Source organism: Scyliorhinus canicula, chromosome 29 (assembly GCF_902713615.1).
Source record: "Scyliorhinus canicula chromosome 29, sScyCan1.1, whole genome shotgun sequence".
Classification (NCBI taxonomy): Eukaryota; Metazoa; Chordata; class Chondrichthyes; order Carcharhiniformes; family Scyliorhinidae; genus Scyliorhinus; species Scyliorhinus canicula.
The window spans coordinates 6,013,977-6,148,438 of record NC_052174.1 but is presented as its reverse complement, the minus strand read 5'-3'; the positions used below and the strand labels follow the sequence as shown (position 1 = coordinate 6,148,438).

General features: G+C 50.5%; 2 protein-coding genes across 4 annotated transcripts; both read left to right on the top strand.

The window, feature by feature from the left end:
* Nucleotides 1–45,156: 45,156 nt before the first annotated feature.
* Nucleotides 45,157–54,027, top strand: LOC119958480 (lysophosphatidic acid receptor 6-like). Of its 2 annotated transcripts, none has more exons than XM_038787036.1 (2): nt 45,157–45,441; nt 52,349–54,027. In XM_038787036.1, the coding sequence occupies exon 2, from the start codon at nt 52,361–52,363 to the stop codon at nt 53,498–53,500; it is 1,140 nt and encodes a 379-aa protein (XP_038642964.1). In that variant the 5' UTR covers nt 45,157–45,441; nt 52,349–52,360; the 3' UTR covers nt 53,501–54,027. The 2 variants fall into 2 exon arrangements, with proteins under 2 accessions (XP_038642964.1, XP_038642963.1); XM_038787035.1 differs by lacking the exon at nt 45,157–45,441 and adding an exon at nt 48,201–48,478.
* Nucleotides 54,028–89,349: 35,322 nt separating this feature from the next.
* On the top strand, nt 89,350–130,120 carry LOC119958418 (lysophosphatidic acid receptor 6-like). Of its 2 annotated transcripts, none has more exons than XM_038786940.1 (2): nt 89,350–89,433; nt 129,080–130,120. In XM_038786940.1, exon 2 carries the CDS (start codon nt 129,087–129,089, stop codon nt 130,059–130,061), a length of 975 nt encoding a protein of 324 aa, XP_038642868.1. In that variant the 5' UTR covers nt 89,350–89,433; nt 129,080–129,086; the 3' UTR covers nt 130,062–130,120. The 2 variants fall into 2 exon arrangements, with proteins under 2 accessions (XP_038642868.1, XP_038642867.1); XM_038786939.1 differs by lacking the exon at nt 89,350–89,433 and adding an exon at nt 124,215–124,315.
* The last annotated feature ends 4,342 nt before the right edge of the window (nt 130,121–134,462 follow it).

The window sequence follows — 134,462 nt, the reverse complement described above, 5'->3', positions numbered from 1 at the left end:
GCAAACAAAATGCTGCAGCAATTAAAAGCAGGTATAAAATCACTGAAATCATCCCGATGGTATCCAGTTAATGCAGCTTCAGTTTTAGGTGAATTCTGGATTCTCCCTCAGTGTACCCGAACAGGCGGTGGATGTGGCGACTGGGGTTTTTTCACAGTAACTTCATTGTAGTATTAATATCAGGGGCTGGTTTACCAAGTGGCTGGTTTAGCAATGGTCTGGTTTAGCAATGGTCTGGTTTAGCAATGGGCTGGTTTAATACAGCGTGCTCAATAGCTGGTCTGCAATGCAGAACAATGCAAGCAGCACGGGTTCAATTCCCCTATCGGCCTCCCCGAACAGGCGGCGGAATGTGGCAACTTGGGACTTTTCACAGTAACTTAATTGAAACCTACTTGTGACAAAAGACAGTTATAATTATTATTAGCCTACATGTGACAATAAAGATTATTATTATTAAAGGTTATCATTTTGAACTGTGTGTGACTCTTCATGCCCTCCGCCTGCACCTGTAGAATTACCCAACAAACACCGGGCGGAAATCTAGTTTTCTAGGGAACGTCGAAGGGACTGGAAAGGGTTAAAGCTTTTGTTCGAACCCCCTGCTTCCAAAAACAAACTGGTTTTGGGCAAGTTGCTGCAAATTCGCTGTAGCTTGCGGCTAAACATCTCTGACAGACTGAACAAGGGAGTCAGAGATCCAAGCAGTGTGAATCTGCCCAGACACGACTCAACAAACAGCTGCTCCCTAAACATTCACAACTCGGCTGACTGTCGGTGTGGAGTTTGCACGTTCTCCCCGTGTCTGGGTTGGGTTCCTCCGGGTGCCCCCTGTCAAAGATGTGCGGGTCAGAATGATTGGCCCTGCTACATTTCCCCTTCGTGTCCAAAAGGTTTACAGGGAGAGGTTGGGAGTGGGTCCAGTTAGGGTGCTCTTTGGGACGGGTCGGGTCGGTGCAGACTGGATGGGCAGAATGGCCTCCTTCGGCAATGCAGCGGTTCTATGATTCTATAGCACGGGCAGCACGGTAGCATTGTGGTTAGCATAAATGCTTCACAGCTCCAGGGTCCCAGGTTCGATTCCCGGCTGGGTCACTGTCTGTGCGGAGTCTGCACGTCCTCCCCGTGTGTGCGTGGGTTTCCTCCGGGTGCTCCAGTTTCCTCCCACAGTCCAAAGATGTGCGGGGTTAGGTGGATTGGCCATGCTAAATTGCCCATAGTGTCCTTAAAAAAAAAGTAAGGTGTGGGGGGGGGGTTGTTGGGTTACGGGTATAGGGTGGATACGTGGGTTTGAGTAGGGTGAACATTGCTCGGCACAACATCGAGGGCCGAAGGTGTTGTGCCGAGCAATGATCACCCTACTCAAACCCACGTATCCACCCTATACCCGTAACCCAACAACCCCCCCCTAACCTAACTTTTTTTTTTAAGAACACTATGGGCAATTTAGCATGGCCAATTCTGTGCTGTACTGTTCTATTCTATTCTATAATTAAAGCGGAAGGAGGGACCTGATTGGGCGTGTTTGGGCTCCCACTGAACAAGGAAACGATTGAGCATTAACTCTGAGAAGAGGTGCGTACAGGGAGCAGCAGAAAGGGCAGCGAAGGTGAAGTCGTCAAGAGAATCCTCAACCTGTCCCCAATAAGGACAAGAGGGTAACAGAATTCTGAATTGTCCTTTGTAAAATGCTGGCAGTCGATGTAAAAATTATTTGACATGGTTCGTGGACCAGGCCACCATGTGGCACGCCCTGGGGTCGTATCCCCTGCCCTCCCCCCCCCCCCCCCCAGAGGACCACCCCAGCAAACTCACCTGCCAGGTCCCACCGTGCGGCAGGACTGGCCAACAATTGACGCCCGCTCGGCCCATCGGGGACCGGAAAATTGCCGGGTGGGGGGGCGACTGCCAACGGCCCCTGACCGGCGTGGCGGGAATCCCGCCGGCCCCCGATAAATGGCGCTGGAGAATATGACAGCCGGCATCGGGGCAGCGGGACTGGATTCGCGCCTCCCCCGGAGATTCTCCGACCCGGCGGCGGGGGGTTGGAGAATCTCACCCAAGGTTTGTTTGTGCACCTGTACAAACACAGACAATCCACCACATTCACACACACACACGCCTGCGGTTGAGACCTTGCGCCCTCAGGGCCTTAGTTGTTTTATTCCCCACCCCAATCATAATTTGAGATAAAAGCAAATTACTGCAGATGCTGGAATCTGAAACCAAACAGAAAACGCTGGAAAATTTCATAATGTGTTTTGTTGTTTTAATTTCCTTCAAGACTGTTTCTGTTGTTGCAGCATTTCTCCTTAAGGCACAACCTTTCAATATCTCTCTTAATTTGTAGTTAGGTTGTGGTGAATTTCCTGTGTTTAGGACCAGTCTGCCTAACCCTATCGCTGTAGGGTTCGGGAGATTATTGTGGGGTCACTGTGCATCTTGTCAAATTTGAGAGAACTTTGACATGCTCAAAGAACACAGTGGCACAGTGGGTTAACACTGCTGCCTCACAGTGCCAGGGAACGGTATTGATTCCTGTCTCGGGTGACTGTGTGGAGTTTGCATGTTCTCCCCGTGTGTGCGTGGGTTTACTCTGGGTGCCCCAGTTTCCTCCCAGATTCCAAAGATGTGTAGGTTAGGTGGATAACCATGCTGAAATTAGTGTCCAAAAATGGCCAAGTAGGGTTTCGGGGATAGGGTGGGGAAGTGAACCACGCTATGGTTGCTCTTTCAGAGGGTCGGTGCAGACTCAATGGGCTAAATGGCCTCCTTCTGCACTGTAGGAATTCCATGGATTTGAAATTTACGCATTTCCTTTGAATATTGATCTTTTCGAGTGAATCCTGTTGCACTCGGGTGGATGTGTAACATTCAGTGATCCTTCTAAGATTCTGGAGAACTGTGAGAGACCCAGGTCAGAATCGGTCCATGAGCTGGAGTAGGGAGGCTTTGTGAATTAACCCCCTGATCGGAGTACTGTTTATGAGCGGTTTGCGTCTGTGCAGAAAGACACCTGTGCAGGAGATCCTGATGGTCTGTACAAAGCATATCCGGGGGTGTGTTTGAAAAGTTTACCTGGGTGCGGTGTCACTGCGAAGAGCTGCAAAGGATGAGTCTGGATCTGTGTATGAGCTATGTGTCCATGTGTGGAGGAATGGTTTGCCTTTGAGGGATTGCATGAGAAGAGTGTTGGGGTGCATGTGTGGTCCTGTTTGTGTCTGTCTGGAACCTGTGTACAAACCTGCTGCCTCTGTGTAGAAACTTGCCACCTCTGTGTACAAACCTGCCCCCTCTCTTGTGTATTGCAAGGTTGATGTGGAATCTGTGTACAAACTGGTCATGGGCACATTTCGATCATAGATCATAGAATTTACAGTGCAGCAGGAGGCCATTCGGTCCATCAAGTCTGCACCGGCTCTTGGAAAGAACACCCTACCCAAGCTCAACACCTCCACCCTATCCCAATAACCCAGTAACCCCACCCAACACTACGGGCAATTTTGGGCACTAAGGGCAATTTATCATGGCCAATCCACCTAACCTGCACATCTTTGGACTGTGGGAGGAAACCGGAGCACCCGGAGGAAACCCACGCACACACGGGGAGGATGTGCAGACTCCGCACAGACAGTGACCCAAGCTGGGAATCGAACCTGGGACCCTGGAACTGTGAAGCCATTGTGCTATCCACAATGCTACCGTGCTGCCCTAGGGCTGTTCTGTGGTCTGGATGGGAATGTCTGGATCTGGACACAAACGGTTTAGACCTTCGGAACATCTCCTCCTGTCTGTGCAACACCTCTCTGTATCTGGGAATCTGGTTTATTTTTGAATCTTTAGAGGAGTTGGTTGATTTGGGTTTTAATGCCGACATGTACGCATGAGTTCCCTTGGATTGCAAAGGGGTCAGGTGTGACAGAGTAAGGGGCAAGGGCTTTTGGATTTCATTATTGCTGTCTCAGTCTGCACGTTATTATTTTAAAAAATATTTTATAAGAGATTTTTACAATAAATGTAATGACAAAACGCATATTACGCACAGTAGATGATAAACAAAACTAACATAATAAAACCCCAACCAACCATACCCAGCCATCCACCATCGATACCCACCCCATCCACCATCCATACCCTCCCCATCCTCCATCAAACAACCATACCCACCTCATCCACCATCCATACCCTCCCCATCCTCCATCAAACAACCATACCCACCCCATCCACCATCCATACCATTCCCATCCTCCATCAAACAACCATACCCACCTCATCCACCATCCATACCCTCCCCATCCTCCATCGAACAACCATACCCACCTCATCCACCATCCATACCCTCCCCATCCTCCATCAAACAACCATACCCACCCCATCCACCATCCATACCATTCCCATCCTAAATCAAATAACCATACCCACCTCATCCACCATCCATACCCTCCCCATCCTACATCAAACAACCATACCCACCCCATCCACCATCCATACCATTCCCATCCTCCATCAAACAACCATACCCACCCCATCCACCATCCATACCCTCCCCATCCTCCATCAAACAACCATACCCACCCCATCCACCATCCATACCATTCCCATCCTCCATCAAACAACCATACTCACCTCATCCACCATCCATACCCTCCCCATCCTCCATCAAACAACCATACCCACCCTATCCACCATCCATACCATTCCCATCCTCCATCAAACAACCATACCCACCTCATCCACCATCCATACCCACCCCATCCTCCATCAAACAACCATACCCACCCCATTCACCATCCATACCCACCCCATTCACCATCCATACCCAACCCATCCACCATCCATACCCACACCATTCACCATCCATACCCACGACATCCACCATCCATACCCTTCCCATCCTCCATCAAACAACCATACCCACCTCATCCACCATCCATACCCTCCCCATCCTCCATCAAACAACCATACCCACCTCATCCACCATCCATACCCACCCCATCCTCCATCAAACAACCATACCCACCCCATTCACCATCCATACCCACCCCATTCACCATCCATACCCAACCCATCCACCATCCATGCCCACACCATTCACCATCCATACCCACGACATCCACCATCCATACCCACCCCATTCGCCATCCATACCCACCCCATCCACAATTGATACCCACACCACCCACCGCCGTACCCACCCCATACACCATCCATACCCATCCTATCATCCAACCATACCCACCCCAACCACCATCCATTTCCACCCCATCCACCTTCCATACCCACCTCATAGAACATAGAACATAGAACAGTACAGCACAGAACAGGCCCTTCGGCCCTCGATGTTGTGCCGAACAATGATCACCCTACTTAAACCCACGTAACCCCTATACCCATAACCCAACAATCCCCCCATTAACCTTACACTACGGGCAATTTAGCATGGCCAATCCACCTAACCCGCACATCTTTGGATTGTGGGAGGAAACCGGAGCACCCGGAGGAAACCCACGCACACACGGGGAGGATGTGCAGACTCCACACAGACAGTGACCCAGCCGGGAATCGAACCTGGGACCCTGGAGCTGTGAAGCATTGATGCTAACCACCATGCTACCGTGAGGCCCCTAATCTACCAACTATACCCACCCCACCCACCAACCATACCCGCCACATCCACCATCCATACCCACCTCATACACCATCCATACCCATCCTATAAACCAACCATACCCACTCCATCCACCAACCATACCCACCCCACCCACCATCCGTACCCACCCCATACACCACCCATACCCATCCCATCCACCAACCATACCAACCCCACCCATCAACCATACCCACCCCATTCACCAACCATACCCACGCCACCCACCAACCATACCAATAGTACCTGTCTGGGTAGTAGCTGTCTGGGCAGTAGCTGTCTGGGAAGTAGCTGGATAGTAGCTATCTGGGTAGTAGCTGTCTGGGTAGTAGCTGTCTGGAAAGTAGCTGTCTGGGTAGTAGCTGTCTGGATAGTAGCTGACTGGGTAGTAGCTGTCTGGGTAGTAGCTGTCTGGGTAGTAGCTGTCTGGATAGTAGCTGTCTGGGTAGTAGCTGTCTGGGTAGTAGCTGTCTGGGTAGTAGCTGTCTGGATAGTAGCTGTCTGGATAGTAGCTGTCTGGATAGTAGCTGTCTGGGTAGCAGCTGTCTGGGTAGTAGCTGTCTGGGTAGTAGCTGTCTGGGTAGTAGCTGTCTGTATTGTAGCTGTCTGGATAGTAGCTGTCTGGGTAGTAGCTGTCTGGATAGTAGCTGTCTGGGTAGTAGCTGTCTGTATTGTAGCTGTCTGGATAGTAGCTGTCTGGATAGTAGCTGTCTGGGTAGTAGCTTTCTGGGTAGTAGCTGTCTGGGTAGTAGCTGTCTGGATAGTAGCTGTCTGGATAGTAGCTGTCTGGTGTAGTAGCTGTCTGGGTAGTAGCTGTCTGGATAGTAGCTGTCTGGGTAGTAGCTGTCTGGATAGTAGCTGTCTGGATAGTAGCTGTCTGGTGTAGTAGCTGTCTGGATAGTAGCTGTCTGGGTAGTAGCTGTCTGGATAGTAGCTGTCTGGATTGCAGCTGTCTGGATTGTAGCTGTCTGGGTAGTAGCTGTCTGGATAGTCTGTCTGGATAATAGCTGTCTGGGTAGTAGCTGTCTGGATATTAGCTGTCTGGATAGTAGATGTCTGGGTAGTAGCTGTCTGGATAGTAGCTGTCTGGGTAGTAGCTGTCTGGGTAGTAGCTGTCTGGGTAGTAGCTGTCTGGGTAGTAGCTGTCTGGATAGTAGCTGACTGGATAGTAGCTGTCTGGGCAGTAGCTGTCTGGATAGTGGCTGTCTTAATAGTTGCTGTCTGGGTAGTAGCTGTCTGGGTAGTAGCTGTCTGGGTAGTAGCTGTCTGGATAGTAGCTGTCTGGGTAGTAGTTGTCTGGATAGTAGCTGTCTGGGTAGTAGCTGTCTGGATAGTAGTTGTCTGGATAGTAGCTGTCTGGGTAGTAGTTGTCTGGATAGTAGCTGTCTGGGTAGTAGCTGTCTGGATAGTAATTGTCTGGATAGTAGCTGTCTGGGTAGTAGCTGTCTGGGTAGTAGCTGTCTGGGTAGTAGCTGTCTGGGTAGTAGCTGTCTGGATAGTAGTTGTCTGGATAGTAGCTGTCTGGGTAGTAGCTGTCTGGGTAGTAGCTGTCTGGACAGTAGCTGTCTGGGTAGTAGCTGTCTGGTGTAGTAGCTGCCTGGGTAGTAGCTGTCTGGATAGTATCTGTCTGGATAGTAGCTGTCTGGATAGTAGCTGTCTGGGTAGTAGCTGTCTGGGTAGTAGCTGTCTGGATAGTAGTTGTCTGGATAGTAGCTGTCTGGGTAGTAGCTGTCTGGGTAGTAGCTGTCTGGACAGTAGCTGTCTGGGTAGTAGCTGTCTGGTGTAGTAGCTGCCTGGGTAGTAGCTGTCTGGATAGTAGATGTCTGGATAGTAGCTGTCTGGGTAGTAGCTGTCTGGATAGCAGCTGTCTGGGTAGCAGCTGTCTGGGTAGTAGCTGTCTGGATAGTAGCTGTCTGGGTTTGTAGCTGTCTGGATAGTAGCTGTCTGGATAGTAGCTGTCTGGATAGTAGCTGTCTGGATAGTAGCTGTCTGGATAGTAGCTGTCTGGGTTTGTAGCTGTCTGGATAGTAGCTGTCTGGATAGTAGCTGTCTGGATAGTAGCTGTCTGGATAGTAGCTGTCTGGGTTTGTAGCTGTCTGGATAGTAGCTGTCTGGGTTGTAGCTGTCTGGGCAGTAGCTGTCTGGGTAGTAGCTGTCTGGGTAGTAGATGTCTGGGTAGTAGCTGTCTGGGTAGTAGCTGTCTGGGTAGTAGCTGTCTGGGTAGTAGCTATCTGGATAGTAGCTGTCTGGATAGTAGCTGTCTGGATAGTAGCTGTCTGGGTAGCAGCTGTCTGGATAGTAGCTGTCTGGGTAGTAGCTGTCTGGATAGTAGCTGTCTGGGTAGTAGCTGTCTGGATAGTAGCTGTCTGGGTAGTAGCTGTCTGGATAGTAGCTGTCTGGATAGTAGCTGTCTGGATAGTAGCTGTCTGGGTAGTAGCTGTCTGGGTAGTAGCTGTCTGGATAGTAGCTGTCTGGGTAGTAGCTGTCTGGATAGTAGCTGTCTGGATAGTAGCTGTCTGGATAGTAGCTGTCTGGATAGTAGCTGTCTGGATAGTAGCTGTCTGGATAGTAGCTGTCTGGATAGTAGCTGTCTGGGTAGTAGCTGTCCGGATAGTAGCTGTCTGGGTAGTAGCTGTCTGGGTAGTAGCTGTCTGGATAGTAACTGTCTGGGTAGCAGCTGTCTGGGTAGCAGCTGTCTGGATAGTAGCTGTCTGGGTAGTAGCTGTCTGGGTAGTAGCTGTCTGGATAGTAGCTGTCTGGGTAGCAGCTGTCTGGGTAGTAGCTGTCTGGGTAGCAGCTGTCTGGGTAGTAGCTGTCTGGGTAGTAGCTGTCTGGGTAGTAGCTGTCTGGGTAGTAGCTGTCTGGATAGTAACTGTCTGGGTAGTAGCTGTCTGGGTAGCAGCTGTCTGGGTAGTAGCTGTCTGGGTAGTAGCTGTCTGGGTAGTAGCTGTCTGGGAAGTAGCTGTCTGGGTAGTAGCTGTCTGGATAGTAGCTGTCTGGATAGTAGCTGTCTGGGTAGTAACTGTCTGGATAGTAGCTGTCTGGATAGTAGCTGTCTGGGTAGTAGCTGTCACGATAGTAGCTGTCTGGGTAGTAGCTGTCTGGATAGTAGCTGTCTGGGTAGTAGCTGTCTGGATAGTAGCTGTCTGGATAGTAGGTGTCTGGGTAGTGTCTGTCTGGATAGTAGCTGTCTGGGTAGTAGCTGTCTGGATAGTAGCTGTCTGGATAGTAGCTGTCTGTGTAGCAGCTGTCTGGATAGTAGCTGTCTGGATAGTAGCTGTCTGGGTAGTAGCTGTCTGGGTAGCAGCTGTCTGGGTAGTTGCTGTCTGGGTAGTAGCTGTCTGGATAGTAGCTGTCTGGGTAGTAGCTGTCTGGGTAGCAGCTGTCTGGATAGTAGCTGTCTCGGTAGTAGCTGTCTGGATAGTAGCTGTCTGGGTAGTAGCTGTCTGGAAAGTAGCTGTCTGGGTAGTAGCTGTCTGGGTAGTAGCTGTCTGGATGGTGGCTGTCTGGATAGTAGCTGTCTGGGTAGTAGCTGTCTGGGTAGTAGCTGTCTGGATGGTGGCTGTCTGGATAGTAGCTGTCTGGGTAGTAGCTGTCTGGATGGTGGCTGTCTGGATAGTAGCTGTCCGGATAGTAGCTGTCTGGGTAGTAGCTGTCTGGGTAGCAGCAGTCTGGGTAGTTGCTGTCTGGGTAGTTGCTGTCTGGGTAGTAGCTGTCTGGGGAGTAGCTGTCTGGGTAGTAGCTGTCTGGGTAGTAGCTGTCTGGGTAGTAGCTGTCTGGGGAGTAGCTGTCTGGGTAGTAGCTGTCTGGATAGTAGCTGTCTGGTGTAGTAGCTGTCTGGGTAGTAGCTGTCTGGGTAGTAGCTGTCTGGATAGTAGCTGTCTGGATGGTGGCTGTCTGGATAGTAGCTGTCTGGATAGTAGCTGTCTGGGTATTAGCTGTCTGGGTAGTAGCTGTCTGGATAGTAGCTGTCTGGTGTAGTAGCTGTCTGGGTAGTAGCTGTCTGGGTAGTAGCTGTCTGGGTAGTAGCTGTCTGGATGGTGGCTGTCTGGATAGTAGCTGTCTGGGTAGTAGCTGTCTGGATAGTAGCTGTCTGGGTAGTAGCTGTCTGGATGGTGGCTGTCTGGATAGTAGCTGTCTGGATAGTAGCTGTCTGGATAGTAGCTGTCTGGGTAGTAGCTGTCTGGGTAGTAGCTGTCTGGATAGTAGCTGTCTGGGTAGTAGCTGTCTGGATAGTAGCTGTCTGGATAGTAGCTGTCTGGGTAGTAGCTGTCTGGGTAGTTGCTGTCTGGGTAGTAGCTGTCTGGATAGTAGCTGTCTGGATAGTAGCTGTCTGGGTAGTTGCTGTCTGGGTAGTAGCTGTCTGGGAAGTAGCTGTCTGGATAGTAGCTGTCTGGGTAGTAGCTGTCTGGATAGTAGCTGTCTGGGTAGTAGCTGTCTGGATAGTAGCTGTCTGGATAGTAGCTGTCTGGGTAGCAGCTGTCTGGGTAGTAGCTGTCTGGGTAGTATCTGTCACGATAGTAGCTGTCTGGATAGTAGCTGTCTGGGTAGTAGCTGTCTGGATAGTAGCTGTCACGATAGTAGCTGTCTGGGTAGTAGCTGTCTGGGTAGTAGCTGTCTGGATAGTAGCTGTCTGGATAGTAGCTGTCTGGGTAGTAGCTGTCTGGGTAGTAGCTGTCTGGATAGTAGCTGTCTGGATAGTAGCTGTCTGGGTAGTAGCTGTCTGGGTAGTAGCTGTCTGGGTAGTAGCTGTCTGGATAGTAGCTGTCTGGATAGTAGCTGTCTGGGTAGTAGCTGTCTGGATAGTAGCTGTCTGGGTAGTAGCTGTCTGGGTAGTAGCTGTCTGGGTAGTAGCTGTCTGGGTAGTAGCTGTCTGGATAGTAGCTGTCTGGGTAGTAGCTGTCTGGATAGTAGCTGTCTGGGTAGTAGCTGTCTGGGTAGTAGCTGTCTGGATAGTAGCTGTCTGGGTAGTAGCTGTCTGGATAGTAGCTGTCTGGGTAGTAGCTGTCTGGGTAGTAGCTGTCTGGGTAGTAGCTGTCTGGGTAGTAGCTGTCTGGATAGTAGCTGTCTGGGTAGTAGCTGTCTGGGTAGTAGCTGTCTGGGTAGTTGCTGTCTGGGTAGTTGCTGTCTGGGTAGTAGCTGTCTGGGTAGTAGCTGTCTGGGTAGTAGCTGTCTGGATAGTAGCTGTGTGGGTAGTAGCTGTCTGGATAGTAGCTGTCTGGATAGTAGCTGTCTGGGTAGTAGCTGTCTGGGTAGTAGCTGTCTGGATAGTAGCTGTCTAGATAGTAGCTGTCTGGGTAGTAGCTGTCTGGTTAGTAGCTGTCTGGATAGTAGCTGTCTGGGTAGTAGCTGTCTGGATAGTAGCTGTCTGGATAGTAGCTGTCTGGGTAGTAGCTGTCTGGATAGTAGCTGTCTGGATAGTAGCTGTCTGGGTAGTAGCTGTCTGGATAGTAGCTGTCTGGGTAGTAGCTGTCTGGGTAGTAGCTGTCTGGGTAGTTGCTGTCTGGGTAGTAGCTGTCTGGATAGTAGCTGTCTGGATAGTAGCTGTCTGGGTAGTAGCTGTCTGGATAGTAGCTGTCTGGATAGTAGCTGTCTGGGTAGTAGCTGTCTGGATAGTAGCTGTCTGGATAGTAGCTGTCTGGGTAGTAGCTGTCTGGATAGTAGCTGTCTGGATAGTAGCTGTCTGGTTAGTAGCTGTCTGGATAGTAGCTGTCTGGGTAGTAGCTGTCTGGATAGTAGCTGTCTGGATAGTAGCTGTCTGGGTAGTAGCTGTCTGGATAGTAGCTGTCTGGATAGTAGCTGTCTGGGTAGTAGCTGTCTGGATAGTAGCTGTCTGGGTAGTAGCTGTCTGGGTAGTAGCTGTCTGGGTAGTTGCTGTCTGGGTAGTAGCTGTCTGGATAGTAGCTGTCTGGATAGTAGCTGTCTGGATAGTAGGTGTCTGGATAGTAGCTGTCTGGGTAGTAGCTGTCTGGGTAGTAGCTGTCTGGATAGTAGCTGTCTGGACAGTAGCTGTCTGGGTAGTAGCTGTCTGGGTAGTAGCTGTCTGGTTAGTAGCTGTCTGGATAGTAGCGGTCTGGACAGTAGCTGTCTGGGTAGTAGCTGTCTGGGTAGTTGGTGTCTGGATAGTAGCTGTCTGGGTAGTAGCTGTCTGGGTAGTAGCTATCTGGGTAGTAGCTGTCTGGGTAGTAGCTGTCTGGGTAGTAGCTATCTGGGTAGTAGCTGTCTGGGTAGTAGCTGTCTGGACAGTAGCTGTCTGGGTAGTAGCTGTCTGGGTAGTTGCTGTCTGGGTAGTACCTGTCTGGGGAGTAGCTGTCTGGGTAGTAGCTGTCTGGGTAGTAGCTGTCTGGATAGTCTGTCTGGATAGTAGCTGTCTGGATTGCAGCTGTCTGGATTGTAGCTGTCTGGGTAGTAGCTGTCTGGGTAGTAGCTGTCTGCGTAGTAGCTGTCTGGGAAGTAGCTGTCTGGGTAGTACCTGTCTGGGGAGTAGCTGTCTGGGTAGTAGCTGTCTGGGTAGTAGCTGTCTGGATAGTCTGTCTGGATAGTAGCTGTCTGGATAGTAGCTGTCTTAATTGCAGCTGTCTGGATTGTAGCTGTCTGGGTAGTAGCTGTCTGGATAGTCTGTCTGGATAGTAGCTGTCTGGGTAGTAGCTGTCTGGATATTAGCTGTCTGGATAGTAGATGTCTGGGTAGTAGCTGTCTGGATAGTAGCTGTCTGGATAGTAGCTTTCTGGGTAGCAGCTGTCTGGGTAGTAGCTGTATGGATAGTAGCTGTCTGGGTAGTAGTTGTATGGGTAGTAGCTGTCTGGATTGTAGCTGTCTGGGTAGCAGCTGTCTGGGTAGTAGCTGTCTGGGTAGTAGCTGTCTGGATAGTAGCTGTCTGGGTAGTAGCTGTCTGGATGGTAGCTGTCTGGGTAGTAGCTGTCTGGATAGTAGCTGTCTGGGTAGTAGCTGTCTGCGTAGTAGCTGTCTGGGTACAGTAGTAGCTGTCTGGATAGTAGCTATCTGGATAGTAGCTGTCTGGGTAGTAGCTGTCTGGGTAGTAGCTGTCTGGGTAGTAGCTGTCTGGATAGTAGGTGTCTGGGTAGTGTCTGTCTGGGTAGTAGCTGTCTGGATAGTAGCTGTCTGGACAGTAGCTGTCTGGATAGTAGCTCTCTGGGTAGTAGCTGTCTGGGTAGTAGCTGTCTGGGTAGTAGCTGTCTGGGTAGTAGCTGTCTGGGTAGTAGCTGTCTGGGTAGCAGCTGTCTGGGTAGTAGCTGCCTGGATAGTAACTGTCTGGGTAGTAGCTGTCTGGGTAGTAGCTGTCTGGGTAGTAGCTGTCTGGATATTAGCTCTCTGGGTAGTAGCTGTCTGGGTAGTAGCTGTCTGGCTAGTAGCTGTCTGGGTAGTAGCTCTCTGGGTAGTTGCTGTCTGGGTAGTAGCTGTCTGGGTAGTAGCTGTCTGGGTAGTAGCTGTCTGGGTAGTAGCTGTCTGGGTAGTAGCTGTCTGGGTAGTAGCTGTCTGGATAGTAGCTGTCTGGATAGTAGCTCTCTGGATAGTAGCTGTCTGGATAGTAGCTGTCTGGATAGTAGCTGTCTGGGTAGTAGCTGTCTGGGTATTAGCTGTCTGGGTAGTAGCTGTCTGGATAGTAGCTGTCTGGGTAGCAGCTGTCTGGGTCGTAGCTGTCTGGGTAGTAGCTGTCTGGGTAGAAGCTGTCTGGCTAGTAGCTGTCTGGGTAGTAGCTGTCTCGGTTGTAGCTGTCTCGGTAGCAGCTGTCTGGATAGTAGCTGTCTGGGTAGTAGCTGTCTGGATAGTAGCTGTCTGGGTAGTAGCTGTCTGGATAGTAGCTGTCTGGATAGTAGCTGTCTGGATAGTAGCTGTCTGGGTAGTAGCTGTCTGGATAGTAGTTGTCTGGGTAGTAGCTGTCTGGATAGTCTGTCTGGATAGTAGCTGTCTGGATTGCAGCTGTCTGGATTGTAGCTGTCTGGGTAGTAGCTGTCTGGGTAGTAGCTGTCTGCGTAGTAGCTGTCTGGGTAGTAGCTGTCTGGGTAGTACCTGTCTGGGGAGTAGCTGTCTGGGTAGTAGCTGTCTGGGTAGTAGCTGTCTGGATAGTCTGTCTGGATAGTAGCTGTCTGGATAGTAGCTGTCTGGATAGTAGCTGTCTGGATTGCAGCTGTCTGGATTGTAGCTGTCTGGGTAGTAGCTGTCTGGGTAGTAGCTGTCTGGGTAGTAGCTGTCTGGATAGTAGCTGTCTGGATAGTCTGTCTGGATAGTAGCTGTCTGGGTAGTAGCTGTCTGGATAGTAGCTGTCTGGGTAGTAGCTGTCTGGATATTAGCTGTCTGGATAGTAGATGTCTGGGTAGTAGCTGTCTGGATAGTAGCATTCTGGGTAGCAGCTGTCTGGGTAGTAGCTGTCTGGATGGTAGCTGTCTGGGTAGTAGTTGTATGGGTAGTAGCTGTCTGGATAGTAGCTGTCTGGGTAGCAGCTGTCTGGGTAGTAGCTGTCTGGGTAGTAGCTGTCTGGATAGTAGCTGTCTGGGTAGTAGCTGTCTGGATGGTAGCTGTCTGGGTAGTAGCTGTCTGGATAGTAGCTGTCTGGGTAGTAGCTGTCTGCGTAGTAGCTGTCTGGGTATTAGCTGTCTGGTTAGTATCTGTCTGGGTAGTAGCTGTCTGGATAGTAGGTGTCTGGGTAGTGTCTGTCTGGGTAGTAGCTGTCTGGATAGTAGCTGTCTGGATAGTAGCTGTCTGGATAGTAGCTCTCTGGGTAGTAGCTGTCTGGGTAGTAGCTCTCTGGGTAGTAGCTGTCTGGGTAGTAGCTCTCTGGGTAGTAGCTGTCTGGATAGTAGCTGTCTGGCTAGTAGCTGTCTGGGTAGTAGCTCTCTGGGTAGTTGCTGTCTGGGTAGTAGCTGTCTGGGTAGTAGCTGTCTGGGTAGTAGCTCTCTGGGTAGTTGCTGTCTGGGTAGTAGCTGTCTGGGTAGTAGCTGTCTGGGTAGTAGCTGTCTGGGTAGTAGCTGTCTGGATATTAGCTCTCTGGGTAGTAGCTGTCTGGGTAGTAGCTGTCTGGCTAGTAGCTGTCTGGGTAGTAGCTCTCTGGGTTGTTGCTGTCTGGGTAGTAGCTGTCTGGGTAGTAGCTGTCTGGGTAGTAGCTGTCTGGGTAGTAGCTGTCTGGATAGTAGCTGTCTGGTTAGTAGCTGTCTGGATAGTAGCTGTCTGGATAGTAGCTGTCTGGGTAGTAGCTGTCTGGGTATTAGCTGTCTGGGTAGTAGCTGTCTGGATAGTAGCTGTCTGGGTAGCAGCTGTCTGGGTCGTAGCTGTCTGGGTAGTAGCTGTCTGGGTAGAAGCTGTCTGGCTAGTAGCTGTCTGGGTAGTAGCTGTCTCGGTTGTAGCTGTCTCGGTAGTAGCTGTCTGGATAGTAGCTGTCTGGGTAGTAGCTGTCTGGATAGTAGCTGTCTGGGTAGTAGCTGTCTGGGTAGTAGCTGTCTGGATAGTAGCTGTCTGGATAGTAGCTGTCTGGGTAGTCGCTGTCTGGATAGTAGCTGTCTGTGTAGTAGCTGTCTGGGTAGTAGCTGTCTGGGTAGTAGCTGTCTGGATAGTAGTTGTCTGGGTAGTAGCTGTCTGGGTAGTAGCTGTCTGGGTAGTAGCTGTCTGGGTAGTAGCTGTCTGGATAGTAGCTGCCTGGATAGTAGCTGTCTGGGTAGTAGCTGTCTGGATATTAGCTGTCTGGGTAGTAGCTGTCTGGGTAGTAGCTGTCTGGGTAGTAGCTGCCTGGATAGTAGCTGTCTGGGTAGTAGCTGTCTGGATATTAGCTGTCTGGGTAGTAGCTGTCTGGATATTAGCTGTCTGGGTAGTAGCTGTCTGGATAGTAGCTGTCTGGATGGTAGCTGCCTGGGTAGTAGCTGTCTGGATAGTAGCTGTCTGGATAGTAGCTGTCTGGGTAGTAGCTGTCGGGGTAGTAGCGGTCTGGATAGTAGCTGTCTGGGTAGCAGCTGTCTGGATAGTAGCTGTCTGGATTGTAGCTGTCTCGGTAGCAGCTGTCTGGATAGTAGCTGTCTGGATAGTAGCTGTCTGGGTAGTAGCTGTCTGGGTTGTAGCTGTCTGGGTAGTAGCTGTCTGGATAGTAGCTGTCTGGATAGTAGCTGTCTGGGTAGTAGCTGTCTGGGTAGTAGCTGTCTGGTTAGTAGCTGTCTGGGTAGTAGATGTCTGGGTAGTAGATGTCTGTATAGTAGCTGTCTGGATAGTAGCTGTCTGGTTAGTAGCTGTCTGGGTACAGTAGTAGCTGTCTGGATAGTAGCTGTCTGGGTAGTAGCTGTCTGGGTAGTAACTGTCTGGGTAGTAGCTGTCTGGTTAGTAGCTGTCTGGGTAGTAGATGTCTGGGTAGTAGCTGTCTGGATAGTAGCTGTCTGGGTAGTAGCTGTCTGGGTAGTAGCTGTCTGGATAGTAGATGTCTGGGTAGTAGCTGTCTGGATAGTAGCTGTCTGGGTAGTAGCTGTCTGGATAGTAGGTGTCTGGGTAGTAGCTGTCTGGGTAGTAGCTGTCTGGATAGTAGCTGTCTGGATAGTAGCTGTCTGGATAGTAGCTGTCTGGATAGTAGCTGTCTGGGTAGCAGCTGTGTGGATAGTAGTTGTCTGGATAGTAGCTGTCTGGATAGTAGTTGTCTGGATAGTAGCTGTCTGGGTAGCAGCTGTCTGGGTAGTAGCTGTCTGGGTAGTAGCGGTCTGGGTAGTAGCTGTCTGGGTAGTAGCTGGCTGGGTAGTAGCTGTCTGGTGTAGTAGCTGTCTGGGTAGTAGCTGTCTGGATAGTAGCTGTCTGGGTAGTAGCTGTCTGGATAGTAGCTATCTGGATAGTAGCTGTCTGGTGTAGTAGCTGTCTGGATAGTAGCTGTCTGGTGTAGTAGCTGTCTGGGTAGCAGCTGTCTGGGTAGTAGCTGTCTGGATTGTAGCTGTCTGGATCGTAGCTGTCTGGTGTAGTAACTGTCTGGATAGTAGCTGTCTGGATCGTAGCTGTCTGGATCGTAGCTGTCTGGTGTAGTAGCTGTCTGGGTAGTAGCTGTCTGGATAGTAGCTGTCTGGGTAGTAGCTGTCTGGATAGTAGCTGTCTGGATAGTAGCTGTCTGGTGTAGTAGCTGTCTGGATAGTAGCTGTCTGGATAGTAGCTGTCTGGATAGTAGCTGTCTGGATAGTAGCTGTCTGGATTGCAGCTGTCTGGATTGTAGCTGTCTGGGTAGTAGCTGTCTGGATAGTCTGTCTGGATAGTAGCTGTCTGGGTAGTAGCTGTCTGGATAGTAGCTGTCTGGGTAGTAGCTGTCTGGGTAGTAGCTGTCTGGATAGTAGATGTCTGGGTAGTAGCTGTCTGGATAGTAGCTTTCTGGGTAGCAGCTGTCTGGGTAGTAGCTGTCTGGATAGTAGCTGTCTGGGTAGTAGCTGTCTGGGCAGTAGCTGTCTGGATAGTGGCTGTCTTAATAGTAGCTGTCTGGGTAGTAGCTGTCTGGGTAGTAGCTGTCTGGGTGGTAGCTGTCTGGGTGGTAGCTGTCTGGGTAGTAGCTGTCTGGGTACAGTAGTAGCTGTCTGGATAGTAGTTGTCTGGGTAGTAGCTGTCTGGATTGTAGCTGTCTGGGTAGTAGCTGTCTGGATAGTAGCTGTCTGTGTAGTAGCTGTCTGGGTAGCAGCTGTCTGGGTAGTAGCTGTCTGGATAGTAGCTGTCTGGGTAGTAGCTGTCTGGATAGTAGCTGTCTGGGTAGTAGCTGTCTGGGTAGTAGCTGTCTGGGTAGTAGCTGTCTGGATAGTAGCTGTCTGGGTAGTAGCTGTCTGGGTAGTAGCTGTCTGGATAGTAGCTGTCTGGGTAGTAGCTGTCTGGGTAGTAGCTGTCTGGGTAGTAGCTGTCTGGGTAGTAGCTGTCTGGGTAGTAGCTGTCTGGGTAGTAGCTGTCTGGGTAGTAGCTGTCTGGATAGTAGCTGTCTGGATAGTAGCTGTCTGGGTAGTAGCTGTCTGGGTAGTAGCTGTCTGGATAGTAGCTGTCTGGGTAGTAGCTGTCTGGATAGCAGCTGTCTGGGTAGCAGCTGTCTGGGTAGTAGCTGTCTGGGTAGTAGCTGTCTGGATAGTAGCTGTCTGGGTAGTAGCTGTCTGGGTAGTAGCTGGCTGTGTAGCAGCTGTCTGGGTAGTAGCTGTCTGGGTAGTAGCTGTCTGGGTAGTAGCTGTCTGGGTAGTAGCTGTCTGGGTATTAGCTGTCTGGGTAGTAGCTGTCTGGATAGTAGCTGTCTGGGTAGTAGCTGTCTGGGTAGTAGCTGTCTGGGTAGTAGCTGTCTGGATAGTAGCTGTCTGGATAGTAGCTGTCTGGATAGTAGCTGTCTGGATAGTAGCTGTCTGGGTAGCAGCTGTCTGGATAGTAGGTGTCTGGGTAGTAGCTGTCTGGATAGTAGTTGTCTGGATAGTAGCTGTCTGGATAGCAGCTGTCTGGATAGTAGCTGTCTGGGTAGTAGCTGTCTGGGTAGTAGCTGTCTGGATAGTAGCTGTCTGGATAGTAGCTGCCTGGTGTAGTAGCTGTCTGGGTAGTAGCTGTCTGGATAGTAGCTGTCTGGATAGTAGCTGTCTGGATAGTAGCTGTCTGGATAGTAGCTGTCTGGGTAGTAGCTGTCTGGATAGTAGCTGTCTGGATAGTAGCTGTCTGGATTGCAGCTGTCTGGATTGTAGCTGTCTGGATAGTAGCTGTCTGGATAGTAGCTGTCTGGTGTAGTAGCTGTCTGGATAGCAGCTGTCTGGATAGTAGCTGTCTGGATAGTCTGTCTGGATAGTAGCTGTCTGGGTAGTAGCTGTCTGGATATTAGATGTCTGGATAGTAGCTGTCTGGATAGTAGCTGGCTGGGTAGTAGTTGTCTGGGTAGTAGCTGTCTGGGTAGTAGCTGTCTGGGTAGTAGCTGTCTGGATAGTAGCTTTCTGGGTAGCAGCTGTCTGGGTAGTAGCTGTCTGGGTAGTAGCTGTCTGGGTAGTAGCTGTCTGGGTAGTAGCTGTCTGGGTAGTAGCTGTCTGGGTAGTAGCTGTCTGGGTAGTAGCTGTCTGGGTAGTAGCTGTCTGGGTAGTAGCTGTCTGGGTAGTAGCTGTCTGGGTAGTAGCTGTCTGGGTAGTAGCTGTCTGGATAGTAGCTGTCTGGATAGTAGCTGTCTGGGTAGTAGCTGTCTGGGTGGTAGCTGTCTGGGTGGTAGCTGTCTGGGTAGTAGCTGTCTGGGTAGTAGCTGTCTGGATAGTAGCTGTCTGGATAGTAGCTGTCTGGGTAGTAGCTGTCTGGATAGTAGCTGTCTGGGTAGTAGCTGTCTGGGTAGTAGCTGTCTGGGTGGTAGCTGTCTGGGTAGTAGCTGTCTGGATAGTAGCTGTCTGGGTACAGTAGTTGCTGTCTGGATAGTAGTTGTCTGGGTAGTAGCTGTCTGGATTGTAGCTGTCTGGGTAGTAGCTGTCTGGGTAGTAGCTGTCTGGATAGTAGCTGTCTGGATAGTAGCTGTCTGGGTAGTAGCTGTCTGGGTAGCAGCTGTCTGGGTAGTAGCTGTCTGGATAGTAGCTGTCTGGGTACAGTAGTAGCTGTCTGGGTAGTAGCTATCTGGGTAGTAGCTGTCTGGGTAGTAAGCTGTCTGGGTAGTAGCTGTCTGGGTAGTAGCTGTCTGGATTGTAGCTGTCTGGGTAGTAGCTGTCTGGGTAGTAACGGTCTGATTAGTAGCTGTCTGGGTAGTAGCTGTCTGGGTAGTAGCTATCTGGGTAGTAGCTGTCTGGGTAGTAGCTGTCTGGGTAGTAGCTGTCTGGGTAGTAGCTGTCTGGATAGTGGCTGTCTGGATAGTAGCTGTCTGGGTAGTAGCTGTCTGGGTAGTAGCTGTCTGGGTAGTAGCTGTCTGGGTAGTAGCTGTCTGGATAGTAGCTGTCTGGGTAGTAGCTGTCTGGGTTAGTAGCTGTCTGGATAGTAGCTGTCTGGGTAGTAGCTGTCTGGGTAGTAGCTGTCTGGGTAGTAGCTGTCTGGATAGTAGCTGTCTGGGTAGTAGCTGTCTGGGTAGTAGCTGTCTGGATAGTAGCTGTCGGGATAGTAGCTGTCTGGGTAGTAGCTGTCTGGATAGTAGCTGTCTGGGTAGTAGCTGTCTGGGTAGTAGCTGTCTGGGTAGTAGCTGTCTGTATAGTAGCTTGTCTGGATAGTAGCTGTCTGGGTAGTAGCTGTCTGGATAGTAGTTGTCTGGGTAGTAGCTGTCTGGATTGTAGCTGTCTGGGTAGTAGCTGTCTGGATAGTAGCTGTCTGTGTAGTAGCTGTCTGGGTAGCAGCTGTCTGGGTAGTAGCTGTCTGGATAGTAGCTGTCTGGGTACAGTAGTAGCTGTCTGGATAGTAGCTGTCTGGGTAGTAGCTGTCTGGGTAGTAGCTGTCTGGGTATTAGCTGTCTGGATAGTAGCTGTCTGGGTAGTAGCTGTCTGGGTAGTAGCTGTCTGGATAGTAGCTGTCTGGGTAGTAGCTGTCTGGGTAGTAGCTGTCTGGGTAGTAGCTGTCTGGGTAGTAGCTGTCTGGGTAGTAGCTGTCTGGGTAGTAGCTGTCTGGGTAGTAGCTGCCTGGATAGTAGCTGTCTGGATAGTAGCTGTCTGGGTAGTAGCTGTCTGGGTAGTAGCTGTCTGGATAGTAGCTGTCTGGGTAGTAGCTGTCTGGATAGCAGCTGTCTGGGTAGCAGCTGTCTGGGTAGTAGCTGTCTGGGTAGTAGCTGTCTGGATAGTAGCTGTCTGGGTAGTAGCTGTCTGGGTAGTAGCTGGCTGTGTAGCAGCTGTCTGGGTAGTAGCTGTCTGGGTAGTAGCTGTCTGGGTAGTAGCTGTCTGGGTAGTAGCTGTCTGGGTATTAGCTGTCTGGGTAGTAGCTGTCTGGATAGTAGCTGTCTGGGTAGTAGCTGTCTGGGTAGTAGCTGTCTGGGTAGTAGCTGTCTGGATAGTAGCTGTCTGGATAGTAGCTGTCTGGATAGTAGCTGTCTGGATAGTAGCTGTCTGGGTAGCAGCTGTCTGGATAGTAGCTGTCTGGGTAGTAGCTGTCTGGATAGTAGTTGTCTGGATAGTAGCTGTCTGGATAGCAGCTGTCTGGATAGTAGCTGTCTGGGTAGTAGCTGTCTGGGTAGTAGCTGTCTGGATAGTAGCTGTCTGGATAGTAGCTGCCTGGTGTAGTAGCTGTCTGGGTAGTAGCTGTCTGGATAGTAGCTGTCTGGATAGTAGCTGTCTGGATAGTAGCTGTCTGGATAGTAGCTGTCTGGGTAGTAGCTGTCTGGATAGTAGCTGTCTGGATAGTAGCTGTCTGGATTGCAGCTGTCTGGATTGTAGCTGTCTGGATAGTAGCTGTCTGGATAGTAGCTGTCTGGTGTAGTAGCTGTCTGGATAGCAGCTGTCTGGATAGTAGCTGTCTGGATAGTCTGTCTGGATAGTAGCTGTCTGGGTAGTAGCTGTCTGGATATTAGATGTCTGGATAGTAGCTGTCTGGATAGTAGCTGGCTGGGTAGTAGCTGTCTGGGTAGTAGCTGTCTGGGTAGTAGCTGTCTGGGTAGTAGCTGTCTGGATAGTAGCTTCTGGGTAGCAGCTGTCTGGGTAGTAGCTGTCTGGGTAGTAGCTGTCTGGGTAGTAGCTGTCTGGGTAGTAGCTGTCTGGGTAGTAGCTGTCTGGGTAGTAGCTGTCTGGGTAGTAGCTGTCTGGGTAGTAGCTGTCTGGGTAGTAGCTGTCTGGGTAGTAGCTGTCTGGGTAGTAGCTGTCTGGGTAGTAGCTGTCTGGATAGTAGCTGTCTGGGTAGTAGCTGTCTGGGTAGTAGCTGTCTGGGTAGTAGCTGTCTGGGTAGTAGCTGTCTGGGTAGTAGCTGTCTGGGTAGTAGCTGTCTGGGTAGTAGCTGTCGCTATTAGTAGCTTGTATGGTGTAGTTGCCTGTATGGATAGAGCTGTAATGGGTAGAGCTTTCGGCGTTAGTAGCTGTCTGGGTGGTAGCTGTATGAGTTAGTAGCCTGTCTGTATAGTAGCTGTCCCCCTTGTGGGGGGGGTACAGTAGTTGCTGTCTGGATAGTAGTTGTCTGGGTAGTAGCTGTTCTGGATTGTTAGCGGTGGTTAGTAGCTGTCTGGGTAGTAGCTGTTGATAGTAGCTGTCTGGATTAGTAGCGTGGGTGTAGTGCTGTTCTGGGTAGCAGCTGTAGGGTAGTAAGCTGTCTGGATCGGTAGCGTAGTAGCTTATAGCGTCTGGGTAGTAGCGTCTGGATAGTAGTGTCTGGTAGTAGCTGTCTGGATAGTAGCTGTCGTGTAGTAGCTGTCTGGGTAGTAGCTGTCTGGATAGTAGCTGTCTGGGTAGTAGCTGTCTGGGTAGTAGCTGTCTGGGTAGTAGCTGTCTGGTAGTAGCTGTCTGGGTAGTAGCTGTCTGGGTAGTAGCTGTCTGGGTAGTAGCTGTCTGGGTAGTAGCTGTCTGGGTAGTAGCTGTCTGGATAGTAGCTGTCTGGGATGTAGCTGTCTGGTAGTAGCTGTCTGGATAGTATCTGTCTGATAGTAGCTGTCTGGGTAGTAGCTGTCTGGATAGTAGCTGTCTGGGTAGTAGCTGTCTGGATAGTATCTGACTGGATAGTAGCTGTCTGGGTAGTAGCTGTCTGGATAGTAGCTGTCTGGGTAGCAGCTGTCTGGATAGTAGCACTCTGGGCAATAGCTGTCTGGTTAGTGGCTGTCTTAATAGTAGCTGTCTGGATAGTAGTTGTCTGGGTAGTTGCTGTCTGGGTAGTAGCTGTCTGGGTAGTAGCTGTCTGGGTAGTAGCTGTCTGGGTAGCAGCTGTCTGGGTAGTAGCTGTCTGGGTAGTAGCTGTCTGTGTAGTAGCTGTCTGGGTAGTAGCTGTCTGGGTAGTAGCTGTCTGGGTAGTAGCTGTCTGGATAGTAGCTGTCTGGGTAGTAGCTGTCTGGATAGTAGCTGTCTGGGTAGCAGCTGTCTGGGTAGTAGCTGTCTGGGTAGTAGCTGTCTGGATAGTAGCTGTCTGGATAGTAGCTGTCTGGGTAGTAGCTGTCTGGATAGTAGCTGTCTGGGTAGTAGCTGTCTGTGTAGTAGCTGTCTGGGTAGTAGCTGTCTGGGTAGTAGCTGTCTGGGTAGTAGCTGTCTGGATAGTAGCTGTCTGGGTAGTAGCTGTCTGGATAGTAGCTGTCTGGGTAGTAGCTGTCTGCGTAGTAGCTGTCTGGGTACAGTAGTAGCTGTCTGGGTAGTAGCTGTCTGGGTACAGTAGTAGCTGTCTGGGTAGTAGCTGTCTGGGTAGTAGCTGTCTGGGTAGTAGCTGTCTGCGTAGTAGCTGTCTGGGTAGTAGCTGTCTGGATAGTAGTTGTCTGGATAGTAGCTGTCTGGGTAGTAGCTGTCTGGGTAGTAGCTGTCTGGATAGTAGCTGTCTGGGTAGTAGCTGTCTGGGTAGTAGCTGTCTGGATAGTAGTTGTCTGGATAGTAGCTGTCTGGGTAGTAGCTGTCTGGGTAGTAGCTGTCTGGGTAGTAACTATCTGGATAGTGGCTGTCTGGATAGTAGCTGTCTGGGTAGTAGCTGTCTGGGTAGTAGCTGTCTGGGTAGTAGTTGTCTGGATAGAAGCTGTCTGGGTAGTAGCTGTCTGGGTAGTAGCTGTATGGGTAGTAGCTGTCTGGGTAGTAGCTGTCTGGGTAGTAGCTGTCTGGATAGTATCTGACTGGATAGTAGCTGTCTGGGTAGTAGCTGTCTGGGTAGTAGCTGTCTGGATAGTAGTTGTCTGGGTAGTAGCTGTCTGGGTAGTAGCTGTCTGGGTAGCAGCTGTCTGGGTAGTAGCTGTCTGGGTAGTAGCTGTCTGGATAGTAGCTGTCTGGATAGTAGCTGTCTGGGTAGTAGCTGTCTGGGTAGCAGCTGTCTGGGTAGTAGCTGTCTGGATAGTAGCTGTCTGGGCAGTAGCTGTCTGGGTAGTAGCTGTCTGGGTAGTAGCTGTCTGCATAGTAGCTGTCTGGGTAGTAGCTGTCTGGATAGTAGCTGTCTGGGTAGTAGCTATCTGAGTAGTAGCTGTCTGGGTAGTAGCTGTCTGGGTAGTAGCTGTCTGCGTAGTAGCTGTCTGGGTACAGTAGTAGCTGTCTGGATAGTAGCTGTCTGGATAGTAGCTGTCTGGGTAGTAGCTGTCTGGATAGTAGCTGTCTGGGTAGTAGCTGTCTGGATAGTAGCTGTCTGGGTAGTAGCTATCTGGATAGTAGCTGTCTGGGTAGTAGCTGTCTGGGTAGTAGCTGTCTGGGTAGTAGCTGTCTGGATAGTAGCTGTCTGGATAGTAGCTGTCTGGATAGTAGCTGTCTGGATAGTAGCTGTCTGGGTAGTAGCTGTCTGGGTAGTAGCTGTCTGGGTAGTAGCTGTCTGGGTAGTAGCTGTCTGGGTAGTAGCTGTCTGGGTAGTAGCTGTCTGGGTAGTAGCTGTCTGGGTAGTAGCTGTCTGGGTAGTAGCTGTCTGGGTAGTAGCTGTCTGGATAGTAGCTGTCTGGTGTAGTAGCTGTCTGGGTAGTAGCTGTCTGGGTAGTAGCTGTCTGGATAGTAGCTGTCTGGATAGTAGCTGTCTGGATTGCAGCTGTCTGGATTGTAGCTGTCTGGTGTAGTAGCTGTCTGGGTAGTAGCTGTCTGGATAGTAGCTGTCTGGGTAGTAGCTGTCTGGATAGTAGCTGTCTGGATAGCAGCTGTCTGGGTAGCTGCTGTCTGGATAGTAGCTGTCTGGTGTAGTAGCTGTCTGGGTAGTAGCTGTCTGGGCAGTAGCTGTCTGGATAGTAGCTGTCTGGATAGTAGCTGTCTGGGTAGTAGCTGTCTGGATAGTAGCTGTCTGGATAGTAGCTGTCTGGGTAGTAGCTGTCTGGATAGTAGCTGTCTGGATAGTAGCTGTCTGGATAGTAGCTGTCTGGATAGTCTGTCAGGATAGTAGCTGTCTGGGTAGTAGCTGTCTGGATATTAGCTGTCTGGATAGTAGATGTCTGGGTAGTAGCTGTCTGTATAGTAGCTTTCTGGGTAGCAGCTGTCTGGGTAGTAGCTGTCTGGGTAGTAGCTGTCTGGGTAGTAGCTTTCTGGGTAGTAGCTGTATGGATAGTAGCTGTCTGGGTAGTAGCTGTCTGGGTAGTAGCTGTCTGGATAGTAGCAGACTGGATAGTAGCTGTCTGGGTAGTAGCTGTCTGGGTAGTAGCTGTCTGGATAGTAGCTGTCTGGGTAGTAGCTGTCTGGATAGTAGCTGTCTGGGTAGTAGCTGTCTAGTTAGTAGCTGTCTGGATAGTAGCTGTCTGGATAGTAGCTGTCTGGGTAGTTGCTGTCTGGGTAGTAGCTGTCTGGGTAGTAGCTGTCTGGATAGTAGCTGTCTGGGTAGTAGCTGTCTGGATAGTAGCTGTCTGGGTAGTAGCTGTCTAGTTAGTAGCTGTCTGGATAGTAGCTGTCTGGATAGTAGCTGTCTGGGTAGTTGCTGTCTGGGTAGTAGCTGTGTGGGTAGTAGCTGTCTGGATAGTAGCTGTCTGGATAGTAGCTGTCTGGATAGTAGCTGTCTGGGTAGTAGCTGTCTGGGTAGTAGCTGTCTGGGTAGTAGCTGTCTGGATAGTAGCTGTCTGGACAGTATCTGTCTGGGTAGTAGCTGTCTGTGTAGTAGCTGTCTGGGTAGTAGCTGTCTGGGTAGCAGCTGTCTGGGTAGTAGCTGTCTGGGTCGTAGCTGTCTGGGTAGTAGCTGTCTGGGTAGCAGCTGTCTGGGTAGTAGCTGTCTGGGTAGTAGCTGTCTGGGTAGTAGCTGTCTGGGCCGTAGCTGTCTGGGTAGTAGCTGTCTGGGTAGTAGCTGTCTGGGTAGTAGCTGTCTGGGTAGTAGCTGTCTGGGTAGTAGCTGTCTGGATAGTAGCTGTCTGGGTAGTAGCTGTCTGGGTAGTAGCTGTCTGGGTAGTAGTTGTCTGGGTAGCAGCTATCTGGATAGTAGCTGTCTGGGTAGTAGCTGTCTGGGTAGTAGCTGTCTGGGTAGTAGCTGTCTGGATAGTAGCTGTCTGGATAGTAGCTGTCTCGGTAGCAGCTGTCTGGGTAGTAGCTGTCTGGATAGTAGCTGTCTGGATAGTAGCTGTCTGGATAGTAGCTGTCTGGGTAGTAGCTGTCTGGGTAGTAGCTGCCTGGGTAGTAGCTGTCTGGATAGTAGCTGTCTGGATAGTAGCTGTCTGGATAGTAGCTGTCTGGATAGTAGCTGTCTGGGTAGTAGCTGTCTGGATAGTAGCTGTCTGGATAGTAGCTGTCTGGGTGGTAGCTGTCTGGGTAGTAGCTGTCTGGGTAGTAGCTGTCTGGGTAGTAGCTGTCTGGGTAGTAGTTGTCTGGGTAGTAGCTGTCTGGGTAGTAGCTGTCTGGTTAGTAGCTGTCTGGGTAGTAGCTGTCTGGGTAGTAGCTGTCTGGATAGAAGCTGTCTGGGTAGTAGCTGTCTGGGTAGTAGCTGTCTGGGTAGTAGCTGTCTGGATAGTAGCTGTCTGGGTAGTAGCTGTCTGGATAGTAGCTGTCTGGTTAGTATCTGTCTGGATAGTAGCTGTCTGGGTAGTAGCTGTCTGGGTAGTAGCTGTCTGGTTAGTAGCTGTCTGGGTAGTAGCTGTCTGGGTAGTAGCTGTCTGGGTAGTAGCTGTCTGGATAGAAGCTGTCTGGGTGGTAGCTGTCTGGATAGTAGCTGTCTGGGTAGTAGCTGTCTGGATAGTAGCTGTCTGGGTGGTAGCTGTCTGGGTAGTAGCTGTCTGGGTAGTAGCTGTCTGGGTAGTAGCTGTCTGGGTAGTAGCTGTCTGGGTAGTAGCTGTCTGGGTAGTAGCTGTCTGGATAGTAGCTGTCTGGGTAGTAGCTGTCTAGGTAGTAGCTGTCTGGGTAGTAGCTGTCTGGGTAGTAGCTGTCTGGGTAGTAGCTGTCTGGGTAGTAGCTGTCTGAGTAGTAGCTGTCTGGGTAGTAGCTGTCTGGATAGTAGCTGTCTGGGTAGTAGCTGTCTGGGTAGTAGCTGTCTGGATAGTAGCTGTCTGGGTAGTAGCTGTCTGGGTAGTAGCTGTCTGGATAGTAGCTGTCTGGATAGTAGCTGTCTGGACAGTGGCTGTCTGGATAGTAGCTGTCTGGATAGTAGCTGTCTGGGTAGTAGCTGTCTGGACAGTAGCTGTCTGGATAGTAGCTGTCTGGATAGTAGCTGTCTGGGCAGTAGCTGTTTGGGTAGTAGCTGTCTGGGTAGTAGCTGTCTGGGTAGTAGCTGTCTGGATAGTAGCTGTCTGGATAGTAGCTGTCTGGGTAGTAGCTGTCTGGGTAGTAGCTGGATAGTAGCTGTCTGGGTAGTAGCTGTCTGGGTAGTAGCTGTCTGGGTAGTAGCTGTCTGGATAGTAGCTGTCTGGGTAGTAGCTGTCTGGGTAGTAGCTGGATAGTAGCTGTCTGGGTAGTAGCTGTCTGGGTAGTAGCTGTCTGGGTAGTAGCTGTCTGGATAGTAGCTGTCTGGATAGTAGCTGTCTGGATAGTAGCTTCCTGGGCAGTAGCTGTCTGGATAGTAGCTGTCTGGATAGTAGCTGTCTGGTAGTAGCTGTCTGGGTAGTAGCTGTCTGGATAGTAGCTGTCTGGGCAGTAGCTGTTTGGGTAGTAGCTGTCTGGGTAGTAGCTGTCTGGGTAGTAGCTGTCTGGATAGTAGCTGTCTGGATAGTAGCTGTCTGGGTAGTAGCTGTCTGGGTAGTAGCTGTCTGGATAGTAGCTGTCTGGATAGTAGCTGTCTGGATAGTAGCTTCCTGGGCAGTAGCTGTCTGGATAGTAGCTGTCTGGATAGTAGCTGTCTGGTAGTAGCTGTCTGGGTAGTAGCTGTATGGATAGTAGCTGTCTGGATAGTAGCTTCCTGGGCAGTAGCTGTCTGGATAGTAGCTGTCTGGATAGTAGCTTCCTGGGCAGTAGCTGTCTGGATAGTAGCTGTCTGGATAGTAGCTTTGCCAACCATTGTGCCACCATGCCGCCCATACACCTGCTCCTAATTCCTGTTTTCTCGTACAGGTACCATGTGTCCCAGAATGCAGTAAAGGAAAACTCTCCTGTCGACATCATCTCTCCTGCCATGTGTTCCTTTGCACTGTCCTCCGTTCTCTACTCCCTGTCCTGTGACAACGGGAATGATCCTCGCTCCCTTTCAACATCTCTCAGAATCTCATATATTTCCAACAGATTGCTTCCTAACCTTACAAAAGCCAGCAGATGCAGTCCTAGCCTGGTCAATATTTCTGTGTATTAGTCAAGCAAATCTTCTCAAAAACGCTTCCAACGTATGTGCACCTTTCCCTCAACAGTCGGCTGAAACAGTACTTCAGATGTGGTCTCAGTAATACCCTAGCCACCCCTATTGGCTGCTTACCCATTACCTTCCAGAGTGTCCTGCAGCTGCTTCATGGAATGCTGGGCCTGAGCAATCAGGGAGGCAACACAATAATCTTGAGTCGCATCTGCAGCCGCCTTCCACTAATTATTGAGGATCAATGACTCCCATTAGCATCAAGAGCCCAGTTCTGTTGTGAGAGCAAGATATCAACGGGGGTCCTTTGGACTGGTCCCTTCTTGTCCTTTCCTTTTTTGTCTACACACGTTTAACCTCTAGGCTGACTATTGATTCGAACTTGCTCTGCGGGTCTTTCACAATCTCAGTGGTGGCAGCTGTGCTTCCAGCACCGAAAAGCAGACTTTCTACTCCTCCAGCTGCCACCACTCCTTGCACGCGATTTGTCTAGGTCATGGGAGACATCTTGCCGTTCCCACGTGGCACAGGATGTACTCCCGGTGGGACAGTGCTGCCCTTCAAAGCCTCTACGTACTCGGTGACGTTAGACTTCCCAAAAATAAACTTAAGGCTTTAGAAATAAACTTTAAAAATAAACTCCTGATCTGGGCCAAAGCAAAAATAAATTCCCCAATCATTCATCTTGGATTCCTTTACCTCAGGGCACCCAGATTGAAGGCTGCTATTGTTGAAGAGAGAAGTGCGACTCACCCTTTTTAATCCAATGTCAGAGTTGCTCCTCCTACCTCGCTCAGGCGGCACACAGCATTAGACAATTCCTCCTGAGTTTGTGCCCTTCCTTGAGCACACTGCTGCCTGGCCTTTGCTAAGTGGGGCACACTAGCACAGTGGTTATCACAGTTGCTTCACAGCTCCAGTGTCCCAGGTTCGATTCCAGGCTTGGGTCACTGGCGGAGTCTGCACTTTCTCCCCATGTCTGCGTGGGTTTCCTCCGGGTGCTCCGGTTTCCTCCCACAGGACAAAGATGTGCGGGTTAGGTGGATTGGCCGTGCTAAATAGCCCTTAGCGTCCAAAACAAAAAAGGATGGGTGGGGTTACTGGGTTACAGGGAAAGGGTGGAGGTATGGGCTTAGGTAGGGTGCTCGTTCCAAGGGCCAGTGCAGACTCGATGGGCTGAATGGCCTCCTGCACTGTAAATTCTGAGTTCTATAAGTTCAATGAGAAGGATCCGAGCTGAGTAATGAGGGAATAGTTTCAAAGTTGAACCATAAAGAGTCTAATCAAATGGGCAGAGAGGTGGCAGTCGCAGTTAAGAAGTGTGACGTGATGTATTACAGTGGAAATGCGGGGAAGGGACAGTATGAACTCAATGGCACCGTTGATTGGCAGTGTGGGGACAGAGAGAGAATCGCAGTATTCTGGCCCAGAAGAAGGCCATTCAGCCCACTGTGTCCACACTGGCTCTCCAAGTGAGCATTATGATTTAGTGGCCTTTTCCCTTTTTTCCTGCACATTATTTCAATTCAAACAAGAAAATCATGAATGATTTTTGCATGCCTCGATTGAACCTGCCTCCAGCAGCCTTCCCTGCCGTGCATTCCAGACCCCACCCACTCACTGTGTGAAAAAGGTTTTTCTCACATCGCATTTGCTCCTTTTGAAAATCAGGTTAAGTCTGTTCCCTCACCTTCCTCCTCCTCCGATGGAGCAGGAACAGTTTGTGTCTGTGCGGAGTCTGTATGTTCTCCCCGTGTCTGTGTGGGTTTCCTCCGGGTGCCCCGGTTTGGGTAGGGAGCTCTTTCCAAGGGCCGGTGCAGACTCAATTCGCTGAATGGCCTCCTTCTGCACTGCAAATTCGATTTGCAACAATATCCATTGACCGTAACCCTCTGCTACTTAATTTTCAACCAATTATGTATCAACATTTTTACTGTCCCTTTTATTTCATGAGCTACATTTTTCACAAGCCTGGTGTGTTGCATTGTATCGAAACACGTTGAAAATCCATGTACACCACATCAACCGCATTGCCCTCTCGACCCTCTCTCTTACCTCATCAAAAGAACTCCAGCAAGTTAGTTACGCACAATTTCTGCTTTAGAAATCTCTGCTGGCTCTTCTTAATGAAGCCACATTTCTCCATTCTGATTACTAATTATATCCATAGATACATAGAAGATAGGAGCAGGAGGAGACCTTTTGGCCCTTCGAGCCTGCTCCACCATTCATCACGATCATGGCTGATCATCCAACTCAATAGCCTAATCCTGCTTTCTCCCCATAGCCTTTGATCCTATTCTCCCCAAATGCTATATCCATCCGCCTCTTGAATATATTCAATGTTTCAGCGTCAACTACTTCCTGTGGCAATGAATTCCACAGACTCACCACTCTTTGTGTGAAGAAGGGACTCCTTATTCAGAAAATCTGTTTTTAGAAGCTTTTCCGCAACTAGAGGTAAGTTGGCTGGTCTTTTCCTTGGAACCTTGTTTGAATAAGGACGTAATGTTTGCAATGCTCCGGTCCTTTGTCACCTCACCAAGGTCTAGGAGTGGCTGCAATCTCCACTCTCCCTTCCTTCAATACGCTTGGCTGCATCACATCCAGTTATGGAGCATTGTCAACTTTGAATACCAAGAGTCCACTCAATGCTTCCTTCTGATCAGGTTTGAACTCTTCTCGTGACAGAGTTTCTTCATCTGTCACCATGGCTTGGGTAGCATCGACCTCCTTGGTAACGAAAGATGAAAATATTAATTTAATAACTCATTCATGCCCCCATGCTCCTTGTCTAAATTCCCCTTTTACATCACTGATCGGCCATACCCTTGTGTCGCCCTTCTAGAATTGATATGCCTGTCGAAGACTTCAATTTGGATTTCGACTTATTGTCCTGTGTACCGAGGCACAGTGAAAAGTATTGTTCTGTCTACAGTCCAGACAGATCGTTCCATACATGAGAAAACATAGGACATAGGATAGATACACAATGTAAATACATAGACACAGATACAGAGGGCAGCACGGTAGCATTGTGGATAGCGCAATTGCTTCACAGCTCCAGGGTCCCAGGTTCAATTCCGGCTTGGGTCACTGTCTGTGCGGAGTCTGCACATCCTCCCCGTCTGTGCGTGGGTTTCCTCCGGGTGCTCCGGTTTCCTCCCACAGTCCAAAGATGTGCAGGTTAAGTGGATTGGCCATGATAAATTGCCCTTTAGTGTCCAAAATTGCCCTTAGTGTTGGGTGGGGTTACTGGGTTATGGGAATAGGGTGGAGGTGTTGACCTCGGGTAGGGTGTCTTTCCAAGAGCCGGTGCAGACTCGATGGGCCGAATGGCCTCCTTCTGCACTGTAAATTCTATGTAAATCAGGTAAAGCATGCGGAGTGTAGTACTATTCAGAGTGAAGATGCATGGAGAGAAACATAAAAGAGGCAGGTTAGAGATAGTGTTAGTGTGAGAATTAAGTTTTTAAGGGTGCATACATTTATAAGAGGATCTGTGGAAGAGAGCTCACAGAGTCGCCACGCTCCGTGCCATCTTGTGAGTTTAGAACTCACCTTTATGTTGACAAAGAACAATGAAAAATACAGCACAGGAACAGGCCCTTCGACCCTCCAATCCTGTATGGGTCATGATATCAACATTGGCCAAAACTCTCAGCACTCTCCGAGAGCCGTATCCATCCACACCCATCCTACCCATGTCGAGATGCCTTTTGAGCGCCGTTAATGTATCTATGTATGTTGGCTGCTCACTCAGCTAAATCGCTGGCTTTTAAAGCAGACCAAGCAGGCCAGCAGCACGGTTCGATTCCCGTACCAGCCTCCCCGGACAGGCGCCGGAATGTGGCGACTAGGGGCTTTTCACAGTAACTTCATTGAAGCCCACATGTGACAATAAGCGATTTTCATTTTCATTTCATGCTAGTCATTTCCCATAATCCTTCTTCACTTCTCTGTTGTACTTTTTCACCTTCCATCTGATCCTTCTCTAATTATCTTGGTCCTAATTGAATGTTCTTTTTTTTTCTTTTTTAAAAATAAATTGAGCATTTTTTCCAATTAAGGAACAATTTAGCTTGGCCAATCCACCTACCCTGCACATCTTTGGGTTGTGGGGGCCAAACCCAATAGAAGGTTCCTGGGGAAAATTGATGTACAGAGAGATCTGGGAGTTCAGGTCCATTGTACCCTGAAGGTGGCAACGCAAGTTGATAGAGTGGTCAAGAAGGCATACAGCATGCTTGCCTTCATCGGACGGGGTATTGAGTACAAGAGTTGGCAGGTCATGTTACAGTTGTATAGGACTTTGGTTCGGCCACATTTGGAATACTGTGTGCAGTTCTGGTCGCCACATTACCAGAAGGATGTGGATGCTTTGGAGAGGGTGCAGAGGAGGTTCACCAGGATGTTGCCTGGTATGGAGGGTGCTAGCTATGAAGAAAGGTTGAGTAGATTAGGATTGTTTTCGTTGGGAAGACGGAGGTTGAGGGGGGACCTGATTGAGGTCTACAAAACTATGAGAGTTATGGACAGGGTGGATAGCAACAAGCTTTTCCCAAGAGTGGGGGTGTCAGTTAAAAGGGGCCACGATTTCAAGGTGAGAGGGGGAAAGTTTAAGGGAGATGTGCGTGGAAAGTTTTTTATGCAGAGTGTGGTGGGTGCCTGGAACGCTTTGCCAGCGGAGGTGGTAGAGGCGGGCACGATAGCATCATTTAAGAGGCATCTAGACAGGTATATGAACGGGCGGGAACAGACCAACAATCTAGGGCACTCGATTAATGATCCAGACTCTGAGTTCAAATCACAGCAATACAGCCGGGGGACTGAAATTCACACTGAGCAAAAACTCCATTGACAGTAATAGTAGCCAAGCACCCAGCAGATTATTATCAAAAATACATACGGTTCAAGTTAAGTGGCAATTTATAGAATCATGGAATCCCTACATTGCAGAAGGAGTCCATTCGGCCCGACGAGTCTGCCCTGGCCCTTTGAAAATCTCCCTCGCAAGCCCAATCCCCCACCCTATTCCTGCAGCCCCACACTAAGGGGCAATTTATCACGGCCAATCCACCTAACTTGCACATCTTTGGGCTGTGGGAGGAAACCAGAGCTCCTGGAGGGAACACACGCAGACACGGGGGGAAAGTGCAAACTCCACACAGACAGTCATTCGAGACTGGAAGCAAGCCGACCCTTGACCCTCAGTTCGCAAGCATGGCTATGCACAGCCCCTTGCTGTCTACTTTTATAAACCACATTGCCGCACACTGACAGTCCTGTCCTCGGCCTGCTGTTGTTTTCCAATGAAGCTCTTTTGCAACAGCTCCTGACCTCTCAATTCCGCACTTTGGCAGCCTCCTGGACCCACCGTGCAACAATTGGCAGCCATGAACACTGTCCCCAAGTCTACTTCCATTTATTTCACTTTTGGCCATCTGTGAGTTGGTGGTGTAGTGGTGTTGTCACTAGACTAGTAATCCCAAGACCCAGAGTACCCTGGTCTCAGGTTCAAATCCCTTCCCCACTGCATTTGGTGAAATGTAAAGTCAATAAAAACCTGGGGTGAAATTCTCTCATTGGGAGACTAAGTTCCGACACCGGAGTAAAAACCGGAATGTTTCACTCCGGCATTGAAGGCCGCTCCTTGCCCTCTATTCTCCCACCCCCAGGGGGCTAGGAGCGGCGCCGTGTCAATTACGCGCACCGGGCCTTGGCGCTGCGTAAATTACGCGGCAGGCGCCACCTAAATGATGTCACCCGCGCATGCACAGGTTGGCCGGCGCCCCACAAGACATGGAGGATTGATCTTGTGAGGCGACGGAGTGAAAGAGTGCATCCTTTAGAGACGCAGGCCTGCTGATCGGTGGGCACCTTTCGCGGGCCAGACCCCTACTGAGGTGCTTGATCCTCCCTCCCACCCTACAGGCCGCACACGCAGTTCACGCCGGCAGCGACCAGGTGTGGTTGGCACCGGCATGAACCCGTCGGATTGGGCAGGCCGCTCAGCCCACCCGGGCCGGAGAATCACCGCTCGCCCGCTACAAACAGCGAGCGGCGATTCTCCGAGTGGCCTGACGTGAAACGCGGCACGCTGTTTTTGGGGGGGTGGGAAAATCGCGTGCGGGTGCCATGGCGGCGTGGTGGGAATCGCCCGGCACTCCCGCGATTCTCCCACCTGGCGTTGGGGTCGGAGAATTACGCCCCTGTAATTAGAAGTCTAATGATGGCCATGAAACCATTTGTCAATTGCCGTAAAAGCCCACCTTGTTCACTGATGTCCTTTAGGGACCTCCCACCCTTACCTGGTCGGGCCTATATCTGGTTCCAAACCCACACCAGTGTGGTTGGCTCCTAACTGCCCTTCATTGGGAATGGGAAATGAATGTTGGCACAGCCTGCGACACCCACGTCCCCATGAAAAAAAATTTTAAACTCTGAAACTTGTTCCTCATGTTTTTCCTGTCAGACATTGTTCATTCCGCAACCATTCACACGCACCCAGGACAAACAACATTGTTCATTTACTGTAACAAGATCCCTTTGTTCCTTGACATCTTGGTACTTTAATTTTTCCCAACCATTAACGCATCCAAAATTGTCTCCCCCCCACCCCAGTCCTTTCCAACGCAGAAAGGCAATCACCAGACAAAAAACAGTAAGATGTTTTACAACACCGGGTTAAAGCCCAACAGGTCTGTTTTGAATCAGTAGCTTTCGGAGTGAGGAGTAGCGCCTGTCTGTTCTAATCCCATTTTCCTTCCATCACCTGAAGAAGGAGCTGCGCTCCGAAAGCGAGTGATTGGAAACAAACCTGTTGGACTTTAACCTGGTATTGTCAGACTTCTTACTGTGCTCACCCCAGTCCAACGCGGCATCTCCACGTCATGGAGTACTGCGTACAGTTCTGGTCACCACATTATAGGAAGGATGTGGAAGCTTTGGAAAGGGTTCAGAGGAGATTTACTAGGATGTTGCCTGGTATGGAGGGAAGGTCTTACGAGGAAAGGCTCAGGGACTTGAGGTTGTTTTTGTTAGAAAGGAGAAGGCTGAGAGGTGACTTAATAGAGACATTTAAGATAGTCAGAGGGTTAGATAGGGTGGGCAGTGAGAGTCTCTTTCCTCAGATGGTGATGACCAACACGAGGGGACATAGCTTTAAATTGAGGGGTAGTAGATATAGGACAGATGTCAGAGGCAGTTTCTTTACTCAGAGAGTAGTAGGGGTGTGGAACGCCCTGCCTGCAACAGTAGCAGTCTCGCCAACTTTAAGGGCATTTAAGTGGTCACTGGATAGACATATGGATGAAAATGGAATAGTGTAGGTTAGATAGGCTTCAGATGGTTTCACAGGTCGGCGCAACATCGAGGACCGAAGGGCCCGTACTGCGCTGTAATGTTCTATGTTCTATGACATGCAAAAAATAGTAATGTGGTAAATAGCGAGGAGGGAAGCCTTTGATTACAAGGCCATATAGACAGACTGCTCAGATGGACAGAACAATGGCAAATGGAATTTAACGCTGAGAAGTGTGAGGTGATGCAGTACAGGAGGACTAACGAGGCGAGGGAATAGACAATGAAGAAAGGTTTCGAGGAATGCAGAGGGCCAGAGGTACTTCGAGGTGCATGTCCATAGATGCCTGAAGGCAGCAAGACAGGTAGGTAAGGTGGTCACAAAGGCATTAGGATACATGTCTTTGTTAGCCGAGGTATAGGATATAAGAACAGGGAGGTTATGATGGAGCTGTATAAACGTTGGTTAGGCCACAGCTGGAGCACTGTGTGCAGTTCCGGTCACCACACTGTAGGAAGGATGTGATTGCACTGGAGAGGGTGCAGAGGAGGTTCACCAGGATGTTGCTGATCTGGAGCATTTCAGCTTTAAAACTCCATGACTCCACAACACATTTGCACCAGCATTCAGTTTCTGATTCCACTGGAAAAATGATTGCCTTTAATATAAGATGGTCACTGTCAGAGGATACTAACGTACGCTGGATAATTACCAGCGTTGGAACATTAACTCCTCATGGGCCACTAACACCACACTTAAACAAATAACTATTGGAATTTTAACCCCCCCCCCCCAGCAAATCATCGCATCATAGACTTTTGCCAGCACAGAACCTCATTCTTCGGCCCATCGTTTCTTTGCCAGCAGTCAAGCACTTGACCATTCTAATCCCATTTTCCAGCAGGTTGTCCGTAGCCTGCCTTTGCTGTGGCCTTTGAAGGGTTCATCTGAATGTTTCTTAAATGTTGTGAGGATTCCCGCTTCTCCCACCCTTTCAGGCAGCAAGTTCCAGATTCCCACCACCCTCTTGGTGAATGAGGTTTTCCCTCAAATCCCCTCCAAACCTCATGCCCTTTATCTTGAGTCTATGCTGCCTGGTTATTCATAGAATCATAGAATTTGCAGCACAGAAGGAGGCCGTTCGGCCCATCGAGTCTGCACCGGACCTTGGAAAGAGCACCCTACTGAAGCCCACGCCTCCACCCTATCCCCATAACCCAGTAACCCCACCTAACCTTTTATTGTTTTTGGACACTAAGGGCAATTTATCACGGCCAATCCACCTAACCTGCAAATCTTTGGACTGTGGGAGGAATCCGGAGCACCCGGAGGAAACCCATGCACACACGGGGAGAGCGCGCAGACTCCGCACAAACAGCGACCCAAGCCAGAAATTGAACCTGGGACCCCGGAGCTGTGAAGCAACTGTGCTAACCACTGTGCTACCGTGCTGCACCTTTCCCATCCGCCCCATCTATGCCCCTCATAATTTTGTACGACTCCGCCTTCTCTGCTCTAAGGAGAACAACTCCAGACGAACAGGGCAGCACGGTGGCGCAGTGGTTAGCATTGCTGCCTACGGCCCTGAGGACCCGGGTTTGAATCCCGGCCCTGGGTCACTGTCCGTGTGGAGTTTGCACATTCTCCCCGTGTCTGTGTGGGTTTTGCCCCCACAACCCAAACATGTGCAGGGTAGGTGGATTGACCATGCTAATTTGCCCCTTAATTGGAAAAAATAATTGGGTACTCTAAATTTATTTTTAAAAACTCCAGATGAACAAACCATGCTTCAAGCTGAAATGCTCCAGCCCGTGCAACATTCTGGTGAATCTCCTCTGCACCCTCTCTCGTGCAATCCCATCCTTTCTATCCTCCCTGTTACAGTTAATACAGTCTGGGATTCGAACTATTCCATGGAAGCTGACAACTTCTGAAACATTCGTTTCTCTTGGGGCCTGAACCCATCTCGGGACATGGAAAACCTCCGGGACAATACTCAACTCTGTAATCCCAATCTCATGTGGGATATGAAACACTTTACCAGCATGGGCCCCGTCTGTAACTGTTCCCGGGACACAAACACCTCTTTGAAAGAGAGTTGACATTTCAGAATGATTCGTCAGGTTCGAACGAAGGGTCATAGACCTCAATCTTTAACTCTGTATCTCTCTCCACTTCCTGAGTATTTCCAGCAGTTTCTGTTTATTTCAGCTTTGTGTCCAAAGTTATGAGGGGCATGGACAGACAGAAGCTTTTTTTCCTGCCGGGCAACAACTGGTGGACTCCATTCTGGAAGTCGACAGAAAATACTCCGAGGCCCCAACCATTGAGCTGCTGGCGGAGAGGAAAAAGCTAGAAATGGACTTTAACCTGCTCTCCACCAGGAAAGCCGTGTACCAACTCCGCCAGACACGGGGCACCTTCTAGCAACACGGAGACAAGGCTGGCCACCTATTGGCTCACCAGCTGAGAAAGCAGGCAGTCACAAGGGAAATAGCGCAGGTAAAGGAAAGGAGAGACAGATTGATAACACAACCAAAAGAGGCCAATCGGGCATTTGAGACCACCTACTGGGGACTGTACACCTCTGAGCCCCCCAACAGGGACGCGGGTATGAAACAGTTTATAGACGGACTGCAACTACCGATTACCGATTGTGGGGGAAGACAGACGGGGAGAGCTGGAAGCTTCAACAGACCTGAGAGAAATCATGGAGAGCATCAGCTCCATGCAGGCGGGGAAGGCACTGGGACCTGATGGGTTCCCGGCGGACTTCTACAACAAATTTGCACCAGCCCCGGCCCCACACCTGAGAGACATGTCCGCGGACTCACTGGCAAGGGACACCCTGCCCCCCACGCTAGCGCAGGCCACAATTTCACTGATACCCAAAAAAAGATAAAGACCCAACGGAATATGGATCATCCTGACCCATTTCACTGCTGATTGTGGACGCAAACATACTCGCAAAGGTCCTGGCCAATAGGTTGGAGGGCTGCGCACTGCAGGTGGTCGCCGAGGACCAAACGGGCTTTGTCAAGGGTAGGCAGCTCACTGCGAACACCAGGCGGCTGCTGAACGTAATAATGCCCCCCCCCCACCACCCCTGCCCCGCTGCCCCTGGGGAGAGAATACCAGAGGTGATCGTCTCCCTGGATGCAGAAATGGCCTTCGACAGTCGAATGGAACTACCTCCTCGAGGTACTGGAACGGTTTGGGTTAGAAGCAGGGTTCACTGCCTGGGTGAGGCTCCTGTACAACGCTCCAAAAGCGAGTGTCCGAACTAACACCAACAACTCTGAATACTTCCAGCTACAGAGAGGAAGAAGGCAGGGCTGCCCCCTGTCCCCACTATTGTTGGCATTAGCGATTGGACCCCTGACGATAGCCATGCGGGATGCAAAAAGCTGGAAGGGAATCTGGAGAGGAGACAGAGAGCACAGAGTCTCACTCTATGCCGATAACCTGCTCCTCTATGCCTCGAAGCCACAGGAGGGACTGAAGGCAATACTGCAAATCCTGAAAGAGTTTGGAACCTTTTCGGGCTACAGACTTAACCTCGGCAAAAGTGAGGCATTCCCAGTGACCCCAAATCGGAGAGGGGCAGAGCTGGAGGGGCTCCAGTTCAAAACGGCCCAAAACAGATTCCGTAACCTGGGGATCCAGATAGCCAGAGACTGGACACAGATCCACAAGTGGAACCTGGACAGCCTGGTGGAGTAAGTCAAAAAGGACCTTCAAAGATGGGGCTCACTCCCACTCTCCCTGGCGGGGAGAGTGCAGACGATCAAAATGAATGTACTGACGAGGTTCCTCTTCCTGTTTAGATCCATCCCGATCTTCATCCCCAAGGCCTTTTTCTAATCATGGCGTTTGTGTGTGTGTGTGTGGGGGGGGGGGTAAGAACCCGAGAATTCTCAAACAGACACTGCAAAGAGGGAAAGTCAGAGGGGGCTTAGCCTTATCAAACCTACAATACTACCACTGGGCATCAACAGCAGAATGAGTGAGGGGATTGGTACAAGAACCCGGCATAGACTGGGTACAAATGGAGGAGGCATCCTGCAAAGGAACGACCCTCCGGGCCCTGGCCACAGCAGCACTCCCATCCTCCTTAACTAGACACACAACAAGCCCAGTGGTAGCGGCCACGCTGAGAACATGGACCCAGTTGAGACAGCACTCGGGATAAACAAAATGTCCCCTATGACCCCCATCTGCAGCAATCACAGATTCGCCCAGCCATGCTAGATACCACCTTCAAAAGATGGAGGCGGGGCGGGGGCACATTGACGGTCGGGGACTTTTACATAGGGCGCAGACTGGCGACACTGGACGAACTGACGAGGAAGTGGAAACTAGCAAAAGGGCAGGAAATGAGACACCTCCAAATAAAACACTTCCTCCGCAAAGAGACAGTAGGGTACCCTGAGCCCACAGAAACCACACTATTAGAGGACCTGATGTGTGCAAGCAGCGAGAAGGGGGGGGGGGGGCTATGTGGGAAAATATACGGGCAGCTACTGGACAGAGCTTGAACACCACTGGATGAGACCAGACAAAAATGGGAGGACGAACTGGGGACAGAGATAGGCTGGGGACTCTGGAGCGAAGCACTGAGGTGGGCTAACTCCACCTCCTCCTGCGCAAAGCCTCACGCAGCTCAAAGTGGTGCAGAGAGCGCAGCTGACCAGAGCCCGAATGAGCAGGTTCTTCCCGGAGGTGGACCATTAATGTGAGCGGTGCCAGAGAGGCCTGGCCAACTACACCAACATGTTCTGGGTTCTGGACTGCCTTCTCCGAGGCGATGCCCAAGGTTGTGGGGGTGAGGGTGAAGCCATGTCCAAACGTGGCAATCTTCGGGGTATCGGAGCAGCCAGAGTTACAGGTGGGACCCTAGACCGATCCAGAGGGCCGCAAAATGTACACAGGGTCAATTAAATGAAAGACAAAATAAACCTCTCTGTCCAATAAAGTAAACTAACGTGGGTAAGAAAAATGTGATGTATATATACAATTGTTTATAAATATAAGAAATGCCAATAAAAAGATTTTTTAAAAAATAAGCTTTTTCCCAGTGTGTCAGATTCCTTGGAGGAGAAGTTTGGGCTGGCGGGAGGGAATGACTACAGACACTTACAGGTCCGGGATTTCGTGCACAGACTGGTTCCGTACTTCTCACGCCTCCCACCAAAGGGGAGGCAGGACAGGGCCGTATCGAGGGGAGAGGTAGGTGAGGGTAGAATCTCAAATATTTACAAAGAACTAATGGGAGCAGAGGATACAGACTGATGACCTGAAGCTTAAGTGGGAAGAGGGGCTCGGGGGGGGGGGGGGGGGGGGGGGGGAGCTGGAGGACGGTATTTGGGCAGTAGCTCTGGGCAGACTAAACACTATCGCAACGAGCGCCAGGCTCAGTCTGATCCAGTTCAAGGTCGTGCACCGGGCCCACATGACGGTGGCCCGTACGAGTAAATATTTCGGGCTGGAGGACAAGTGTGCCAGATGCGCCGGTGGGCGGGCTAATCACGTCCACATGTTCTGGTCGTGCCCTAGACTCAGGGGGTACTGGCAGGGATTCGCGGACATTATGTCCCGGGTTTTGAAAACTGGGGTGGTAACGAGCCCTGGGGTGGCGATCTTTGGGGTGTCAGAGAATCCGGGAGTCCAGGAGGAGAAGGAGACCGATGTCTTGGCCTTTGCTTCCCTGGTAGCCCGGCGACGAATACTGTTGGCCTGGAGGGACTCAAAGCCCCCGAAGACCGAAGCATGGCTATCGGACATGGCGAGCTTTCTCGGTCGAAAAAAGGTTAAGTTCCTCTTGAGAGGTTCACTATCGGGGTTCCCCGGAGGTGGCAGCTATTCATTGACTTCTTTGTGGAGAATTAATCGTCAGCAGGGGAGGGTGGGGGGAGCTAGGGTAGTGTAGAGTAGGGGGTGGTTTCGGCAGGTCCTTGCGCGAATGGCGTCGTGGTTTGCACTCTGTGTTATTTGCTTTTCTTTCTGTACAGTACAATACCATTGTTTTATATGCCAAAAATACCTCAATAAAATTGTCCATTAAAAAAAAGAGTCCATTACCAGGGGACATAGGTTTAAGGTGCGAGGGGAAAAGTTTGGAGGAGATGTGGAAGGGAAACTTTTCACACAGAGGGTGGTGGGTGCCTGGAACCCGCTGCCGGAGGAGGTGGTGGAAGCAGGGACGATAGTGACGTTTAAGGGGCATCTTGACAAATACATGAATAGGATGGGAATAGAGGGATACGGATGCTGGAAGTGCTGAAGGTTTTAGGTTAGACAGGCAGCATAGCCAGCGCAGGCTTGGAAGGCCGAAGGGCCTGTTCCTGTGCTGTACTTTTATTTGTTCTTTGTCCCTCTCATCTGTGTAATCCAAACGCCTGGGGTAAAAGCGCCCGAGGGGTGACTTCATCTCCAAGTAGGTCAGCTGGAGAAATTAAAGAATCATTTAAATAAATGTGAGATAAAACACTGGTAGGAGAAATGGTGACCGTGTGGCTACTGGATCTTTCCCAAGGCACCTGGTTCAATACTGTTGCTGTCAACGGCCATCCGTACCCAGCCTGGGTTTGTGTGACTCCTGACCCACCGGGATGGGGTTGACCTATAACCACAGTTTGAAATGGCGCAGTGACGCTATCACTTGTGTTGAAGAAGGCGGCTCACCATTAACTTATCAGAGGCAATTAGAAATGCGCAATAACTGGTGGCCATGCCAACCACACCCACACACTTTGAATGATTAATGGTTTAATTGTGTTTATTAGTATAATTACATATATGTAAATGGGAATCTGTGTCTCACTGTCTGAGAGGGTGGTGGAGGTGGGAGCCGTCACAATATTTAAGATGTATTTAGATGAGCGAATGGAAGGCCACAAATTACAAGACTACGGACCATGTGCTGGGAAATGGGATTTGAATGGATAGCTGTTTCATTACCGGCACCGCCTCGATGGGCTGAATGGCCTTCCTCTGTGATGTCAAATTCTATCGCTCCATGTGGACAGGAATGTTGGCCACTTGTTCGAATATCTCTTATTTTGATCCTGATCGCTTTTCGTGCTGCCCAAAGCCCCTGTGAATCTTCTGGGAATGTTCTCCCGGTTAAAGGAGCTATCAAGTTGCACTTTGCTTGAGGGTCTTCTGAAGAACACTGGTCTCAAGTGCAGGTCCAGCCCTGGCAGGGGCATTATGTACCCCTGAGGAATTGAACAAACAAACGTGATATAAAATAGGATTATTAGTGAAAATAATGTAGATGTGAGCCAGTCTGATGGTAGTGAGCTCACAGACAAAAGACAAAGGACAAAGGGATTCAGCAAAGCATGGCTGGGGGGGTGGGGGGGGGTGGGAAGGGAGCCTTGTGCAGGGTGGTGGAAAGGATGCTGGGTAACAAGGGGCCCAGGGTTGAGGAATGCGAAGTGAGCCAATCAGGATATATGGCCAGGTCAGGTGTATAGGATGACCTATGGGAATCTTGTATGTGAAACTTGATGCCATTTGAATGATATGTGTAGAGTTATCTCTGTCTCCGATTTCACTCGGTTCTGGGGGCTTCAGAAGACTGTATGTGTTCTAAATCTCTGCAGAGTGGGTCAGCCTTGCAAGTTGTTTAAAAATAAATAATACTATACCTAAAAATCCCTCTCGAGTTTTATTGAGGCCAGACTGACGGGTAAAGAACTTGATTTTTCGCCCTTGGGTGACTGTCTGTGCGGAGTCTGCACATCCTCCCCGTGCCTGTGTGGGTTTCCTCTAGGTGCTCTGGTTTCCTCCCACAGTGCGCAGGTTGGGTGGATTGCTGTGCTAAATTGCCCCTTACCATCCAAACGATACGCAGGTTAGGCGGAGATAGGGCGGGGGAGTGGGCCAATGTAGGGCTCCCTTTCAGGGGTTTGATGCAGATTCAATGGGACGACTGACCTCCTTGTGCATTGTCGCAATTCTATAATCCTGTTGTTCCCTGAAGGTCTTTTGTGAATCAGTTGGTCTTTTACAACCCGCATTGCAACCTGCATGGTCACTTCTTCCTTTGCCCCAGCAATGGCTTGGTTTATTGGCATCACTACTTTGTTGGTGTCCGGGGATCTGTCAGGGTCAATAAAAACGAGAGTCCAGATTCCAGGATTCTGTCCTTCCCCCTCCATATATAACATGTTAACAGCGATCGAGCAGATCCGCGGCGATTGAAGAACAGACGAGGATATATTCCTATCCTAAATGGCAGCACAGTAGCACAAGTGGCTAGCACTGTGGCTTCACAGCGCCAGGGTCCCAGGTTCAATTCCCCACTGGGTCACTGTCTGTGCGGAGTCTGCACGTCCTCCCCGTGTCTGAGTGGGTTTCCTCCGGGTGCTCCGGTTTCCTCCCACAGACCAAAGACGTGCAGGTTAGGTGGATTGGCCGTGATAAATTGTCCTTCATGACCAAAAAAGGTGAGGAGGGGTTATTGGGTTACGGGGACAGGGAGGAAGTGAGGGTTTAAGTGGGTTGGTGCAGACTCGATGGGCCGAATGGCCTCCTTCTGCACTGTATGTTCTATGTTCTAAATTGCCCCTTACATGGGCCGGTTTAGGTAAGTGGGCTCGATAGCTGGTTTGTAATGCAGAACAAGACCAGCAGCGCGAGTTCAATTCCTGCACTGGCTTACCCAAACAGGTGCCGGAATGTGGCAACTAGGGACTTTTCTCAGTAATTCATACTTGTGACAATGAAAGATTATTATTATAGAGTGAAGGAGGGGAAGGGACGAAATTCAGTTCGAGGAAGAGAAGATGAGACAGAGAGAGATGCAGAAAGTGAGGTGTCGAGAGAGAGAGAGGGGCTGTGGTGGGGGTGATGGGAGACTAAAAGATAGAGGGGGGGGGGAGCTGGATGACAGCTCTCCTGTCGGTCAGACAGACAGAGAACGGAGTCCATGCTGCAGTCTGAGAAGCACCTTGGCAACAGTGGATAGCACTGCCGCATTGGGGTTCCCCTTGAGTAAATCGAACTCTGATGTAAGAAACACTAGGGAAAGATGTTGCCTGACTGTGTGCCCCTTATCAATGCAACTCATGCTGGCCAAAGATTAAAACCCGCCTTCCTTGTTGGCAAAGTAAAGCATTTTCTGGAATATCTTGACAACGTCCTAGATATGCAAATCAGTTCCCTCTGACCTTTACGTCCTTTGTTTTCCTCGTCAGGCAACAATTTGGCACTGAGCAGAGCCAGGGAATGTGCATTGCACAACTGACGATTTACCAGAGTGACTTGACAATGAGGTCCTTGCGGTTGTACAATTATCCATTGTTGGTGTTTGCCTGCGTTAGGACATTCCGAAGCAATGATTGCGGCTCTTTCCTCAACCTCACATCTCACTGGCTGGTCTGGCAAAAAACAGCTAAGTGCCAGGGGGTTCAAGGCTGGCGGATGTTGGCAGCAGATAACCTGGGCATACGCAGCAGCCACGCCAGGATTTGAGAGGGGCATCAGAGGGAAGGTTTCAGCGTCGCCCCCCCCCCCCCCCCCGCTTTGGTGAGAAGAGGGGGTGCTTGGAGTTGCAACAGAGTCGAACCGTCAGCTGGCTGTTGTGTGCAGGCTCTGCCTTCAGAAGTGGCCCTTTGCCCCCACGGACTTTGAAGGTCGGATGGACAGCTGTTGATGTATCTGGTCTGGGAGACTGGCAAGTCCACATGGTGGAATGTGGATGTCAGCTCAGCATGAACACCAGGTGATGTTGCACATGGACTGTTGACTGAATTGGAAGCGAGTTAACAACCATCCCAGGTTACAGAGCAAGTGACTGAAAAATGGGATTACAATAGATGGGTGCTTGGTGGTCAGTACTGACCCGATGGGCCGAATGGCCTCTTTCTGTGCTGGGAAACTCGACTCAGCATCTGCCGTTACATCTCAATTGAGTGCAAATCCCACAGTGTTGAAAATAAGATTAAAATCAGGCATTGGGCTGAGGGGGTGGGGGAATGTGGGGGGAGTGGAGGAGGGGCGAAGAGATTAAGCATTCCAGAGAGATCCCAGGGACTTTCCCCAATTTGCCAAGATTACACATGAGGAAGTACACACATAGGTACGCCTATAAAGGGGAGAGAGAGAGACATAAACAGAGACACCGAATGAGCCAGGAAGGTCGAGAGAAGAGATCGAGAGACGATGAGAAAGGCAGAAGGATAGGGGGAGTCAGGGAAGGCTGGGCGGGAGACAGGGCGAAGGGAAGACACGTCCCAACACGCAACGGAAAATCTCATCTACTCGACAGCATCAAAGAGTGAGATTGAAGCCTCGGATTGGCCAGGTGGGTAAACACCATTTCTGTATCTCACAAGTAGAGCATCATTTCAAATCGCATCAACTCGTCTCTATCACCTCTCGGCCGCTGTCTGAGATTAAGCGGCAGGAAGTCCATGGATAAGGTGCAATGCCATTTCTTGTGAGCTTGCATCTTGTATGCCCCTAACGGAGGGATCATGGACTGGGTCCAATTTGAATTCGTTTTTAAAGCAAGCAAAGACATGAATCAAGTCCACTCTGCACATTGGCTTCCTAACCCAAAGTAAATAATAACATTTTACACTTTAAAAAACAAAGAGCTGGTTACTCACCAATTGTCCTTTGTGAAATATTGCTGTGCGCCATTTAGCTCTGCATTGAGACGCTCTCAAACCTTCCTTGGACAGGACGTCCCAAACCCACCCTGACTGCCATCGAGAAGGACAAAGGCTGCAGTAACATAGGGAACACTGCCTAGAAGGCCCCCCCTCCAAGTCACTCACCCTTCCACCTGTAAATATGTGGCCACATTGCCGCTTAATTGGAAAAAAAAATGAATTGGGTACTCTTAAATTTATAAGAAAAAGAGTCAATCCCATAATTGTGGGTCTGGAGTCACGAGGAGGCCAGGCAAACCCGCCAATTTGGGGAATTTTGAAGTGCTGATTGGCTGTTTGGGAGGGGAATTGGGAACGCTGGCCATCCTGACTTTCGGCTATGGGATCCCCACTAATAACCACGCGATTCCCACTGAACCAACAATAGCCCCGAATCAGATCAGAGGGACATGTACAAGATGAGGACACCTGGAACTTGGAGCTTAAGAAACACCCACACAGCTCTGGCCTTCCAAAAAATAAATCTCTCAACTACTGACTACAACAGTTTCATAGAATCATAGAATTTAGAGTGCAGAAGGAGGCCATTCGGCCCATCGAGTTTGCACCGATCCTTGGAAAGGGCACCCTACTTAAGCCCACACCTCCACCCTATCCCCATAACCTCACCTAACCTTTTTGGACACTCGGGGCAATTTAGCATGCCCAATTCACCTAACCTGCTCATCTTTGGACTGTGGGAGGAAACGGGAGCACCCGGAGGAAACCCACGCAGACACGGGGAGAACGTGCAAACTCCGCACAGACAGTGACCCAAGCCGGGAATCGAATCCCGGTACCGGTCGCTGTGAAGCAACAGTGCTAACCACTGTGCTACCGTGCTGCCCCTGCTCCTGTTTCTATGTTCAAACGTTCATCAAGCTCTTGTGCATTCCATATGGAGTTGGTGACTTTGCTACTTTACATCCTTCCTTTTAAAAAAATAAATCTATTTCACTCCTAACCTTGTCGGATTAAACTAGACTGCAAAGTTGGGGAGGGGACGGGGAAATGGAGAATTTGAACACAAGGATGAGAATTTCGAAATCAAGGCCTTTGTTGGAATGGACTCGATAGAGGTCGGCGAGCATTTGGAGTTTGGGTGAACAGGAATTGGTGAGTTTGGATACAGATAGCAGAGTTTTTGATGAGTTTAAGTGGCGTAAATTGATGGCGTAAATTGGATGTTGTCCAGGCGTCCATTGGAATAGTGAAATCTAGAGGTGACATAAGGATTGGCCAGTAGATACTCTGAAAAGGAAAAGAGTAATCCTTTGGACCCTGCCCCAGTATCCAATTAGACCGTGGTTGATATATCCCTTAGACCAGGGGTGGGCAAACTTTTCCGTGCAAGGACCACATTCAGAAATTCACAATTTTAAAGGGCCGCACAGTATATTAAGTAAAATAATTACTTCACCCGGTTATGATTCTGGGCGCCTTATATAGAGCATAGAACATAGAGCAGTACAGCACAGCACAGGCCCTTCGGCCCTCGATGTTGTGCCGAGCAATGATCACCCTACTCAAGTCACCCTATACCAGTAAGTAACCCAACAGCCCCCCCCCCCCCCCCCATTAACCTTAAACAAAATTTTTTTTTAAAAAATTATTTAAAAAAAAATTTTATGACTTGGTGGGCCGCATAAAGGCCCGCGGGCCGTAGTTTGCCCACCCCTGCCTTAGACAATGCACATTCCTCTTGCGCATGTCAGTAAAATAAGTCACAATAATCAACCTGAGCAACAGCAGATGCTGCGGAACAGAAAAACAGCTAAGTGCCAGGGGGTTCAAGGCTGGCGGATGTTGGCAGCAGATAACCTGGGCATACGCAGCAGCCACGCCAGGATTTAAGGAGAGGTGCATCAGAGGGAAGGTTTCAGCGTCGCCCCCCCCCCCCCGCCGCTTTGGTGAGAAGAGGGGGTGCTTGGAGTTGCAACAGTCGAACCGTCAGCTGGCTGTTGTGTGCAGGCTCTGCCTTCAGAAGTGCCCTTTGCCCCCACGGACTTTGAAGGTCGGATGGACAGCTGTTGATGTATCTGGTCTGGGAGACTGGCAAGCCCACATGGTGGAATGTGGATGTCAGCTCAGCATGAACACCAGGTGATGTTGCACATGGACTGTTGACTGAATTGGAAGCGAGTTAACAACCATCCCAGGTCACAGAGCAAGTGCCTGAAAAATGGGATTACAATAGATGGATGCTTGGTGGTCAGTACTGACACGATGGGCCGAATGGCCTCTTTCTGTGCTGGGAAACTCGACTCAGCATCTGCCGTTACATCTCAATTGAGTGCAAATCCCACAGTGTTGAAAATAAGATTAAAATCAGGCATTGGGCTGAGGGAGTGGGGGAATGTGGGGGGAGTGGAGGAGGGGCGAAGAGATTAAGCATTTCAGAGAGATCCCAGGGACTTTCCCCAATTTGCCAAGATTACACATGAGGAAGTACACACATAGGTACGCCTATAAAGGGGAGAGAGAGAGACATAAACAGAGACACCGAATGAGCCAGGAAGGTCGAGAGAAGAGATCGAGAGACGATGAGAAAGGCAGAAGGATAGGGGGAGTCAGGGAAGGCTGGGCGGGAGACAGGGCGAAGGGAAGACACGTCCCAACACGCAACGGAAAATCTCATCTACTCGACAGAATCAAAGAGTGAGATTGAAGCCTCGGATTGGCCAGGTGGGTAAACACCATTTCTGTATCTCACAAGTAGAGCATCATTTCAAATCGCATCAACTCGTCTCTATCACCTCTCGGCCGCTGTCTGAGATTAAGCGGCAGGAAGTCCATGGATAAGGTGCAATGCCATTTCTTGTGAGCTTGCATCTTGTATGCCCCTAACGGAGGGATCATGGACTGGGTCCAATTTGAATTCGTTTTTAAAGCAAGCAAAGACATGGATCAAGTCCACTCTGCACATTGGCTTCCTAACCCAAAGTAAATAATAACATTTTACACTTTAAAAAACAAAGAGCTGGTTACTCACCAATTGTCCTTTGTGAAATATTGCTGTGCGCCATTTAGCTCTGCATTGAGACGCTCTCAAACCTTCCTTGGACAGGACGTCCCAAACCCACCCTGACTGCCATCGAGAAGGACAAAGGCTGCAGTAACATCGGGAACACTGCCCAGAAGGTCCCCCCTCCAAGTCACTCACCCTTCCACCTGTAAATATGTGGCCACATTGTGGGGGGTGTGGTGAGGGGCTCATTCGTCCATTTCAGAGGGGCAATTCAGAGTCAACCCCATTGGGCAGCACGGCGGCACACTGGCTAGCACTGCTGCCTCACGGCGCCGAGGTCCAGGGTTCGATCCCGGCTCTGGGTCACTGTCCGTGTGGAGTTTGCACATTCTCCCCGTGTCTCCGTGGGTTTCACCCCCACAAACCAAAAGATGTGCAGGGTAGGGGATTGACCAGGCTAAATTGCCGCTTATTTGGGGAAAAAAATGAATTGGGTACTCTTAAATTTATAAGAAAAAGAGTCAATCCCATAATTGTGGGTCTGGAGTCACGAGGAGGCCAGGCAAACCCGCCAATTTGGGGAATTTTGAAGTGCTGATTGGCTGTTTGGGAGGGGAATTGGGAACGCTGGCCATCCTGACTTTCGGCTATGGGATCCCCACTAATAACCACGCGATTCCCACTGAACCAACAATAGCCCCCAATCAGATCAGAGGGACATGTACAAGATGAGGACACCTGGAACTTGGAGCTTAAGAAACCCCCACACAGCTCTGGCCTTCCAAAAAACAAATCTCTCAGCTACTGACTACAACAGTTTCATAGAATCATAGAATTTAGAGTGCAGAAGGAGGCCATTCGGCCCATCGAGTTTGCACCGGTCCTTCTAAAGGGCACCCTACTTAAGCCCACACCTCCACCCTATCCCCATAACCTCACCTAACCTTTTTGGACACTCAGGGCAATTTAACATGTCCAATTCACCTAACCTGCTCATCTTTGGATTGTGGGAGAAAACGGGAGCAGCCGGAGGAAACCCACGCACACACGGGGAGAACGTGCAGACTCCGCACAGACAGTGACCCAAGCTGGAATCGAACCTGGGTACCGGTCGCTGTGAAGCAACAGTGCTAACCACTGTGCTACCGTGCTGCCCCTGCTCCTGTTTCTATGTTCAAACGTTCATCAAGCTCATGTGCATTCCATATGGAGTTGGTGACTTTGCTACTTTACATCCTTCCTTTTAAAAAAATAAATCTATTTCACTCCTAACCTTGTTGGATTAAACTAGACTGCAAAGTTGGGGAGGGAACGGGGAAATGGAGAATTTGAACACAAGGATGAGAATTTCGAAATCAAGGCCTTTGTTGGAATGGACTCGATAGAGGTCGGCGAGCATTTGGTGTTTGGGTGAACAGGATTTGGTGAGTTTGGATACAGATAGCAGAGTTTTTGATGAGTTTAAGTGTAGAGATGGCGTAAATTGGATGTTGTCCAGGAGTACGTTGGAATAGTGAAATCTAGAGGTGACATAAGGATTGGCCAGTAGATACTCTGAAAAGGACCCTGCCCCAGTATCCAATTAGACCGTGGTTGATATATCCCTTAGACAATGCACATTCCTCTTGCGCTTGTCAGTAAAATAAGACAGAATAATCAACCTGAGCAACAGCAGATGCTGCGGAACAGGAAAATAGTCATGTTACGTCAATGATCATGGGACTATTAGTTTCACACATGCTTCTACAGTAGGTGTGCCAGCTGAATTTGTTGTGGGAGGCCACAAGATCAAGTGTGCTGACAAGTGTAAATAAAAACAACGAGGCTTCAGACGTCATTAAGAAACAAATTGATAATTATATACGTATGAAATAATGGCTGAGGAACCATTTCAAAATCCTAGCTGTCAAAATTATCAACAGGGTAAATACAATTCAATATTCAGCACGTTGAGGGCGGGGGGGGGGGGGTGGCTACAAAGTAGGGGACACACTCAAAAAGCAACCCATAATACATCGTCTCTAAGATGAATCACATTTGATCTCAAGACATGGCCTCAGGAACCAGATCAATCCTTCAGTCTTCCCTGTAACTTGACAGCATGGTTTGAGAAGTGTTTGCTGTCTTCCTGGTCAGAAAATCTCTTCCGTTTTTGTAGAAATATAGGAGCACGTGGAGGCCATTCAGCCCCTCAAGCCTGCTCTGCCGTTCAGGTTGACACAGTGGGTTAGCACTGCTGCCTCATAGCGCCAAAGACCCGGTCTTGGGTGACGATTCCAGTCTTTGTGGAGTTTGTACATTCCCCTTGTGTCTGCGTGCATTTCCTCCGGGTGCTCCGGTTTCCTCAAACAGTTCAAAGATGTGCAGGTTAGGTGGATTGGCCATGATAAATTGTTCCTTAGTGTCCAAAGATGTGCTGGTTAGGTGAATTTGCCATGATAAATTGCCCCTTAATGTCAAAAGATGTGTGGGTTGGTGGATTTGCCATTTTAATTGTTCCTTCGTGTCCAAAGATGTGCTGGTTAGGTGAATTTGCCATGCTAAATTGTCCCTTAGTGTCCAAAGATGTGCAGGTTAGGTGGATTGGCCATGCTAAATTGTCCCTTAGTGTCCAAAAGGTAAGGTCGGGTTATGGGGTAGGGTGAGGGAGTGGACCAAATGGCCTCTTTCTGCACTTCATGGATTCTATAACAACTATGATTCTGGCTGATCATCCAACTCAATTTCCTGATCCTGCAATCCCCCCACACCCATTGATTTCCTTGGTTGTATCCGATTGCTTCTTGAAAAAGATCAGCTGCTATAGAAGCAAAACGCGAAATGAAAGATTTAAGGTTAGAAAATAACAACATAGTTCCGCTTGGTCCTTGACCATCGCATTTTGAACAACCAACAGGAAAAATCTGACAATGTTTATCCTCATCATAGACTCCCGACAGTACAGGAGGAGGCCATTGAGTCTGAACCGGATCTCCGAAACAGCAGCCTGCCTCAGCCCCAATCCCCGCCCTATCCCCATAGCCCTACCGAAGGGTAATTTAGCACATCCAAGCCACCAAACCTGCACTTCTTTGGGCTGTGGGAGGAAACCGGGGCACCCGGACGGAATCCACGCAGACACGGGGAGAGCATGCAAACTTCCAAGGCAGTCACCCAAGGCCAGAATCGAACCCGGGCGCTGTGAGGCAACAAAGCCAACCACTGTGCCACCTTATCCAGTAAAAGGCCACACGTGAAATTCCTGAAAGCAGCCACTGACTCACAACGTTTTGGAGGAATGGATTCCTGATTGAATCTAGGCTTTTGATTAATTATTCTGCAGATGTCTGATCATACAGAATCCACACCAGTCAATTCAGTTGATAGATCCTCTGGGACATCCTGCTTCTGATATTGTACCTTGTTGAACAAAGGCAGTGTTTAAAGGAGCGAGTTTTCAACTCTAATGGGAACAGTTCCTGTGTTGCAAATAGACTAAAATACAGTAAAGTACAACACAGTCGAGGGTTTAATGAAGATGTGTTGGTAGAATCAGCTCTAAGCCCATTTGGCCTAACCCCTGTTACTCTATATTGTTACAATTTCAGATTCTATTCACCATGGTCGACCCAACTGCATTGACACCTGAAGCTGACTTTAACCTTACAGAGCGCCAATGGTTCACCAGTTGGAGTTCATTCACATCGATTCCAATCAGTATCAATACTTCCAGCATTGACAACTCCACAGTTGCCAACAACACACAAGAATGCGAATACAATGCCAATTTCCAGTACATCATGTTTCCTGTGGTCTACAGTGTCGTGTTCGCGTTTGGCACCATATCCAATTGCTGCGTCCTCTGGTATCTCTTCAGGAAGAAGGGCGCTTTCTCTCCCTCGGATGTGTTCATGGCCAACCTGGCCGTGATAGACCTCATCTTTGCCGTGCTGCTCCCGTTCAAAGTGGTCTATCATGCTTTGGGGAATGACTGGGCGTTCGGGGACCTGGCCTGTAAAATCACCGGCTCCCTCTTCTTTGCCAACATGTACGGCAGCACTTTGTTCCTCACCTGCATCTGCCTGGATCGCTACGTGGCGGTGGTCCACCCCATCAAGTCACTGCAGTTCCGCAGGCCCCGTTATAGCCTCCTTGCTTGCTGCCTCATCTGGCTGCTTCTGGTCTCCAGCCTTCTCTACTTGACCATCGGGCGTCCGCTGACCAATAAGTTCCCCAGTGGCAAGACGGCCTGCCTGGAGAATTACTCCATGACCACCTGGAGTGAACACATCTCTGTGATCAGCATCGTGGCCGCCATCATCGGCTTCTTCATCCCCTTGGTGATTATCATTATCTGTTACTCCCTCATCGTCCGCAAGCTCCTGGAACACAAAGCCGGGAGAGACACGGTGCACGCGGTCAAGAGGAAAGCCCTCCGCATGGTGCTACTGGTCCTGCTAGTTTTCGTCATTTGCTTCGTCCCGTACCACCTCATCCAACTCATCCACACCCTCGGGCGGATCGACGTGCTGCCCAGCTGTCAACTCATCCAGTTCACCTACTCGGCCAGGCGAGTCACCATGGCCCTGACCAGTCTCAACAGCTGCCTGGATCCCATCGTCTATTCATTCTCCAGCGGCACCTTCAAATGGAGAAGGTTGTGCTGTGGGGAGAAGCCCACCTTTCACACCACCTATCGACAAAAGGACAAATTTGAGAAAAGAACTGAACATTCGGCAGAAGGCACCATTGGTCATTGAGATCCCCGGGTCGCCTGTTCCTGGCCAGTTTTTCGCCTTGTGCAATGTGGAGAACGGTTAACACTGGGAGGGCCAGTGGTGGGGAGGAAGGGGAGGTGGTGACAGGACAGAGAGTGACAACTGGCGATGCAGCACTTCCAGAGGTGGGAGAATGTAATTACATTGGCATCACAATATGCACAGACACGGATACACTCTCATACTGACACACTCACACGCTATACCCATCTGACACAGACATGCAGAGATGTAGACACCATCTCTCTCACACACACACACATGCAAACGTTACCCTGACACAGCCACACACATACGCAAACAGACAAATGCAGCCTCTCACACATGCAGACGCACAAACATTACCTCACACACACAAAGGCACATTGATGTAGTCACAAACACATTTATAATTACGAACTTTACCCACAACACCAAGACACACGCTATTGTTAAACCATGTTACTCTACATCTACACACGCATACACAAGCACACAAAATGCACACACAAAACACACACACCCACATAAACGCGCACACATAAACGCAAACACATAAACACACACAAAATGCACACGAAAAACAGATGCACACATATACACAGACGCACACACACATATAGACACATACACATAAACACATGCACACACACACAAACACATACACATAAACACGCACACACACAAACACATATACATAAACACATAGAAACACACACACAAAATGCACACACATAAACACACACACAAAACACACATGCACACAAACATACACAAAACACACAAACACGCACAAAACACGCATACAGAAATACACACACAAAACACACATACACACAAACACGCACAAAACACACATACATAAACGCACAAACACGTAGAGCACACACACATATAGACACATACAAACCCAGAAAGCACTTGCACGAACACACATTAAGCAAACACACACACAACACACGAGACACACACAAATGCAAACACATGCATAGAACGCACGCACACACGGGCAGGTCCCACCAGAGTGTGATCAGAAATTAGATCCTTGGCCACCCCAGTCGCACTAGACTCGAAAGGGTTAAAAAGATAAATGTTCCAAGTCGAGCAACTTCTTCAGATTCCTCGTTCATTAATCATCGGACAGGTCAGAGAGTTCCTGCCAAAATGGGACACGTAAACAAAACTGTGACACCGCGAACATAGGTAGCGGATGCCAAAAATAGGGTTAAGCTGCCAAAACAAATTAATCACAGAATTGTTATGAAGCAGAAGAAAACCATTTGTCCCAGCCTGTCTGCACCAGCTCTGAATGAGCGTGAGCACATTCCACGGTTGGAGGAGAGCATTCTTTCAGCATTAGGAAAGTGCCTGTTTTAGAAAGTGTTGCAAGGCAGTGTCAATAACGACATTTTTACAGAGCACACGTTTACCCTGGCCATCTGCACGAGGATTCCGCAACCAGGTTTGGAGCTCTTCCTCAATCTGACTGATTCAAAGAGATGGGGGAAGGAGGAATCCGGTGGTTCCTAATTGGGTGACGTTGAGGGAATAGAATTGGAACTCAAACATGAAGCAATGAGAAGAGTTTTACACAGAGGACAGCAGACAACTAGCTGAGCAAGGACATTGTAGTGTGTGCTTAGAACCCAACAGCAGCTACTAACCAAAGGACAACGGTGGGATATGGCTCCCAATTATACTTTGCAAATGGCTGTTTAAATACTTTAATGTATTCATTCTTGTATCAACTGAATAAAGTCGGAATTATTACAAACATTTTGTCAGCGTTAAATAAATTCCCCAGGGTGTATGTATAGGGTGGCACGGTCGCACAGTGGTCAGCACTGTTGCTTCACAGGGTCCCAGGTTCGATTCCCAGCTTGGGTCACTGTCTGTGCGGAGTCTGCACGTTCTCCCCGTGTTTGCGTGGGTTTCCTCCGGGTGCTCCGGTTTCCTCCCGCAGTCCAAACATGTGCAGGGTTAGGTGGATTGGCCATGGTAAATTGTCCTTGGTAATCAAAAAGGTTGGGTGGGGTAACTGGGTTACGGGGATGGGGTGGAGGTGTGGGCTTGGGTAGGGTGCTCTTTCCAAGGGGAGGTGCAGACTCGCTGGGCTGAATGGCCTCCTTCTGCACTGTAAATTCTATGATTCTATGAGTCAAAGTGGTCTGCAGTGTCCAGGTAAGATGGTGGGTGGTGAGTGGGCAACACGGTAGCACAGTGGTTAGCACTATTGCCAGCATCCCAGGTTTGATTCCCGGCTTGGGTCACTGCCTGTGCAGAGTCTACACAATTCTCCCCGTGCCTGCGTGGGTTTTCTCTGGGTGCTCTGTTTTCCTCCCACAAGTCCCGAAAGACTCGCTATTAAGTAATTTGGACAACCTGAATTCTCCCTCAGTGTACCCGAACAGGCGCTGGAATGAGGCGACTCGGGGATTTTCACAGTAACTTCATTGTTAGTGTTAATGTTAGCCTACTTGTGACAATAATGATTATGGAGTGTTGGGAGAATATTTGTTTGTGGAGAGTGTGTGTGTGTGTACGTGTGTGTCTGCGTGTGCGTGGGTGGGTGTCTGTGTGTGCAGAATGTGTGTGTGCAGAGTGTGACTGTGTGCAGTGTGTATGTGTGTGTGTCTAGTGTGACTGTGTGTAGTGTGTGTGTTTGTGTGTACAGGAACCCATGCCCCCTCACATTCAGAACTCATTTGGAGAATATGTGTCATCAGATGGACAGACACACATTCCTGGACCCACCTCATATGTCGACACGACAGACAGGCACACTCATACACCTGAACTGACCTGACCCATTTGTCTCTCTGCACACATATGTGCCACATGCACTGAAATGCATACCCATGATATGCGTAGATGTGTTCAATGCAAATACCTGCACATGCACTGTTCTTGAAAGTACAGAAAAATGTGTCATTTGAAACATGGAAGTCTGGCAATATCTGGTCTGAGAGGATACAGGGAAAGATCCCACAAAAGGTTAATAGCAGCTGCAAAGAGCAGGATTAAAAAATGCAGATTATTTCTCACAAGCAGTCTTAGCAAACACACAGGATCCTTGTAGTAAGCTAAAACAATGGCTCACACCTTCATTGAATGTAACTATCTAAGGAAGCATCTGGAAAAGCATGGATGAGAGTTTCAATTGAATTAAGTGACGAATGTTTAAAACAGGCAGGTCTTTCAAGTCATAACCAAGTGGATTTTAGCATACAGTTAAAAGCAAAGGTTTCACACCTTTATTGAAATTAAAACTCTTAGTAAACAGCTGGAAAGGATGGATGATGTTCAGTCAAATTTGGTGTCAATTCTAAGTGTGAAATTCAAGTAAATTAAAGAAAATTGGAGACAACCTGTCTATGAGAATCATAATTTCGAGTCAAAATCAAAGGCAAAGTTAAGGGAAAATTTGAAAAATTAAATTATTCAAATGACAGGAATTAAAAGTAACACCTATTGAAACAAAAGCATTTTCTGAATATCACAAAGGAACTGGTTTAGCTCACTGGGCTAAATCGCTGGCTTTTAAAGCAGGCCAAGCAGGCCAGCAGCACGGTTCAATTCCCGTACCAGCCTCTCCGGACAGGCGCCGGAATGTGGCGACTAGGGGCTTTTCACAGTAACTTCATTGAAGCCTACTCGTGGTCATAAGCGATTTTCATTTTCATTTCATTTTCAACTTTGAACATCACAAAGGACAATGTAATCAGATCTGAGAGGTGAGGTTATGCCCAAAATGAATAATTAGTTGAATTAGAATGTTTAGATTAAAGATACTTTTTAACAATCAAAGTGGAAATAAGTTAATTGACAACAAGATAATTAAAAACGTAGTAATTGTTAGAAAAAAAATATAAACCCAGGGAGCAGAACCAGAAGGAGTAGAGAAGGGGAGGAGAACTCAGAGAAAGGAGAGAGGAGAGAAGCATATTCGCTCTTACAGCTCGGTCATGGGAAAGACAAGACAAGCAGCCGAGCTTAAACAGCTATACATTTAAGGAAGACTAGAATTTAAACAGGAGTCAGAGTCAGCTGAGAGATAGCTAGCAGAGCCAGCTCTTACAGCTCAATACATGGGATCGACAAGACACAGCAACAGAGCTAACCAGCGAATACATCCCAAGAAGACCAGACTTTAAAGAAGATTGATTGTCAAGGTGGGCCTGAAGGTCCCTTCAACCAACCAGAAGGATCCAGAAGCAAGATCCTTTTACCTTTCTGTAAATAAAGTGTTTGCAGCTTTTAAAAGAAAAAATATAATAATAAAATAACTTAACTTAACCTGAAATAGTGGTATTTCCTAAAGTCTACTTTACTTACTTAGCAATACAGGACCCAGGACATCGATGCTACTAAGTGGTAAGTAGATAAAATCTTCGGTGAAGGTATGGGTTATACCGCGGGATAACTTGATAATATAGTTTGACCTGAATAGCACCCAGCGAAGCCTGCATCGGAGTCAGGGAGTGAGAATCCCTGTTCACCATTTAGAATATTGACCCTTTTTGGTATAGGGGGAATTCTAAGAATAATGGTGAGCTTTCAAAAGCAGCACAGATACATAATGATATCTAAAAATAAGGCAAAACATGTACATTAAAACACACACAAACTCTCTCTCATTCGCAATCTGTCTCATAAAAAAATCTCTTTTCCTCATAGATGCAGTCATTTTTTTCTCTCAGATGCATCTCAGCAGATGAACATTTCAACACATGCACATTCTAACTCGCGCACACACAAACACATGGAGACAACAATGAATGTTCACATACAGACATTCAACGTCAGATTCATAACGGACAACATGTGCAAAACGCATAATTATACAACACAGAAAAACGCTGATGCATGTTTGCACACACGAGACACAGGCCTATTGAATTATAGAATCCCTACAGAGCAGAAGTAGGCCATTCAGCCCATCGAGTCTGTACTAACCCTCTGAAAAAATATCCTACCGAGGCCCACACCCTTGCAACCCCGTTACCCCACCTAACAGGCACACCTTTGGCTGAAAAGGAGCAATTTAGCACGGCCAATCCACCTATCCTGCACATCTTTGGACACTAAGGCGCAATTTTAGCGTGGCCAAATCACCTAACCTGCACGTCGTTGGACTGTGGGAGGGAACTGGAGTACCCGGAGGAAACCCACGCAGACACGGGGAGAACGTGCAGACTCCACACCGTCAGGCAAGGCCAAAATCGAACCCGGATTCCCGGTGCTGTGAGGCAGCAGTGCTAACCACTGTGCCGCCATGCCATCACATATGTACATATATTTATTTTTATTAAATTTTACAGGAAGTGGGCTTCGCTGGCTAGGATGGCATTTGTTGCCCATCCCTATGTACACTATATACACCCTATATGCACTGTGTATAGATATACCCCCACACATAGTTGGACACGCATTCTCACAGGTAGGCCCAATGGGGACCAGGTATTGCAAGTACATTTTAAGTACGTCTGTCAGAGTGTGGGTGAATCCTGAGGTGCCCAGCTAAATTTTGTAGGCATTTTGTGAAACTTACAGGGTTCAGGTGAATCAATTGGCTCATACAAATCAAGTTTTCACAGCGCGGAAAGAGGCTGTTTGGCCCATCATGTCCATGCCAGCCATCACACACCTATCATATGGGGGCGTGTTAGGTTATTGTAAGCTTTAGGTGAAGCTTGTGTGTGTTTTTCGGTGAATCCTGGATTGAGCTGGAAGTTGTGGGGATCAGGTGAGTATTGTGGGATCCAGGTGAGCAAGGTATGGTTCTACTGAATGTTACAGGGTTCATTGGACGGACCGTACCATCGAGGACAGGGAAAAACAGTGGCTGGAGTCATACCGAGCTCAAAGGAAGATGTTGCGGTTGTTGGAGGTCAATCATCTCAGTCCGGGACATTGCTGTCGGACACTCTCAGGGTAATTTCCAAGGCCCAATCTCCAGTCAAGTCATCATTGACCCTCCTTGCATCATAAGACTTGAAGTGGGGACGCTCGCTGATGTTTGCACAACGTCCAGCGCCATTTGTGACATCTCGGATACTGAAACAGTGCTTTGCAGTAAAACCCGGTCGACATTCAGGCGTGAGGTGGCAAATGGCAAGTAACAGGCCTGACACACAAATGCAGGGCAAGGACCATCTGCAACGAGAGAGAGTCGAAGCATCTCCCCACGATGATGGGAGTTGGTGGCGCAGTGGTATTAGGACTGGACTAGTAATCCACAGATCCAATGCTTGAAAGGACTCTGGGGTCCTGGGTTCAAATCCCACAATGGCAGGCGGGGAAATTTCAATTCAATAAAAATCTGGAATTAAAAAATAAAAATCGAACGATGACCAGGAAACCATTGCCGATTGTCCTTGAGAGACAGAAATCTGCCGTTCTTACCCGGTCTGGCCTACGTGTGACTCCAGACCCACCCAACGATGTGGTTGATTCTTAATTGCCCTCCACTGAAATGATCCTGAAATTACCCAGAAAGCCACTCAGTTCAAGGGTCATTAGGAATGAGCAATAAATGCTGGCCCAGCCCAGTGGCGCCCACATCCCAACACAAATAAAAACAAAATATTCAGTGGCATGACTGTCATTGATTCCCCCACTATCAACACCCTGGGAACTGCCATTGGCCACAGACTGAACTGGACTAGCCACATACATACTGTGGTTAGAAGCTAGGAATCCTGCAGTGAGTAACTCACCTCCTGACTTAACGTCTGTCCACAATCTCCATGTCACAAGTCAGGAATGTATGGGACTACTCTCTATTTACCTGGATGAGTGCAACTCCAACAATACTCGAGTTCAACAGCATCCAGGACAAAGCCGTCCACTTGATTGGCACCCTAGTCGCCACCTGGATCATTCACTCCCCCTGCCACCGACGCACAGTGGCAGCCGCGTGTACCATCCACTGCAGCGACTCACCAAAGCTTCTTCATCAGCGCCTTCCAAACCCACGACCTCTAGCACCCAGGAGGACTAGGGCAGCAGATACCTGGGAACCCCACCACCTGGAGGTTCCCCTCCGAGCCTCTCACCATCCTGACTTGGAAATACGTTGTTGTTCCTTCACTGTCGCTGACTCACAATCCTAGAGCTCCCTCCCGAACAGCTCTATGGGTGCCAGAGGAGTCACCGCCATATGGACTTCAGCGCCTCCAGAAGGCAGGTCAGTACCGCCTTCTCCAGGGCAATTAGGAATGGGTAACAAATGCTGACCCTGTCAGAAATGCCTACGCCCCCTGAAAGAAAATGAGAAAAACAGTCAGCTCCTCATCAGAGGCAGAGAGCTCGTAGAAAACCCTGGGGAGCTCCTAAATCTACCAGGAGAAATCCCCTGCCCAGAATACATGTCCTTGTCACCCTGATTGATTCCTCCAAGTGAGACCATAAGAAATAAGAACAGGAATAGGCCATTCAGCCCCTCGAGCCTGCTCCACCATTCCATAGGATCATGGCTGATGTAGCATTCCTCCCGTCCACTTTCCTGCCCTTTCCCCTTGACTCCCTTTCTGATCAGGAATCTATCTATCTCAGCCTTAAATTGGACCCTATCCCCAAACCTCTTTGGCAAGGAGCTTCAAAGACTTACAACCCTCTGAGAAAAGAAATTCCTGCTCATCTCAGTTTATAATTGGTACATTAGGCTGGTTTAGCACGCTGGGCTAAGTCGTTGGGTTTCAAAGCAGACCAAGACAGGCCAGCAGCACGGTTCGATTCCCGTACCAGCTTCCCCGAACAGGTGCCGGAATGTGGCGACTAGGGGCTTTTCACAGTAACTTCATTTGAAGCCTACTTGTGACAATAAGCGATTTTCATTTCATGTCATTTTTATTCTGAGACTCTGCCCTCTGGTCTGCGACTCTCCCACGGCGGGAAACATCCTCTCAGCATTTCCCCTGTCAAACCCCTGAAGAATCCAATATGTTTCAATGGGATCACCTCTCATTATTCTAAATTCCAATGAGTAGAATCCAAACCTGTGTAATCTTTGCTCATAAGACAATCCCTCCAGACCGGGATCATCCCAGCGGACCTTCTCTAAACCGCCTCCAGTTAAAATTGGGCGGGATTCTCTGACCCCCTGCCAGGTCAGAGAATCCCGGGGGGCGGTGCGAATCCCGCCCCGCCGTTCCGACGGCGACTGCCGCATTCTCCAGCGCCGGTTTTCGGGTGGGGGTGGGGTTCACGCCAAGCCGGTTGGGGTCCGTTGGCAGCAGCGCCCCTGGCAATTCCCCGGGCCCCTATGGGCCGAGCTGCCGTCGGTTTCTGGCCAGTCCCGGCGCCGTGCATTGCCATGGTCCCACACGGCGGGACCTGGCTGGTAGGTCGGCAATGGGGTCCTCTGGGGCGGGTGCGGGGAAATCCGGCCCGGGGAGCCTGGCCCGCGATCAGGGCCCACCGATCTGCGGGCGGGACGGTGCCATGGGGCACTCCTTCCTTCCGCGCCAGCCCCCTTTAGGGCTCTGCAATGGTCAGCGCGGAGAAAACACCCCGCTGCGCATGCGCCAGAATACGCCGGCCAGTCTGTGCACTGCGCATGCACTAAACCATGCCAGCGGTTCTGTGCATGCGCTAACTCGCGCAGATTCTTCAGCGCCATCTGGCATGGCGCCAATCCCTCCGGCGCCGGCTTAGCCCCCGAAAGTGCGGAGAATTCCGCAACTTCCGGTTCTGCCCCACCCCAGAGTGCTTCACGGCATTGGGCCAATTAGCCGATTTCCTTCAATAAGGGGAGATAAACTGCTCTCAGTGCTCCACATATGGGGCGGAATTCTCCGACCCCCCGCAGGGTTGGGGAATCGCCCGGGGCCGGCGTAACTCCCGCCCCTGCCGCGGCCAGAATTCTCCGCCACCCGGGAATCGGCAGAAGCGGGAACCACGCCCTGCCAGATCGGGGCCCACTGATCGGCGGGCAGGCCAGTGCCATGGGGGCACTCTTTTTCTTCCGCCGCCGCCACGGCCTCCACCATGGCGGAGGCGGAAGAGACCCCCCCTACCACGCAAGCGCCGGTGGTGACGTCAGTGGCCACTGACACTCCGGCACATGTGTGGACACACACCAGCCGGCGAAGACCTTTCAGCCAGCCCCGACGCCGGCCAGCGTAGCGCCAAAGGCCCGGGCGGGAGCCACTCTGGAGCGGGCCTAGCCTCTAAAGGTGCGGAGAACTCCGCACCTTTTGGGGAGGCCCGACTCCGGAGTGGTTGGCGCCACTCCGCTACGCCGGGACCCCCCACCCCACCGGGTCAGGGAGAATTTCACCCAAGGTCTCACCAGTACCTTGTACAATTGCAGCAAGACTTTCCGAATCTTATACTCATAGATCATAGAATTTTCAGTGCAGAAGGAGACCATTCAGCCCATCGAGTCTGCACCGGCTCTTGGAAAGAGCACCCTACCCCCTTGGATTAGTGCCAAAATTCTGTTCGCCTTCCTGTTCACCAAGCAGGGGTATTGATTCATCAGGCCAGGGAGGATCGTCGGCAGCAATCAGCAGGAATTTTCCTTGCCCATGTTTGACGTAAAACCTGATGCGGTGCAGAGTTGATGAAGAGGAATCCCAGTGCGATTTTCTCTCGACTGTACACCACCGTGCTGCCCACTCAATAGTCTATCCTGCCGGTGGGACAAGGCATACCCAGAGATGACGATGCGGTGCATGGCGCAGTGTCCGCAATTGACGATTCCATGAGTACGACGATGTCGGGCCGTCGCCTGATAATCTGTGGGACAGCTCCACTAATTTTGGAGCAAGCCCCCCGAAATTTCTTAAGGAAGGCTGTGCAGAGTTGACAGGGTGGGGTTTGCCGTTGTCGTTTCCAGTTCCCGGGATTGGAACAGGCATCCCATGCTGTTCCGCAACTGTTTTGCTGCAACTGAGCCATTTCAGGCAGCATGAGGTGTCAGCCACAGCGGTGTGGGCCTGGAGTCAGTCTCAGGTAGGCCCGGCCCTGATTCCCATCTTTATTAATGAACCAGGTCGGTTTTTACAATTGATCGACAATGGTCTCTATCGCTGAAACGAGCTTTTAAATTCCAGATTTATTGTGGGATTAGAAGAGATTTGAATCGGAGCCCCAGAGCCTGGCTCCCTGGTTTAGTAGTCTGGCACCATTATCACTAGGCAGCCATCTCCTCCGTCCAGGAGTTTTTTGCGCCTATCTAGGCGTTGTCTGAGTCTGTCTAAGGTTTCCTTAGGTCTCTCTGAGAGTTCTCTCTCTCTCTCTCTGTCGGATCGATATCCCCAAACCACAATGGTGACTGTATCAGAAAAGTATTGCATTAGCTGCAAAGCAGGCCCTGAGTTCTGAACAAACCAAAGGAACGCAAATTCCTCTGTTTATTACTGCCCATGAGCTTCAGGCAGTTCTTCGATAAACATTCTGTTGAGCAAACGCCAGTTGTTCTGAAAGGTGTCGCTGGGCAGTCAGCAGGGGGCGTTGTTTGACAAGTCTCAGGCCAGGGGGCCTTGAGCTGACAGGGTTTTTGATGGATTGTTTAAGACCGTGGTTTGGTAGTTTGATGATTCAGCACCACAAACCTCATCAATAACATTTTCAAAGGCTGGATCCGGGTGTTTCACCAGAGTTCAAAACTGTGACAAACCCAAATCCTGAGATGGGGATGTGAGATAAACAGCGTTGCCTCTGATGTACGAAAACCTCACCCTGCCTGATGTGTCAAACGAACGCAAGGACCAGGAAGAGGCCTTGCCGCCCTGTCCTGTCAGGGAGGGAGAGGCAGAGGCCACTTAGCCCCCTCGGGCCTGGTACACAGGAACAGCAGTGGGCCATTGAGACAATCGAGCCAGTTATGCAAGAACAGCATGAGGCAAGTGTGGCCCTTGGCCTGTTGCACAGGAACAGGAGGAGGGCATTACGACAATCCAGCTTGTTACACAAGAACAGGAAGACGACATACGACCAATTGAGCCTTTTACGTAGGAAGCTATGTAATCCGTTCAATCCCAAGAGCCTGTTGCAACATTCAATTCGATGATGGCTGATCTGTAGCTCAGCTCCATTCTCCTGCCTCTGCTCCTGATTCCCTGACAACATTTCCCAAGAAAGGTTTATCAATCTCGGATTTGACACCAATTGAACACGCAGCAGGCACGGAACTGGTGGGCAACCTGTGGCCCAGGCGCCACATGCGGCTCACCTGGGATCTCAGTGCGGCACAGGAGACATTTGTTGATCGTCGCAAACGCGCAGAGTCGCAACATTCCGCTGATTTCTGTACATGTCGATTTGTTTCTAATAATAATAATCTTTATTATTGTCACATGTAGGCTGACATTAACACTGCAATGAAGCTACTGTGAAAAGCCCCTAGTCGGCACATTCCGGCACCTGTTCGAGTACACTGAGGGATAATTCAGAATGTCCAATTCACCTAACAGCATGTTTTTTGGGATTGTGGGAGGAAACCTATGCAGACACGGGGAGAACGTGCAGACTCCACAAAGACAGCGCAGGATGTGGACAGACTGGGGGATGCGGGCCTGATATCCAGAGAAAATCACAGTGCCTGGGGGATGTGGACCTGGTATCCAGGGAACGTCCCAGTGCCTGGGGGATATGGGTCTGGTATCCAGGGAAAATCACAGTGCCTGGGGGATGTGGGCCTGGTATCCAGGGAAAATCACAGTTCCTGGGGCTTGTGGGCCTGGTATCCAGGGAAAATCACAGTGCCTGGGGGATGTGGACCTGGTATCCAGGGAAAATCACAGTGCCTGGGGGATATGGGCCTGGTATACAGGGAAAATCACGGTGCATGGGGAAATGGGCTTGGAATCCAGGGAAAATCATAGTTCCTGGGGAATATTGGCCTGGTATCCAGGGAAAATCACAGTGCCTGGGGATATGGATCTGGTATCCAGGGAAAATCACAATGCCTGGGGGATATGTGTCAGGTAACCAGGGAACGCCACAGTGCCTGGGGGATATAGGCCTGGTATCCCAAGAAAATCACAGTGTCTGGGGGGATATGGACCTAGTGTCCGGGGAAAATCACAGTGCCTGGCGTTGTGGGCCTGGTAACCAGGGAACATTACAGAGCCTGGGGACTTGGGCCAGTATCCAGGGAAAATCACAGTGCCTGGGGGATGTGGGCCTAGTATCCAGGGAAAATCACAGTGCCTGGTGTTGTGGGCCTGGTAACCAGGGAACATTAGAGCCTGGGGACTTGGGCCAGTATCCAGGGAAAATCACAGTGCCTGGGGGATGTGGGCCTGGTATCCAGGGAAAATCACAGTGCCTGGGGGATGTGGACCTTGTATCCAGGGAAAATCACAGTGCCTGGGGGATATGAGTCTGGTATCCAGGGAAAATCATGGTGCCTGGCGACATTGGCTTGGAATCCAGGGAAAATCATAGTTCCTGGGGGATATTGGCCTGGTATCCAGGGAAAATCACAGTGTCTGTGGGATATGGGCCTGGTATCCAGGCAAAATCACAGGGCCTGTGGGATATGGGGCTGGTTTAGCTAACAGGGCTAAATCGCTGGCTTTGAAAGCAGACAAGCAGGCCAGCAGCACGGTTCGATTCCCGTACCAGCCTCCCCGAACAGGCGCCGGAATGTGGCGACTAGGGGCTTTTCACAGTAACTTCATTGAAGCCTACTCGTGACAATAAGCGATTTTCATTTCATTTCATTTCATATGGGACTGGAATCCAGGGATAATTACAGTTCCTGGAGGATATGGGCTTGGATTCCAGGGAAAATCACAGTGCCTGGGAGATATGTGTCAGGTAACCAGGGAAAATCACGGTGCCTGGGGGATGTGGACCTGGTATCCAGAGAAAATCACAGTGCCTGGGGGATATGTGGCAGGTAACCAGGGAAAATCACAGTGCCTGGGGGATATGTGGCAGGTAACCAGGGAAAATCACAGTGCCTGGGGGATGTGGGCCTGGTATCCAGGAAAAATCACAGTGCCTGGGGAAATGGGCCTCCCATCCAGGGAAAATCACAGTGCCTGGGGGATATAGGCCTGGTATCCAGGGAAAATCACAGTGCCTGGGGGATATAGGCCTGGTATCCAGGGAAAATCACAGTGCCTGGGGGATGTGGGCCTGGTATCCAGGGAAAATCACAGTGCCTGGGGGATGTGGGTCTGGTATCCAGGGAAAATCACAGTGCCTGGGGGATGTGGGCCTGGTGTTCCAGGGAAAATCACAGTGCCTGGGGGATATCGGCCTGGAATCCATGAAAATCACAGTGCCTGGGGATATGGGCCTCCAGGGAAAATCACAGTGCCTGGGGGATGTGGGTCTGGTATCCAGGGAAAATCACAGTGCCTGGGGGATGTGGGCCTGGTATCCATGGAAAATCATGGTGCCTGCGGGATATGGGCTTGGAATCCAGGGAAATTCACAGTGGCTGGGGGATATGGGCCCGGTATCCAGGCAAAATCACACTGCTTGTGGGATACGGGCCTAGTATCCAGGGAAAATCACAGTGCTGGGAGATATGGGGTTGGAATCCAGGGAACATCACACTTCGTGGGGGAAATGAGTCTGGTATCCAGGGAACCTCACTGCCTGTGGTTGAGGGCCTAGTATCCTGGAAAATCACAATGTCTGGGGGATGTGGGCCACATATTGAAGGAAAATCACTGTTCCTGGGGACTGTGGACCTGGTATCCAGGGAAAATCACAGTGCCTCGGGGATGTGGGCATGGTATCCAGGGAAAATCACAGTGCCTGGAGGATGTGGGCCTGGGATTGAAGGAAAATCACAGTTCCTGGGCACTGTGGACCTGGGATTCAGAGAAAACCACAGTGCCTGTGGGATATGTGTCAGGTAACCAAGAAACACCACAGTGTCTGGGGGATATAGACCTGGTATCCCAAGAAAATCATAGTGCCGGAGGGATATGGATCTAATGTCCGGGGAAAATCACAGTGCCTGGCATTCTGGGCCTGGTAACCAGGGAACATTACAGAGCCTGGGCACCTGGGCCTGTTTCCAGGCAAAATCACAGTGCCTGGGGGATATGGGCCTGGTATCCAGGGATAATTACAGTTCCTGGTGGATATGGGCTTGGATTCCAGGGAAAATCACAATTCCTGGGGGTATGGGCCTGGCATCCAGGGAAAATCACAATTCCTGGGGGTATGGGCCTGGTATCCAGGGAAAATCACAGTGCCTGGGGGATGTGGGCCTGGTATCCAGGGGAAATCACAGTGCATGGGGGATGTGGGCCTGGTATCCAGGGAAAATCACAGTGCCTAGGTTATGTGGACCTTGTATCCAGGGAAAATCACAGTGCCTGGGTGTATGTGCTTGGTATCCAGTGAAAATCATGGTGCCTGTGGAAATGGGCTTGGAATCCAGGGAAAATCATAGATCCTGGGGGATATTGGCCTGGTATCCAGGGAAAACCACACTTCCTAGGGGATATGGGTCTGGTATCCAGGGAACCTCACAGTGCCTGGTGTTGTGGGCCTACTATCCAGGGAAAATCACTGTTCCTGGGGGATATGGGTCTGGTACCCAGGGAAAATCACAGTGCCTGGGGAATGTGGGCCTGGGATTGAAGGAATATCACAGTGCCTGGGGAATGTGGACCTGGTATCACAGAGAAAAATCACAGTGCCTGGGAGATATGTGGGCCTGGTATCCAGGGAAAATCACAGTGCCTGGGGGTTGAGGACCTGGTATCCCGGGAAAACCACAGTGTCTGGGGGGATATGGTCCTAGTGTCCGGATAAAATCACAGTGCCTGGCGTTCTGGGCCTGGTAACCAGGGAACATTACAGAGCTTGGGGACTTGGGCCTGTATCCAGGCAAAATCACAGTGCCTGGGGGATATGGGTCTGGTATCCCGGGAAAATCACAGTGCCTGGGGGATATGGGTCTGGTATCCCGGGAAAATCACTGGGCTTGTGGGATATGGGCCTGGAATCCAGGGATAATCACAGTGCCTTGGGATGTGGACCTAGTATCCAAGGAAAATCACAGTGCCTGGCGTTCTGTTCCTGGTAACCAGGGAACATTACAGTGCCTGGGGACTTGGGCCTGTATCCAGGGAAAATCACAGTGTCTGGGGGATGTAGGCCTGGGAAAATCACAGTGCCTGGCGTTCTGTTCCTGGTAACCAGGGAACATTACAGTGCCTGGGGACTTGGGCCTGTATCCAGGGAAAATCACAGTGCCGAGGGGATCTAGGCCTGGTATCCAGGGAAAATTACATTGCCTGAGGCATGTGGGCCTGGTATCTGGGGAAAGTGACAGTGCCTGGGGGATGTGGGCCTGGTAGCCAGGGAAAATCACTGGGCCTGTGCGATATGGGCCTGGAATCCAGGGATAATTACAGTTCCTGGTGAATGTGGACCTGGCATCCAGGGAAAATCACAGTTACAAGGATATGGACTTGGATTCCAGGGCAAATCACAGTGCCTGGAGGATGTGGGCCTGGGATTGAAGGAAAATCACAGTTCCTGGGGAATGTGGACCTGGGATTCAGAGAAAACCACAGTGCCTGGGGATATGTGTCAGGTAACCAAGGAACGCCACAGTGCCTGGAGGATGTGGACCTGGTATCCAGAGAAAACCACGGTGTCTGGGGGATATAGACCTGGTATCCCAGGAAAATCACAGTGCCGGAGGGATATGGATCTAATGTCCGGGGAAAATCACAGTGCCTGGCGTTCTGGGCCTGGTAACCAGGGAACATTACAGACCCTGGGCACCTGGGCCTGTATCCAGGCAAAATCACAGTGCCTGTGGGATATGGGCCTGGAATCCAGGGAAAATCACAATTCCTGGGGGTATGGGCCTGGTATCCAGGGAATATCACAATTCCTGGGGGTATGGGCCTGGTATCCAGGGAAAATCACAATTCCTGGGGGTATGGGCCTGGTATCCAGGGAATATCACAATTCCTGGGGGGTATGGGTCTGGTATCCAGGGAAAATCACGGTGCCTGTGGAAATGGGCTCGGGATCCAGGGAAAATCATAGTTCCTGGGGGATATTGGCCTGGTATCCAGAGAAAATCACAGTTCCTGGGGGATATGGGTTTGGTATCCAGGGAAAATCACAGTGCCTGGGGAATGTGGGCCTGGGATTGAAGGAATATCACAGTGCCTGGGGAATGTGGACCAGGTATCACAGAGAAAATCAAAGTGCCTGTGGTGTATGTGTCAGGTAACCAGGGAACGCCACAGTGCCTGGGGGATGTGGGCCTGGTATCCAGGGAAAATCACAGTGCCTGGGGGTTGTGGGCCTGGTATCCAGGGAAAATCATGGTGCCTGGGGGACTTGGGTCTGATATCCAGGGGAAATCACAGTGCCTGGGTTATGTGGACGTTGTATCCAGGGAAAATCACAGTACCTGAGGGTATGGGCGTGGTATCCAGTGAAAATCATGGTGCCTGTGGAAATGGGCTTGGAATCCAGGGAAAATCATAGTTCCTGGGGGTTATGGGTCTGGTATCCAGGGAACCTCACAGTGCCTGGTGTTGTGGGCCTACTATCCAGGGAAAATCACTGTTCTGGGGGATATGGGTCTGGTATCCAGGGAAAATCACAGTTCCTGGGGAATGTGGGCCTGGGATTGAAGGAATATCACAGTGCCTGGGGAATGTGGACCTGGTATCACAGAGAAAAATCACAGTGCCTGGGAGATATGTGTCAGGTAACCAGGGAACACCACAGTGCCTGGGGGTTGAGGACCTGGTATCCCGGGAAAACCACAGTGTCTGGGGGGATATGGACCTAGTGTCCGGATAAAATCACAGTGCCTGGCATTCTGGGCCTGGTAACCAGGGAACATTACAGAGCCTGGGCACCTGGGCCTGTATCCAGGCAAAATCACAGTGCCTGGCGTTCTGGGCCTGGTAACCAGGGAACATTACAGAGCTTGGGGACTTGAGCCTGTATCCAGGCAAAATCACAGTGCCTGGGGGATATGGGTCTGGTATCCAGGTAACATCACAGTGCCTGGGGGATATGGGTCTGGTATCCCGGGAGAATCACTGGGCTTGTGGGATATGGGCCTGGAATCCAGGGATAATCACAGTGCCTCGGAATGTGGACCTAGTATCCAGGGAAAATCACAGTGCCTGGGGGATGTAGGTCCGGTATCCAGGGAAAATCACAGTGCCTGGCGTTCCGTTCCTGGTAACCAGGGGACATTACAGTGCCTGGGGACTTGGGCCTGTATCCAGGGAAAATCACAGTGTCTGGAGGATGTAGACCTGGTATCCAGGGAACATCACAGTGCCTAGGGGATCTAGGTCTGGTATCCAGGGAAAATTACATTGCCTGAGGCATGTGGTCCTGGTATCTGGGGAAAGTGACAGTGCCTGGGGGATGTGGGCCTGGTTTCAAGGGAATAATCACAGCGCCTGGCGAATGTGGGCCTCTTGTTCCAGGGTCCAATCAATGTGCCTGGCCAATGTGGGCCTGGTTACCTCTCAGCAGGGCCCCAGGCTCCGACAAGTGTGAGTTTGGATGGATGTGCATCTCAAGTGCTGTGCGCTGCAGATTGTCACAGCAGCTCTATATTTAGAAGCTGACATTCTGGGTGGCTTGCTGATTCATTCTGATTCTTCAGCACTGAGCTCCACAGCAGCAATCCAATCTCACCTTTATTGAGATCAGTATCAGCTGTGGGCGGCCAACAGCGAAATATTGCTCAATTTGCAACTCTGAAGCAGCATGTGTACTGGTAATCCCCCTCCGCTTGATAATAGCACTGAGTACCTGAGCAGAGACACCCTGCCTGCAGACGCCTTGCCGAGACGCCAACCCTATGCTGAGATTCTATTTTGCAACAATATACTTTATCCATAGTATATTGAACCAAAATGGCCATCACGGAAAGTGTAGTAATATAAGTTTTCTGCCTCGACCAAGTTCCAGTCTGAGATGCTTCAATACATGTAATATTCAGAGTGTACATTCAATATGTGTCATACAGACCGAGGGGGTTCTCTACAATTCCACTGCCCTCAGTTGACCATGGCTGAAAGTTCTTCGACAGCGACTTTCCCCATTGCGCCTCTGTGGCAGCTGCCCCAAGCTTTTGTGTGACCCTCCGCACATAGTCCTGCAATCTGCAAGTCTGCACACTGGTTTGGGGGCAACTCTTTGCACTTGAAGACCAGCAGGTTTTGGGTTAGACTAAAGAGCGACATTCAACGAGTTGGTGATCCTCCCTCAGTCGCTCCCGTTTGTCTCGGTGTGAATCCCTGGGAGCAGCCCGTCGAGCAACAGAAGCCTGGGTCACAGAACGTCCCGGGAAGAATCTCGACAACAAGCACTTCATCTCTCTCCAGACCTTCTATGTAAAGGCACATTCTACACATTCTACAAAGAGATGGGCAAAGGTCTCTCCCCCACCACACACCGACCCTCTTCAAAGGTAACCCCTTTGCCCATTCACTGTCCCTACCCCACACCCCACTCTCTTCATTGTTCACCAACTGTGGCTGTCTCCGTTGTTACTATTCCCACAGTGAGCGATTCATTTTTGGGTCTTTGGCTGCAGCAGTAACTGTACAATCCCAACAGAATTAGCCTCTCGTGTCACTCAGCCACACCAAATTGTTGTTGCGGTTATCAACACTCGCCGCCTTTATCGGGCAAACATGGATGGGCATTTAAATCCAATGTCAACCAAGGTCTCCCTGCATTTCAGGGTCATGATGAAGAATGGGACCATTCTTGCTGTAATGCATGCGGTTCTTTTCACCATGGGTGGGATTCTTCAATCCCGCGGCCAAGTTCTGACGCCGGCATGAAAAGTGGCGCCAACCACTCCGGTGTCATCGTGTCCTCGATCATCAGGTATGCTCCCCTTGCTAGGGGGCTAGGGGGCTAGTTCGGCGGCGGAGTGGTCTCCGTAGCTCCAGCCAGCGTGGCTTCGCCTGCGTGATTCCGCGCATGCGCACGACGGCCGCCGTGATTCCGCACATGCACACCACGGTTGACGTCAATCTGCGCATGCGCGTGAGTTCTCGTCTGTGTGCCGACCCCCGGGCAATATGGCGGAGCCCCAAAGGGGCCCAGCGCGAGGAACATAGGCACACACAGAACCAGCCCGCCCGCCGATCGGTAGGCCCCGAACGTGGGCCAGGCCACATGGAGGCCCCCCCACCCAGAGTCGGATCCCCCGCCCCCCCCACTAGGACGGCCCCCGCACACAGAACTTCCAGGTCCCGCCGTGTGGTATCATACGTGACCCAAGCCGGCGGGACGCGGCTAAACTCGGCAGCCACTGAGATTCGCCGGGGAGGCCACTTTCAACAGCGGCAATCCGGCGTGCGCCTGAGAATCGGTGCCGGAGAATCGGCGAGCCGGCGTCGGGGCAACGGTGGAGTTACTGGGTTACAGGGATAGGGTGGAGGCATGGGTCTAGGTAGGATGCTCAATCAGAGGGTCAGTGCGGACCCGATGGGTCAAATCGCCTCCTTCTGCACTGTAGGGATTCACTAATTGTGTCAGCCCAGGTTGGGAGAGTAGTTAATAATGTGTGCAGCATCTTAGATTTATTAATAGGGGCAGAGAGCAAGAGCAAGGAGATCATGTTAATTTTGCAGCGAACACAGATTCATACTGAACTGGAGTATTCCATCTGCCTGTCACACTATAGGATGGATGGGAACTCATTGGAGAGAGTGCAAAAAGGATTTCCGAGAATGGTTCTGGGGATGAGAAACATCAGTTACGAGGACAGATTGGAGAGATTGGGACTGTTATCCTTGGAGAGAAGAAGGCTAAGAGAAGATTTGACAGAGATGCTCAAAATCAGAAGGTGGCTGGGCAGAGTAGACGGGGAGAAACTGTTCCAATTGGTGGAAGGATTGAGACCCAGAGGGACACAGATTTAAGGCAATTGGCAATGAAGCAACAATGTCATTAAGGAGAAGCCTATTCAAGCAGCCAGGGGTTCGGATCTGGAATGCATTACCTCAGGGGGTGTTGGAGGAAGATTCAATTGAGGCTTTCAAATGGGAATTAGGCAGTGGAGAATGGCATGAGGTAAATTGCTCCCCTCTCCTCTCTTCCCCTCTCCTCTCCTTCCATTCCCTCTCCTTCCTCTCCCTTCTCCCCACTTCCTTGTTCTTCTCCTCTCACTCCTCCCTTCTCCTCTCCTCCCATCTCCTCTACACTTCTCCCCATTCCTCTCCTTCCCTCGCCTCTCTCTGCTCCCCCCTCCACTCCTACCCTCACCACTTCCCTTCTTCTCCCCTCGCCTCTCCTCCCTCTATCCCTCCCCTCTCCTCCTTTGTCTCTCACCCCTTCACCTCCCCTCTTCCCTTCTTTTCTCTCCTCTCCCCTTCTTCCCCTTCCTACACCTCCCTTCCCCTCCCTTCTGCTCCCCACCTATCATCTACTTACCTCCACTCCCCTCTTTGCCCCTCTCTTCTCTTCTCACCCCTCTCCGCCCCTTCCCTCACCTCTCCTCCCTCGCCCTCTCATCTCCTCCATCCTCTTCTCCTCCCCTCCCCTTTCCTCTCCTTTCCTCCCTTCCCCTCCCCTCCCCTTTCCTCAACCCACCTCCTCTCTCCTCCCTTCTCCTCTGTTCCCCCTCTAGTTTGTGCTTTGATTTCCACCTTGAATACTACTTGGATCCCTCTTCAAATAACATGCGGTCTTTTCTTCATTGGGGAGCTTTGTTATACTTATGAGTGACTTAAATCCATCCCCAGGAGATTTCTTCAAATCCTCCTTTATTGACACGATACAGGCTGTAGTCAAACATCAAAACAATGGATTCCTGAAAACCGTGTTGTAAGTCGTAAAGTTGGAAGAGGAACCGGTTTTCTCGTCGGAACACTATTGGAACTAAGGGATTGATTTCTGAACCTCGGCCGGACGGGATTACCTCATGGGATACATAGAAAATAAAGCACAGAACAGGCCCTTCGGCCCACGATGTTGTGCCGAACTTTTGTCCTAGATTATACCCAACAACATTAATGCTCTTCCAGCCATCTTGAATGATAATCCACTTTGATAAGATGCTCTTTTCCCCTAAAATCAAAGAGATTTAGTTCCAATCTTCCCAAGGTGCATCTGGAAAATTGGACAGTCAAAAACAATCTGTCATTGTTTGGTCATTTCTTACACAAGCATGGCATGACGTTATAAAATCTTGACTTGTTATGAAATTCCTGGCCACAAGATGCATTGACGTGCACGAGCTCTACACTTTATTGTTACCAAATAACCACCATAGGTTATTACAATACACTTATAGAATCCCTACAATGCAGAAGGAGGCCATTCGGCCCATTGAATCTGCACTGACTTTTCAAAATAGCACCCTAACTAGGCCCACACTGCACCCTATCCCTGCAACCTCATAAGCTGCTGACACTGAGGGGCAATTTAGCATGGACAATCCACCGAACCTGCACATCTTGGGAGTGTGGGAGGAAACCGGAGCACCCAGAGGAAACCCACGCACACACAGGGAGAGAATGCACAAACTCCCCACAGACAGTCACCCAAGGCCGGAATTGAGCCTGGGTCCCTTGTGCTGTGAGGCAGTAGTGCTAACCATTGTGCCACCCTATGTTCTCTGAGGAATTCTACTCTGTGAAGAATCTCCTCCTTCATCGCCTTAGATTTTAGCCCATGGTTACATAGAGATCATCAGCAATCATTAGATGTTCCCTCTGTTCCTCTTTCATAAGAGCCGATTGCTTGAACTACATTTTGATCAACTTTGGCCCAATTTCCTAACCTGGGCACACTCCAAATCTTCCTTTTGTGCTTTCCTGATTTCTTGTAGTTTTGTTGTTTTCTGAAAGGCTGTTGGAGAGTTGGTTCTGACAGATGAAAATACTTCCACCTCTCAAATAAGTATGAATTCTTGGGTTACTGTTTGACAAACCAGAGCTCTCGATAATATGCCTGGTGTGGCCTTTGTTTTCAGAGGATCCTTACAGAGCAGGATGAGGCCATTCAGCCCATCGGGTCTGCACCAACCCTCTGAAAGAGCACCCTACCTAGGCCCACTACCCCACACCATCCCCATAGCCCCGTAACCCCACCTAACCTGCACATCGCTGGACTTCAAGGGGCAGTTTAGCATGGCCAATCCACCTAACAGCACATCTGGGAGGCAGTGGCTCAGTGGTTAGCACTACTGCCTCTCAGCGCCAAGGACCCCTGTTTGATTCCGACCTCGGGTGATTGTGTGTTGTACCCGTGTCTGCATGGGATTGCTCCAGTTTCCTCCCACAGTCCAAGGATGCGTAGGCTGGGTAGATTGGCCGTGCTAAATTGCCCCTGAGTGGGGTTACAGGGATATGGTGGGATATTGGGCCGAGGTAGGGTGCTCTTTCAGCAAGATGATGGGCCAAATGGCCTCCTTCTGCACTGTAGGGATTCTATGATTCTATCTTTGGACTGTGGGAGGAAATCGGAGCACCTGGAGGGAACCCTCGGGGAGAGCGTGCACACTCCACATAGACAGACACACAAGGCTCTGGCACTCTGAGGCAGTGGTGCTAAACACATTCCGCCCCTCAGTGTCCAAAGTCCAGAGTCTGAACTTCAAGAAGTCTCAGAGAGATCGCAGAATCAATCACGTGATGAGCTCTCCCCTTCAGACACAAGCCAATGGCGAGATTCAGAAACCCATTAAAATGCTGATAACTAAAAACAGTGATTGACATTTAACCTTGATGTGTCAAAGAGCAACATCCGTCAATGTTTTGGCAACTCCTGTGGAATCCAGAAGGGAGACCAGTGGCCTACTTCAATTTTCAAATGCAATCCCACCAAAAATAAGAAAATTTCTTCGATACCCAGGTTATTGAGAAACCTTCATTTGCTATAGTTGTATAATGTTGTTGCATTTCAATGAATTTCCTGGAAGCAGAGAAGATTGACTTTTTTTTCACCTCCTCCTGGATCCCAAAGAAAAATAAGTTAAGACAGGCGGAGACCGCAACCCGATTGAGCCAGAATAACCAACATACACTTTGGGGTGGCACAGTGGTAATAATAATAATCTTTATTGTCACAAGTAGGCTCACATTAACACCGCAATGAAGTTACTGTGAAAAGCCCCTCGTCACTACATTCCGGCACCTGTTTGGGTACACAGAGGGAGAATTCACAATGTCCAATTCGTCCAACAAGCACATCTTTTGGGACTTGTGGGAGGAAACCGGAGCACCCGGAGGAAACCCACGCAGATGCTGGGAGAACGTGCAGACTCCACACAGACAATGACTCTAGCCAGGAATCGAACCTGGGACCATGGAGCCATGAAGCAACTGTGCTAAGCACTGTGCTACTGTGCTACCCCTACAGTGGTCAGCATTATTGTTACACAGTGCCAGCGACCCGCTTCAATTCCGGCCTTGGGTCACTGTGTGAAGTTTGCACGTTCTCCCCGTGTCTGCGTGGGTTTCCTCCGAGTGCTTCGGTTCCCTCCCACAGTCCAAAGATGTTCAGGTTAGGTGGACTGGCCATGCTAAATTGCCCCTGAGTGTCCAAAGGGTAAGTGCGGTTACGGATATGGGGCTGGGGATGGGCCTAACTAGGGTGCTCCTTTGGAGGGTCGGTGCAAACGCAATGGGCTGAATGGCCTCATTCTGCACTGTAGGATGCTAATGAATCTATGGATTAGGGTTAATCAGAACAACTGAGAAATCCAACTGGAAATCAACCCCCCCTCCCTCCCCCGCCCAACTTCACCACCCCAATTATGTCACCTGACATAGGCCATGCCTGGTTGTGATTTATTGGGAAGATGGGCCAGGATTTAGAGAAACCCCAAAGTGTATCATGGAGTTCACCTGACCCACAACTTTTGATAGATTGTGGTTATGGGGAGCACACGGCCCACTCTACAGGTGTGGTAGAACAAAAATTGAAAAGTATTTTTTCAAAGCAAAACAACGTTTATTCTATGAACTCACGTTAACCTTTTTAAAACAAACAGTGAACATCTTAGCAACCATTAATTTAATACAACCCCCAAAGAATACAACACTAAGTCATCCTTAATAACTCCCCAAACAACATCTAGAAAACAAAAGAAACACCTTTTAACAGAAGCACGTTAGGTTTACATTCACTACTGAGAACATTTATAATTCTGAATTCACCAAATGATCAAGAGATAGTCTTTTGATGGCAGAGAGAACAGCAGTACACCTGCTCTGTCTGGCTTCAGCTCCAACACTGAAAACAAAACTAAAACACACCCTGCAGCAAACAGCCTAAAATGAAAGTAAAAAGCTGTCAGACAGCCCAGCTCTACCCACACACCGACATCACTGATAAACACTAATTTCTTAAAGGTACTCTCACATGACAGATGAGTTAACTTGAACTAGAGACTGACTGGCTGAGATCATGCATGCCAGCGTCATCTTGGCTGGCTGGCAGAGAGCCGGGCTGTGGGGCAGCATGGTGGCACAGTGGTTAGCATTGCTGCTTCACAGCACCGAGGTCCGAGGTTTGATCCCGGCCCTGGGTCACGGTCCGTGTGGAGTTTGCACATTCTCCCCCTGTTTGCATGGATTTCACCCGCACAACCCAAAAGATGGGCAGGGTAGGTGGATTGGCCACGCTGAATTGCCCCTCAATTGGAAAAAATGTATTGGGTATTTTAAATCTATAAAAAAGAGACGGGCTGTGGCTGGGAGTGACCAGGCTCGTGGATGTGTCAGGTGGCAGAGGAGTTGGCTGGATGGTAGCCTGCCAACTGGCACATTGCACGATGTGAGATGCCCAGCGTACAGCCAATGCCATCGAAGATGTTAAAATGATCATGCTTGGACCCGGTGTGACTCGAGGATGTGAGGAGGCGCACGTCGAATAAACTCGGTTTGTTCTCACTGTAACGACAGAGGTTGAGGGGCGACTTGATAGAGGTCTACAAAATTATGAGGGGCAGAGACAGAGTGGATAGTCAGAGGCTTTTCCCCAAGGTAGAGGGGTCAAGTACTAGGGGGCATAGGTTTAAGGTGCGAGTGGCAAGGTTTAGAGGAGATGTACGAGGGAAGAGGGTAGTGGGTGCCTGGAATTCGCTGCCGGAGGAGGTGGTGGAAGCCGGGACGATAGTGACGTTTAAGGGGAATCTTGACAAATACGTGAATAGGATGGGAATACAGGGATACGGATCCCGGAAGTGTAGAAGATTTTAGATTAGACGGGCAGAAGGTTGGCACAGACTTGGAGGGCCGAAGGGCCTGTTCCTGTGCTGTACATTTCTTTGCTCTTTGTTCTTTGTTTGTTCTGCGATGGATTTCAGTCTGAGCGTACCCCTGCTTGGGCAGAATTTCATATTGGCCCCAAGCCCCGTGCCCACACTCGAGTGCAGAGGTTCACAGTCTCAGCAGCCTTGTGAAAATGCCCAGGGTGCCCTTTCACACTGTATGGGCTGCTGCTGCAAACCCTTCACCTCCTTACCCTCGCCCATCTCCTCAACACACCTTGTTGCCGTCTGGTGGAGGTCCCCATTGCGACTCCCTCTACGGAGGATTCCTCCCCCTTAAACCCAGGGGCCTGAGGTGGATCCTGTTGCACGCAGCCATCCCATACAACCCACTCCCAAGGTGCCTGCATTTTTATGCGGCCTTGTGGAGTCCGTGGACCCTCTGTATGTACGTTGTCACAGAGCTTTGTGAAAATCCTGTAATTAAGTTTTGTTTACACTTCAGCCCCACACTCCTGATCGATTGGCTCCCGGCGCAGAGAGGGGTGGAGAGGGAGGAGGACCTCCGACTGAACCTGCTCCTGGGCCTAGCCAAACCTGCCGTAAACAGGTCCAGGCAGCAGGTGACCAAGGTGGTTGTCTGATCGAACTCTCTGTCCCTCTTCTGCGGCTACATTAGCGACCAGGTGTTCCTGGAGGGGAGCGGGCAGTGTTCATGGGCACCGTAGAGGCCTTCATGCCCAGTGTGCACCGCAGTGTCGGGGGTACTTTATCGATCCCTTTAATCACATTTTGATTTGATGCTTTAAGTTTCATTTGCTGTTTGATTATGTTTAAGGCAGTGTTCCTTTAAGGGGTTGCACCTCTTAATTTGTCCTTCAGTTTATTTAAGAATACCTGTAGTGCAGAAGTAATACCTCCCCTACCCGGCGGGGCTGGGGGTCCCGGGGCGAAGGGATGGCATGAACCACTCCAGGGTCGGGCCGCCCCAAAGGTGCGGACTCCTCCGCACCTTCAGGGACCAGGCTGGCGCCGGAGTGGTTTGCGCCCCGCCGGCTGGCGGGGAAGGGTCTTGGCGCCACGCCGAAGGGCCTTCGCCAGCCGGTGCGAGTTGGCGCATGCGCAGGAGCACCAGCGTGTGCTGGCGTCATCCCAGCGCATGCGCAGGGGGGGATCACCGCATCAGCCATGGTGGAGGACCACACCAGCCACACCTCCCCACACACACTCCCCACAAACACACCCCACACACACTCCCCACACACACTCCCCACACACACACCCCACACACACAGCCCACACACACTCCCCACACACACTCCCCACACACACACCCCACACACACTCCCCACACACACTCCCCACACACACACCCCACACACACTCCCCACACACACACCCCACACACACTCCCCACACACACTCCCCACAAACACTCCCCACACACACTCCCAACGCACACTCCCCACACACACTCCCCGCAAACACTCCCCACACACACTCCCCACACACACTCCCCACACACACTCCCCACACACACTCCCCACACACACTCCCCACAAACACTCCCCACACACACTCCCCACACACACTCCCCACACACACGCCCCACAAACACTCCCCACAAACACTCCCCACACACACTCCCCACACACACTCCCCACACACACTCCCCACAAACACTCCCCACACACACTCCCCACACACACTCCCCACAAACACTCCCCACACACACTCCCCACACACGCTCCCCACACACACTCCCCACACACACTCCCCACACACGCTCCCCACACACCCCCCAAACACACTCCCCACACACACTCCCCACACACACCCCCACACACACTCCCCACGCACCCCACACACACTCTCCACACACACTCCCCACACACACTCCCCACAACACACCCCACACACACTCCCCACACATTCTCCCACACACTCCCCACACACACTCCCCACACACACTCCCCACACACACTCCCCACACACACTCCCCACACACACTCCCCACACACACCCCCCACACACTCTCCCCACACACACTCCCCACACACACTCCCCACGCACACTCCCCACACACACCCCCCACACATTCTCCCCACACACACTCCCCACACACACTCCCCACACACAGCCCCACACACAGTCCCCACACACACTCCCCACACCAACTCCCCACATGCACTCCCCACACGCACTCCCCACACACACACTCCCCACACACCACTCCCCACACACAGCCCCACACACACTCCCCACACACACCCCACACACACTCCCCACACACACCCCCCACACACTCTCCCCACACACACTCCCCACACACACTCCCCACACACACTCCCCACACACACCCCCCACACACACTCCCCACACACACTCCCCACACACACTCCCCACACACATCCCACACACACCACCAACACACACTCCCACACACACTCCCCACACACACACTCCCCACACACACTCCCCACACACAGCCCCACACACACTCCCCACACACACTCTCCAGACACACTCCCCACACACACTCCCCACACACACTCCCCACACACACCCCCCACACTCACTCCCCACACACACTCCCCACACACACTCCCCACACACAGCCCCACATACACTCCCCACACACACACTCCCCACACACACTTCCCACACACACTCCCCACACACACTCCCCACACACACCGCCCACACACACCCCCCACACGCACTCCCCACACGCACTCCCCACACGCAGTCCCCACACGCAGTCCCCACACGCACTCCCCACACGCACTCCCCACACGCACTCCCCACACTCACTCCCCACACGCTCTCCCCACACGCACTCCAAACACGCACTCCCCACACGCACTCCCCACACTCACTCCCCACACACACTCCCCACACACACCCCCCACACACACTCCCCACACACACTCCCCACACACAGTCCCCACACACACTCCCCACACACACTCCCCATACACACTCCCCACACACAGTCCCCACACACAGTCCCCACACACACTCCCCACACACTCCCCACACACACTCCCCACACACTTCCCACACACACTCCCCACACACACTACCCACACACACACCCCCCACACACACTCCCCACACACACTCCCCATACACTCCCCACACGCACTCCCCACACGCACTCCCCACACGCACTCCCCACACTCACTCCCCACACGCACTCCCCACACGCACTCCCCACACTCACTCCCCACACGCACTCTCCACACGCACTCCCCACACTCACTCCCCACACTCACTCCCCACACCCACTCCCCACACCCACTCCCCACAACCACTCCCCACACACACTCCCCACACACACTCCCCACACACACACCCCACACACACTCCCCACACACACTCCCCACACACACACCCCACACACACTCCCCACACACACACCCCACACACACTCCCCACACACACTCCCCACAAACACTCCCCACACACACTCCCAACGCACACTCCCCACACACACTCCCCGCAAACACTCCCCACACACACTCCCCACACACACTCCCCACACACACTCCCCACACACACTCCCCACACACACTCCCCACAAACACTCCCCACACACACTCCCCACACACACTCCCCACACACACTCCCCACAAACACTCCCCACAAACACTCCCCACACAAACTCCCCACACACACTCCCCACACACACTCCCCACAAACACTCCCCACACACACTCCCCACACACACTCCCCACAAACACTCCCCACACACACTCCCCACACACGCTCCCCACACACACTCCCCACACACACTCCCCACACACGCTCCCCACACACCCCCCACACACACTCCCCACACACACTCCCCACACACACCCCCACACACACTCCCCACGCACCCCACACACACTCTCCACACACACTCCCCACACACACTCCCCACACACACACCCCACACACACTCCCCACACATTCTCCCACACACTCCCCACACACACTCCCCACACACACTCCCCACACACACTCCCCACACACACTCCCCACACACACTCCCCACACACACCCCCCACACACTCTCCCCACACACACTCCCCACACACACTCCCCACGCACACTCCCCACACACACCCCCCACACATTCTCCCCACACACACTCCCCACACACACTCCCCACACACAGCCCCACACACAGTCCCCACACACACTCCCCACACCAACTCCCCACATGCACTCCCCACACGCACTCCCCACACACACACTCCCCACACACACTCCCCACACACAGCCCCACACACACTCCCCACACACACCCCACACACACTCCCCACACACACCCCCCACACATTCTCCCCACACACACTCCCCACACACACTCCCCACACACACTCCCCACACACACCCCCCACACACACTCCCCACACACACTCCCCACACACACTCCCCACACACATCCCACACACACCACCAACACACACTCCCACACACACTCCCCACACACACACTCCCCACACACACTCCCCACACACAGCCCCACACACACTCCCCACAACACACTCTCCAGACACACTCCCCACACACACTCCCCACACACACTCCCCACACACACCCCCCACACTCACTCCCCACAACACACTCCCCACACACACTCCCCACACACAGCCCCACATACACTCCCCACACACACACTCCCCACACACACTTCCCACACACACTCCCCACACACACTCCCCACACACACCGCCCACACACACCCCCCACACGCACTCCCCACACGCACTCCCCACACGCAGTCCCCACACGCAGTCCCCACACGCACTCCCCACACGCACTCCCCACACGCACTCCCCACACTCACTCCCCACACGCTCTCCCCACACGCACTCCAAACACGCACTCCCCACACGCACTCCCCACACTCACTCCCCACACACACTCCCCACACACACCCCCCACACACACTCCCCACACACACTCCCCACACACAGTCCCCACACACACTCCCCACACACACTCCCCATACACACTCCCCACACACAGTCCCCACACACAGTCCCCACACACACTCCCCACACACTCCCCACACACACTCCCCACACACTTCCCACACACACTCCCCACACACACTACCCACACACACACCCCCCACACACACTCCCCACACACACTCCCCATACACTCCCCACACGCACTCCCCACACGCACTCCCCACACGCACTCCCCACACTCACTCCCCACACGCACTCCCCACACTCACTCCCCACACTCACTCCCCACACTCACTCCCCACACTCACTCCCCACACTCACTCCCCACACTCACTCCCCACACCCACTCCCCACACCCACTCCCCACAACCACTCCCCACACACACTCCCCACACACACTCCCCACACACACTCCCCACACACACTGCCCACACACACTCCCCACACACACTCCCCACACACACTCCCCACACACACTCCCCACACACACTCCCCACACACACTCCCCCACACACACTCCCCACACACACTCCCCACACACACTCCCAACACACACTCCCCACACACACTCCCCACGCGCACTCCCCAAACTCACTCCCCACACACACTCCCCACACACAGTCCCCACACACACTCCCCACACACACACCCCACTCACACTCCCCACACACACACGCCACACACACTCCCCACACACACTTCCCACACACACTCCCCACACACACCCCCCACACACACTCCCCACACACACTCCCCACACACACTCCCCACACACACCCCCCACACACACTCCATCCCAGCCAACACGCTGGCAGCGAGGAGAGTGGTCCCGAGGTTTACCGTCGGCGAGCTGGAGACCCTCCGGGAGACGGTGGAGGAGAGGAGGATGGCCATGTACCCCAGCCCGGGAGGAAGGCCACCTCACCGTGCCTGGGCACAGGTGGCAGAGGCTGTCAGCGCCATGCGTAACGTCACCAGGACCGGCCAGCAGTGCCGGACGGAACTGCACAACCTCCTCGGGGTGGCCAGAGTGGGAAGGCAGCACTGTACCCCTGGCACTAACCCCCGTCCCACACACCCGTAACCCCCCCAACCTGGAGGGTGGCCGAACCCCGTGCTGGCACCCATACCCGCACCCATACCCGCCACCATGGCCGGGAGCCCTGGCCACTGAGGCCACCCCCCAGGCTACGTGCGTCGGAATGTCTAACTCTGTCATTATCCATTTACGCCCCCTCCCAGGAGAGCCGGTGAAGACTGGACGGGGGTCCACCTGACCTACGGCCCCTCCCCATGGCACGGGGAGCCCGGTGGAAAGGGAGGTCTCCAGGGTGGAGTTCGGCCGCGGGCGAGGAAGTGAGACCAGGCTGAGTTGTGCTTCCCCGTGACACGGGTGTCACTGCCCCACCACCCCCAGCACCACCCGCCCCCTCCCACAACCTTCAGCCCCCTACCACCCTCACCCCCACACCGTACAGTGCTGCCCTGTTGCAGAGCCAGCTGGACAACGCAGCGGCGCTCCAGAGCTTTGCCCAGTCACAGCGGTTCATGGCACAGACCCAGAGGGAGGTGGTCCACTCTTCGTGCTCCGTGGCCGTGAGCATTGAGACGGGAGCGGGACTCCAGCACTGGCAGTCAGGTCACGGGGCAGCCTCAGGGGTTAGCTGCGCTCGCACCCCCATCTGAAGGTGTAGCCTGGGGGCCGTCGGGCACCCCGAGAGAGGAGGAGTTGGTAGGGCCTGTGCCGGTGACTCCAGCAGGTGACACCACAGCACCTTGGCCTCCTTCCCTCCTGTCCCTGGCGCATCTGATGAGCAGCGGGCAGAATAGGGTGGCATCACACAACCTGGGACACCCGAATATCAGCCAGGCCCATCCAGGCCTGGTCGCTCCAGAGTACAGACGCCAAAGAGGGCCCAGGTCAAAGGTCGGTAATCGCAGCAGGCCGCACACACTCCTGATGTACTGCCTGCGTATCCACCTAGATATAGCATTGGGGCCCGTAAGGCCAGAAAGGTAGGCACCTGTTAAGTTGTCACCTGTACAGCAGACAGGTTAGTGTTTGGGTCAAGGGCACAAAACTGTACAACAATGTCACCATTTTGCAACAAACACCTGATCACAACCTGCCTCGTGGCTCTGTCAGAGGGGTGTGAGGGATGGGCTGTGCTGGCTGCAGAGGGGGAGCTGGAGGGGGCGGGAGGGGAGATGGACACACATTGGGGGTAGGCTTGGGCCATTGATCCCAGTTCTGCCGTCACTCATCGCCCCAGTACCCGACCTCACCCCATCCCTCTCCAACCCCATATCCCAACCACCTCTCCCCACCCCACCATTCCCCCACCTCTGCCACCCCAAGTGTGTGATCGAATGGCCAGCTTGCATACTATGGCGGTGATGCACTATCAATTGACCACAGAAGCGAAGTTGTAGTCCGAAATTGAAGGCTTTAATGGACAAGATGTTTCCCCAGCAGCTCAGGTACAGAAAGGGAGCTGTGGGGAACACACGGGCTCTTATACCCCGCCTTACAGGGCGGAGCTACCTTACAGCTCCAGCCAATGGGTGACTCGTGTTACATACCATTGGGCCAATGAGCAGCGAGCCTTCTCCACCAATGGTGTCTCGGCATTGCTGGTTACCGTAATACCTCTAGTCATACTACCACAGGCGGGAGTCAGACTTTGTCAAACAATGCAGAGCACCAGAGCTCTTCGAGAAGCGGGTCATCATCATCCTCCCTCCCATGGACCGCTGATGCTGCCAACACAGGCCCCCCCCCCCCCCCAGAGTGTGACAGGTAGGAATCATGGAGGGGGCGGCTGGGGGTGGAGGGCGCAGGGAGGGTGGTCATGGGAAGGGGTGACTGGCCGTCTGGAGTGGGGAACTGTGGGGGCTGAGAAGGGGTGTCTGTGCCGCTGGTCAGGCCCTCCAGCCGAGAAACATGGAGGTGATTAGATTGTCCCATGCACACCTGTCCAACCCATCCTCACCCTCCTCCGCATCCTACTCGTCAGATAAGACCTGGCATTGATCGTCCTCCAGCAGCAAGTCACCCTCTGCTACGCAATGTTGGTGAGGATGCAGCAGGCCACCTTGATGTGGGAAGCTTTATCGCTATATTGAAGGGACCTTCAAGAGCTGTCCAGACATCGAATGACATCTTCCTGATACCGAAGCACCGTTCAATCATGCCCTGGTCCCTCCATGGGCAATGTTGTAGTGGGGCTGTGGCCTCTGGATAGGCGTCATGAGCCTCGACTAGGGTGGATAACTCCTGTCACCCAGGAGCCAAACCACCTCTCAGGAGACCACATCGAAGAGGCCAGGAATTGTTGTGTGCATCAGGATGATGGCGTCGTGCACGCTGCCGGGGTATCGGGCACAGAGGTGAATGATGTGCATCACGTGTCACACACCAGCTGCACGTTGATCGAGTGGAATCCCTTCTGGTTGGTGGAGAGGGGCCTGTCATGGGCCGGATGCTCGTCGGGGGGGGGGGGGGGGGGTCATGCATCTTGTCGATCACCCCCTGTTTCCGGGGCATCTCTGTGATGGCAGCGAACCCCACTGCCCGGGTACCCTGGTGGGCTCGGAATACATTGAATTTGATATATTGTGCCGAGCGGGCAAATAGAGCGTCCGTGATGGATCGATGCCCTCATCCCGCACCCGTCGGTGCCTGGCACTGTTCGAGCCTCCAGCCCTGGCACCTGTCCCCTCTGACTCGCCCTGCCCATGCCAACGTGCGCTCTGCGGCCCTCATCCGGCGTCTCCTGTAGGGGCTACTGTGGACAATTCCTTTGGGTGGGTCACGTGATGCCGTGCCAGCCCGGTTGGTGGGGGGTGGGGGGGGGGGGTGGGGGGGGGCGGTGGGGGGGACGGAGGGGGTTGCGGAGTGAGGGGGTGGTATGGTGCAGGATGGGGTGCTGGGGGTGGGGGGGGGGGGGCGATGCCCGTACGGTCAGTGTCACTTTGCGCAACCACGGGGCACAGAGGGCGGTCAGCGAGGTGCGCAGCAAGATGGCTGCCCTGCAGGCCACATCGATGGTGGGTCCGTGCCTGGACACCCGAGTCCCATGGGGGTGTTATCCTGACCCCTCGTCCAATTCCCTGGTCACGTCCCGCTGCTCCCCCCCTGGCAGACGCCCTCCTCACAGCCAGCCTTGCCAGCAGCCACGGCCGTGCCTCTCCGTGACCTACCTCCTCTCCCTCCCTCATCAGCCACGGCACCTGCTCCCGATTTTTCAAACACGTTAGACGCGCCGGTGGGTAACTTCTCCTAATGGAGGGGTAGCATCGCGGAGGCCCCGGAGAATACCGGGTCAGGCCCGCTAATGATATGCCAACGGCATTTACTGTATGTGCAGAGACACACTGACGCTGCCGTCGGGTAACCGGAGCCTAGAATCCTGTTTGCCCCCTTTGCCGGCCACGATTTTCCCCTCGCGCACAATTCTCCGCCCAATCCCGTTTCCCGATTCCAGCATCTGCCATCGGAGAACCCCGCCCCTTCGTGTCTGAATTGTGCTTTTCACTTTCAAACACCACACTGAATTCAATCATGTTATGATCACTATTTGATAAATGTCCACGCAGTTACGCTGCTAATTAAACTGGGCTCATTACTCGCAATGAAATGTAATATTGTCTGTCCACTTGTGACATCTGGAACATATTGCTGCAATAAATTATCCCGGACACATTCCAGATATTCGCTACCGATCTGACAGGTGCTTGTCTGCCTCTCCCAATCTCCGAGTAAGTTGACAAGATCTCTTGCACATGGCTGTTGATGTCGCTGTTACATCACGATACATGTCACTATCTCATAAGCATAACTATCACAACTGTTATGGGCTGTACGGTAGCCCAGTGGGTTAGCACTGCTGCCTCAGAGCTCCAGGATCCCAGGTTCAATTCCCACCTCGGGTGACTGTGCAGAGTTTACACGTTCTCCCCGTGTCTGTGTGGGTTTCCTCTGAGTGCTCCAGTTAATTCCCACAGTCCAAAGATGTGTAGGTTAGGTGCATTGACCACTCTAAATTGCCCCTTAGTGTGCCACGTTTAAGTGGGGTTATGGGGAGGGGGAGTGGGCCTCTTCCGGAGGGTCGGTGCAGACTCGATGGGCCGAAATGGCCCCTTTGTGACTCTATGATTAACCCATTCTCATCCCCTCTCCTCCCTCCAGTTGGGGGGGCCGAGGCCCAGTGTTTCCATCTATCCCTGACAACTCCACCCTCGGCGAGCTGGGGGCGGGGTAGGAGTGGTGGAGGGGGGCGGTTGCTGGTGTGAGGGAGTGTCGCTGGATCAGGACTGAGCCTCCAACTCAAGATCGCTCATGCATGCTGGCCACGCATGGGGGGTCTCTGCTTGATGCCCACCAGTCAACACTCGGTACTGTCGACATCTCACCAACAAACCCACCAGTTGAACAAATGCCCTCCTCTCCCCCTGCTCCACTCGAGGTCTCCAGCATTGGTTGACCCCAATTCTATTTATTTTTGGATGTCTCTATTCCGGCCAACGTGTCCGGTGCTCAATATTCTCATTGTACCTGTTGCTGATAGTTTTATGGAACTGACTATGGCATGTCCCCAAACTTCATCAAGCACGGTTTTGTATCCCCTCCTTTGTCAATTGTCAGCACACTATAATAAGCTGCTCACTCAACTCTGTCAGTGACTGCTGCCTTCAGAGTGCTTTGAAGGTATTTCCTGCTTTTGAGTCTGTTTGCCACAACCTCCAGCAACCTGCCATGGAGTGAATGCCGAAATCCGTCTCAAAGCAAGGTGTGCAGTGAGGTAAGTGCTTAATATCAGAGCAAAAACATTCAGTGAGAGAGGCCAAGCGAGAGGGTCAGATGGAGTGGCAGAGGGGGAGAGATCGTCGCAGACAGCGACCGAGACAGGGAGAGGTGGAACGAGAGGCAGAGAGAGAGAGAGAGAGAGAGAGTGTGTGAGAGGCGAAAGAAAAGAGAGAGACAGACAGGAAGCGACAGAGAGAGGGCGAGGGCTAGGGAGAGAGACGAGAGAGTGAGGGAGAGAGGTAGGGCGAGGGTAAGGCAGAGAGAAATGGAAACAGAGAGACGTGGAAAGGAGGGCAGAGAGAGGGGGAGAGAGAGAGCGCAGAGGGAGAGAGTGAAAGTGAGAGAGAGAGATGGAGAAAGGGAGAAATGAAAAATGAAAATGGCTTATTGCCACAAGTAGGCTTCAAATGAAGTTACTGTGAAAAGCCCCTAGTCGCAACATTCCGGCGCCTGTTGGGGGAGGCTGGGAATTGAACCGTGCTGCTGGCCTGCCTTGGTCGGCTTTAAAAGCCAGCTATTTAGCCCAGTGTGCTTAACCAGCCCCTGAGGGAGAAAGAGAGAGGGGAAATGGCAAAGTGAGAGATACAGAGAGAGGGTAGTGTACCTTAATTTAGCCGACTCCTCGTCCTGCACTGTTCTGAGATCATTCCCAAGATTTCCCATCTTGGTGATTAAGAAGGCCAATGGAATTTTGTCCTTCATTGCTAGAGGGATGGAGTTTAAGACTAGGGAGGTTATGCTGCAATTGTATAAGGTGTTAGTGAGGCCACACCTGGAGTATTGTGTTCAGTTTTGGTCTCCTTACTTGAGAAAGGACGTACTGGCGCTGGAGGGTGTGCAGAGGAGATTCACTAGGTTAATCCCAGAGCTGAAGGGGTTGGATTACGAGGAGAGGTTGAGTAGACTGGGACTGTACTCGTTGTAATTTAGAAGGATGCGGGGGGATCTTATAGAAATGTATAACATTATAAATGGACTAGATAGGATAGTTGTGGGCAGGCTGTTTCCACTGGCGGCTGAAAGCAGAACTAGGGGGCATAGCCTCAAAATAAGGGGGAGTAGATTTAGGACTGAGTTTAGGAGGAACTTCTTCACCCAAAGGGTTGTGAATCTATGGAATTCCTTGCCCAGTGAAGCAGTTGAGGCTCTTTCGTTAAATGTTTTCAAGATAAAGATGGTTAGTTTTTTGAAGAATAAAGGGATTAAGGGTTATGGTGTTGGGGCCAGAAAGTGGAGCTGAGTCCACAAAAGATCAGCTATGATCTCGTTGAATGGCGGAGCAGGCTCGAGGGGCCAGATGGCCTACTCCTGCTCCTAGTTCTTATGTTCTTATGTTCAGTTCTGTTGAGCAGTTTGGGGTTCGTTGACTAGAAGTTCCTTGCATTTTTGACGAATGAACAGGCACTGTACTTACTGATGCGTAACTCCTGGCTGGTAATATATCTTGATCGCATATGGCTCTGCATAGCCGCAGCCCACAGCTCTCTCATTCCCCAGACTCCAAAACCTTTCTCTCCAAACCCTCCAAACCCTCCGGCTCTAATCCAGGAGTCAGGACCTAGACCCCACTCCTCCAGTGCTCTGGGCCCCAGGACTAGGTTTGTTAACACACAAACATATGAATCAGGAACCCCTAAAATCTGCTCCGCCATGCAATAAGATGTGATTTTAACCTCAACTCCACATTCTCTGCTCCGCCCAATACCTTTTCGCCCCCCCACCTTGCTTTCTAAAAATCTATCTGCCTCTACCTTAAAAATATCTCAAAACTCTGCTTTCACTCCCTTTCGAGGATGAGAATTCCAAAGACTCATTACCCTCTGAGAGAAAAACATTCTCCTCATCTCCGACTTAAACGAGTGACCCTCCCCTTCCGAGTTCTAGATTCACCCATAGGAGGAAACATCCTCTTCACATCCACATTGTCAATACCCCTCAGGATCCAGGTATTAGACCAGTAAACTATCATGAGGCAGAGGTCGATTTATTTACAAAGTATTTACAATGGTCTGTATGATGAAGCATCGCACTCCCAGTGCAATTCTAGCTGGGTGGACCTCCGTCACTAGGCCCTGATCTGGGCCTGCTTGTCACCTTTGTTCATGACGACCCCCAGGTGGTGGTCTCCGCCCCCTTCCTGAGGAGCTCGTAATCCACGAGTCCCGTGGGGAGATCAATGAAGGTTCTCCCGCGGTCCGCGTTGGGGGGGGGGGGCGGGAGTTGTGACATAAACACTCCTTCTTTAAATATGGAGTCATGATGTGGAGATGCTGGCGTTGGACTGGGGTGAGCACATTAAGAAAGTCTTACAACACCAGGTTGAAGTCCAACAGGTTTGTTTCAAACACGAGCTTTCGGAGCGCTGCTCCTTCCTCAGGTGAATGAAGAGGTGTGTTCCAGAAACATATCTATAGACAAATTCAAAGATGCCAGACAATGCTTAGAATGTGAGCATTTGCAGGTAATTCAGTCTTTGTAGATTCAGAGAGAGGGGTAACCCCAGGGAAAAGAGGTGTGAATTGTCTCAAGCCAGGACAGTTGGTGGGATTTTGCAAGCCCAGGCCAGATGGTGGGGGGTGAATGTAATGCGACATGAATCCCAGGTCCCGGTTGAGGCCGCTCTCATGTGTGCAGAACTTGGCTATAAGACGTGTGAGGGCGGCCTCAACCGGGACCTGGGATTCATGTCGCTTTACATTCACCCCCCACCATCTGGCCTGGGCTTGCAAAATCCGACCAACTGTCCTGGCTTGAGACAATTCACACCACTTTAACCTGGGGTTACCCCTATCTCTGGATCTGGTAAGATGTAATTACCTGCGAATGCTCGCATTCTAAGCATTGTCTGGCATCTCTGACTTTGTCTATATATATGTTTGTGGAACATACCTCTTCATTCACCTGAGGAAGGAGCTGCGCTACGAAAGCTAGTGTTGGAAACAAACCTGTTGGACTTTAACCTGGTGTTGTAAGACTTCTTACTGAAATAAGGAGATCAGTGCTGTGCACAGTGCTATATATATTTTGATTGCATGCTGTCCTGCCATTGATAAAAGCAATGCAATCTTTCTAGGATCAGTTGTGGTAGTTAAATCTATAGCTTCCAAATATATCTGAAATTGTTGTTGAAACAGTTTCAAATTAGAGTTCAAATTACCAGTAATCTTGAGGTGACGTGGAGCTTGTGCGTGGTCCATCGAGGCGGTTTTGTTCGAAGGATTCGTTTGCTCTGATGCTTCCCCAGTTGAAAAGCTGCTACAGATTTCTTCTGTTTCTGATCTTTCTGAATCTAACTAGCTAATTTGTTCGAAGCCAAACCTGGTACCATGTTATTTACATAATTATAATACGCTGTTACTCTTTTGCTTACTTCCAGAGTAGTCTGATGGTTGTAGTTCAATCAAAGTATCAGTCTTCTGTTATGGGAGAGGCGTTTTCAGAACCCCAAAATGTATCATGGAGTTCAACCAACCTCCCCCTTTAATGTATTGTTGCTGTTGAAGCACACGGCTTGTTCTCCAGGTGTGGCATTACAATTATGGACACGTGGGTTTTTAAACACAAAACAATGTTTATTCCATGAATTCAACTTAACCTTTTAAATAAACATTGGATCCCTTAACACCCCTTACTTCAAAGGTAACCCGAAAATAATACAACACTAAATAATCCCTCAAAATGTTCCTTCAAACCTCCAAAAGACTTCACCTTTAACAACAGACATGAGGTTACATTCAATATACTTATAGTCTCTGGATTTTCAGACATCAACAGCCCAGTTCTGTGTTTTCATCTTGCACCTTTTTGCAAACCACACAAAAACACCCAGCTTTCTCCTCAAACCTGAAAACAAAAGCAGAACTGAGCTCAGCTCCCCCCACCCTCTGACATCACTTCAGTAATATGAGCTGCTCCATTTCGTAAAGGTACGTTGCTTAAACATCCATTTCTTAAAGGTACTCTCACATGACACTTCAAATTAAGCAAATAACATTTAATGAATAACAAATATAAATATCAATGAGTTTGTTCACTCTTTTACAACTATAACTGATGATTAAGTAAATTAGATAAAGTATAAATAAAGTTTGACTACACGTACTAAGCTATCGCTGTAACACTCGGCTATCTAATCACTCCTGATATGAAGAGGCGGGAATCTCCTCTGATTCAGTTTATGTACATGGATATGTTACTGCCATCTGGTTGTTGTCTAGCAGTATGACACAGTTGTTAACCCTTTACATACCAGCAGATATGCAGATCACTACACACAGTACTCCAGATGTGGTCTCACCAATGCCCTCAAGAATTGAAACATGACCTCCCTAATTTTGTATTCAATTCCCCTCGCAATAAACGCTCGATTGACTTTCCAAATTGCAAGCTGCAGCTGTGTACTGATGTTTTGCGGCTCATGCACTGGGACACCCAGCTCCCTCTGTGTCTCAGAACTTCGCAATCTTTCATCGCCTTGGTGAACGACCAAAACTGATTTTTAAACTCCATTTCCACAGCAGTGAAAGGCAAGTTCAGGTATTTGCTGAGCTGGACACCTTAAGGGGAATGAGCTGGCCGAGGGCCAGACTGATTTGCAGGTCTGACACTTCCCCTGACGCTAGCATTCCCCCCTCTCCTGCATGGAGACATGGTGCGGGCTGGGCCCGGAGATCAGGCTTTGATCAACCCTCGCTGTCAGCTCCTGACACACCCACCTCTCTCCACCACATCCTGCCAGCTGCCAACCCCGCTCCCCCACTCCTTCCTCCCTGTATCTAATCTCTCCTCTCTCGTTTTATCAAAAACATTGATTCCTAAACAAACATGGGCCACTCCATTTCCCCACCTCTTAATTCTCTACTATTCTCTACTATCTCTTCCTTCCAAACACAACAACGTTCAGACCCAAACTTTATCCCATTGTCATAATATCCACTCATTTATATAATGAGATGCAGACAGGCAGCAATTGACACATAAGATGACCAGTAAGCATACAACACACTACAGCCAATCAACAGACAGGACACTACCACTATAAAGCCAGAGGGCACTAGGTTTCCCGCTCTCTCGGGACCCAGCTACTGAGACAGTCAGAGTCCACGAGCTAGCAAGTGCAAACACCACGCGGTAGCTAGTTAGTCTGGTCAGGCTACTACAAGGTCACCAGTCAGATCAGTACAGTGTCGACCCACAGCTGAATATAGTTCTATAGTTGAATAAAACAGTGTTGGATCTTCTCCAGTGTTAGACGTCTGTTGCTAACTTCCCGGCATCGAGTGCAGTCCACATCGAACCAACCTGCCTAACACATCACCTATCTCGCCACGACTTTCAGACCTCACCATCTCTCCGAATTCTACGTTGGGCCCAATCCTCTCTCTTCTGTTCGGAATGATCTCACCATGTCTCTCCCATTTCTCCGAGTTTCTCTCCCTCTTCCTGCCTCTCTCCTCTTTCTCTGTGTCTCAGTATCTCTCTCTCTCTCGCCCTCTTTCTCTCTCTCTCCGTCTGTCTCTCTGGATTCTGTCTCTCTCTTTGTGTCACAGTGTCCTTCTACCTCTCTCTCTCTGTCTCTCTGCCTCTCTCTCTCTCAATTTCTCTGCCTCTCACTGCCTCTCTCTCTCTCTCTCTGTCTCTCTTTCTGCCTCTCGCTGACTCTCTCTCTCTCTTTCTCAGTCTCTCTGCCTCTCTGTCTCTCTGCCTCTCTCTCTCTCTCTCTCTCAGTCTCTCTGCCTCTCACTGCCTCTCTCTCTCTCTCTGTCTCTCTTTCTGCCTCTCGCTGTCTCTCTCTCTCTCTCAGTCTCTCTGCCTCTCTCTGTCTCTCTGCCTCTCTCTCTCTCTCAGTCTCTGCCTCTCACTGCCTCTCTCGCTCTCTCTGTCTCTCTTTCTGCCTCTCGCTGTCTCTCTCTCTCTCTCAGTCTCTCTGCCTCTCTGTCTCTCTGCCTCTCTCTCTCTCTCTCTCTCTCTCAGTCTCTCTGCCTCTCTCTGTCTCTCTGCCTCTCTCTCTTTCTCTCTCAGTCTCTCTGCCTCTCTCTGTCTCTCAGTATCCCTCTACTTTTCTCCCTTTCCTCCCTCTGTTTCTCTCTCTCACTCTCTCTCTCTAACTCTCTCTCATTCTGTCTGCATGTCTCCTTCTGCCTCTTTCCCTCTGTCTGCCTCAGTCTCTCTCTCTCTCTCCCTCTCTTTCCCTCTCTCCATCTTGGCCTCGCTCGCTGCTCCTGTCTCTCTGAGTCACTTTCTTGATCTCTCTCTCTCTCAGCAATGTGCCAATGATAAATCATGGAATCTAAACAGAGGATGAGGCCATTCAGCCCTCCTGTCTGTGTCTGTATCAGGTAATGATTAATTTCTCTTTGGAAAGCCATGCTTGAATCTGCCTCCTCCACACTCTCAGGTAGTGCCTTCATAGAACATAGAACAGAGAAAATAGAATATTACAGCGCAGTACAGGCCCTTCGGCCCTCGATGTTGCGCCGACCTGTGAAACCAATCTAAAACCCACCTACTCTATTCCCTTATCATCCATATGTTTATCCAGTGACCATTTAAATGCCCTTAATGTTGGCGAGTCCACTACTGTTGCAGGCAGGGCATTCCACGCCCTTACTACTCTCTGAGTAAAGAACCTACCTCTGACATCTGTCCTATATCCATCTCTCCTCAATTTAAAGCCGTATCCCCTCGTGCTGGACATCACCATCCGAGGAAAAAGGCTCTCGATGTCCACCCTATCTAATCCTCTGATCATCTTGTATGCCTCAATTAAGTCGCCTCTTAACCTTCTTCTCTCTAACGAAAACAGCCTCAAGTCCCTCAGCCTTCCCTCATAAGATCTTCCCTCCATACCAGGCAACATCCTGGTAAATCTCCTCTATACCCTTTCCAATGCTTCCACATCCTTCCTATAATGAGGTGCCCAGAATTTGCACGCAATACTCCAAATGCAGCCGCACCAGAGTTTTGTACAGCTGCAACATGACCTCATGGCTCCAAAACTCAATCCCTCTACCAATAAAAGCTAACACACTGTACACCTTCTTAACAACCCTATCAACCTGGGTGGCAACTTTCAGGGATCTATGTACATGGACACCGAGATCTCTCTGCTCATCCACACTACCAAGAATCTTACCATTAGCCCAGTACTCTGTCTTCCTGTTATTCCTTCCAAAATGAATCACCTCACACTTTTGTGCATTAAACTCCATTTGCCACCTGTCATCCCAGCTCTGCAGCTTATCTATGTCCCTCTGTAACTTGTAACATCCTTCCGCACTGTCCACAACTCCACCGACTTTAGTGTCATCTGCAAATTTACTCATCCATCCTTCTACGCCCTCCTCCAGGTCATTTATAAAAATGACAAACAGCAGTGGCCCCAAAACAGATCCTTGCGGTACACCACTAGTAACTGGACTCCAGGCTGAACATTTCCCATCAACCACCACCCTTTGTCTTCTTCCAGCTAGCCAATTTCTGATCCAAACCGCTAAATCACCCTGAATCCCATGCCTCCGTATTTTCTGCAATAGCCTACTGTGGGGAACCTTATCAAATGCTTTACTGAAATCCATATACACCACATCAACTGCTTTAACCCTCATCCACCTGTTCAGTCACCTTCTCAAAGAACTCATAAGGATTGTGAGGCATGACCTACCCTTCACAAAACCGTGTTGACTATCTCTAATCAAATTATTCCTTTCCAGATGATTATACATCCCATCTCTTATAAATATTCGGCTGACCATATTTCACAATTCAGTGTCACTACACAGATAATTCCACCCCTAATCTCTCAACTGCCTCATCGTTCACCTGGACTAAATCAACATCACCTTCTTTGTCAATAACAGATGCAAAGTACACTTTAAGTGCCAGATCCACGTTCCCTGCCTCAATAGATAATTTACCCATTCTCCTTTTACCACAAGTTTACTGTTTATACGCCGACAGAAGACGTTTAGATTCTGGAGTAAAGCTGAACAAAGACACAGGTTGTTGAAGTTTCTCAACTTGGACACATCAGAACAGACACAGGAGTGCCAAATTTCAAAGGGAGCAACAATTTGCACTGCACAAAAATTGATGCTGATTGGCTGGCAAGCCGACTGGTCGAGGCATTGCCATGTAGAATACACGAGGAAATTATTGTCCAACGGCTTTTGTTCAATTCCAAAAAAACAAGGCACAAAGCCTGGACATGTTCCTTTTGCCTGTGGATGGATATATGTAGCTTCCAGCGAGCGTAGGTGAGCCAGATTGCGAACCCAACAGATAATCGTAAATTGGTTGTTCAGCGCACTCAGGGTTGTTCGGCAAGTACTGTCCCATATGTTGAATCACATCAAAAGAAGAATTGGATAAACCCCTCAAAGAGAAAAAGTGGATCACTCTGTTCCAAGGGGTTGGCAGAGAATAAGTGGGCTGAAGAGCCTCCTTCCATTGTTGAATTATTTATGTCTCACGAATGAGGATTTCAATTTGTACCCTTCACATGTTAAATTCACAGAGCCATTGACAGAGAGAAAACTGACAAGAGAACATGTTGGCTCCATGTTCCAATGCCAGCCAGGTTTTAGCCGCGTCCCAGTCCTTGTATCTCATAGAATGAAATCCCTACAGTGCAGAAGGAGGCCATTCGGCCCATTGAGTCTGCACCGACCCTCTGAAAGAGCACTCCAGCCAATTCCCCCCCTCCCCTATCCCAATAATGTCTTAAACTAAGGGGCAATTTAGCATGGCCAATCCACCTAACTCGCACATCTTTGGGCTGTGGGAGGAAACCAGAGCACCCGGAGGAGACCCACGCAGACACGGGGAGAACGTGCAGACGCCACACAGTCAGCCCAAGGCCGGAATTGAACTTGGTGGGACCTTGAATAGAGTCATAAAATGATAGAGTTTTTGCAGCGTGGAAAGAGACCAATCGGCCCATCGTGTCCATGCTGGCTGTCAAGCCCCCATCTATTCTAACCCTATTTTACAGCATTGGTCCGTTGCCTTGGCATTTCAAATACTCGCCTCAATATTTCTTCAATAATGTGTGGGTTCCAGCCTCTCCCACTCTTTTAGACGGTGAGTTCCAGATTCCCACCACCTTCTGAGTGAAAATTCTCTCAAATCGCCTCTAAATCTCCTGCCCGCCAACCTTAAATCGGTGGCCCCTGGTCATTGACTCCTCTCCTGAGGGGAAAGGTCTCTTCCGATCTACCCTATCTATATCAGTCAGAAGTTTGGATACCTCCATCGCCCCACCCCCCCATTCTTCCTCTAGTGTGGTGACCAGCACTGTAATGTTCTCCTGAATTCATATTTCTACATGGTTATCTGCATATGCCGCACACCAATCCTATTTGCCACATTCCGTGCATTCACGTATGTACAGTAACTCTAATTTAGATGTCTTTATATTCTTTCTAACGACACCCTACTCCAGTGACACCTGTCTCTTTGACTTTCCTGCACGCTTTGGTATTCCTTTCAAACATTCCCCCTGCTTCCCACACTTCTGCCAAGTTAGTTTCAACCCTCTCCAATGCCACTCGCAAACTTTCCTGCAACCAAATTCGTCCCTTCAGGTTTCCTATAGGCCTGTGATGGTTCAATGAGAGACATTTGATTGATATACGATGGGCCTATGATTGACCTACGGTGGGCCTGTGATTGACCTATGGTGGGCCTGTGATTGATATACGATGGGCCTGTGATTGGTATACGATGGGCCTGTGATTGACCTACGGTGGGCCTGTGATTGATATACAATGGGCCTGTGATTGACCTACGGTGGGGCTGTGATTGACCTACGGTGGGCCTGTGATTGACCTACGGTGGGCCTGTGATTGATATACAATGGGCCTGTGATTGACCTACGGTGGGGCTGTGACTGACCTACGGTGGGCCTGTGATTGACCTATGGTGGGCCTGTGATTGATATACGATGGGCCTATGATTGACCTACGGTGGGCCTGTGATTGATATACGATGGGCCTGTGATTGACCTACGGTGGGGCTGTGATTGACCTACGGTGGGCCTGTGATTGACCTACGGTGGGCCTTTGATTGATATACAATGGGCCTGTGATTGACCTACGGTGGGGCTGTGATTGACCTACGGTGGGCCTGTGATTGATATACGATGGGCCTGTGATTGACCTACGGTGGGCCTGTGATTGATATACGATGGGCCTGTGATTGACCTACGGTGGGCCTATGATTGACCTACGGTGGGCCTGTGATTGATATACGATGGGCCTGTGATTGACCTACGGTGGGCCTGTGATTGACCTACGGTGGGCCTGTGATTGACCTACGGTGGGCCTGTGATTGACCTACGGTGGGCCTGTGATTGACCTACGGTGGGCCTGTGATTGATATACGATGAGCCTGTGATTGGTATACGATGGGCCTGTGATTGACCTACGGTGGGGCTGTGATTGACCTACGGTGGGCCTGTGATTGACCTACGGTGGGCCTGTGATTGATATACAATGGGCCTGTGATTGACCTATGGTGGGGCTGTGACTGACCTACGGTGGGCCTGTGATTGACCTACGGTGGGCCTGTGATTGATATACGATGGGCCTATGATTGACCTACGGTGGGCCTGTGATTGATATACGATGGGCCTGTGATTGATATACGATGGGCCTGTGATTGACCTACGGTGGGCCTGTGATTGACCTACGGTGGGCCTGTGATTGACCTACGGTGGGCCTGTGATTGATATACGATGGGCCTATGATTGACCTACGGTGGGCCTGTGATTGATATACGATGGGCCTGTGATTGACCTACGGTGGGGCTGTGATTGACCTACGGTGGGCCTGTGATTGATATATGATGGGCCTGTGATTGACCTACGGTGGGGCTGTGATTGACCTACGGTGGGCCTGTGATTGGCCTACGGTAGGCCTGTGATTGATATACGATGGGCCTGTGATTGACCTACGGTGGGCCTGTGATTGACCTACGGTGGGCCTGTGATTGATATACGATGGGCCTGTGATTGACCTACGGTGGGCCTGTGATTGACCTACGGTGGGCCTGTGATTGATATACGATGGTCCTGTGATTGACCTACGGTGGGCCTGTGATTGACCTACAGTGGGCCTGTGATTGACCTACGGTGGGCCTGTGATTGATATACGATGGGCCTGTGATTGACCTACGGTGGGCCTGTGATTGACCTACGGTGGGCCTGTGATTGACCTACGATAGACCTGTGATTGACGTACGGTGTGCCTGTGATTGACCTACGGTGGGCCTGTGTTTGACCGGTGGGCCTGTGATTGATATACGGTGGGCCTGTGATTGACCTACGGTGGGCCTGTGATTGACCTACGATAGACCTGTGATTGACGTACGGTGTGCCTGTGATTGACCTACGGTGGGTCTGTGATTGATATACGGTGGGCTTGTGATTGACCTACGGTGGGCCTGTGATTGATATACGGTGGGCCTGTCATTGACCTACGATAGACCTGTGATTGACCTACGGTGTGCCTGTGATTGACCTACGGTGGGCCTGTGATTGATATACGATGGGCCTGTGATTGACCTACGATGGGCCTGTGATTGACCTACGGTGGGCCTGTGATTGATATATGATGGGCCTGTGATTGACCTACGGTGGGCCTGTGATTGACCTACGGTGGGCCTGTGATTGACCTACGGTGGGCCTGTGATTGACCTACGGTGGGCCTGTGATTGATATACAATGTGCCTGTGATTGACCTACGGTGGGCCTGTGATTGATATACGATGGGCCTGTGATTGATATACGATAGACCTGTGATTGACCTACGGTGTGCCTGTGATTGACCTACGGTGGGCCTGTGATTGATATACGATGGGCCTGTGATTGACCTACGATGGGCCTGTGATTGACCTACGGTGGGCCTGTGATTGATATATGATGGGCCTGTGATTGACCTACGGTGGGCCTGTGATTGACCTACGGTGGGCCTGTGATTGACCTACGGTGGGCCTGTGATTGACCTACGATGGGCCTGTGATTGACCTACGGTGGGCCTGTGATTGATATACGATGGGCCTGTGATTGACCTACGGTGGGCCTGTGATTGACCTACGGTGGGCCTGTGATTGACCTACGGTGGGCCTGTGATTGATATACAATGTGCCTGTGATTGACCTACGGTGGGCCTGTGATTGATATACGATGGGCCTGTGATTGATATACGATGGGCCTGTGATTGACCTACGGTGGGCCTGTGATTGATATACGATGGGCCTGTGATTGACCTACGGTGGGCCTGTGATTGACCTACGGTGGGCCTGTGATTGACCTACGGTGGGCCTGTGATTGATATACAATGTGCCTGTGATTGACCTACGGTGGGCCTGTGATTGATATACGATGGGCCTGTGATTGACCTACGGTGGGCCTGTGATTGATATACGGTGGGCCTGTGAGTAATTTTTCAAAAACTATTTTTGTTCAGGCATTCGTATAAACAATGAATACAAACAACCACAAGAGCAAGAACAAACAGCAACATCATAATAAATAAATAACGAACTAAGCAACATCTCAAATGCTCGTCCATTCTCCACCGCCCCGTATGCCTTCCCCATTTTGGGGATGGGACAATTTGGCGAGGCCGTTTTGGCGCGGCCGTTTGGACGCAGCCGTTTGGGCGCCATGGGACAATTGGGCACAGCCAATTTAGCGCGGCCGTTTGGGCGCAGACGACAGAAATTCTTTTAGTTTTTGTGGCTAGTAACTTTTTAGTTCATTTGGTGATTATGCCATGATGTGGAGATGCCGGCGTTGGACTGGGGTGAGCACAGTAAGAAGTCTTACAACACCAGGTTAAAGTCCAACAGGTTTGTTTCAAACACGAGCTTTCGGAGCACGGCTCCTTCTTCACCTGAAGAAGGAGCCGTGCTCCGAAAGCTCGTGTTTGAAACAAACCTGTTGGACTTTAACCTGGTGTTGTAAGACTTCTTACTGTCCTCTTGGTGATTATGAGCAAGGCTCCTCAAGTACTCAAATTTTCAAATTTAAGAACACTTTCATGTATTCTTTTATCTTTATTGTAAATTAAAAACCTTAAATTGGTTCATTTAGTTAAAAACCTTTAGTTTAGTTCATTTGGTAATTATGAGCAAGGCTCCTCAAGTACTCGATAGCATCTCTGATAAAGGTTCCAAATCTCAGGGCGAAATAACGGTGTTCGTCTACCATTTCCTCGTCTGTTCAGACGACCAACATATGTATCTTCAAACCAGTTGAGTAAATCTTGAAGTTCTTGCGGCAGTTGGGTCGCTAAAGCATCCAGATATTCATCGATTTTGTTCAAAGGTACAAAGGCAATGGCAATAATCATTTTAGCTTTTAACGCGAAATCTGGATCAGTGTTATACAAACTACGGAACCCCATACTAGCTAGATGTTTTTGCATATTTTGAGCTAAATGAAAAAAACATCCTTTTATTTGAACATCAGGGAATATGTCTTTCATAGCACTGTGCGCAGCTTGTTCATAATCACAGACGATTGAACTGGGTTTCAAGTTGGGTTCGATTTCTTTCAATAATGCGAACATTCTCGCATATGTGGTGCGTTGCTTGTTGGGCAAAAGAGCATAAACCGTAGGAGTAACTCCTCCGTGTTTTTTTACCATAATTACATAAATCTGAGAAAAGAGGCTGGGAGCAATACTGAATGTGCCATCTGCAAACCACATATCAGATGTCAATAAGTGCTGTAGCCAGCTCTGTCTTCCGAAGATTAATATCCGGTCGTGACCTGGTCCGCTATCACAAAGTAAAAAATTTTCTTCCACTCCTGGTTGAGGGACATATATCCTGTCACATTCTGGCACAATCAATTGTTGTAAATCACTTGGATTGGTGGGGGCGTTCAATACATAATTACGCTTTCTGCTTATCATTCTCCTCAAAGCAGATATATTAGGAATGGCTGGTAGACTAGCTTGGGATATGTCTGTCAAACATTCATTAACAACAACAGTCGGTGCCTCAAGGGTTTCCTGTGCTCTCTTTTTTATTTTAGTTTTCACGAGTGCAACCTCTACTTATGCAGCAGAAGCATCATGCGAATGGCTGTTCAGCTGCCTCACCACGTTTGCAGCTTTAGTATGGAGACGTGCTTTGCACTGGTTTTTTTGCTCACAACGCCAAAATTTCACTTCGCTGTCACCTTTGCTTGTTTTGTCAAAGACGTAAAGGAATCTGTTATGAACAAATTTTTCTTTACCATGTTTCGTTGATACTGCCTCAGCCATCCTATGGGTATGCGAATTGGTTTAGTTAAAAAATATATTAAAAGATGGTGATAGAACGCACCAGCACCCAACTCAACGCACCCGCACCAGCAGCCAACTCACCTGAGGCTAATTCACAAATAAAGAAATGTTATTTTGGCGCCAAAACAGCCGGCGCCAAAACGGCTGGCGCCACAACGGCCGCGCCCGAATGGCTGTGCCAAAACGTACCTAACCCCCCATTTTAGCCCCTTTATCTTCCCCTCACCACCCCCTCCCCCTGCTGATGCCTCGTCTCATAGATCTTACAGTACATTTGGCCCATCGAGTCTGCACCGGCCCTTGGAAAGAGCAATCTACCTAAGCCCACACCTCCACCCAATCCCTGTAACCCCACCCAGTCTTTTTGGACACTAAAGGGCAATTTATCATGGCCAATCCACCTAACCTGCACATCTTTGGTCTGTGGGAGGTAACCGGAGCACCCGGAGGAAACCCACGCAGACACGGGGAGAACGTGCAGACTCCGCGCACACAGTGACGCAGCCGGGAATCGAACCTGGGACCTTAGAGCTGTGAAGCAACAGTGCTACCCATTGTGCTATTGTGGCACTCTTAAAGACGGCGATGAGCGGCTTCCACCTCCGGCCGAACACGTCAAAGGCAAACTTGATTTTCTCAAACCTTAGAAACATCGCCATGCCACTCACCTTCACAGCCGCCCCCCCCCCCCCCCCCCCCCACCCAACCCACCCTGGTTTTGGGGGCTCCGAGTCCCTCCACTCCAGCAAAATCCGTCCCTGGGCAACCAGAAAGGCAAAGGACAGAATATTGGCCTCTCTCACACCCTCGATCCCCAGGTCTTCCGACGCTCCAAATATCTCTACTTCAGCAATCAGGCCCACCATCACCCTCAACACCTTGGGCTCTACGTCCGCGAACCCCTGTCAGAATCCCGTCAGTTTCGGACATGCCCAAAACATGTGGACATGGTTCGTGGGCCTCCCCGCGCACCGCCCACACCCCTTCTCCACCCCCTCAAAGACTACCTGAAACTGGATAGGGCCTTGCACATGACAAGGACGCATTCACCCTCCGCAGGGATCCTCCCAGAATCCGGCCTCCATTTCCCCCCAGTTCCTCCTCCAATGTGCATTGGACTTCCCCTATTGGAGCTCCCTCCTCGGCCATTTGCTCCTTATAAATCTCGGACACCTTACCCTCACCCACTCCTTTGTTTGATGGCACCTTATCCCGTCATCCCAAGGGCGGCAAACTGGGAAAGGACAGCTCCTGCTTCCTCACAAAGTCTCGGAGCGGTAAGTATCTAAACACATTCCCGCTGGGCAGCTCATATTCCTCCCTCAAGTCCTCTAAGCTCGCAAAGCTGCCCCCGACTAACAGGTCCCCAAACCCCGCGATCCCTGTCTGTAACCTCCCCCCGAAACACGGCACAGTGGCTAGCACTGTGGCTTCACAGCACCAGGGTCCCAGGTTTGATTTTCCGCTGGGTCGCTGTCTGTGCGGAGTCTGCATGTTCTCCCCGTGTCTGCGTGGGTTTCCTCCGGGTGCTCCGGTTTCCTCCCACAGTCCAAAGACATGCAGGTTAGGTACATTGGCAATGATAAATTGTCCTTAGTGTCCAAAAAGTTTCGGAGGGGTTATTGGGTTACGGGGATAGGGTGGAAGTGAGGGGTTAAGTGGGTTGGTGCAGACTCGATGGGCTGAATGGCCTCCTTCTGCACTGTATGTTCTATGAAACCTCGCGTCCAGCCCCACCCAGTGGCAAATCTGGGATCGTCACAAATCGGTGCCCATGCCGACGCACCATCCAGCCCCCGGTGCTGCCACCATTGTTCCCACACCCGCAGAGCCACCCCCACCATGGGGTTTGTGGAGTACTTGCCCGGTGAGAATGGCAGAGGTGCCATCAATAGTGCCCCTAAACGCGTACCCCTGCAAGAGGCTGCCTCCATTTGCCCACAAACCGGCCCCTCCCCCACTACCCACTTTCTCGCCATAGCGATATTTGCTGCCCAGTAATAATCCAGTAATTAGGCAAGGCCCCATCCCAAAAACACCTTCTTAACCCATAGGATGTTCCCTGCCCACACAAACTACGAGATCCAAATATTGACTTTCTTAAAGAATAATTTGGGGATAAAGATTGGGAGGTTCTGAAAGACAAATAAGAGCGTCGGCACCACCGTCATTTTCACTGTCATCACGATACTTTCTTTGGCAGCTCATAAGCTGCGCCCATCCCCGCGCCACCTGGATACCCAAATATCTGACGCTCGCCCCCACCACCTTGAACGGCAGCTCTCCCGACCTCCTCTCCTGCCCCCTGGCCTTGATCGGGAACACCTCACTCTTCCCCATGTTTCGCTGATATCGAGAAAACCGGCCAACCTCCTCCAGAATACCCACAATTCCCTGGGCAGCACAGTGGCACAGCGGTGCTGCCTCATGCACCGAGGTCCTGGGTTCGATTCCGGCTCTGGGTCACTGTCCATGTGGAGTTTGCACATTCTCCCCGTGTTTGCGTGGGTTTTGCCCCCACAACCCAAAGATGTGCAGGCTAGGTGGTTTGGCCATGCTAAATTGCCCCTTAATTGGAAAAAATTAATTGGGTACTCTAAATTTAAAAATAAAGAATACTCTTAATTCCCCGATACCTCCAAGTGGGTCCGAGATAGAAAGCAGCAGGTCGGCCATACACAGCCAGACCCTGTCCTCAACCCTCCTCCCTGCGCTCAATCATTCTCCAGCCCCTCGATGTTCTGAGCATTGCCAATGGCTCTATTGCCAGGCAAGGAGCAACGGAGAGAGTGGCCACCCCTGCCTTGTCCCACTGTGTAGCCAGAAGTACCCCGAGTTCACCCGATTCATCCACACGCTCGCTACTGGTGCCCAATACAACAATCAGATCCAGTCCACAAATCCCTGACTGAACCCGAACCGTCCGAACACTTACCACAGACACTCCCTCTCCACCCGATCAAAAGCCTTTCCCACTGCCATCTCCACATCCTGTCCTTCTGACGGCATCATTATCATGTTCAGTAATCTCCTACCATTCACCAACAGCTGCCTCCCCTTTACAAACCCCGTCTGGTCTTCCCCTATCACCTAGATTACAAGACTCCTGTAAAACTCCTCGAATGCGCCATTCACCTTCACCGGGTCCAGTACCACTCTTCCCCTCCTGCCCTTCATCCTTCTAATCTCCCTCGCTGCCTCCTGCTTTCTGAGTTGGTGGGAATGCATCCTACACGCTTACTCCCCGTACTCATACACTGTCCCCCTGGCCATTCAAACTGCCCCACCACCTTCCCCGAGAACCAACTGGACTCCATCTGGAGCTTGTGACTCTCCTTCAACAATCCGGGGCCTCCAAATACTTCCTATCCACCCGCAGAATCACATCCACCAATCTTGGGCGGGATTCTCCGACCCCCCCTGCCGGGTCGGAGAATCGGCGGGGGAGCGGCGTGAATCCCGCCCCTGGTGGCTGCCGAATTCTCCGGCGCCGGGGATTTGGCATGGGCAGGAATCGTGCCACGCTGGTCGGCGGATGGTGGCAGCGCCCCCCCCCCCCCCCCAGCGATTCTCCGGCCCGCGATGGGCTGAGCGGCCGCCCGTTTTCGGCCGGACCCACCGCCGTAAATTAGAGTAGGTACTTACCGGCGGGACCGAGCTCCGCGGGCGGCCTATGGGTCCTCGGGGGTAGGCGCGGGGCAATCTGGCCCCGGGAGATGCCCCCACGGTGGCCTGGCTCGCGATCAGGGCCCACCGATCCACGGGCGGGCCTGTGCCATGGGGGCACTCTATTCCTTTGTGTCGGCTGGGATGATGCCAGCACACGCTGCCACTCCCGCGCATGCACCAACTTGCGCCGGCCGGCAGAGGCCCTTCGTAGCCGGTTGGCGTGGCGCCAAGCCCCTTCCGCGCAATTCTGGCACCGGCCTCGCCCCTGAAGGTACAGAGGATTCCACCCCTTTGTGACGGCCTGACCCCCGAGTGGTTCACGCCACTCCTTCGCGCCAGAGTTGCCCGGCCCGCCGATTCACGCTGAATCCCGCCCATTGTCTCTGCTCGCCCCACCTTCTCCCTATGCGCCCGAATCGATATAAACTCCCCGCTCACCACTGCCTTGAGTGCCTCCCTCAGCGTGGCAGCCAAGACCTCACCCTCACCCATACCGTTCAGTACCACATACCCCCAAATGGCGGCCCTCACCCGCTCCCACACTACCTCAAAAGCTGACAACCCACCGTCCAGCCTCCACTGCAGCCGCTGGGCACCCCTCTCCCCCCACACCCCCGGTCCCACAAGTCCACCCAGTGCTGCGCGCCGTCTGAAACAACGATTGCCGAGTACCTCGACTTGCCAGCCCCCGCCAGCAGAGTCTTGCTGACCACGGGCTCAAGTCAAGTCAATCCGTGAGTACACCCTGTGCACATAGGAGAAGTACGAGAACTCCTTCGCCCTCGGCCTCCGAAAACTCCACGGGTCCACCCCCTCCACCCCTTGCCCTCCATGAGTCCTTCACCACCGCTGACACCCTCCCCGACCTCGGGCTCAACTGGTCCAACCCTGGATCAATGATCGTGTTAAAACCCCCTCCCCTGTAATTAACTGGTGTGAGTCCAGGTGTGGGATCTTTCCCAGCACTCTCCTCGCTATCTCCAAGTCATCCCAATTTGGAACATAAACATAAACCACGACCAGCGGTATCTCCTCCAGCTTCCCACTCACCATCACGTACCTCCCTCCCCAATCTGTTACAATGCTCCCAACCTCAAATGCTTATTGACCAACACCGCCACCCCCCCCCCCCCCCCACCCCCCCCCCCCCCCCCCCCCCCCGACCTCATCTTCATATCTAATCCCAAATTGAAGACTTGCCCGATCCACACTTTCCTTCGCCTCGTCTGGTCCCCGACGTTCAAGTGCATTTCTTGCAAAAACGCCTTCAAGCTCCTCAAGTGCGTGAATGCGCGCGACTGTTTGACTGGCCCATTCAGCTCTCTCATTTACCATGTGACCAACCGGGTTGGGGGGGCACCCCTGCCGATCAATCACATCCCTTTTTGGCCCAGCCCCCGACCCATGTCACACGACCCTCCAGGCCCACCCTCGGATGCCCACCATCATTGATCCCCCCCCTCCCTCTACACCCATGAAAAAAATCCTGAACTTCACCCCCTCTTTGAAGAGGGCAGCCTTCACCCGGTTAAACCCGGCCCTCCTCTTCGCCAGGTCCGCACCCAGGTCCAGGTACACCCGAAGCTTGCTCCCCTCCCAGCTGCATCTCGTCTGCCTCGCCCACCTCAACATCCTCCCCTTATCTAGGAACCGGTCAAGATGCGCCACCATCGCCCCCGGCGGCTTGCTCGCCTGCGGCTTCCTCAGCGGCGCCCTGTCCACGCTCGGCCGACTTTCAGTGGCCGGACAAAGGCCCCCCCCCCCCCCCCCCCCCCCCCCCACGGCCCCCCCCCATCAGCTTCTCCAGCGTCCTGACCTCATATGTGCCAATCTCCGCTCCCTCAATGCCTTTAGGCATCCCCACAATTCTTAGGCTTTGTCCACGGGAGCGATTCCCCGGGTCCTCCACCTTCTCCTTTAGCCACTGTCTGGGTCTCCCACATCATTCCGATCTCGGCCGCCAACGATGTAGGCTGCTCCTCGTGCTTCCCCCACTGCTGCCTCCACTTGCCGAATAGCCTGGCCCTCGGACTCCATCCTCCATTCCACATCGTCAATTCCCACTTTTAATGGTTCCACCGCCTTGGCTAGGTCTTCCTGGGCTTCCCTCCTCTGCCAGATGATCTTCTCATTTAAGAAGTCCACCACCTGCTCCGTTGACCACTGGGCAGGCAGGGATGACCCATTACCCTGTGCCATCTTGACCTGTGGTGCACAAAGATTCTCTTGCTCCAACTGCCCCCTTCTTCTTGACCCATTTCTGGTCTGTGAATCCATCCACCAGCCCCACCAATGGAGTTTAACTTTCTTCTGTCTCCCCGGCACCTTTTTTCACCGAAACATCCATGGCAGATTGATAGAAAAAGTGAAGTTGTATGGGGTTTAGGGTGTACCAGCTAGATGGATAAAGAACTGGCCGGGTAACAGGAGACAGAGAGTAGTGGAAGGGAGTGTCTCAAAATGGAGAAGGGTGACTAGTGGTGTTCCACAGGTCCGTGCTCGGACCACTGTTGTTTGTGATCTACATAAATGACCTGGAGGAAGGTATAGGTGGTCTGATTAGCAAGTTTGCAGATGATACTAAGATTGGTGGAGTTGCAGATAGCGAGGAGGACTGTCAGTGAATACAAAAATATATAGATAGATTGGAGAGTTGGGCAGAGAAATGGCAGATGGAGTTCAATCCAGGCAAATGCGAGGTGATGCATTTTGGAAGATCTAACTCAAGAGCGGACTATATGGTCAATGGAAGAGTCCTGGGGAAAATTGATGTACAGAGAGATCTGGGAGTTCAGGTCCATTGTACCCTGAAGGTGGCAACGCAAGTTGATAGAGTGGTCAAGAAGGCATACAGCATGCTTGCCTTCATCGGACGGGGTATTGAGTACAAGAGTCGGCAGGTCATGTTACAGTTGTATAGGACTTTGGTTAGGCCACATTTGGAATACTGCGTGCAGTTCTGGTCGCCACATCACCAGAAGGATGTGGATGCTTTGGAGAGGGTGCAGAGGAGGTTCACCAGGATGTTGCCTGGTATGGAGGGTGCTAGCTATGAAGAAAGGTTGAGTAGATTAGGATTGTTTTCGTTGGAAAGACGGAGGTTGAGGGGGGACCTGATTGAGGTCTACAAAATTATGAGAGGTATGGGCAGGGTGGATAGCAACAAGCTTTTTCCAAGAGTGGGGGTGTCAGTTACAAGGAGTCACGATTTCAAAGTGAGAGGGGGAAAGTTTAAGGGAGATGTGCGTGGAAAGTTTTTTACGCAGAGGGTGGTGGGTGCCTGGAACGCATTGCCGGCGGAGGTGGTAATATTTTCACCCCTAACAGTGACAAAATGTGTTATCAGGAGCAACTCATTTGTCATAAACACTTCAATCAGGAAAAACGGTTCATTTGCGAGGACAAAGAGCATTCTGGAAGAATTTATGTGTTTTAAGAAATAGACACAGTCCATTAAAGGATTCAATCAAGGACTCTGATTGTTGATGTTTCCAAAAAAGGCACAAGAAAAGATAATTAAGCAGTTTTAAAAGAGCTAGGAACCTCTAAAGCCTGGTGGACTGTATACAAATGGGTGACATGGTGGTCACATGTCTGGAAAACTGCGCTTAAAGCTGGTTTTGAATTGGCAAAAAAGATCGACTGCTTGGGAACAGAACACGCCGGGTCCTCAAGCACCAGACTCCACTCCCTATTCAGGCAGCGAATGGAAGCTGCCCCGAAATCGTTCCCTTTCGCAAAATGACTGCCAACATGTTTTCCTCAAAAAGCACCTGAAAAGTTGTGCGAGAGTGACCGACTGAATCCCTAACAGCTGCTGAGAAAGCAACAACATTTTCCCATGCCTCACACCAGTGGCATCTTCCATTCCTGGGTTTTGAGCAGGTCGCCGCACTGAATCAGAGAAATTGCTGAAGGAGTCTATTCGGCCCATCGAGTCTGCACCGGCCCTTGGAAGGACCACCCTACTTAAACGCACACCTCTACCCTATCCCCGTAACCCAGTGACCCCATCTAATCTTTTTTTTGGACACTGAGGGCAATTTATCACGGCCAATCCACCTAACCTCCACATCTTTGGACTGTGGGGGGAAACCGTAGCACCCGGAGGAAATCCACGCCAACAACGTGCAGACTCCGCACAGACAGTGACCCAAGCCGGGAATGCAACCTGGGACCCTGGAGCTGTGAAGCAACCGTGCTAACCACTGTGCTACCATGCCACCCATCTTATGGCTCTTCCCTGGAAGCAGTAAAGAGTGGGTGGGTTTATCAGGTAGGATCCAGTAGGGATATGGTGCAAGATGAGAATGACACCGTCTTATGACAAGAGAATATTGTACTGAATCAAGGTGGTACGTCATCTACTCCTGCAAGACAGAAACCCATCAGAAATGATTCTGCCGTCATGATGTTGGTTGAATCACTTGAAGGTACCTTTAAGCCATCCAAACTCCCTGATACAGTGGTGTTTACTGATGGTCAGGTCACGATTCCTATAGAGTCGTAGGGTTTTACAGCATAGAAAGAGGCCCTACGGCCCATCTGTCTGTGCTGATCATCGAGCACCTATCATTCTAACCCCATTTTCCATAGCCATGTACGCTGTGGCATTTCAGGTGCTTATTTAAATGCTTATTGAGGGCAGCACAGTGACTTCACAGTGCCAGGGTCCCAGGTTCGATTCCCCGCTGGGTCACTGTCTGTGCTGAGTCTGCATGTGCTCCCCGTGTCTGCGTGGGTTTCCTCCGGGTGCTCCAGTTTCCTCCCACAGTCCAAAGACGTGCAGGTTAGGTGGATTGGCCGTGCTAACTTGCCCTTACTGTCCAAAAAAAAGGTTAGGAGGGATTATTGGGTGATGGGGATAGGGTGGAAGTGGGTGCTTAAGTGGACCGGTGTAGACTCGATGGGCCGAATGGCCTCCTTCTGCACTGTATGTTCTATGTTCTTAAATGGTGTGAGGGTTCCTCCTCTACCACAATTTCAGGCAGCGAGTTCCAGATTCCCACTACCCTCTGCGTCGATGAGGTTTTCCCCTCTAAATCTCCTCTAAACCTCCTGCCCCCTACCTTAAATCTCTGCCCCTTGGTTACTGCCTTCTCAACTAAGGGGCAAGGCTCCTTCCGATGCACGTCCCTCACACTCCAACTATATGGAAGATTAGAGTGCGGCAATAACTTCCACTTATAGATCACTGACTTTCCCATGGCAGGTTGATGGCAAAAGTGAAGTCGTATGGGGTTCAGGGTGTACTAGCTGGATGGATAAAGAACTGGCTGGGCAACAGGAGACAGAGAGTAGTGGTGGAAGAGAGTGTCTCAAAATGGAGAAGAGTGACTAGTGGTGTTCCACAGGGATCCGTGCTCGGACCACTGCTGTTTGTGATCTACATAAATGACCTGGAGGAAGGTATAGGTGGTCTGATTAGCAAGTTTGCCGATGATACTAAGATTAGTGGAGTTGCAGATAGCGAGGAGGACTGTCAGAGAATACAACAAAATATAGATAGATTGGAGAGTTGGGCAGAGAAATGGCAGATGGAGTTCAATCCAGGCAAATGTGAGGTGATGCATTTTGGAAGATCAAATTCAAGAGCGGACTATATGGTCAATGGAAGGGTCCTGGGGAAAATTGATGTACAGAGAGATCTGGGAGTTCAGGTCCATTGTACCCTGAAGGTGGCAACGCAGGTTGATAGAGTGGTCAAGAAGGCATACAGCATGCTTGCCTTCATCGGACGGGATATTGAGTACAAGAGTCGGCAGGTCATGTTACAGTTGTATAGGACTTTGGTTAGGCTACATTTGGAATACTGCGTGCAGTTCTGGTCGCCACATTACCAGAAGGATGTGGATGCTTTGGAGAGGGTGCAGAGGTGGTTCACCAGGATGTTGCCTGGTATGGAGGGTACTAGCTATGAAGAAAGGTTGAGTAGATTAGGATTGTTTTCGTTGGAAAGACGGAGGTTGAGGGGGGACCTGATTGAGGTATACAAAATTATGAGAGGTATGGACAGGGTGGATAGCAACGAGCTTTTCCCAAGAGGGTGTTGTCAGTTACAAGGGGTCACGATTTCAAGGTGAGAGGGGGAAAGTTTAAGGGAGATGTGCGTGGAAAGTTTTTTACGCAGAGGGTGGTGGGTGCCTGGAACGCTTTACCAGCGGAGGTGGGAGAGGCGGGCACGATAGCATCATTTAAGAGGCATCTAGACGGGTATATGAACGGGCGGGGATTAGAGGGAAGTAGATCTGGGAAAATAGGAGACAGGTTTAGATAAAGGATCTGGATCGGTGCAGGCTGGGAAGGCCGAAGGGCCTGTTCCTGTGCTGTAATTTTCTTTGTTCTTGTTCTTTGTTCTGACAACTGGGGAAAAGGTCTGGAAAAGCCGCCTCGAGCAGGAGCTGCCTAATTTCTTTTTATGATTTTTATCTTCACAAGTAGGCTTAGATCAACACTGCAATGAAGTTACTGTGAAAATCCCCTAGTCACCACATTCTGGCGCCTGTTTGGGTACACGGAGGGAGAATTCAGAATGTCCAATTCACCCAACAGCATGTCTTTCGGGACTTGTGGGAGGAAACCGGAGGAAACACACGCAGACACGGGGAGAACGTGCGGACTCCACGCAGACAGTAGCCCAAGACGGGAATCGTACCTGGGCCCCTGGCGCCGTGAAGCAACAGTGATAACCACTGTGCTGCCGTACTGCCCAATGTGCAACCACTCACTCTCTGGCCACCACCGGAAGTTGGGCCTGTGATTGATATATAATGGGCCTTGAATGGATCGACGATGGATCCATGATGGATCTATGATGGGCCTAAGATGGATCCACGATCATCCTGAGATGGATCTATGATGGGATGGTGATGGGTCTATGATGGGCCTGTGATATGTCTAAGAAGGGCCTCAGATGGAACTACGATGGGATGGTGATGGGTCTATGTTGGGACATTGACGGGCCGATGAAAGGCCTGTGGAGAGCTTAGCCCAAGGCATTGAGCAATGAATGACTCTGCAGCCCAGCTCTGTGACCACAGCAAGGAACAGATCTGGCAAGCAACTCTGTCACACAAAAGCAGGAAACCACAACTTATGCCTTGAATTCGACACTATCTTATTTATATGATAAAAAAATTGTTGATGAAGAAACGAGAAGTGTTTTTTGGTCCACAGAATTGTGAACTTGTCATCAGGTTCAATGTGACACACGGGGTCCAGCAGAAAATATCCTGGCTAATTTTTTGAATACACGGAAATAGTCACTTTTACAGCAAAGCATCTTCTCTGCTCCAAACACACGGTGAGCCAACACCTCACTGTGTCATCAAAATAACCCAGATCAAAAATAGTAATTGACATCATCTTCAGGCCAGTAAGGCAGCTGGCTGAGGTTCCAGCTACACAGCATCCTGGTCAATCCAGCAGTGAACAGTAATACTGGACTGACATAATTGGAGATGGAGAAAGCACAAATTTAAAGAGTTCACTCAGAGGATATCAGGTGGAGTAATAGTCAGGCGTCTATTTCATCCCCGAGAATTCCAATTGCAAAATAGAATAGAACAGAGAGTACATTCAGTCCAAATGCCAGATTTCTTAAAACTGCTATGATGCTCAAAAGTACTCACAAGGGAGTAGAGGAACTCAATTGGCTGGATGGCTGGTTTGCGGTGAATAGTGCAGCGGACAACGTGAGTTCAATTCCTATTCCATCTGAGGTTAACCATGAAGGCCCTGTCCTCTCAACCATCCCTGAGATATGGTAGCCCTCTGGTTAAATCACCACAGGTCAGCTCTCTCTCAAAGCAGGGCACAGCCTACGGTCCTCTGGGCTACTAGAATATCATTTGGAAATAGTGGTGGACTGTTAATTTCTCAGTGTATATAGAATCTGTTGACTGTCACTCACTCAGTGTATATAGACTGTGGACTGTCACTCTCTCAGTGTATATAGACTGTGGACTGTCACTCTCTCAGTGTATATAGACTGTGGACTGTCACTCTCAGTGTATATAGAATCTGTTGACTGTCACTCACTCAGTGTATATAGACTGTGGACTGTCACTCTCTCAGTGTATATAGAATCTGTTGACTGTCACTCACTCCGTGTATATAGACTGTGGACTGTCACTCTCAGTGTATATAGACTCTGTGGGCTGTCACTCTCTCGGTGTATATAGACTGTGGACTGTCACTCTCTCAGTGTATATAGACTGTGGACTGTCACTCTCTCAGTGTATATAGACTGTGGACTGTCACTCTCTCAGTGTATATAGACTGTGGACTGTCACTCTCTCAGTGTATATAGACTGTGGACTGTCACTCTCTCAGTGTATATAGACTGTGGACTGTCACTCTCTCAGTGTATATAGACTGTGGACTGTCACTCTCTCAGTGTATATAGACTCTGTTGACTGCCACTCTCTCAGTGTATATAGACTGTGGACTGTCACTCTCTCAGTGTGTATAGACTGTGGACTGTCACTCACAGTGTATATAGACTGGGGATTGTCACTCTCTCAGTGTATATAGACTGTGGACTGCCAATCTCTCAGTGTATATAGACTGTGGACTGTCACTCTCTCAGTGTATATAGACTGTGGACTGTCACTCTCTCAGTGTATATAGACTGTGGACTGTCACTCTCTCAGTGTATATAGACTGTGGACTGTCACTCTCAGTGTATATAGACTGTGGACTGTCACTCTCTCAGTGTATATAGACTGTGGACTGTCACTCTCTCTGTGTATATAGACTGTGGACTGTCACTCTCTCAGTGTATATAGACTGTGGACTGTCACTCTCTCAGTGTATATAGACTGTGGACTGTCACTCTCTCAGTGTATATAGACTGTGGACTGTCACTCTCTCAGTGTATATAGACTGTGGACTGTCACTCTCTCAGTGTATATAGACTGGGGACTGTCACTCTCTCAGTGTATATAGACTGGGGACTGTCACTCTCTCAGTGTATATAGACTGTGGACTGTCACTTTCTCTGTGTATATAGACTGTGGACTGTCACTCTCTCAGTGTATATAGACTGGGGACTGTCACTCCCTCTGTGTATATAGACTGTTGACTGTCACTCTCTTAGTGTATATAGACTCTGTGGACTGTCACTCTCTCAGTGTATATAGACTGTTGGCTGTCACTCTCTCAGTGTATATAGACTGTGGACTGCCAATCTCTCAGTGTATATAGACTGTGGACTGTCACTCTCTCAGTGTATATAGACTGTGGACTGTCACTCTCTCAGTGTATATAGACTGTGGACTGTCACTCTCTCAGTGTATATAGACTGTGGACTGTCACTCTCTCAGTGTATATAGACTGGGGACTGTCACTCTCTCAGTGTATATAGACTGTGGACTGTCACTCTCTCAGTGTATAGACTGTGGACTGTCACTCTCTCAGTGTATATAGACTGTGGACTGTCACTCTCTCAGTGTATATAGACTCCGTGGACTGTCACTCTCTCAGTGTATATAGACTGTGGACTGTCACTCTCTCAGTGTATATAGACTGTTGGCTGTCACTCTCTCAGTGTATATAGACTGTGGACTGTCACTCTCTCAGTGTATATAGACTGTGGACTGTCACTCTCTCAGTGTATATAGACTCTGTGGACTGTCACTCTCTCAGTGTGTATAGACTGTGGACTGTCACTCTCTCAGTGTATATAGACTGTGGACTGTCACTCTCTCAGTGTATATAGACTGTGGACTGTGACTCTCTCAGTGTATATAGACTGTGGACTGTCACTCTCTCAGTGTATATAGACTGTGGACTGTCACTCTCTCAGTGTATATAGACTCTGTGGACTGTCACTCTCTCAGTGTATATAGACTGTGGACTGTCACTCTCTCTGTGTATATAGACTGCGTACTGTCACTCTCTCAGTGTATATAGACTGTGGACTGTCACTCTCTCTGTGTATATAGACTGCGTACTGTCACTCTCTCAGTGTATATAGACTGTGGACTGTCACTCTCTCAGTGTATATAGACTGTGGACTGTCACTCTCAGTGTATATAGACTGTGGGCTGTCACTCTCTCAGTGTATATAGACTCTGTGGACTGTCACTCTCTCAGTGTATATAGACTGTGGACTGTCACTCTCTCAGTGTATATAGACTGGGGACTGTCACTCTCTCAGTGTATATAGACTGTGGACTGTCACTCTCTCAGTGTATATAGACTGGGGACTGTCACTCTCTCTGTGTATATAGACTCTGTGGACTGTCACTCTCAGTGTATATAGACTGTGGACTGTCACTCTCAGTGTATATAGACTCTGTGGACTGTCACTCTCTCAGTGTATATAGACTGTGGACTGTCACTCTCTCAGTGTATATAGAATCTGTGGACTGTCGCTCTCTCAGTGTATATAGACTGTGGACTGTCACTCGCTCAGTGTATATAGAATCTGTGGACTGTCACTCTCTCAGTGTATATAGACTGTGGACTGTCACTCTCTCAGTGTATATAGACTGTGGACTGTCACTCTCTCAGTGTATATAGACTGTGGGCTGTCACTCTCTCAGTGTATATAGACTGTGGACTGTCACTCTCTCTGTGTATATAGACTGTGGACTGTCACTCTCTCAGTGTATATAGACTCTGTGGACTGTCACTCTCTCAGTGTATATAGACTGTGGACTGTCACTCTCTCAGTGTATATAGACTGTGGACTGTCACTCTCTCAGTGTATATAGACTGTGGACTGTCACTCTCTCAGTGTATATAGACTGTGGACTGTCACTCTCAGTGTATATAGACTGCGGACTGTCACTCTCTCAGTGTATATAGACTGTTGGCTGTCACTCTCTCAGTGTATATAGACTGTGGACTGTTACTCTCTCAGTGTGTATAGACTGTGGACTGTCACCCTCTCAGTATATATAGACTGTGGACTGTCACTCTCTCAGTGTATATAGACTGTGGACTGTCACTCTCTCAGTGTATATAGACTGGGGACTGTCACTCTCTCAGTGTATATAGACTGTGGACTGTCACTTTCTCTGTGTATATAGACTGTGGACTGTCACTCTCTCAGTGTATATAGACTGGGGACTGTCACTCCCTCTGTGTATATAGACTGTTGACTGTCACTCTCTTAGTGTATATAGACTCTGTGGACTGTCACTCTCTCAGTGTATATAGACTGTTGGCTGTCACTCTCTCAGTGTATATAGACTGTGGACTGCCAATCTCTCAGTGTATATAGACTGTGGACTGTCACTCTCTCAGTGTATATAGACTGTGGACTGTCACTCTCTCAGTGTATATAGACTGTGGACTGTCACTCTCTCAGTGTATATAGACTGTGGACTGTCACTCTCTCAGTGTATATAGACTGGGGACTGTCACTCTCTCAGTGTATATAGACTGTGGACTGTCACTCTCTCAGTGTATATAGACTGTGGACTGTCACTCTCTCAGTGTATATAGACTGTGGACTGTCACTCTCTCAGTGTATATAGACTCCGTGGACTGTCACTCTCTCAGTGTATATAGACTGTGGACTGTCACTCTCTCAGTGTATATAGACTGTTGGCTGTCACTCTCTCAGTGTATATAGACTGTGGACTGTCACTCTCTCAGTGTATATAGACTGTGGACTGTCACTCTCTCAGTGTATATAGACTCTGTGGACTGTCACTCTCTCAGTGTGTATAGACTGTGGACTGTCACTCTCTCAGTGTATATAGACTGTGGACTGTCACTCTCTCAGTGTATATAGACTGTGGACTGTGACTCTCTCAGTGTATATAGACTGTGGACTGTCACTCTCTCAGTGTATATAGACTGTGGACTGTCACTCTCTCAGTGTATATAGACTCTGTGGACTGTCACTCTCTCAGTGTATATAGACTGTGGACTGTCACTCTCTCTGTGTATATAGACTGCGTACTGTCACTCTCTCAGTGTATATAGACTGTGGACTGTCACTCTCTCTGTGTATATAGACTGCGTACTGTCACTCTCTCAGTGTATATAGACTGTGGACTGTCACTCTCTCAGTGTATATAGACTGTGGACTGTCACTCTCAGTGTATATAGACTGTGGGCTGTCACTCTCTCAGTGTATATAGACTCTGTGGACTGTCACTCTCTCAGTGTATATAGACTGTGGACTGTCACTCTCTCAGTGTATATAGACTGGGGACTGTCACTCTCTCAGTGTATATAGACTGTGGACTGTCACTCTCTCAGTGTATATAGACTGGGGACTGTCACTCTCTCTGTGTATATAGACTCTGTGGACTGTCACTCTCAGTGTATATAGACTGTGGACTGTCACTCTCAGTGTATATAGACTCTGTGGACTGTCACTCTCTCAGTGTATATAGACTGTGGACTGTCACTCTCTCAGTGTATATAGAATCTGTGGACTGTCGCTCTCTCAGTGTATATAGACTGTGGACTGTCACTCGCTCAGTGTATATAGAATCTGTGGACTGTCACTCTCTCAGTGTATATAGACTGTGGACTGTCACTCTCTCAGTGTATATAGACTGTGGACTGTCACTCTCTCAGTGTATATAGACTGTGGGCTGTCACTCTCTCAGTGTATATAGACTGTGGACTGTCACTCTCTCTGTGTATATAGACTGTGGACTGTCACTCTCTCAGTGTATATAGACTCTGTGGACTGTCACTCTCTCAGTGTATATAGACTGTGGACTGTCACTCTCTCAGTGTATATAGACTGTGGACTGTCACTCTCTCAGTGTATATAGACTCTGTGGACTGTCACTCTCAGTGTATATAGACTGTGGACTGTCACTCTCTCAGTGTATATAGACTGTGGACTGTCACTCTCTCAGTGTATATAGACTGTGGACTATCACTCTCTCTGTGTATATGGACTGTGGACTGTCACTCTCTCAGTGTGTGTAGACTCTGTGGACTGTCACTCTCAGTGTATATAGACTGTGGACTGTCACTCTCAGTGTATATAGACTCTGTGGACTGTCACTCTCTCAGTGTATATAGACTGGGGACTGTCACTCTCTCAGTGTATATAGACTGTGGACTGTCACTCTCTCAGTGTATATAGACTGTGGGCTGTCACTCTCTCAGTGTATATAGACTGTGGACTGTCACTCTCTCAGTGTATATAGACTGTGGACTGTCACTCTCTCAGTGTATATAGACTGTGGACTGTCACTCTCAGTGTATATAGACTGCGGACTGTCACTCTCTCAGTGTATATAGACTGTTGGCTGTCACTCTCTCAGTGTATATAGACTGTGGACTGTTACTCTCTCAGTGTGTATAGACTGTGGACTGTCACCCTCTCAGTATATATAGACTGTGGACTGTCACTCTCTCAGTGTATATAGACTGTGGACTGTCACTCTCTCAGTGTATATAGACTGGGGACTGTCACTCTCTCAGTGTATATAGACTGTGGACTGTCATTCTCTCAGTGTATATAGACTCTGTGGACTGTCACTCTCAGTGTATATAGACTGTGGACTGTCACTCTCAGTGTATATAGACTCTGTGGACTGTCACTCTCTCAGTGTATATAGACTGTGGACTGTCACTCTCTCAGTGTATATAGAATCTGTGGACTGTCGCTCTCTCAGTGTATATAGACTGTGGACTGTCACTCGCTCAGTGTATATAGAATCTGTGGACTGTCACTCTCTCAGTGTATATAGACTGTGGACTGTCACTCTCTCAGTGTATATAGACTGTGGACTGTCACTCTCTCAGTGTATATAGACTGTGGGCTGTCACTCTCTCAGTGTATATAGACTGTGGACTGTCACTCTCTCAGTGTATATAGACTCTGTGGACTGTCACTCTCTCAGTGTATATAGACTGTGGACTGTCACTCTCTCAGTGTATATAGACTGTGGACTGTCACTCTCTCAGTGTATATAGACTGTGGACTGTCACTCTCTCAGTGTATATAGACTGTGGACTGTCACTCTCTCAGTGTATATAGACTGTGGACTGTCACTCTCTCAGTGTATATAGACTGTGGACTGTCACTCTCAGTGTATATAGACTGCGGACTGTCACTCTCTCAGTGTATATAGACTGTTGGCTGTCACTCTCTCAGTGTATATAGACTGTGGACTGTTACTCTCTCAGTGTGTATAGACTGTGGACTGTCACACTCTCAGTATATATAGACTGTGGACTGTCACTCTCTCAGTGTATATAGACTGTGGACTGTCACTCTCTCAGTGTATATAGACTCTGTGGGCTGTCACTCTCTCAGTGTATATAGACTGTGGACTGTCACTCTCTCAGTGTATATAGACTGTGGACTGTTACTCTCTCAGTGAATATAGACTGTGGACTGTCACTCTCTCAGTGTATATAGACTCTGTGGACTGTCACTCTCAGTGTATATAGACTGTGGGCTGTCACTCTCTCAGTGTATATAGACTGTGGACTGTCACTCTCTCTGTGTATATAGACTCTGTGGACTGTCACTCTCAGTGTATATAGACTGTGGACTGTCACTCTCTCAGTGTATATAGACTGTGGACTGTCACTCTCTCAGTGTATATAGACTGTGGACTGTCACTCTCTCAGTGTATATAGACTGTGGACTGTCACTCTCTCAGTGTATATAGACTGTGGTCTGTCACTCTCTCAGTGTATATAGACTGGGGACTGTCACTCTCTCAGTGTATATAGACTGTGGACTGTCACTCTCTCAGTGTATATAGACTGTGAACTGTCACTCTCTCAGTGTATATAGACTGTGGACTGTCACTCTCTCAGTGTATATAGACTGTGGACTGTCACTCTCTCAGTGTATATAGACTGCGGACTGTCACTCTCTCAGTGTATATAGACTGTTGGCTGTCACTCTCTCAGTGTATATAGACTGTGGACTGTCACTCTCTCAGTGTATATAGACTGTGGACTGTCACTCTCTCAGTGTATATAGACTGTGGACTGTCACTCTCTCAGTGTATGTAGACTGTGGACTGTCACTCTCTCAGTGTATATAGACTGTGGACTGTCACTCTCTCAGTGTATATAGACTGTGGACTGTCACTCTCTCAGTGTATATAGACTGTTGGCTTTCACTCTCTCAGTGTATATAGACTGTGGACTGTCACTCTCTCAGTGTATATAGACTGTGGACTGTCACTCTCTCAGTGTATATAGACTGTGGACTGTCACTCTCTCAGTGTATATAGACTGTGGACTGTCTCTCTCTCAGTGTATATAGACTGTGGACTGTCACTCTCTCAGTGTATATAGACTGTGGACTGTCACTCTCTCAGTGTATATAGACTGTTGGCTGTCACTCTCTCAGTGTATATAGACTGTGGACTGTCACTCTCTCAGTGTATATAGACTGTGGACTGTCACTCTCTCAGTGTATATAGACTGTGGACTGTCACTCTCAGTGTATATAGACTGTGGAGTGTCACTCTCTCAGTGTATATAGACTGTGGACTGTCACTCTCTCAGTGTATATAGACTGTGGACTGTCACTCTCTCAGTGTATATAGACTGCGGACTGTCACTCTCTCAGTGTATATAGACTGTTGGCTGTCACTCTCTCAGTGTATATAGACTGTTGGCTGTCACTCTCTCAGTCTATCCATTCACCATTACACTTTGTTTTCTATTCTCAGCCAATTTAGTATTCATGTTGCTGCCATCCCTTTTACCCCATGTGCGAATCAATCCACATTTTTGCTGGTGACTATTAATTCTATGCTGACTAATTGTTTCTCTTGGCTTCCCCGACATGAGGTTAACCTGACTGGCCTGTCATTGCTGGGGTTTCTCTTGCGACCTTTTTTGAACAAATTTTGCAATTTTGCTGACCTCCTCCGAGCCTAAGAAACACTGAACGATAACGGCCAGTGCCTCAGCAATATTCACTCTCACTTCCATCACTATCACTATCCTGAAATGCATCGCTCTCGATCCCGGTTCCTTGTCAACATTAAGTACTCGCAGTTTATCGAATACCGGGGGCACAGTGGTTAGCACTGCTGCCTCGCAGCGCCAGGGGCCCGGGTCTAAATGCAACCTCGGGTCACTCTCTGTGTGGAGTCTGCACGTTCTCCCCGTATCTGCATGGGGTTCCTCCGGGTGCTCCGCACAGGGATAGGGTGGGGGAGTGGGCCAAGTTGGGTGCTCTTTCAGAGGGTCGGTGAAGACTCGATGGGCCGAATTCCTCCATATTCACTGTCGGGATTCTATAATTCACCTCCTTCTCTCTGTTGAACTTCGGGTGAGACGTACACTCCACTCTTTCATTATACTGGAGAACATCTACATTTCATAGCACATAGAACATACAGTGCAGAAGGAGTCCACTCGGTCCATCGAGTCTGCACCGACCCATTTGAGCCCTCACTTTCACCCGATCCCCATAACCCAATCCCCCCTCCTAACCTTTTTGGGCATTAAGGGCAATTTATTACGGCCAATCCACCTAACCTGCACGTCTTTGGACTGTGGGAGGAAACCGGAGCACCCGGAGGAAACCCACGCACACACGGGGCGAACGTGCAGACTCCACACTCAGTCACCCAAGGCCGGGATTGAACCGGGGACCCCGAAGCAGTGAGGCTGCAGTGCTAACCACGGCGCTGCCGTGCTGTCCTTGTGTAAATCCCCTTTTTGATTCCTGATTGGCCCTCCTCCTTCTCCCTTTGACTCTTGATGTGCCTGATGTCGTGAGCTTGTGAAAGATGCTGCGACGCTGCAATCCTTTCCTCTTTCCTGTCTTTGTTAACAGCCTCTCAAAGCCCGTTGCGACAGTGTGTACTCCCTTTCACATAGTTAGTGAGAAGCTGCATTTGCAAGATTGCTGAGGACTGAGGAGGCGTCGATCTGAGACACAGTACCCCTCTCGTCGGGGGCGAATCAGAAAGGAGACAATTCAGCTGATGGTCCCCCCGTGTATGTACTTGAAAATGTCGTGTGGCGTTTATGCGAGTGGGTGGCGAGAGGGTGGGATGGGGGATTGAGGTAGGCACAGCAGAGCGATGGGTTAGGAGAGTGGATATTCATATGTAACTGAGGCATCTGCTCAGAGGGCTACAGTGAATTGAAGGCACATGCTGCCCAAGCAGCCCATGTCGATGTTTACGCCCCACACAAGCCTCCTCCCATTTCAACGGGTCCAACAGCATCTGTGGAGAGAGAAAGGGAGCTGACATTTCGAGTCTTGATGACTCTTTGTCAAAACGTCAGCTGCCTTCTCTCCCCACCGATGCTGTCAGACCTGTTGAGATTGTCCGTTATTTTCTATTTTTCTTTCAGGTTCCAGCATCCGCAGCAATTTCCTTTTCCCGCCTCCCGTCTTTCCTCAAAGAATTCCTGCAGCGCAGAAGGAGGCCATTCGGCCCATTGAGTCGACACCGTCCCTCCGAAAGAGCACCCGACCTATGCCCCATCCCCCGCCCTATCCCTGGAACCCCATAACCCCTCGTAACGTTTGGCTACTAAGGAGCAATTTAGCAATGCCAATCCATCTAACCTGCGTGTCTTTGGACTGTGGGAGGAAACGGGAGGAAACCCACCCAGACACGGAGAGAGCGTGCAAACTCCACACAGTCACCGGAGGCCAGATTTGAAACCAAATCCATGGCGCTGTGAGGCAGCAGTGCTAACCGCTGTGCCGCCATGTCACCCCTATCTAAATCTCTCTCTGTAACCCTCTGCTCCCTCCCCCCTCCGATCCTTTTCCAACTTCCTCTTAACTGTATCTATAACTGTTTGTTTCAACACTCTCTGTAGCAGCTAGTTCCACATTCACACCACATTCGGCTCCAAGAAACCTCTTCTGAATTCACTGTCGGATTTCTTGGTGACTATCTTATATTGACGTCCTCAAGTTTTGTTGTTCCCCACACAAGGAAACATTAGAATCATAGAATCCTAACAGCGCAGAAAGAGGCCATTTGGCCTACCAAGTCTGCACCGACCCTCTGAAAGAGCCCCCGACGGCCCACGGCCCCACCCTAATCCTGTAACCCAGTCACCCCACATTTTAGACACTAGCGGCCAATCCCCCGAACCTGCCCATCTTTGGACTGTGGGAGGAAACCGGAGCACCTGGAGGAAACGCACGCAGTCAGGGGGAGAACGTGCAAACTCCGCACAGTCAGTAAGCTCACACCTTACCGGTTACGTGCAACCTTCCGATTCGTCCCACAGTAAAATACTCCCTCACATTTCCGAGCAGTGAACTTTGTTCGCCAATAATTTGCTCCTTCTGCAAGTTTATTTGCTACTCTTTCATAGAATTCCTACTGGACAGAAGGAGGCCATTCGGCCCATCGGGCCTGCACCAACCCTCTAAAACAAAACTCTAACCAGATCCATAGATGGGACCAACCCACAACCCATCCCCAACCCATCCCAGTAACCTAACCTGCACATGCTTGGTCACTGAGGGGCAATTTAGCATGGCCAACCCACCCTAACCTGCACATCTCTGAACTGTGGGAGGAAACCGGAGCACCCGGAGGAAACGCACGCAGACATGGGGAGAACGTGCTGACTCCGCGCAGACAGTGACCTAAGCGGGAATCAAACCCGGTCCCTGGCGCTGTGAGGCAGCAGTGCCAACCCACTATGCCACTGCGCCGCCTGAGGGATGTGGGAATAACTGGCTAGGCCCAGCGTTTATTTTTGCCCGTCTCGAATTGTCCCTTGAGAAGGCGGCAGTGGGCCATCTTGTTGGGCAGCTGAAGTCCGTGTGGTGTAGGTGCACCCACAATGCAGTTACGGAGGGAATTCGAGGATTTTGACCCAGCGATAATGAAGGAATGGCTAATATATTTCCAAGCCAGGATGGTGAGGGAGTCGAAGGGGGACTTGCAGGTGGTGGTGTTCCCCATGCATCTGTTGCCCATGTCCTCCTGGGTGGCAGAGGTCGTTGACTTGGAAGTTTCTGTTGAAGGAGCCTTGGCGAATTTCCGCAGTGCATCTTGTAGGTGGTACACATTGGGCGCGATTCTCTGCTCCCCACGCCGGGTGGGAGAATCGCGGGAGGGCCGGGCGACTCACGACACGCCCCCCTGGCGCCCCCCGCGATTCTCCCACACCCCGCTCGGAAGAATCGCCGCTCGCCGTTTTTCATGGCGAGCGCCGATTCTCCGACCTGGATGGGCCGAGCGGCCTGCCGTTCGCGACCGGTTCACGACAGCGGCAACCACACCCGGTCGCTGCCGTTGTGAGCATGGCACCAAAAGCTGGTTTGAAGCTTGTGGGGGGCGGAGAGGGGAGTGAGCACCACGGCCGTGCTCAGGAGGGGACTGGCCCGCGATCGGTGCCCACCGATCGTCAGGCTGGCGTCTCAAAGGGACGCACTCTTTCCCCTCCGCCGCCCCGCAAGATCAAGCCGCCATGTCTTGCGGGGCAGCGGAGGAGAAGAACGGCAACCGCGCATGCGCGGATTTGAGCCGTCAGCCGTCGTGACATCAGCCGCGCATGCGCGGGTTGGAGCCGGCCAACCTGCGTATGTGCGGCTGACGTCACTTAGGTGTGCCGGCCGCGTCATTCTCGGCGCGTCGCCTTGACACAAGCGTCAAGGCCTGGCGGCCGAGAGTTACGGAGGGCCGCTCCTAACCCCCCCGGGTGGGGGTGAATAAGGTGAGAGGAGCGGCCTCCGAGGCCGTCGTGAAACTCGGCCGTGTTCACGACTGCCTTCCCGATTTTTCACGGGGACGGAGAATTCCGCCCAATGTGCATCAGTGGTGGAGGGAGTGAATGTTGAAGGTGCCGAATCAAGCAGGCTCCTTTGTCCTGGATGGCATTGAGCTTCTTAAATGTTTTAGGATCTGCACACATCCAGAAAAGTGGAGAGTATTTCGACATATTTCTGGTTTGTACCTTATAGATGGTGGGCAGGAGTGAGATATGGACTGCAGAACTCCTAGCTTCTTACCAGCTCTTGTAGCCACAGTATCTATATGGCTGGTCCATTTCAGCTTCTTATAATGGTAACCCCAAAATTTTGACACTGCAGGATTCAGCAATGGTAATGGCATTGAATGTCACGCCATTCTACAAAATTATGAGGGGCATGGACAGACTGGATAGTCAGAAGCTTTTTCCCCAGGTTGGATGGGGACCATAGGTTTAAGGTGCGAGGGGCAAGGGTTAGAGGAGATGTGCGAGGGAAGTTTTTTTACACAGAGGGTAGTGGGTGTCTGGAACTCGCTGCCGGAGGAGGTGGTGGAAGCAGGGACGATAGTGACATTTAAGGGGCGTCTTGACAAATACATGACAGTATTTGGGGCAGCAGGGTAGCATGGTGGTTAGCATAAATGCTTCACAGCTCCAGGGTCCCAGGTTCGATTCCCGGCTGGGTCACTGTCTGTGTGGAGTCTGCACGTCCTCCCCCTGTGTGCGTGGGTTTCCTCCGGGTGCTCCGGTTTCCTCCCACAGTCCAAAGATGTGCGGGTTAGGTGGATTGGCCATGCTAAATTGCCCGTAGTGTCCTAATAAAAAGTAAGGTTAAGGGGGGGGGTTGTTGGGTTATGGGTATAGGGTGGATACGTGGGTTTGAGTAGGGTGATCATGGCTCGGCACAACATTGAGGGCTGTAGGGCCTGTTCTGTGCTGTACTGTTCTATGTTCTATGAATAGGATGGGAATAGAGGGATATGGTCCCCGGAAGTGTAGAAGGTTTTAGGTTAGACGGGCAGCATGGTCGGCACGGGCTTGGAGGGGCCGAAGGGCCTGTTCCTGTGCTGTACTTTTCTTTGTTCTTCATTCATTATTGGAGATAGTCAGTGCCTGGAGCCTGGCATGTTACTTGCCACTTCCCAGCTATAAACCGAATGTTGTTCAAGTTTTTATCCTTCTGTAACTTGTTGCTGTCTATGGGCGAAGTGCTGGAAAGTGGGATTAACAAAAATAGGTACTTGATGGCTGTAGCAGATACGATGGGCCGAAGAGACTCCTTTTGTGCTGTAAAACTTGTCGACTGGGTTTCGATTGCAGTGTGTGTGTTGATGTCTGGGTTGTGTGTTTATTGAGATCTGGTTAAGGTCTGTGTTTCCTTCCTCAGCCAATGTTTCGTTCCAGAACAGCTTCCTCAGGGCTAAGTCGGTATAATTGGAGGTAGCTCCCTCAGGCAGGTGGAAATAAAGTCTGGGGCGGCACAGTTGGCACAGTGGCTAGCACCGCTACCCTCACCACGCCAGAGACCTGGGCTCGATTCCGAATTCGGATGACTTTCTATGCGGAGTCTGCACGTTCTGCCCGTGTCTGTGTGGGTTTTCTCCCAAGTTCCAAAGGTGGATTGGCCACGCCAAATTGCCCCTTAGTGTCCAGTTGTTAAGTGGGGTTATGGAGATAGGATTAAGGTCGGGTGCTTTTTCGGAGGATGAGGGCAGAGTCGATGGGCTGAATGGCCTCTTTCTGCACTGTAGGGGTTCCATGATTTTATGATTCTACATCTCCAGCTTGTATTGGTAAATACTTCCTCTGCTGTATATTTGAGCAAGTCAGAGGCACCTTTCTGGACAGTGTTGGTACATTCTGTATCGGTACAGTCGAGGGTTTTGCCTCACCCCATGGCGCCCACCCCCCCCCCCCCCCCCCCCCCCACCATAACCCCCCAACACTGTGTTGCTACAATCTGTGATATCCTCCCGGGATTGTGTTGGTAGATTCTGGTATGCTCTAACTCTCGTCCTCCTGTTCCAGGAATAAGATGTCCAATTCGACGAACAATTCGGAGTCACTGACGCCGTGTGGCAAGGCGGTTTTCACTGGGCTGTACAGCGCCATCATCGTCCTTGGCTTCTTTTTCAATGTGGTGGCCCTGTGGATATTCCAGCACCACATCCGTTTGAGATCCGGGACCACTGTCTACATGAGGAACCTGGCTTTCGCTGACCTTCTGCTGGTTTGCTTCCTGCCCTTCCGCATCGCTGACTATTATCACCTTGGGAACACATGGTTGTGCGAGGTCGCCGTCATCATTTTCCTGATCAACATGTACACCAGTATCTTCTTCCTCACCTGCATCAGCCTGGACAGGTGTGTGGCCACCCTGCTGCCCCTGAAGGTCCGCATTTGGCAGCTGCATCAAGTAGCGCCCTGGGTCAGCGGGATGGTGTGGCTGATGACAATGAGTTTTAGTCTCCCTCTCTACATCAAGTGGAAAGTCCAAAATCCAAATGGCAACAATCGCACAAATTGCCTGCAGCCCCTCCTCCTCACAAAACGAGTGCCCCTGAACATTACCCTCTCCCTCGGCTTCGGGATCCCCTTTCTCGTGCTGCTCACCTGCTCGCTGCTCGCCCTGGTGAAAGTGAGGAAGACGTGCGGCTCCCTGGTTAAGGACGCTCGTAAAACCCAGAAGATGATCCTGGCCAATTTCCTCGTCTTCACCTTCTGCTTCCTGCCCTACCACCTGCTTCTGAGTATCTACAACACCCTGATACCGGAACGAACCGGCCAACAGTTCTTTCAGGCAACCCAGCTCCTTGCCAGCAGCAACGCCGTCTTGGACCCCTTGGTCTATTATTTCACTACCGAAGCCTTTAAGAAAACCCACCTGATTAGGACAGTGCACAATATGCTTTGCTGCAGATGTAAGACTGGGGAACCAGTGCCAACAGAGAGCTGTGTGGAGCGGAGGGAAACATATAAGAAAACGTCTTCAGTAGAACTCTTAGCTTAGCTCCATGTGATAATCTGTCATTCTGCATGATTTTTGGAATGCACATCGACTTGTTTTCCGAGACGGGCCTTTGTAACGTTGTGTTTTCGTGTTCCTTCAAGTGTGAGAGTGGAATCCCACTGATTTCAGTCTTTAAACACTCCAAGGTACAGCACGGGGTTAGATACAGAGTAAAGCTCCCTCTACACTGTCCCCATCAAACACTCCCAGGACAGGTACAGCACGGGGTTAGACACAGAGTAAAGCTCACTCCACACTGTCCCCATCAAACACTCCCAGGACGGGTACAGCACGGGGTTAGATACAGAGTAAAGCTCACTCCACACTGTCCCCATCAAACACTCCCAGGACAGGTACAGCACGGGGTTAGATACAGAGTAAAGTTCCCTCTACACTGTCCCCATCAAACACTCCCAGGACAGGTACAGCATGGGGTTAGATACAGAGTAAAGCTCCCTCTATACTGTCCCCATCAAACACTCCCAGGGCAGGTACAACACGAGGTTAGATACAGAGTAAAGCTCCCTCTACACTTTCCTCATCAAACACTCCCAGGACAGGTACAGCACGGGGTTAGATACAGAGTAAAGCTCCCTCTACACTGTCCGCATCAAACACTCCCAGGACAGGTACAGCACGGGGTTAGATACAGAGTAAAGCTCCCTCCACACTGTCCGCATCATTTTCAATGTGAAAAGTCGCTGCCATGCATCATTGTCCAGGATGCACTCTTGTATCCCGCCATCTCCGCTTCTCTCCTCCGCCAGTGAGCATCGGAGCACTGCAGGGCGGTGGCGGAAGTGGCGATTGATTGACATGATGTTTAGGATCCGCATTGGTCCGTGGCGCTGTGCATCAAACACTCGCACAGAATTGGGTAGCGGGTGGGTTGAAGCATTTGATCGCTGAATCCAACACAAGGCATGAGGCAGACAAAGCGTAACCCTGAGTGGTCTATTCCCCTCTGACAGAGAAAATCAAACTCATTACCTTCATCAACTTCGAAACCTGCAACTTTGCAGGCCCTTATAGTGAGGCAGTTCCCAAACCCAAATAAAGACGGCTCTACCTTTTAAAGGGAACGAATAATTGATCATCAGACAATTGCTGTTCTTCTTTTATAGATGAGGATGGTTTGTGAAACTGGAACGTCACGTACAACCCAAACAAGCAGAAGCAATGGGTGGGCCTCCTTCATCTCAGGGGGCCAGCTGATTGAAATCGGGCTCGTTCAGTAACCGTGACCCCATGAGTAAGATTAAACACATTTAATAGAACATACAGTGCAGAAGGAGGCCATTCGGCCCATCGAGTCAGCATCGACCCACTTAAGCCGTCATGTCCACCCTATCCCCGTAACCCAATAACCCCTCCTAACCTCTTTGGACACTAAGGGCAATTTAGCCTGGCCAATCCACCCTAACCTGCACATCTTTGGACTGTGGGAGGAAACCGGAGCACCTGGAGGAAACCCACGCAGACACGGGGAGAACGTGCAGACTCCACACAGACGATGACCCAGCAGGGAATCGAACCTGGGACCCTGGCACTGTGAAGCCATAGGGCTATCCACTTGTGCTGCCGTGCTGCCCATGGTATGGTAATACACGCTGAATGTTTCATGACGGGTTGTAGGAAATGCTTAATTATTTATCTATTAATAGGGCGATCAGCAACTTCAAATGGTAAAAACAAAAGAAATACTTTGGGCGCAGAGTGAGAGCACGGCTCTCACAGTCAATGTTGTGACCGATCAGGACTCACCTCTCTTCATTTGCCCTGTCTTTACTTCAGTCCCACTGGTAGGAAAAATACTATGTGGACAGACATCAGTGACAATCCTCGACCTGGGAAACAGTCAACAGAATGTATCGTGAGACCCTCTCAGAGCCCAGATGGGTGGCATGTGGGCCCCGAGTCTGGGCCTGCAGGATTTATCCAGCATTTTCTGTTTATATTCCCTGTTTCAGGCTGTGTTACAGTTTGTCGGACAAGTTGCGACGTATTATTTGCCGATGTTGTTTCAATTCAGCACTTTGTGCTGGAAAGTTCAGCTAAGGGTTGACTAGGATCTTGAGATTGCAATTGGGTTCTGATTGAGACAGAGGACAGGGGGCGAGACAGGCTGGTGTGGGTTTAACATACGGAACTGGAAGATCAACTACCTCACTTTAAAACTGGGTTTCGGATGGGGAGGCTGGCGATATGGAGGGGGCGGAGAGCTGGCAGAGATGGGCGGGTGAGCTTCAATCAAGCGAAATGTAAAAGCAAGCATTTGGCAGAGGTGGGACGAGAAACCCGCTGTTGACGTTGCAGCGACAACCAAATAGGTATAACTGGGGGCAGATGAAGGGAATCTCACTGAAATGGACGTCAGCGTGAATTAATTTGGGAAAGGATGTATTAGTGGGACCAGATCAAAAGCTGCAGGAAGATCAAATTGCTCGACCCAGGAGACAGGAAGAAGAAGATATACAGATCCTTGTCAGCTTGGAAAGCTCTGGAAGTTGCTGAGCAGTTTAAACATGAGCAAAGGATAATATAACAAGCCCCTGGAATGGAACAATTGTTGCTTTGTGTAAACATCCCAACCAGGGGGGCACAGTGGCGCAGTGGTTAGCACTGCTGAATCACGGCGTCTTGGACCCGGGTTTGATCCCGGCCCTGGGTCACTGTCTGTGTGGAGTTTGCACATTCTCCCCGTGTCTGCGTGGGTCTCACCTCCACAACCCAAAGGTTTGTAGGATGGGTGAATTGGCCACGGCACATTGCACATTCATTGGAAAATATTTTAAAGATTTTTTTTAAAAAACATCCCGACCTAGCCAGCGCAATGGTTTAGCAGATGTCTGCACCAGCCAGCTATGGACAAAGGCAGAGCTGTGGGTCACCCCTCACTTCCAACGTCACAATAATGGTTTTGCAATTACCTGCTCGAAACACAATGGGTCTTTCACAAGGAACCTCATTCACTGAATAGCTCGATCCGATACCGCCTTTCCCATGACCGAGACGTGAACGTTTTGCCCTCCTTCCGTTGTACAGCTTTCAAATTTTATCTGCAGTTGGGGTTCACTGTCCAAAGAGAAGCCGGGCTCCAAGCTAGAAGCCTGCCTTTGACCTCCATCTCTCTCTCATGTCTGACCTCCAGAAAGTATTTAGAGTTTAACCCACAGTAAACTAATTTCCATCAGAGAAACATCACAGAATTTACAGTGCAGAAGGAGGCCACTCGGCCCGTCGAGTCTGCACCGGCTCTTGGAAAGAGCACCCTACCCAAGGTCAACACCTCCACCCTATCCCCATAACCCAGTAACCCCACCCAACACTAAGGGCAATTTTGGACACCAAGGGCAATTTATCATGACCAATCCACCTAACCTGCACATCTTTGGACTGTGGGAGGAAACCGGAGCACCCGGAGGAAACCCACGCACACACGGGGAGGATGTGCAGACTCCGCACAGACAGTGACCCAAGCCGGAATCGAACCTGGGACCCTGGCGCTGTGACGCAACAGTGCTGACCACTGTGCTACCGTGTCGCCCAAGTTAAGGAACAAAGCAAATTAGAAATAAAAGGGACCAAAAAGGGAACCCTCATGGCTGGATGTTGTGGGGCTAGACTGCCATATGAAATAATCGGACGTTAGTCAACGTGTTGGGAGAGTACGACCTCAGAGAAGGGTCTCCGGAGCTGACTACCCAACTGAGAAATCAAGTGATATTTATACATTGTAGGTCATGTGGGTGAAGGCTTTATTTACATTTGAACGCTGTCGGGTTCAAACTTTACATTCAAACAAGTTGCAGGTGTCCACCCAGGCAGAGTGAGTATTTTCTACACTTATCTTTCGATGGTTCCTTCCCGAACCTCTTCTCTTTTTGTTAGCTCTGTTGGTTGCGTCTGCGTCTTTCGCTCTTAGGAAACCAAGTTAGATGGAAAAACATGTTGTTGGGGGTCTGCAGGTGGTACTTGGATGACTGAAAACATGTTGTTGACTCTTCTTGTTTCTTGCAGGTGGTGTTTATCGTTACGTAAGCATTAAGTTAACATGGCTTGTTTTCTTTGGCCACATCAGCATGTTGCTGGTTGGTTTCTTTATCCTGACTGTGGAAATTTCCTCGACGATTCTAGTATACTTTACTGCACTATATAAGTTCAAAAGAGTCACTAAGACCCCTTTAACAGACTGTAATTATTGATTGCTTGAATAAATTGTTGTAATTGAAACCTATTAATTCTTACATTCATTTTAAGACAAACTAACTTCCCGCAAATTCCTTGTTATAATCGCTTATTGTCACAAGTAGGCTTCAATGAAGTTACTGTGAAAAGCCCCTAGTCGCCACATTCCGGCGCCTGTTCGGGGAGGCTGGTACGGGAATTGAACCCGCGCTG

What these genes read in the sequence shown, in the direction of transcription:
- LOC119958480 (XM_038787036.1), top strand. Translation starts at nt 52,361, where the DNA reads ATGGTCGACCCAACTGCATTGACACCTGAAGCTGACTTTAACCTTACA.
- LOC119958418 (XM_038786940.1), top strand. Translation starts at nt 129,087, where the DNA reads ATGTCCAATTCGACGAACAATTCGGAGTCACTGACGCCGTGTGGCAAG.